General features: G+C 35.9%; 5 protein-coding genes across 9 annotated transcripts; 2 read left to right on the forward strand and 3 right to left on the reverse strand.

The window, feature by feature from the left end:
* Positions 1-23,215: 23,215 nt before the first annotated feature.
* Positions 23,216-68,704, reverse strand: LOC124413878 (tyramine receptor 1-like). The gene is made up of 7 exons (XM_046894665.1): positions 68,337-68,704; positions 32,652-32,936; positions 31,202-31,339; positions 28,357-28,469; positions 27,193-27,526; positions 25,364-25,676; positions 23,216-23,850 (listed from the first exon to the last, which is right to left on the reverse strand). Exons 2-7 carry the CDS (start codon positions 32,823-32,825, stop codon positions 23,675-23,677), a joined length of 1,248 nt encoding a protein of 415 aa, XP_046750621.1. The 5' UTR covers positions 32,826-32,936; positions 68,337-68,704; the 3' UTR covers positions 23,216-23,674.
* A 10,706-nt stretch (positions 68,705-79,410) lies between these two features.
* LOC124413879 (V-type proton ATPase subunit S1-like) lies at positions 79,411-81,896 on the forward strand. The gene is made up of 2 exons (XM_046894667.1): positions 79,411-80,097; positions 80,191-81,896. The coding sequence occupies exons 1-2, from the start codon at positions 79,495-79,497 to the stop codon at positions 80,710-80,712; spliced, it is 1,125 nt and encodes a 374-aa protein (XP_046750623.1). The 5' UTR covers positions 79,411-79,494; the 3' UTR covers positions 80,713-81,896.
* Positions 80,770-100,100, reverse strand: LOC124413877 (heparanase-like). Its single transcript, XM_046894664.1, has 6 exons — positions 99,891-100,100; positions 86,331-86,626; positions 84,960-85,206; positions 84,390-84,743; positions 82,542-82,983; positions 80,770-82,467 (listed from the first exon to the last, which is right to left on the reverse strand). The coding sequence occupies exons 1-6, from the start codon at positions 99,973-99,975 to the stop codon at positions 82,305-82,307; spliced, it is 1,587 nt and encodes a 528-aa protein (XP_046750620.1). The 5' UTR covers positions 99,976-100,100; the 3' UTR covers positions 80,770-82,304.
* Positions 100,101-102,570: 2,470 nt separating this feature from the next.
* LOC124413764 (zinc finger FYVE domain-containing protein 16) lies at positions 102,571-114,357 on the reverse strand. 2 transcript variants are annotated; one of them, XM_046894516.1, is made up of 16 exons: positions 114,049-114,357; positions 113,736-113,856; positions 110,965-113,307; positions 110,535-110,761; positions 110,202-110,301; positions 110,032-110,108; positions 108,831-108,945; positions 106,870-107,091; positions 106,668-106,790; positions 106,395-106,559; positions 105,904-106,063; positions 105,335-105,750; positions 104,985-105,228; positions 104,777-104,897; positions 104,531-104,692; positions 102,571-103,688 (listed from the first exon to the last, which is right to left on the reverse strand). In XM_046894516.1, exons 2-16 carry the CDS (start codon positions 113,791-113,793, stop codon positions 103,533-103,535), a joined length of 4,689 nt encoding a protein of 1,562 aa, XP_046750472.1. In that variant the 5' UTR covers positions 113,794-113,856; positions 114,049-114,357; the 3' UTR covers positions 102,571-103,532. The 2 variants fall into 2 exon arrangements, with proteins under 2 accessions (XP_046750472.1, XP_046750471.1); XM_046894515.1 differs by having other exon boundaries at positions 108,831-109,008.
* Positions 114,358-116,369: 2,012 nt separating this feature from the next.
* Positions 116,370-125,431, forward strand: LOC124413765 (ankyrin repeat domain-containing protein 13C). 4 transcript variants are annotated; one of them, XM_046894518.1, is made up of 10 exons: positions 116,373-116,820; positions 117,443-117,484; positions 117,558-117,662; positions 117,995-118,126; positions 119,131-119,342; positions 119,432-119,563; positions 119,662-119,823; positions 120,460-120,860; positions 121,603-121,662; positions 125,103-125,431. In XM_046894518.1, the coding sequence occupies exons 1-9, from the start codon at positions 116,706-116,708 to the stop codon at positions 121,658-121,660; spliced, it is 1,359 nt and encodes a 452-aa protein (XP_046750474.1). In that variant the 5' UTR covers positions 116,373-116,705; the 3' UTR covers positions 121,661-121,662; positions 125,103-125,431. The 4 variants fall into 4 exon arrangements, with proteins under 4 accessions (XP_046750476.1, XP_046750474.1, XP_046750473.1 ...); XM_046894517.1 differs by lacking the exon at positions 125,103-125,431 and having other exon boundaries at positions 116,374-116,820; positions 121,603-121,713; XM_046894519.1 differs by lacking the exon at positions 121,603-121,662 and having other exon boundaries at positions 116,376-116,820.
* Positions 125,432-143,262: the final 17,831 nt, after the last annotated feature.

Below are 143,262 nucleotides of genomic sequence, written 5' to 3' on the forward strand. Positions count from 1 at the left end.
AAAGAATTAATTGCAGCACTTTTCAAAGTCGTCGAAATTTTCGCCAAAAATGCAAAGGGGTTAGCCTTGGATTTTTTTTGGCCGAAAAATCTTTTGTCTCGGAATCGATCCGTATGACGCTTTTTAGACTAATTCGACGCCCAGGAACTCAGAAAACACATGAAAAATAGCCTGAGACCAGCAGCAGAGAAATGACGATGAAAATCTGCAGTTTTTCGGCTGTAACTTTGCAGGTGTTGCTCGCAGCGTATCGGGACTGCGATTCATCGATTCCTCTCGCAAAATCACGTCGGAATAGGACCCTAGAAAATGAATTGCAGCACTTTTCAAAGTCGTCGAAATTTTCGCCAAAAATGCAAAGGTGTTAGCCTTGGATTTTTTTTGGCCGAAAAATCTTTTGTCTCGGAATCGATCCGTATGACGCTTTTTAGACTAATTCGACGCCCAGGAACTCAGAAAACACATGAAAAATAGCCTAGGACCAGCAGCAGAGAAATGACGATGAAAATCTGCAGTTTTTCGGCTGTAACTTTGCAGGTGTTGCTCGCAGCGTATCGGGACTGCGATTAATCGATTCCTCTCGCAAAATCACGTCGGAATAGTACCCTAAAGAATTAATTGCAGCACTTTTCAAAGTCGTCGGAATTTTCGCCAAAAATGCAAAGGGGTTAGCCTTGGATTTTTTTTGGCCGAAAAATCTTTTGTCTCGGAATCGATCCGTATGACGCTTTTTAGACTAATTCGACGCCCAGGAACTCAGAAAACACATAAAAAATAGCCTAGGACCAGCAGCAGAGAAATGACGATGAAAATCTGCAGTTTTTCGGCTGTAACTTTGCAGGTGTTGCTCGCAGCGTATCGGGACTGCGATTAATCGATTCCTCTCGCAAAATCACGTCGGAATAGTACCCTAAAGAATTAATTGCAGCACTTTTCAAAGTCGTCGAAATTTTCGCCAAAAATGCAAAGGGGTTAGCCTTGGATTTTTTTTGGCCGAAAAATCTTTTGTCTGGGAATCGATCCGTATGACGCTTCTTAGACTAATTCGACGCCCAGGAACTCAGAAAACACATGAAAAATAGCCTAGGACCAGCAGCAGAGAAATGACGATGAAAATCTGCAGTTTTTCGGCTGTAACTTTGCAGGTGTTGCTCGCAGCGTATCGGGACTGCGATTAATCGATTCCTCTCGCAAAAGCACGTCGGAATAGTACCCTGAAGAATTAATTGCAGCACTTTTCAAAGTCGTCGAAATTTTTGCCAAAAATGCAAAGGGGTTAGCCTTGGATTTTTTTTGGCCGAAAAATCTTTTGTCTCGGAATCGATCCGTATGACGCTCTTTAGACTAATTCGACGCCCAGGAACTCAGAAAACACATGAAAAATAGCCTAGGACCAGCAGCAGAGAAATGACGATGAAAATCTGCAGTTTTTTGGCTGTAACTTTGCAGGTGTTGCTCGCAGCGTATCGGGACTGCGATTAATCGATTCCTCTCGCAAAATCACGTCGGAATAGTACCCTAAAGAATTAATTGCAGCACTTTTAAAGTCGTCGAAATTTTCGCAAAAAATGCAAAGGGGTTAGCCTTGGATTTTTTTTGGCCGAAAGATCTTTTGTCTGGGGATCGATCCGTATGACGCTTTTTAGACTAATTCGACGCCCAGGAACTCAGAAAACACATGAAAAATAGCCTAGGACCAGCAGCAGAGAAATGACGATGAAAATCTGCAGTTTTTCGGCTGTAACTTTGCAGGTGTTGCTCGCAGCGTATCGGGACTGCGATTAATCGATTCCTCTCGCAAAATCACGTCGGAATAGTACCCTAAAGAATTAATTGCAGCACTTTTCAAAGTCGTCGAAATTTTCGCCAAAAATGCAAAGGGGTTAGCCTTGGATTTTTTTTGGCCGAAAAATCTTTTGTCTGGGAATCGATCCGTATGACGCTTCTTAGACTAATTCGACGCCCAGGAACTCAGAAAACACATGAAAAATAGCCTAGGACCAGCAGCAGAGAAATGACGATGAAAATCTGCAGTTTTTCGGCTGTAACTTTGCAGGTGTTGCTCGCAGCGTATCGGGACTGCGATTAATCGATTCCTCTCGCAAAATCACGTCGGAATAGTACCCTAAAGAATTAATTGCGGCACTTTTCAAAGTCGTCGAAATTTTCGCCAAAAATGCAAAGGGGTTAGCCTTGGATTTTTTTTGGCCGAAAAATCTTTTGTCTCGGAATCGATCCGTATGACGCTTTTTAGACTAATTCGACGCCCAGGAACTCAGAAAACACATGAAAACTAGCCTAGGACCAGCAGCAGAGAAATGACGATGAAAATCTGCAGTTTTTCGGCTGTAACTTTGCAGGTGTTGCTCGCAGCGTATCGGGACTGCGATTAATCGATTCCTCTCGCAAAATCACGTCGGAATAGTACCCTAAATAATTAATTGCAGCACTTTTCGAAGTCGTCGAAATTCTCGCCAAAAATGCAAAGGGGTTAGCCTTGGATTTTTTTTGGCCGAAAAATCTTTTGTCTCAGAATCGATCCGTATGACGCTTTTTAGACTAATTCGACGCCCAGGAACTCAGAAAACACATGAAAAATAGCCTAGGACCAGCAGCAGAGAAATGACGTTGAAAATCTGCAGTTTTTCGGCTGTAACTTTGCAGGTGTTGCTCGCAGCGTATCGGGACTGCGATTAATCGATTCCTCTCGCAAAATCACGTCGGAATAGTACCCTAAAGAATTATTTGCAGCACTTTTCAAAGTCGTCGAAATTTTCGCCAAAAATGCAAAGGGGTTAGCCTTGGATTTTTTTTGGCCGAAAAATCTTTTGTCTCGGAATCGATCCGTATGACGCTTTTTAGACTAATTCGACGCCCAGGAACTCAGAAAACACATAAAAAATAGCCTAGGACCAGCAGCAGAGAAATGACGATGAAAATCTGCAGTTTTTCGGCTGTAACTTTGCAGGTGTTGCTCGCAGCGTATCGGGACTGCGATTAATCGATTCCTCTCGCAAAATCACGTCGGAATAGTACCCCAAAGAATTAATTGCAGCACTTTTCAAAGTCGTCGAAATTTTCGCCAAAAATGCAAAGGGGTTAGCCTTGGATTTTTTTTGGCCGAAAAATCTTTTGTCTCGGAATCGATCCGTATGACGCTTTTTAGACTAATTCGACGCCCAGGAACTCAGAAACCACATGAAAAATAGCCTGAGACCAGCAGCAGAGAAATGACGATGAAAATCTGCAGTTTTTCGGCTGTAACTTTGCAGGTGTTGCTCGCAGCGTATCGGGACTGCGATTCATCGATTCCTCTCGCAAAATCACGTCGGAATAGGACCCTAGAAAATGAATTGCAGCACTTTTCAAAGTCGTCGAAATTTTCGCCAAAAATGCAAAGGTGTTAGCCTTGGATTTTTTTTGGCCGAAAAATCTTTTGTCTCGGAATCGATCCGTATGACGCTTTTTAGACTAATTCGACGCCCAGGAACTCAGAAAACACATGAAAAATAGCCTAGGACCAGCAGCAGAGAAATGACGATGAAAATCTGCAGTTTTTCGGCTGTAACTTTGCAGGTGTTGCTCGCAGCGTATCGGGACTGCGATTAATCGATTCCTCTCGCAAAATCACGTCGGAATAGTACCCTAAAGAATTAATTGCAGCACTTTTCAAAGTCGTCGGAATTTTCGCCAAAAATGCAAAGGGGTTAGCCTTGGATTTTTTTTGGCCGAAAAATCTTTTGTCTCGGAATCGATCCGTATGACGCTCTTTAGACTAATTCGACGCCCAGGAACTCAGAAAACACATGAAAAATAGCCTAGGACCAGCAGCAGAGAAATGACGATGAAAATCTGCAGTTTTTTGGCTGTAACTTTGCAGGTGTTGCTCGCAGCGTATCGGGACTGCGATTAATCGATTCCTCTCGCAAAATCACGTCGGAATAGTACCCTAAAGAATTAATTGCAGCACTTTTCAAAGTCGTCGAAATTTTCGCCAAAAATGCAAAGGGGTTAGCCTTGGATTTTTTTTGGCCGAAAAATCTTTTGTCTGGGAATCGATCCGTATGACGCTTTTTAGACTAATTCGACGCCCAGGAACTCAGAAAACACATGAAAAATAGCCTAGGACCAGCAGCAGAGAAATGACGATGAAAATCTGCAGTTTTTCGGCTGTCACTTTGCAGGTGTTGCTCGCAGCGTATCGGGACTGCGATTAATCGATTCCTCTCGCAAAATCACGTCGGAATAGTACCCTAAAGAATTAATTGCAGCACTTTTCAAAGTCGTCGAAATTTTCGCCAAAAATGCAAAGGGGTTAGCCTTGGATTTTTTTTGGCCGAAAAATCTTTTGTCTCGGAATCGATCCGTATGACGCTTTTTAGACTAATTCGACGCCCAGGAACTCAGGAAACACATGAAAAATAGCCTAGGACCAGCAGCAGAGAAATGACGATGAAAATCTGCAGTTTTTTGGCTGTAACTTTGCAGGTGTTGCTCGCAGCGTATCGGGACTGCGATTAATCGATTCCTCTCGCAAAATCACGTCGGAATAGTACCCTAAAGAATTAATTGCAGCACTTTTCAGAGTCGTCGAAATTTTCGCCAAAAATGCAAAGGGGTTAGCCTTTGATTTTTTTTGGCCGAAAAATCTTTTGTCTCGGAATCGATCCGTATGACGCTTTTTAGACTAATTCGACGCCCAGGAACTCAGAAAACACATGAAAAATAGCCTAGGACCAGCAGCAGAGAAATGACGATGAAAATCTGCAGTTTTTCGGCTGTAACTTTGCAGGTGTTGCTCGCAGCGTATCGGAACTGCGATTAATCGATTCCTCTCGCAAAATCACGTCGGAATAGTACCCTAAAGAATTAATTGCAGCACTTTTCAAAGTCGTCGAAATTTTCGCCAAAAATGCAAAGGGGTTAGCCTTGGATTTTTTTTGGCCGAAGAATCTTTTGTCTGGGAATCGATCCGTATGACGCTCTTTAGACTAATTCGACGCCCAGGAACTCAGAAAACACATGAAAAATAGCCTAGGACCAGCAGCAGAGAAATGACGATGAAAATCTGCAGTTTTTTGGCTGTAACTTTGCAGGTGTTGCTCGCAGCGTATCGGGACTGCGATTAATCGATTCCCCTCGCAAAATCACGTCGGAATAGTACCCTAAAGAATTAATTGCAGCACTTTTCAAAGTCGTCGAAATTTCCGCCAAAAATGCAAAGGGGTTAGCCTTGGATTTTTTTTGGCCGAAAAATCTTCTGTCTCGGAATCGATCCGTATGACGCTCTTTAGACTAATTCGACGCCCAGGAACTCAGAAAACACATGAAAAATAGCCTAGGACCAGCAGCAGAGAAATGACGATGAAAATCTGCAGTTTTTCGGCTGTAACTTTGCAGGTGTTGCTCGCAGCGTATCGGGACTGCGATTAATCGATTCCTCTCGCAAAATCACGTCGGAATAGTACCCTAAAGAATTAATTGCAGCACTTTTCAAAGTCGTCGAAATTTTCGCCAAAAATGCAAAGGGGTTAGCCTTGGATTTTTTTTGGCCGAAAAATCTTTTGTCTCGGAATCGATCCGTATGACGCTTTTTAGACTAATTCGACGCCCAGGAACTCAGAAAACACATGAAAAATAGCCTAGGACCAGCAGCAGAGAAATGACGATGAAAATCTGCAGTTTTTCGGCTGTAACTTTGCAGGTGTTGCTCGCAGCGTATCGGGACTGCGATTAATCGATTCCTCTCGCAAAATCACGTCGGAATAGTACCCCAAAGAATTAATTGCAGCACTTTTCAAAGTCGTCGAAATTTTCGCTAAAAATGCAAAGGGGTTAGCCTTGGATTTTTTTTGGCCGAAAAATCTTTTGTCTCGGAATCGATCCGTATGACGCTTTTTAGACTAATTCGACGCCCAGGAACTCAGAAAACACATGAAAAATAGCCTGAGACCAGCAGCAGAGAAATGACGATGAAAATCTGCAGTTTTTCGGCTGTAACTTTGCAGGTGTTGCTCGCAGCGTATCGGGACTGCGATTCATCGATTCCTCTCGCAAAATCACGTCGGAATAGGACCCTAGAAAATGAATTGCAGCACTTTTCAAAGTCGTCGAAATTTTCGCCAAAAATGCAAAGGTGTTAGCCTTGGATTTTTTTTGGCCGAAAAATCTTTTGTCTCGGAATCGATCCGTATGACGCTTTTTAGACTAATTCGACGCCCAGGAACTCAGAAAACACATGAAAAATAGCCTAGGACCAGCAGCAGAGAAATGACGATGAAAATCTGCAGTTTTTCGGCTGTAACTTTGCAGGTGTTGCTCGCAGCGTATCGGGACTGCGATTAATCGATTCCTCTCGCAAAATCACGTCGGAATAGTACCCTAAAGAATTAATTGCAGCACTTTTCAAAGTCGTCGGAATTTTCGCCAAAAATGCAAAGGGGTTAGCCTTGGATTTTTTTTGGCCGAAAAATCTTTTGTCTCGGAATCGATCCGTATGACGCTCTTTAGACTAATTCGACGCCCAGGAACTCAGAAAACACATGAAAAATAGCCTAGGACCAGCAGCAGAGAAATGACGATGAAAATCTGCAGTTTTTTGGCTGTAACTTTGCAGGTGTTGCTCGCAGCGTATCGGGACTGCGATTAATTGATTCCTCTCGCAAAATCACGTCGGAATAGTACCCTAAAGAATTAATTGCAGCACTTTTCAAAGTCGTCGGAATTTTCGCCAAAAATGCAAAGGGGTTAGCCTTGGATTTTTTTTGGCCGAAAAATCTTTTGTCTCGGAATCGATCCGTATGACGCTTTTTAGACTAATTCGACGCCCAGGAACTCAGAAAACACATAAAAAATAGCCTAGGACCAGCAGCAGAGAAATGACGATGAAAATCTGCAGTTTTTCGGCTGTAACTTTGCAGGTGTTGCTCGCAGCGTATCGGGACTGCGATTAATCGATTCCTCTCGCAAAATCACGTCGGAATAGTACCCTAAAGAATTAATTGCAGCACTTTTCAAAGTCGTCGAAATTTTCGCCAAAAATGCAAAGGGGTTAGCCTTGGATTTTTTTTGGCCGAAAAATCTTTTGTCTGGGAATCGATCCGTATGACGCTTCTTAGACTAATTCGACGCCCAGGAACTCAGAAAACACATGAAAAATAGCCTAGGACCAGCAGCAGAGAAATGACGATGAAAATCTGCAGTTTTTCGGCTGTAACTTTGCAGGTGTTGCTCGCAGCGTATCGGGACTGCGATTAATCGATTCCTCTCGCAAAAGCACGTCGGAATAGTACCCTGAAGAATTAATTGCAGCACTTTTCAAAGTCGTCGAAATTTTTGCCAAAAATGCAAAGGGGTTAGCCTTGGATTTTTTTTGGCCGAAAAATCTTTTGTCTCGGAATCGATCCGTAGGACGCTTTTTAGACTAATTCGACGCCCAGGAACTCAGAAAACACATGAAAAATAGCCTAGGACCAGCAGCAGAGAAATGACGTTGAAAATCTGCAGTTTTTCGGCTGTTACTTTGCAGGTGTTGCTCGCAGCGTATCGGGACTGCGATTAATCGTGTCCTCTCGCAAAATCACGTCGGAATAGTACCCTAAAGAATTAATTGCAGCACTTTTCAAAGTCGTCGAAATTTTCGCCAAAAATGCAAAGGGGTTAGCCTTGGATTTTTTTTGGCCGAAAAATCTTTTGTCTGGGAATCGATCCGTATGACGCTTCGTAGACTAATTCGACGCCCAGGAACTCAGAAAACACATGAAAAATAGCCTAGGACCAGCAGCAGAGAAATGACGATGAAAATCTGCAGTTTTTCGGCTGTAACTTTGCAGGTGTTGCTCGCAGCGTATCGGGACTGCGATTAATCGATTCCTCTCGCAAAATCACGTCGGAATAGTACCCTAAAGAATTAATTGCGGCACTTTTCAAAGTCGTCGAAATTTTCGCCAAAAATGCAAAGGGGTTAGCCTTGGATTTTTTTTGGCCGAAAAATCTTTTGTCTCGGAATCGATCCGTATGACGCTTTTTAGACTAATTCGACGCCCAGGAACTCAGAAAACACATGAAAACTAGCCTAGGACCAGCAGCAGAGAAATGACGATGAAAATCTGCAGTTTTTCGGCTGTAACTTTGCAGGTGTTGCTCGCAGCGTATCGGGACTGCGATTAATCGATTCCTCTCGCAAAATCACGTCGGAATAGTACCCTAAATAATTAATTGCAGCACTTTTCGAAGTCGTCGAAATTCTCGCCAAAAATGCAAAGGGGTTAGCCTTGGATTTTTTTTGGCCGAAAAATCTTTTGTCTCAGAATCGATCCGTATGACGCTTTTTAGACTAATTCGACGCCCAGGAACTCAGAAAACACATGAAAAATAGCCTAGGACCAGCAGCAGAGAAATGACGTTGAAAATCTGCAGTTTTTCGGCTGTAACTTTGCAGGTGTTGCTCGCAGCGTATCGGGACTGCGATTAATCGATTCCTCTCGCAAAATCACGTCGGAATAGTACCCTAAAGAATTATTTGCAGCACTTTTCAAAGTCGTCGAAATTTTCGCCAAAAATGCAAAGGGGTTAGCCTTGGATTTTTTTTGGCCGAAAAATCTTTTGTCTCGGAATCGATCCGTATGACGCTTTTTAGACTAATTCGACGCCCAGGAACTCAGAAAACACATAAAAAATAGCCTAGGACCAGCAGCAGAGAAATGACGATGAAAATCTGCAGTTTTTCGGCTGTAACTTTGCAGGTGTTGCTCGCAGCGTATCGGGACTGCGATTCATCGATTCCTCTCGCAAAATCACGTCGGAATAGGACCCTAGAAAATGAATTGCAGCACTTTTCAAAGTCGTCGAAATTTTCGCCAAAAATGCAAAGGTGTTAGCCTTGGATTTTTTTTGGCCGAAAAATCTTTTGTCTCGGAATCGATCCGTATGACGCTTTTTAGACTAATTCGACGCCCAGGAACTCAGAAAACACATGAAAAATAGCCTAGGACCAGCAGCAGAGAAATGACGATGAAAATCTGCAGTTTTTCGGCTGTAACTTTGCAGGTGTTGCTCGCAGCGTATCGGGACTGCGATTAATCGATTCCTCTCGCAAAATCACGTCGGAATAGTACCCTAAAGAATTAATTGCAGCACTTTTCAAAGTCGTCGGAATTTTCGCCAAAAATGCAAAGGGGTTAGCCTTGGATTTTTTTTGGCCGAAAAATCTTTTGTCTCGGAATCGATCCGTATGACGCTCTTTAGACTAATTCGACGCCCAGGAACTCAGAAAACACATGAAAAATAGCCTAGGACCAGCAGCAGAGAAATGACGATGAAAATCTGCAGTTTTTTGGCTGTAACTTTGCAGGTGTTGCTCGCAGCGTATCGGGACTGCGATTAATCGATTCCTCTCGCAAAATCACGTCGGAATAGTACCCTAAAGAATTAATTGCAGCACTTTTCAAAGTCGTCGAAATTTTCGCCAAAAATGCAAAGGGGTTAGCCTTGGATTTTTTTTGGCCGAAAAATCTTTTGTCTGGGAATCGATCCGTATGACGCTTTTTAGACTAATTCGACGCCCAGGAACTCAGAAAACACATGAAAAATAGCCTAGGACCAGCAGCAGAGAAATGACGATGAAAATCTGCAGTTTTTCGGCTGTCACTTTGCAGGTGTTGCTCGCAGCGTATCGGGACTGCGATTAATCGATTCCTCTCGCAAAATCACGTCGGAATAGTACCCTAAAGAATTAATTGCAGCACTTTTCAAAGTCGTCGAAATTTTCGCCAAAAATGCAAAGGGGTTAGCCTTGGATTTTTTTTGGCCGAAAAATCTTTTGTCTCGGAATCGATCCGTATGACGCTTTTTAGACTAATTCGACGCCCAGGAACTCAGGAAACACATGAAAAATAGCCTAGGACCAGCAGCAGAGAAATGACGATGAAAATCTGCAGTTTTTTGGCTGTAACTTTGCAGGTGTTGCTCGCAGCGTATCGGGACTGCGATTAATCGATTCCTCTCGCAAAATCACGTCGGAATAGTACCCTAAAGAATTAATTGCAGCACTTTTCAGAGTCGTCGAAATTTTCGCCAAAAATGCAAAGGGGTTAGCCTTTGATTTTTTTTGGCCGAAAAATCTTTTGTCTCGGAATCGATCCGTATGACGCTTTTTAGACTAATTCGACGCCCAGGAACTCAGAAAACACATGAAAAATAGCCTAGGACCAGCAGCAGAGAAATGACGATGAAAATCTGCAGTTTTTCGGCTGTAACTTTGCAGGTGTTGCTCGCAGCGTATCGGAACTGCGATTAATCGATTCCTCTCGCAAAATCACGTCGGAATAGTACCCTAAAGAATTAATTGCAGCACTTTTCAAAGTCGTCGAAATTTTCGCCAAAAATGCAAAGGGGTTAGCCTTGGATTTTTTTTGGCCGAAGAATCTTTTGTCTGGGAATCGATCCGTATGACGCTCTTTAGACTAATTCGACGCCCAGGAACTCAGAAAACACATGAAAAATAGCCTAGGACCAGCAGCAGAGAAATGACGATGAAAATCTGCAGTTTTTCGGCTGTAACTTTGCAGGTGTTGCTCGCAGCGTATCGGGACTGCGATTAATCGATTCCTCTCGCAAAATCACGTCGGAATAGTACCCTAAAGAATTAATTGCAGCACTTTTCAAAGTCGTCGAAATTTTCGCCAAAAATGCAAAGGGGTTAGCCTTGGATTTTTTTTGGCCGAAAAATCTTTTGTCTCGGAATCGATCCGTATGACGCTTTTTAGACTAATTCGACGCCCAGGAACTCAGAAAACACATGAAAAATAGCCTAGGACCAGCAGCAGAGAAATGACGATGAAAATCTGCAGTTTTTCGGCTGTAACTTTGCAGGTGTTGCTCGCAGCGTATCGGGACTGCGATTAATCGATTCCTCTCGCAAAATCACGTCGGAATAGTACCCCAAAGAATTAATTGCAGCACTTTTCAAAGTCGTCGAAATTTTCGCTAAAAATGCAAAGGGGTTAGCCTTGGATTTTTTTTGGCCGAAAAATCTTTTGTCTCGGAATCGATCCGTATGACGCTTTTTAGACTAATTCGACGCCCAGGAACTCAGAAAACACATGAAAAATAGCCTGAGACCAGCAGCAGAGAAATGACGATGAAAATCTGCAGTTTTTCGGCTGTAACTTTGCAGGTGTTGCTCGCAGCGTATCGGGACTGCGATTCATCGATTCCTCTCGCAAAATCACGTCGGAATAGGACCCTAGAAAATGAATTGCAGCACTTTTCAAAGTCGTCGAAATTTTCGCCAAAAATGCAAAGGTGTTAGCCTTGGATTTTTTTTGGCCGAAAAATCTTTTGTCTCGGAATCGATCCGTATGACGCTTTTTAGACTAATTCGACGCCCAGGAACTCAGAAAACACATGAAAAATAGCCTAGGACCAGCAGCAGAGAAATGACGATGAAAATCTGCAGTTTTTCGGCTGTAACTTTGCAGGTGTTGCTCGCAGCGTATCGGGACTGCGATTAATCGATTCCTCTCGCAAAATCACGTCGGAATAGTACCCTAAAGAATTAATTGCAGCACTTTTCAAAGTCGTCGGAATTTTCGCCAAAAATGCAAAGGGGTTAGCCTTGGATTTTTTTTGGCCGAAAAATCTTTTGTCTCGGAATCGATCCGTATGACGCTCTTTAGACTAATTCGACGCCCAGGAACTCAGAAAACACATGAAAAATAGCCTAGGACCAGCAGCAGAGAAATGACGATGAAAATCTGCAGTTTTTTGGCTGTAACTTTGCAGGTGTTGCTCGCAGCGTATCGGGACTGCGATTAATTGATTCCTCTCGCAAAATCACGTCGGAATAGTACCCTAAAGAATTAATTGCAGCACTTTTCAAAGTCGTCGAAATTTTCGCCAAAAATGCAAAGGGGTTAGCCTTGGATTTTTTTTGGCCGAAAAATCTTTTGTCTGGGAATCGATCCGTATGACGCTTTTTAGACTAATTCGACGCCCAGGAACTCAGAAAACACATGAAAAATAGCCTAGGACCAGCAGCAGAGAAATGACGATGAAAATCTGCAGTTTTTCGGCTGTAACTTTGCAGGTGTTGCTCGCAGCGTATCGGGACTGCGATTAATCGATTCCTCTCGCAAAATCACGTCGGAATAGTACCCTAAAGAATTAATTGCAGCACTTTTCAAAGTCGTCGAAATTTTCGCCAAAAATGCAAAGGGGTTAGCCTTGGATTTTTTTTGGCCGAAGAATCTTTTGTCTGGGAATCGATCCGTATGACGCTCTTTAGACTAATTCGACGCCCAGGAACTCAGAAAACACATGAAAAATAGCCTAGGACCAGCAGCAGAGAAATGACGATGAAAATCTGCAGTTTTTTGGCTGTAACTTTGCAGCTGTTGCTCGCAGCGTATCGGGACTGCGATTAATCGATTCCCCTCGCAAGATCACGTCGGAATAGTACCCTAAAGAATTAATTGCAGCACTTTTCAAAGTCGTCGAAATTTCCGCCAAAAATGCAAAGGGGTTAGCCTTGGATTTTTTTCGGCCGAAAAATCTTTTGTCTGGGAATCGATCCGTATGACGCTTTTTAGACTAATTCGACGCCCAGGAACTCAGAAAACACATGAAAAATAGCCTGGGACCAGCAGGAGAGAAATGACGATGAAAATCTGCAGTTTTTCGGCTGTAACTTTGCAGGTGTTGCTCGCAGCGTATCGGGACTGCGATTAATCGATTCCTCTCGCAAAATCACGTCGGAATAGTACCCTAAAGAATTAATTGCAGCACTTTTCAAAGTCGTCGAAATTTTCGCCAAAAATGCAAAGGGGTTAGCCTTGGATTTTTTTTGGCCGAAAAATCTTTTGTCTCGGAATCGATCCGTATGACGCTCTTTAGACTAATTCGACGCCCAGGAACTCAGAAAACACATGAAAAATAGCCTAGGACCAGCAGCAGAGAAATGACGATGAAAATCTGCAGTTTTTTGGCTGTAACTTTGCAGGTGTTGCTCGCAGCGTATCGGGACAGCGATTAATCGATTCCCCTCGCAAAATCACGTCGGAATAGTACCCTAAAGAATTATTGCAGCACTTTTCAAAGTCGTCGAAATTTTCGCCAAAAATGCAAAGGGGTTAGCCTTGGATTTTTTTTGGCCGAAAAATCTTTTGTCCGGGAATCGATCCGTATGACGCTTTTTAGACTAATTCGACGCCCAGGAACTCAGAAAACACATGAAAAATAGCCTAGGACCAGCAGGAGAGAAATGACGATGAAAATCTGCAGTTTTTCGGCTGTAACTTTGCAGGTGTTGCTCGCAGCGTATCGGGACTGCGATTAATCGATTCCTCTCGCAAAATCACGTCGGAATAGTACCCTAAAGAATTAATTGCAGCACTTTTCAAAGTGGTCGAAATTTTCGCCAAAAATGCAAAGGGGTTAGCCTTGGATTTTTTTAGGCCGAAGAATCTTTTGTCTGGGAATCGATCCGTATGACGCTTTTTAGACTAATTCGACGCCCAGGAACTCAGAAAACACATGAAGAATAGCCTGGGACCAGCAGCAGAGAAATGACGATGAAAATCTGCAGTTTTTCGGCTGTAACTTTGCAGGTGTTGCTCGCAGCGTATCGGGACTGCGATTAATCGATTCCTCTCGCAAAATCACGTCGGAATAGTACCCTAAAGAATTAATTGCAGCACTTTTCAAAGTCGTCGAAATTTTCGCCAAAAATGCAAAGGGGTTAGCCTTGGATTTTTTTTGGCCGAAAAATCTTTTGTCTGGGAATCGATCCGTATGACGCTTTTTAGACTAATTCGACGCCCAGGAACTCAGAAAACACATGAAAAATAGCCTAGGACCAGCAGCAGAGAAATGACGATGAAAATCTGCAGTTTTTCGGCTGTAACTTTGCAGGTGTTGCTCGCAGCGTATCGGGACTGCGATTAATCGATTCCTCTCGCAAAATCACGTCGGAATAGTACCCTAAAGAATTAATTGCAGCACTTTTCAAAGTCGTCGAAATTTTCGCCAAAAATGCAAAGGGGTTAGCCTTGGATTTTTTTTGGCCGAAAAATCTTTTGTCTCGGAATCGATCCGTATGACGCTTTTTAGACTAATTCGACGCCCAGGAACTCAGAAAACACATGAAAAATAGCCTAGGACCAGCAGCAGAGAAATGACGATGAAAATCTGCAGTTTTTCGGCTGTAACTTTGCAGGTGTTGCTCGCAGCGTATCGGGACTGCGATTAATCGATTCCTCTCGCAAAATCACGTCGGAATAGTACCCCAAAGAATTAATTGCAGCACTTTTCAAAGTCGTCGAAATTTTCGCTAAAAATGCAAAGGGGTTAGCCTTGGATTTTTTTTGGCCGAAAAATCTTTTGTCTCGGAATCGATCCGTATGACGCTTTTTAGACTAATTCGACGCCCAGGAACTCAGAAAACACATGAAAAATAGCCTGAGACCAGCAGCAGAGAAATGACGATGAAAATCTGCAGTTTTTCGGCTGTAACTTTGCAGGTGTTGCTCGCAGCGTATCGGGACTGCGATTCATCGATTCCTCTCGCAAAATCACGTCGGAATAGGACCCTAGAAAATGAATTGCAGCACTTTTCAAAGTCGTCGAAATTTTCGCCAAAAATGCAAAGGTGTTAGCCTTGGATTTTTTTTGGCCGAAAAATCTTTTGTCTCGGAATCGATCCGTATGACGCTTTTTAGACTAATTCGACGCCCAGGAACTCAGAAAACACATGAAAAATAGCCTAGGACCAGCAGCAGAGAAATGACGATGAAAATCTGCAGTTTTTCGGCTGTAACTTTGCAGGTGTTGCTCGCAGCGTATCGGGACTGCGATTAATCGATTCCTCTCGCAAAATCACGTCGGAATAGTACCCTAAAGAATTAATTGCAGCACTTTTCAAAGTCGTCGGAATTTTCGCCAAAAATGCAAAGGGGTTAGCCTTGGATTTTTTTTGGCCGAAAAATCTTTTGTCTCGGAATCGATCCGTATGACGCTCTTTAGACTAATTCGACGCCCAGGAACTCAGAAAACACATGAAAAATAGCCTAGGACCAGCAGCAGAGAAATGACGATGAAAATCTGCAGTTTTTTGGCTGTAACTTTGCAGGTGTTGCTCGCAGCGTATCGGGACTGCGATTAATTGATTCCTCTCGCAAAATCACGTCGGAATAGTACCCTAAAGAATTAATTGCAGCACTTTTCAAAGTCGTCGAAATTTTCGCCAAAAATGCAAAGGGGTTAGCCTTGGATTTTTTTTGGCCGAAAAATCTTTTGTCTGGGAATCGATCCGTATGACGCTTTTTAGACTAATTCGACGCCCAGGAACTCAGAAAACACATGAAAAATAGCCTAGGACCAGCAGCAGAGAAATGACGATGAAAATCTGCAGTTTTTCGGCTGTAACTTTGCAGGTGTTGCTCGCAGCGTATCGGGACTGCGATTAATCGATTCCTCTCGCAAAATCACGTCGGAATAGTACCCTAAAGAATTAATTGCAGCACTTTTCAAAGTCGTCGAAATTTTCGCCAAAAATGCAAAGGGGTTAGCCTTGGATTTTTTTTGGCCGAAGAATCTTTTGTCTGGGAATCGATCCGTATGACGCTCTTTAGACTAATTCGACGCCCAGGAACTCAGAAAACACATGAAAAATAGCCTAGGACCAGCAGCAGAGAAATGACGATGAAAATCTGCAGTTTTTTGGCTGTAACTTTGCAGCTGTTGCTCGCAGCGTATCGGGACTGCGATTAATCGATTCCCCTCGCAAGATCACGTCGGAATAGTACCCTAAAGAATTAATTGCAGCACTTTTCAAAGTCGTCGAAATTTCCGCCAAAAATGCAAAGGGGTTAGCCTTGGATTTTTTTCGGCCGAAAAATCTTTTGTCTGGGAATCGATCCGTATGACGCTTTTTAGACTAATTCGACGCCCAGGAACTCAGAAAACACATGAAAAATAGCCTGGGACCAGCAGCAGAGAAATGACGATCAAAATCTGCAGTTTTTTGGCTGTAACTTTGCAGACGTTGCTCGCAGCGTATCGGGACTGCGATTAATCGATTCCCCTCGCAAAATCACGTCGGAATGGTACCCTAAAGAATTAATTGCAGCACTTTTCAAAGTCGTCGAAATTTTCGCCAAAAATGCAAAGGGGTTAGCCTTGGATTTTTTTTGGCCGAAAAATCTTTTGTCCGGGAATCGATCCGTATGACGCTTTTTAGACTAATTCGACGCCCAGGAACTCAGAAAACACATGAAAAATAGCCTAGGACCAGCAGGAGAGAAATGACGATGAAAATCTGCAGTTTTTCGGCTGTAACTTTGCAGGTGTTGCTCGCAGCGTATCGGGACTGCGATTAATCGATTCCTCTCGCAAAATCACGTCGGAATAGTACCCTAAAGAATCAATTGCAGCACTTTTCAAAGTCGTCGAAATTTTCGCCAAAAATGCAAAGGGGTTAGCCTTTGATTTTTTTTGGCCGAAAAATCTTTTGTCTCGGAATCGATCCGTATGACGCTTTTTAGACTAATTCGACGCCCAGGAACTCAGGAAACACATGAAAAATAGCCTAGGACCAGCAGCAGAGAAATGACGATGAAAATCTGCAGTTTTTTGGCTGTAACTTTGCAGGTGTTGCTCGCAGCGTATCGGGACTGCGATTAATCGATTCCTCTCGCAAAATCACGTCGGAATAGTACCCTAAAGAATTAATTGCAGCACTTTTCAGAGTCGTCGAAATTTTCGCCAAAAATGCAAAGGGGTTAGCCTTGGATTTTTTTTGGCCGAAAAATCTTTTGTCTCGGAATCGATCCGTATGACGCTTTTTAGACTAATTCGACGCCCAGGAACTCAGAAAACACATGAAAAATAGCCTAGGACCAGCAGCAGAGAAATGACGATGAAAATCTGCAGTTTTTTGGCTGTAACGTTGCAGGTGTTGCTCGCAGCGTATCGGGACAGCGATTAATCGATTCCCCTCGCAAAATCACGTCGGAATAGTACCCTAAAGAATTATTGCAGCACTTTTCAAAGTCGTCGAAATTTTCGCCAAAAATGCAAAGGGGTTAGCCTTGGATTTTTTTTGGCCGAAAAATCTTTTGTCCGGGAATCGATCCGTATGACGCTTTTTAGACTAATTCGACGCCCAGGAACTCAGAAAACACATGAAAAATAGCCTAGGACCAGCAGGAGAGAAATGACGATGAAAATCTGCAGTTTTTCGGCTGTAACTTTGCAGGTGTTGCTCGCAGCGTATCGGGACTGCGATTAATCGATTCCTCTCGCAAAATCACGTCGGAATAGTACCCTAAAGAATTAATTGCAGCACTTTTCAAAGTGGTCGAAATTTTCGCCAAAAATGCAAAGGGGTTAGCCTTGGATTTTTTTTGGCCGAAGAATCTTTTGTCTGGGAATCGATCCGTATGACGCTTTTTAGACTAATTCGACGCCCAGGAACTCAGAAAACACATGAAGAATAGCCTGGGACCAGCAGCAGAGAAATGACGATGAAAATCTGCAGTTTTTTGGCTGTAACTTTGCAGGTGTTGCTCGCAGCGTATCGGGACTGCGATTAATCGATTCCCCTCGCAAAATCACGTCGGAATAGTACCCTAAAGAAATAATTGCAGCACTTTTCAAAGTCGTCGAAATTTTCGCCAAAAATGCAAAGGGGTTAGCCTTTGATTTTTTTTGGCCGAAAAATCTTTTGTCTGGGAATCGATCCGTATGACGCTTTTTAGACTAATTCGACGCCCAGGAACTCAGAAAACACATGAAAAATAGCCTGGGACCAGCAGCAGAGAAATGACGATGAAAATCTGCAGTTTTTCGGCTGTAACTTTGCAGGTGTTGCTCGCAGCGTATCGGGACTGCGATTAATCGATTCCTCTCGCAAAATCACGTCGGAATAGTACCCTAAAGAATTAATTGCAGCACTTTTCAAAGTCGTCGAAATTTTCGCCAAAAATGCAAAGGGATTAGCCTTGGATTTTTTTTGGCCGAAAAATCTTTTGTCTCGGAATCGATCCGTATGACGCTTTTTAGACTAATTCGACGCCCAGGAACTCAGAAAACACATGGAAAATAGCCTAGGACCAGCAGCAGAGAAATGACGATGAAAATCTGCAGTTTTTTGGCTGTAACTTTGCAGGTGTTGCTCGCAGCGTATCGGGACTGCGATTAATCGATTCCCCTCGCAAAATCACGTCGGAATAGTACCCTAAAGAATTAATTGCAGCACTTTTCAAAGTCGTCGAAATTTTTGCCAAAAATGCAAAGGGGTTAGCCTTGGATTTTTTTCGGCCGAAAAATCTTTTGTCTGGGAATCGATCCGTATGACGCTTTTTAGACTTATTCGACGCTCAGGAACTCAGAAAACACATGAAAAATAGCCTAGGACCAGCAGCAGAGAAATGACGATGAAAATCAGCAGTTTTTCGGCTGTTACTTCTGATCCGTTGCTCGCAGCGTACCGGGACTGCGATTAATCGATTCATCTTGCAAAATCACCTCGGAATAGTACCCTAAAGAATCAATTGCAGTCTTCTTCAAAGTCCTCAAATTTTCGCCAAAAATCCAAAGGGGTAAGCCTTACTTTTTTGGTCATTTTCGGAGCCGATAATGTTCTATCTCGGAATCGACTTGTATGACCATTTCCGGAGTAATTCGATCCACAGAAACTCAGAAAACACCACAAAAATAGCGTCGGACCAGCAGCAGAGAAACGACCATCGAAATTACGAGTTTTTCGGCCGTAACTTTGCATGTATTGCTAGCAGCTCATCGAGACTCGGTTCAATTGATTTTATCGTAAAATCACGCGAATCCACTCCACGAAAGACTCAATTCAATATTTTCCTCCCCTTCGCCATATCTCATACGAAAAATTCTACGGCGGTCAGCTATCTTTTTCCTCCAGTGGAAAACTCTATCAAGAACAATCGATCGAAACGAGGCATCCTAAACCAATCAGTCTAGAAGGCTTGCAAATAATGCATTTCAAAAAAATGGAGTGAAATTGACGTATATGTTCATTCTATCTCAGGATACGTAAAATATCAACAATCCAACAATACGCATCATGTATCCCGCAGAGGTGTATTGCACCTTGACACAGACCGGAACTCAGACTGTGTATACAATCTACAATCATAACTGTCGTATACAACATTGTTCATTTTCTACTCAACACAATGTTTATTACAATGTTTTCCCTTACATAGTATTCAGATTTCTTAAGTCATCTATGTACGTTCATTGCATCCTACTTTGTGTCATCCTGAACCCCAATATTATCGGAAATCATATACTAATTATATCAATCAATCTAATAGTATAATAATTGTTATTGGTATAATGTATTAGTATGGTATATTATAAGTATATCAAATTGTAATACATATCCAACAATGTAATCATAGCTTATTATTAGCTATACTTAAATATAAGCTCTCCGAAACTTTGTAACGTAGTACACACTGACACCTCAACACTTGTACTAGAACTAAGGCGTATTAAATAAACTGGAACTGAAACTTTGTAGCTACGAGTTGGTGACTTTCCCCCCCACCTATTTGAAAACCTGGTCCAAATCTGATGTTTTTCAGCTATGAGTTTTGCTTTGTTGCTTGCAGCACGTCTAGACTGTGTGCACTGGATTCCTCTCGCAAAATTGCCTTGATATAGGGCATAAATGAATCGATTCCATCATTTTTCAAAATCCCTCAAAATGGACCGAAAAAATTCAAAGGGCCTTGATTCTTTGTAATATTCAAAGCTCGGCATCTTTCACACCGACTCGCTTAAATTAAGCAAGCACGAATGCATGCAGACGCACAGCATCAACATCACAAGCAATCAATTAATCAGTCTTCGTTTTTGAGCGTCCTCGCCGGCTCAGATGTTCTTTTGATACCACGAACGAATATGAAAGTAGTCGATGGAATGCACAGACGTAACGTTACAGGGTAGATAAAATAAGCATAGACCTTGGTCTATAAAAACGAGATGAGCCAAAATTCCTACACCGCTGAAGCAATCAGGATGAAACTTGGGCAACTGACACCAAAAAATTTCACAGATCGATTATCACTCACCGAAATTGGAAAAATTTTCACAGTTGCACCAAAAGGATCGAACTATCCGGTATGATGCCACTCGACGCTGATTAAACACACATTTTGAGCCCAATCCCATAAGATTTGATGGTAAAATGACGAAATGGCAGCTGATCTGGTTCTACGATTACAAAGAACGACGACAACTCATTTTGGTGACATTTTTTACCGACCTTACACACGTGCCGGTAATTTCTTACCGACATTACATGCATGCATTACCGGCATGCGTCTAATGTCGGTAAAAAATGTCGCCAAAATGAGATTTCGGTGTACTTCGTAATCGAAAACCAGATCAGCTGCCATTTCGTCATTTCACCATCAAATCTCATGGGACTGGACTCAAAATGTTTGTTTCATCACCGCCGAGTGGCATCATACCGGATAGTTCAATCCATTCAGTGCAACTGTGAAAATTTGGCCAATTCCTTTAGGTGGTAACCAATCTGTAAAATTTTTTTCCAAATTTTGAAAAAGTAAAAAGACGCTCCACTTTTTGCCAAAATAAGGCATTAATTGCCCAAGTTTTACTGTGATCGCTTGAGCAGTATAAGAGTTTTGCATCCCTGCGTTTTCGAGGTGTACAACGCGTCTTTATAAGCACCTTAATGGAGAAAAAGATGTGGTATGATAATGAAAAAATCAGTTGCTAATATTGTTCTGGAACAGAAAAATTTCACAAATAAGTAAATTCTTTCTTTCTATGCCACGATGCGGTGTTATCACACTTTAATTTAATTTTTGACATTTCTGACTCCCGTCACTATTCTAAATTCAGGAATTCATACTTTGATGTATTTTCACCATTTCGAGTCGGATGAAACGTTTATGACTAGCTTCCTGATTCCTGACTCAGAGGGTTCGACCGATTTATCCTTAAGCCACAAGACACGGAGCTGTATAATCCCGCTATAACAGCGGATTCGATGTAATCGGAAAGCATCGCTTCGCCCGGAGGGATCATTCCAGCCAACGCGTTATTCGAAATATTATAGAACCCGATTCACGGGAGATAATAACCTCCCGAAACCCTCGTTATGGGGTCTATCACCGTGCAACGTTTCGGTACCTAATTTCTCAGTGTAGCGTTACGCGCATGTCACCAATTCATGTGCAACTGACACGCCTGAAGGTCACCTTTGATATTAAATAACCGAACAATTTGTACCAAGCCTTATTCTCGGGGTGCCATTTAATCTCAGTTTTCATATTCCCATACAACCTATCCGGGGAAAATTTAATGAATTGCGTAAAAATTTCTTTATTATGAGTTCAAATTTCAAGTTAATCGAAAAAGTCTAGAATTTCACTGAAGTGTCCCCTTAAGTGTCCTGGCTCTCTGTAGAAATTCGGAAACCGCGGTAAAAATTGTGGAAGCAGAAGAGTATTCCTACGGAGATTAATAGATTCTCATTAAAAATACCAAGAACCCCATGGGTTTCCCATAGATTTTACGGATCACACTCTGTGGTCTAAAACTCCGAAATCGCGATTTTTGAAACGTAATTCAACTTACTTTTCGGTTTAAAAACAGTGAATATGACGATTGGACATATCGAGTTGATGGTATAAAATGTCATTGCTGATTATTTCGAAGGGATAGGTACTCAATTTTTATCTCTGAAAATGTTTTATTGCAGAAAATTAGCGGTAGACAATTCCCCGGAGATTCGACGAGCGTTGAAGCAGCCGAATTGTACGTTTGGCCTGAACTCACGTTCATAATGTGATTATCCTTGATGGAAGATGTTTTTCATTTGGAGCCACTTCCTTAATTGGTAAAAATGACGTTCATTAGCGCTTGCCATTAGTGACATAAATTACAGACTGAGCTCCCCGCTGGTTTACTTTATCAAGACGAGTTTGTGATGTTTCTTTCATTCTTTTTGTGCTCATTTACTCCGCAATTTCTTCATCCCACACAACTAATAGATGGAAGAAAATAAAGAAGCAATATATACAAGCTTTTAGCAAAAATTCCGTATCTTAACATTAAATGAACATTGTCATTTTGTGTAATTTTGATGATAGTGTCATGATATGATGACGATTCTTTCCATTCATACATTACATGATAAAGTTTGAACTTGATGGCGAACGGGAAAAGGACTAAGGAGACAATGATCAGAATGAATAGAATATCAATCAATTTTCACTAGAATCTTCATTTCCATTAAATAGTATAAGATAATTAACAGCATATAGTTCTGACTAGATCAAAGTTATGGATAAGTTTAACCAAAATTACCTCTACAACGTCAATGATGAGGCTAATTTATCCGACAATAAAAGTTATAATATTATGGTAATAATATATTTTCACGTTATTATAATTATGATAATAGTTGTTTTCTTATTATTATTACCGTTTTTACACAATTAACATCACGATTATAACAGGATCGCGTCTATATTCGTGGAATTTTGCACATCGATCTGGTACAACATAAAAAAAAAATCGATGGCTCATTATGTATAAGAGTTCTTACAATCAGAAAAATTATGAATTGTCTGGTCGAATTTTCGATCATCGGAAGAAAACAAGTGAGAATTTGAAAATGGTAAAAATTTTTTTTCTTTTCTGCATTGGCGTTATTTGTTGGTTGTTACGAGCTTACATATATGTTCCATTAAATTAAAAGTTGATATACATTACATAAATTGCGATGTTGAGCTCATGGGGAAAAAATGATTCGACAAATGTGTATTAGATATCTTCTAAATTTCCATGCATTTATGCAATTCGAGATACACTTTACCGAAATTCACTTTCAAATCAAGAACAAAAAGTACATTTCACCCAAATTCGCCTGGCTTTATGCAATTCAAGATACAGCTCGACCAAATCCGCCTGCATTTATGCAATTTAGGATACAGCTCAGCCAAATCCGCCTGCATTTATGCAATTCAGGATACGTTCACCGTAAATCGCCTGAATTTCTGCAATTTAGGATACGTTCACCGTAAATCGCCTGAATTTCTGCAATTTAGGATACAGCTCAATCAAATTCGCCTGCATTTATGCAATTCCAGATACTGTTCATTTAAAAATGTCTGTTACGTACTAAATCGTTTCGAAATCACGCGTTTCATTTCCTTACTGATCATGAATCAAAGTTTTGAATCCTTTGGAAGCTGCTGTTACAGACCAGGGGTAATACTTTTCAAATTATTTTTTCATTTCAGGGTGTGCAGGAGACTTTTCGCACCGTCACGATGAAAATTAATGTCGTTGACGCCCTTTCGACACGAGGGAACATTTTTCAATACTTCTTACGGACGTTTTATGGATCATCTACGTCCTGCGATTTCTCAAACCGCACGGATGTACACACATCGATGTTCCACTTTTACTTTTCTTTTATCGATGAGAGAGCGCGTGAACGTCAAAGTAATTGATGACAGTAGGTACCTACTGTGCGGCACCTTCACTATTCCCATCGCGCACAAACCGCACACCCATATATCAGGTCACACTATTAATTTCACCCCAAACCAGATTGACCTGTCCTGCACTTTGTCCGCGTCACGCATCGTCGACTTTATGTTCTCGAAGCTTCGTTCCTCGTAAAACCAGGTGGTGGTTTTACAACGCGTTGAACCATTGGTCCGGCTCTTCCTCTGCACAACTTCTGGCAAGTCAAACGCCAGAATGCCAGTCTAAAGTCGGCCGAGTAGAAGGCGTAGATGAATGGATTTATCGCTGAGTTGATCCAACCTTTAATCAAAGAAATTACTAAAATAAATATTCTCTAGCAGTATATCCACTTATACTTGGTGAAAAAAATATTCTCAGAAATTTTTAATAATTTTTTTTTTTTTTTTTTTTTAGAAATTTCTGGAATGATTCTGGCTAATAATGTCCGAGGAATTTAAAAACATTTTACATTTACCGGAAGTAAGTCAATACATTGCATTTCGGAATTTCGCTTTTTATTGGAAATCTGAAAGGCTCCAAGTTTTTGAGTTTTTGTAGACTGCTTCTAACTAATTAGTATGACAGAGTAATTCGAGGTAAAAAAATCGAACAAATTTCGGGAACTCATATCGTTTCCAACCTTGTTTCTCTGTTGAAAATTAACAAAATTAATAAAATTCCTTGGAGATTTTTCATAGCAGCCTCAAGAAACTGTAGAAAATTGACATTACAGTAAATTTTTAGATATATAATATCTGAAAGTTTCTTATAATAATTTTTGCCAAGGATGAATAATTTTTTTGTTACTCGTACAACTGCATCGAAAATAAATAAATGGTAAAGCTGTGCGATTAATCGATTAATCGTTGTTCGAATGAATCGACAGTTTTTATTCATGCAACGATTGATTTGCAGAATAATTACGAGGCAACATCAATTGATCGAAAAAACGATTAATCCAAGCAGCCAATTAATCGATTAATCGCACAGCATTAATTAATAGGTTTAATAAGCCTGGTTGCGAAATTTTCTTTACTTTTCAATCGCGTACCTATTAAATAAGAGGTCCAGAACTTTTTCAAGTATCTTTATCCGAAACGGAACACCGTGAGAAGCAACGATTGATCCTAATAGGTACATGGCACTAGAGGGCTAAAGCTTTATTGATGTTCTTCGACAAGTTAATCTCTTGGTTGAAGCCCACAGGGATTGACGATGAGTATAAAAAATGGTGACGTGCGAACGAACCAAAAAGTAGTAAATCCGGACGTGTATTAGGCATTGCCCAGGATTCCGGATAGATATAGATCGGTAGTTTGGATCTGGTTAAAAAAGCAATCGGCGAAAAAGAAAATGGTTAACGAGAGTTGGAAAAGATCAATTATAACAGTAGTAATTACTGGTTTTGATAAAAAAAAAACTACGAATCAGAATAAAACGTTTTGCGAAAAGTGATCTGAAAACGTTGTTTTACCTTACACACGAGTGTAGTTTATTCAACAATCTCCTTAATTAAATCGTTTCCTGATCATGCGTCTGGAGTTCGTATAGCTTATAACTTAGCGTAACGATGCAATAATAGGAAATCTGTTTGTTTGAAAACTTTAGGATAATCTAATTGAATTCGGTAGGGCGTAATAATGCGAAACACATTGATCAAGTTCTACAAGCTATAATCCCGATGAACCAAATCCATTATGAAAATTGTTACCAGCAATTATAAGCTTCAGTTATATCATACGAGAAGTGTAGAATGTAATGAAAAATAAAATGTTGCGAATAGAATGATTGTTTGTAAAAATCGTACACGTACCTAACCATGTAAGCGCCGGCATAAGGGTGCTGGGTGGATTAGTGGGCATGAATGGGGTAGCAAGGTAGAGAATGAAAAATGGAAGCCAGCAGGCGACAAAACCACCCACAACAACCGCCAATGTCCCGGCAGTTTTCGTCTCTCTTGCCACCCTGTTGATGCAGCTCTGCTGATGGGTCCTGAAGGTCATCCTTTTCCCGGAGTGCTGCTCAGCCTCTCCTTCGTCGGCTATCTGATCAAAAGGGATGCCACCACTCTCGAGGGGCGTAGAGCAGTCCGATCTCTTCGATTTCACACTCCGCGAACGCTCTTTCTGCAAGATTACACATTAATTCATCTTAACGTTCACGAGGTGAATGTGATGAAAAGTGAAGCTAACTCGATCCGGCGTAATCCATGCATCCTCGTTTTACTCAGTCCAACGACTTCAGAGAACGTTGTTCAATAACGACCGGAATGTATCGAGGAACAGGATCAATACTTGTTCATTCATTTTATAGCCAGACAGTCGAGCATTGAGTATTCATCAAATTTAGGGATTCGTAAGATACGATAATGTTGATTTCTCTGATTATTATTATCAGCGTACGGGACATCCGGAAATTGTCAACACAAGGTTGAATTAGATAGCGACTTTTGATTTTGAATCGTTTTAGAAGGGTGACAAATATGGTACTTGGATTCGTTCGGCTTAAGGTGCTTCTAAAGACGCGTTGTACACCTCGAAACGCAGGGATGCAAAACTCCTATACCGCTCCAGCGATAAGAGTGAAACTTGGGCAGTTGATGCCTTATTTTGGCAAAAAGTGGAGCATTTTTTTACTTTTCAAAATTTGGAAAAAAATTCTACAGATTGGTTACCACCTACAGAAATTGGCCAAATTTTCACAGTTGCACTGAATGGATGGAACTACCCGGTATGATGCCACTCGGCGGTGATGAAACACACATTTTGAACCCAGTCCCATGAGATTTGATGATGAAATGACGAAATGGCAGCTAATCTGGTTTTCGATTACGAAGGACACCGAAATCTCATTTTGGCGACATTTGTTACCGACATTACGCGCATGCCGGTAATGTATGCGTGTAATATCGGTAAAAAATTACCGACAAATGTCACCAAAATGAGATTTCGGTGTTCTTCATAATCGAAAACCAGATCAGCTGCCATTTCGTCATTTCACCATCAAATCTCATGGGACTGGGCTCAAAATGTTTGTTTCATCACCGCCGAGTGGCATCATACCGGATAGTTCGATCCATTCAGTGTAACTGTGAAAATCTGGCCAATTTTTGTAGGTGGTAACCAATCTGTAAAATTTTTTTCCAAATTTTGGAAAAGTAAAAAGACGCTCCACTTTTTGCCAAAACAAGGCATTAATTGCCCAAGTTTCACTCCGATCGCTTGAGCGGTATAGGAGTTTTGCATCCCCGCGTTTTCGAGGTGTACAACGCGTCTTTATAAGCACCTTAACACTGCGACGACTCTTATCTAATAAAATTCCACTAATCAAGACACCTTTCTTTTTAAATCACACTGGTACCGTTTCGAATATATAATTTTTGCACATTTGACTGACGTTGATAAAAGTATCGAATTTAACGCTGCTTGTCTGAAACTGAATTTACAAATATTCATATACTGGTTTGATAAATGACAAATACTCAGTGTGCGACTACCTTGTCACAAAATTGCGAAATCATGAGATGATTTTCAAATTACCTACTAGAGCAAAAAATTTTGAAGAAAAAATTTTGCTAAGAATGCGAATGCAGTCGAGATCGAATTCTGAAACGAGTTTCATTCTTTCGTTTTGAATACATACCTGATTAGCAGTTCGTCGATTTAAGGGTTCCGAGCTGGTAGTTTCGAGGTGTCTGTGGCGTCTGGCAATGACGCAGGATATCCTGGCGTAAACGTAGAGCATGACTAGCATCGGAAGAAAGAAGGAACCCATTGCGGAGAATATAACGTAAGAGGTGTCCGTGTTGTAGGAGCATATTTTTTCATCCATACTGTGGGAGTTGGGGAAGCATCCAAGCATCGGAAGGCTTGCTATAGCGCCGGCAATTAACCAGACGACGATGATCATCGAGCCGGCGAGACGTTTGCTTCTTCGACGCCTGCTGTATACCAGCGGCTGTGTTACTGCCAGGTACCTTCAAGATTCAATATCCGTGATATAAATCATTCGATGAACGTTCAACTCCCAGCTGTTGAGATTGAAAATTGATACTTGTGATTAATTTCATTACGTTGAGTACCGATTTGTTACAGGTATGCGAGAAACACTTTATTTGAAAATACTATAACATATCCTACTGGAATTGCAAACAAAGGCTTAGCTATCGATGCGCCGTTGCCAAATCGCATTAGAATCATTAAAATCTAATAAATTTCTATGATTTTACCCCCCACGATGGCGCATTTTATTTAGAAAGCTGTTTTCTACACAGTTACTGAAACAAATTATCTTTTTTACGGTAGCTAAATTCAATATTGCCATTTTTTGATTATAATCTATATCGTTACAATTTTGTAATTTTCAATATTAACGGATCAAAAGTAGTTTTCCGAAGAAAACGAGGCGTCGTATAGCGAAATCGAAGGAATACTTTTAACATACCGAGCCTCAATTTGGAAAAAAAAAAAAAAAAAAAAAGACACCTCAACGCCTACAGATATGCAACCAGGGGTTACAAGTTCGTTACTTAAATGACGGATTGCAAGTTTGGTTGCCTATTTGCAGGCGCCGGGGTGATTTTTTCCCGTGTTTAGGCACAGTATTTAAAACGATTTGAAATGAAGTATCGATGTTTAAGCTTCTTTCTATTTATAATCCCAGTATTTTCAACTTTTGTATTTGTAAATAGATCGTCGTAGCTTTCGGGTATAACAATTTGATAAATTCTCAATCTACGACACTATCGTAATAAAATTAATGAGAAGTACCAATTCTGGCCAATCAACATCCTCAATGATTAATTACCGGTCGATCGATATGGCGCACAGGGAAAGAATGCTCGCGGTGCACAGAAGGACGTCCAGCGAGACCCATGAATAGCAGAGGATTTCTCCCAATTCCCAGTATCCTCCGTTGAGCTGCAAGCATTGCCAGAAACACATAACAGGATAATAATTTCAAGTCTGAGCGGTTTTCGGCCGTTCGTTCGATGCTGCGATCCTCTTCACGAGGGACATCGCGATTCCACTGTTCTCGCTAAATTTCACTCAGGATATAACCTTTGATCACGTGAATCCATTAAATGTATCGGCTTATTTCTTGGATATGTTACATGGGTAATTTAACATCTTCGAAATTCCCCTGCATTTATGCAATTCAGAATACATTTTACCGAAATTCACTTTCAAATCGAGAACAAAAAGTACATTTCACCCAAATCCGCCTGAATTTATGCAATTCAAAATACATTTCACTCAAATTCGCCTGCATTCATGCAAATCAGGTTACAACTCGGCCAAACCCGCCTGCATTTATGCAATTTATGTCACATTTTAGCGAAATCTGGTAAAATTTTGGTAACTTGGAGTACAATTTACGCATCAACGTTGCTTTTAAGTTTCATGCTCGGCCGACTCAGGATATAACTTTAATCAAGGTTTCCACCAAGTTTCTTATTTGCCAAACTTTAACATTATATTATCAGAGTAAAATCGTGAAAAACTAAAGTGTATAAAAAAAGACTTTCGCGATAAATTGGATTAAACATAATATTTTGGTGATTCAATTGCTCTGCACATCTCCATTAAAAAGATCAAGTATCGGTAGATGGTCTGTGGTATTTTTCTAGTTAAAACCAGAAACAAAAACAATTACAGCACTTGAAAGTTGCCGATGGAAGTTAGACAATAGACGATTAAAATTTAATTTTTGTTTGTCAGTTCCTAAAGTTTTTTTTTTTCTCTTTCAACCACTTAAATTAAAGCATCCCCTGGCTGGTCGATCTAGTATTAAACTACTCTAGCACTCAAGAAAGTTTGAAGGAGTGAGAAAAACAAAGAATATAATTGTAAGATAAAACAAGGTTCCAAAGAGGGCTACAAATTTCAATAACTTTCTCGGCGTTAACTTTAACCGATTTATTCGAATTCCTTTCAGGTATTTGTCCTTCTTTCTGCTAATATTCCTTGCCCCCAAAAAACGGTTGAAACTCGTTTACGACGAAAAGAACCGCAAGTATATATCACGGTGTATTTAAAGTTTCAAGTCAAGAGATGAGTTTAATACAGTTTTTATGCGCAAGACGGTGTTCAGAAAAGCCCGACTCCGCCAATCAAGTTACGCCTGAAGCTGAATCAAGACTATCTTGAATCGAGAAACGGACTGTGAATACCATCCTAAATGGTAATGGTAATTTTATTACACCCTGGAGAAAATTCCACGTAAATGTTTTGCACCTCGATGAAATTCCGGACGGAAATAATGAACGCTTTGAAATATTTTTTTTTCTGTCCTTTCAGCAAGGATAATATATTCGAAATCAAACTGTATTCATTTTAACAAATGAATCATGAATTCAATCAGACTGCATTATGATTTGAACCGTTTTCCATCATCGACAAGCTGGCGGGCCATCAAATTATGGATCCAATCAAAACCAATTCGGCGTATAATCGCTGTACGTGATGTGTGTAACACATGCAGTTGTGTATCCAATTACAATATCTACGTTTCCCAAAATTTCTCCCTCCGAACAGCGATAAGCTCGGAACATAATTCCAGGCTAGATTGGAAAGTCAATAGATTTAATGGTTCAAAGTGATCGGATAAAAAATTTCTAAGTGTTGACAAAGTGTGAAACCTAATTTTTAAACAAACGAATTCGCGATTTGGGCATCGAATTTTCGCTTCAAAGAAAAGTGGTGGAATACAAAATTCGCAAATCGTATTCGAAAGCTTTCCTTTGTAAGCCCTTCGCTCATTTTGAGTACGTTAATGAGGCGTGCGTGAGTTCTGTAGCCAAAAATTTTTCGTATACGTTTTAACCGCGCACATATACACAAAACTTTGTATTCCACGCGAATACAACGCTTATATACCCGCCCAGAGAGGTCAGCATAATTGATGGGGTGGTTTAAAAAAAAGTGAACTGGGAACGGCGATCCGTGTAGCCCTCTTAAGGGGCCTGAGACCGTCGTAAAAACTGGTGCGAATTTTTATTTTTATTTTTAATTCTACGGAGCTCAAGAGAATTGAAAGCGGAACGCTTACAAATCCTTGATAATAAATATTGTGAAAGATTTTCCTCACCTTTGAATATTGTATAAAAATTAATCAATTGCAAGTGAGAAAAAAAAATAAAGATTCATTTCAGTTTTTTGTTTTCGTTTTGTTTTTTCTTTTATATAAATAGAAAGAATAAGAGAATTTTTTTTTTGTTGGTAATATTTTAATGAGAGATAATGTAATTAATTTGATAAATTATTCAAATTGATGTGAAATTTCAATTAAGAAGACACGCCTTCGTAATTCCGCAATCCGTCGTGAAGAAAAGGAGCGAAGAAAGTTGGTTGAAAATGGTCGTCATTTAGTTAAAAGTGTATATAAATTATTTCTATACAGGGGTTGAAATTACCAAAATTCCGGTATCTCTAAACTTTTAAGCGATACAACCGCTCAGCAGAAACTCAATTCCACCATCCCAGTAGCGTAGGGATTACAAGTTTTAATTATGACACAAAGTCTTCAAGGTAATCCATTAATTATTTCTAATAAATTAACGATAATTTAATAATCCAAGAACGAGTCGATCAACGAAAAAAATTAAAAGACCAAAAGCTTTTTTCAAAACGTATTACATGTCTTATCATACCTGCAGCAATACAGCCGGCGGCATCACTGCTAATCCAACTAAGAGGTCTGCAGCTGCCAAGCTGGATACGAAACAATTTGTAACCGACCTAAGACGTCTCGTCGTAATCACGGCAGCAATAACCAGAGTGTTTCCCACCTTGTAAATAGAAGAAAAAAATAAAATGAAATCCATATGCAAAGTTTTTACAGTTAGAAAAAAAAAAGATCCCAGCAGGTCGACTAAAATTTTTGGCTTGATTTAAGCATTTTTTTTTTTAATTGTATTTCTAGGTGAAAAAAAAAGTACAAATTACAAATTAATGTTGATACGGCAATTCAAATGTGAAAATTACAATAATTTGTGTCATATTCACTAATAGAAATTTAATAATTAACTCAAACGTAAAGTGGAACTGCTGGAACATCATGTTTAGTTAAATTTTTCTAACAGTGTATATATTCATAATTTTGTTACTTATACTATGTAAAATAGAATCAGTACTATAATCAGTCTGCAATATATTTGGTTTCAATTTTAAAGAAGCAAAAAAAAATTTCCATAGCTTTTATAAAAATTTTATATTATTGCTCGAAATCGTTTGATTAGATTGTACTAGAGTCTCTTTAAATTAAAAATTAATGGATCAAGTACGTAAGAGATTGTTTACGATTAACGAATGTTTGTTATTTATGTTTATTATACAGTTTGTCTGCTTGGAAAAATTGAAATATATATTGAAATTAATTCTTAAAGTTTGATTTCCACATTCAAGAGTTTTCTCTCTCTTATTATGATTCGTAAAAAATAACTGACTTCATATAAATACAATTCTTGCTTAGTGTCGCGTTGTTTTTTATTGTTTATAAATAAACCGGACGACTCGTATGAGAATACGAGAAAAAAAAGTATTTTCCTAGATTTTACATATAATTCTTTCTCAGACTCTGTCTTTCATTTCTAAAATAATTTTCCGTTTTTCCCAAATATATTGAGGCCCAAATTTCAAATCAAGCCCTCGGAAGGTGTTTAAATTTTTTTTTTGTCATTTTCGAATAATATTCTGATAGATTTTAAATCCTTACGTCAAACGCTGAGAAGTAAAGTTTTGCAAACTTTGATGAGTTCTAATTCCACTGTAATTATCTTCAGACAATTATCGTACACAATTTGAGATTCCTGTCAACAGATATTTTCGACAAAGTTTTCTACCATCGGCGCAGAGTCTGACGATATAAAAAAACTTTATCGATGTCTCAGAGCTTATTTCAAAATGTACCTCTTACAAAACCGATCCAGCATAGTTTCTCAAATATTTTTATCCAAGCTGTTGGTCTCGTTAATTGCTTCTGACAAAACAAAAACAAAAACAAAAACAAAAACAAAAACAAAAACAAAAACAAAAACAAAAACAAAAACAAAAACAGTATTTGACAGTATTTTCGAGGAAAAATTTCATCACAAAGCTTACAATGGTGACAAAAATGAGCACGGAGAATACAGCAGCCTGCAGCAAATCCGTCCAAAGAGGCGTGTATGAAATGGCGGGATTTTTGGCGCTGGTTGGGATGAAATTATTCGTACTGTACGTTGCAGTTGTCCAGATGGAATCGGATGTGGCCTCCGTCGCTGTCGGGCTTGCCATTTTAAATCTGCACGGTAGGTCGAGTCACGTCCTGGTGCCCGCAATTTTCTCGGGCGGCGCGGCGTTGAATTTCCTGCGATTGCAGGAAGTCGTTCAGGGTTCTTTCATTTTCTGGAATGACAAAAAGGGCGCTTGTCATTACTCGAAAATGCTGGTGGAAAAAATTCACCTCCAAAATATCTCCGTGACAAAAAGATCAATCCAACCCAGTCAACATTTTTTAGTTCATCCTAGAAATAGTTTCCAAACTTTATAAGGTTGTTCTGTTTTTTTCTCCGTTTTTTTCGAAACTCTAGAGAATTCTGTTTCCGTTTTTTTTTTTTTTTTTTATTTCTTTGGTCTCCGAATATATTCAAAGATCGAAACTGATGATGAAATTATTACGAAATTTTTCAAGTCAATTTTCGTTAAAATTTGACGAATGAATAAAAAAATTTAATTACATTTTGAGAATATTTTTAATCTATTGGAACAATCGCGGTAACAGAAATTTAGAGAAAGAAGGTTTTTTATACCGATAACGGTCAGCTGTCAAACCTGTTATTTTCGCTCGGTAGATTCTTCCATTTGTTTCTGTATCCGAAATTCAGAAACAGAAGATTTCTTCCGAAGTCTTTGACGCATCGGAATGTAAAAAATAATTAACTGTACTTGTATAATATGAACACAAAAAACAACAACAACACCCAGACAATGTAATATCAAAGATGAAACAATTTTTCCGCATGAATTATTTCGTCGAGATGAATTGCGCGCCAGTATCTGGTGAGTCGTGGAATCGACGTTGAGTTTGTACGGAACTGAGGAAAAATCCGTCACGTAACCTTAATCGAACGAGAAAAAAAAAATCTCTTCAATGTAAAAAGATATTAATTGATCCGTCAGTGATGACGCAATATCGATAATGGCAATAAAAAAACTGTTGTAAAAATGAAAAACGAAGATTTTGGAATAGAATATTGAATTTGAAGGTGCGTGCTTAAAAACAAAACGAGAAGAAAATATATATATAAACTAAAAAATAAAAAGTAAAGTGGAACTTTTTTTAAGCATGTTCAGTTTTAAATGTGGGCTGATTTTGAGCTGTATTGTACATATCGATTTCTTTTCAAATTATATGGAGTTTTTTTTTCTTTCTTGGCTTCTTTTCTTCTACGCTGATCACTAATATAAGAAGAAAGACGCGGACAAAAAGAAAAAGGCAAAAAAGAGGATCACGAATAACTGAAAAATTAGCATTGGAAAAATTTGTGCAACTTACATTTGAACATTTTTTTATGTTTAGTAAACTGATAAAGGTGAATTCACAATAATCTCACACATCACACCACAGAGTCAAACGGAAAAAAGCAATTAACACCTTCCAAATATTTTTTATAGCGCCAATTAGAATATGTACATACATCGAACACTGCAGTACATATTGAACGAGAATATTTTATTGTTAGTTAAGAGGAAAAACTCTGTTCAGAGGATAAAATTTTTTTTTTATTCCGTTTTAATCGACACTGACGATCTGCACTTGGAGTCGAACGGTTCGAGATATCAAAACGAACATGATCCACGTTACTACGGAGGCGAAAAGAATAAAATGGAATTAAAAGGGGACAATTCAAGTTTCACTTTATGGTTATTAGTTGCAAAATTATAAGATAGCGGTTTTCAGAGGCAGAGTAATAATTGCAAGTCGGAAACTTCGCCGGAAATGTGTGCGCTGCGGTAAAACTTGACCGCAATCAAGAAACATCCTTAAATTGAACGTCAAGTCAGTAGTCATACGATACTGGCAGCCTGTTAATACCTTTACATCCTTCTTGGGGCAAGATTATGAGACGTAGGAATATGCACTCGTGACCTATTTTGCAGACCTTATCGAGACCTTGAAAACTTTTTAGCATAACTTTTCTGTATCTATAAGAGTTTAGTCGGCAATCGCCTAAGTGTGTCATTCCCTTTCGACTTGGCTTACAATAGCTATTTATGTGGCATAACCGTAAACCGCATGTTTTTTTGGCAAGGATAAAGATTTCAGGACGAGCTGACGGCGAGCCGGAAGCGAGCTGGAAGCGAGTACTGAAATTATCCGAGGCAAAAAACGGTTTACGGGCATGCCACATACAATATTTTTTATGGTATGGGCATTGAAAAGCAAAACGAAGAGTGAGGTTATGTCGCGATCTGTTCGACGAAGCTACTTTATTCGGCAGTTTGGGATGCGCACTTCGAACTGCGCATCAAAACTGCGGAATAAAGACTTTATTCCGCAACTTTGTTCGCTGCCGTATAAAGTATCACTTTACGGACCGAAAACTGCCACAAAAAGTAGACTTTTCAATGCCCATACCGTAAAAATATCGTTATACTATCTTCGAAACTATTGATCTCGTTGTAAAGAAATGAAGACTAAAACCTGGCTAGACGGTGTAGCTATTCACAGAAAAAAGAAGGATCAAAATCGTTTAGGTAGTTTTGGAGTTGTAAGCGAACGTACGGATATACAGGTAGAGAAACGTTGAGTTTCGTATATGAGGCATTCCGCGACAAATCGACCAGACTCTGATCCTCAGTCTCTTGGATTTGTTTACAATTTTTTTATATTATTGTTCCAATACTAAATAGCACTTAAATTTTTCTTAATACATTTTTGAATAAATTCTTTTAAGTTATGATTTTTGTATTTTCAAAATCTGAAAAAACAATCTCAAAAAATTTGTGTCAGATGTGGATGTTTTTAATCCCAGACCCAGAGTTGGTCGGCTTTTGCTTCTATTCTTATTTGAGCCGTGAAATTTTTTATTCAAATTAGTAGCTTGAAGTCAGTCTTTCGTGGATTGCTGCGTAAAATTTTATAAACATTATCCAGGAGCTCTAAAAATATTTTCAGAATTCCGAACTACGCGAATTTTGGTTTTCAAAAATCGTCGGTAAAACGGACTCACAAAAAAAAAGTCAATTAATAAAAAATCAGAGTACTTTTGAGAGCTGGAACAAGTATACAAAAACCGTTAACCAAATCCAAGAATTCGAGGGTCAGGCCTTGGTCGATTCAACTTGGAATGCCCTATAGGCAGAGATGCAGTTCTTCGACCTATCATGGGAATTGCTCTGACTCTTGATACTCGTTCGATACCGAAGGCAGGAAAAAATATTGTCCACCATCACGGCTGTTCGCTTCCGGCAGAAATTTAATCTTCACTGAAGTTAAGCTCTTCAGTCTGATTGTCACTGTATCTGACTGTCAAATTGGTGTAGGGCAAAGACCGAGTTGCTCATTACACTCAGGATTTGAACTCTAATTAAAGCGCGCGAAGAGGAAAATTCTACAAATTCTGAGCAGGAATATAATAGGTAGGATTCGATTCAGGAAAAATTATGTTTTTTCTGTCCAGCAACTTGTATCAGTGACACTGCAAAGTACACGCACATAGAAATATACCAGGAAAATTTTTGTCCCAATTCGACTTGGATACGTTGCTTTGTATTGTCACCTTGCTCTGCACACTCCCAGGAGAATTTTACACCCGTCACGCGGCTTATGACGATATGACACGATAATCCAGAGGGAACATCAACACGAAAGTACAACACCGACAGCGTCGCCGTATATTTTATATCTACAGAATATATATACATATACATATCTAATGTATATCTGGTGTACAAAGAGGTATCTCGATCAGATTCACGGAATATCGTGACAAATGTCACAGTCCAAGAAGTTCAAAGCTCATCTCTCCGTCAGCGAAATGGAGGAGAGAAAATATATGCTGTAATAACCGATGTAACCAGTTTGATCATCGACGTTTTTACCCCGCGAAGAATCTTCAGTCGCAGAAGTTTTTTAAGCCTACAATATCGCCGGAAGGAATTTCTGTGACTGGGGTCAATAAACAGTTCTCAACTGTTTCCAATTCTATTTTACCACTGGGGTAAAAATTTTTTTCGGACTACAAAATTAAAACTAGATTTGTAACTAAGTAGGTAGAAAATGCCGGTTCTCAAATGATCCGACGATCGATAAAGTCAATTAGAGTCATGATATCCCCCAGCGTCGAAAATTCTAAAAAAAGGTTTGTGTCTTGACTAAATGTCGGTAAGAGGTCGGTTTAGGAATCTGTATTCAGAACTGACCTTGTATGTATGTTACATACCTATTTAACTGTAACAGCGAAAAAAGATCGAATTTGTTATAATTCTTTTTGATTGCGGTTAGCGGAGCAATAAATAAATGTCAAGCCTTTCTTCAGCTGAAATACATAATGTGTAGTCGACTAAAAAAAAAAATTCAATAACATTGGTAGCAGTTGTGCCGCATCTAAAATCACTACAAGCTCTCTTACGTGACTTCACATCGTCATTTCTGCTACAGGAAGCCCTTACCGACCGAGCTAATAACGCTCGATTTCGGAACAGGATGTGCCCAATATGTTCGAGTGATATTCGCGGGTTCCGAGAGGCAGTTAACTGGCTCGAAGTTCGTTGACAACATTCGGTTTCGTAGCCTGAGTCCTGCAGGACCGGGATACGCGACTAGGAATGGCAAATTCACCGATGGGTCAATACTGGATGACTGTCGTACAGTTTCCGCGCCTGAGGCAACGCCGGGCGAAATTGAGTCTTCATTTTCGCTGACTGCGTCGACTCATCTCTCTTGCAGCGATTTGGCAATACGGGAAAAGTCGCTTCGACACATTTTTGAGTGGATGTTGGCTGTCTTTTCTCCCTTTTCCGTCTTTTTCTTCTTCTTCTTCTTTTTTTTCTATTCTTTTTCAGCACGGCGTGGAAATCGAGGAGGATCGGATAGGCGATACTTCTATTGTACTTTTTTACATCTGCAATACACTCACTTTACCTCTTTTTATTCTTGTTTATTATACGTGACTTTTCCAACTCATAAGCCTTTGTAGATACACCCTCGCGAGTGAGATCTGCAGGCAGTTTTTTTTTCTTTTTTTTTTTTTCTTTTTTTCATTCCGACGAGTCTGTTTCGCGATAAAAAATTCATTGTCATTCATCGGTGAACTAGAATCGATTTTCAACATCTGATCGGTATTATTTCAGCTGAATTTAACACAGCGTATCTAGTAGACTGAATGAAAGATTGACGAAAATGTAGCTCGTTTTTATCATCTTCCAAACTTACAAGGCGATTGGTTATGGCCAAAACTCTATACTTGGAATCACTTTTCTCACGAGACATATTCGTAGATTGTGAATTTAAAGAGAAAAAAAAACTAAAATAGAATTAGTAGATTTTTACCAATTCTGAAGCGATTTGAAACGAAGGATCAGTATTTAAATTTTTTATAATCTCAATCTTTTCTATTCTCTTCTCTCAGGAGAGATCTTTCTAGTTTCCATATATAAATACTCAACGTTTGACTATCTGGTAAAAAAAACTGACAGATAACTATTGATTTTCGGTCAAACGACTTGCCGAATGAAATCATGACACAAAAAACAGTTTCAAAATCGATTCCATTGAAGCTTTGAAACCAGATTGAAAATCTTTTGCGTAAGTTTAGTGACGTTGATACAGCTCAAAAACAAAAATTTTAAGAGGTCGCTCCAAATTTTTTAAAATGTCAAATATCGTCAAAAAAATAAATTAAAAAAATTTTATTTTCAGTATTTTGTTTGATTTTTAATTCGTGTCGTGGTGTATCGTTATCGATTCTTTCTTACTAAATAAAAGAAAAGAAATTTATGAAATTTTAATATGAATATTAAAAGTTCGCTCGAAAAGATCTAAAGAAATGCACCAAAAAATTGAAAAAAATTATGAGCGACCTTTCAAAATTCAAATTTTGAACTGAAAATTTCGGGAACTAATTTTTTTTTTTGTCTATAAAATTATACTGTAACGAGAAAAAAAATTAAAAAAAAAAATATCGATTTTCGACGATTTCTGACGTTTTAAAAAATGTGGGGCGACCTCTTAGAATTTTTTTTTTTTGAACTGTCCTTTGGAGTGGGCTCTTAAAACATCAAAAACCAACATTTTGTCACACGAGATTCAAAAAAAAAAAAAAAATAGTCGGTTTTTTGCGCCACCCTAATGTATATATACCGTCGACATTGGTGTCGATAATAATACTCATGTGTGTAGATATAGAGCATATTCATTTGAATGGAGCTTTATTCAACATATTCATCCCCGCAACTGAGGGGCTGCATTCAACTGATTACAGCTACATCACGTGCATACGAAGTATGCTCTGCATATATGTAACGATTATTCGCGTCCCACTTCAAGAGTTCATGGATTGTCCAAGACCCATTGCACAGGTCAACAGGGGAAAGTTTTCTTCTCAAGTGTATATATTTAAAAAAATAAATTTTGTTTTTTAAACATAAAAAGATGAAAATAAAAATACATTTTTTTTTTTTTTTTAATATAAACTCGAAAAACAAAATTTTTCTTTTTTTCTATTGACCTGTGATCAATTATTATTTTCAATATAAATTGATTTAAATACGAAACTCAAGATTATTGTTTAATGCTTACTTACGATAAATGTTTGAGAAAATAGGTAGTTTTTTTTTTTTTTTTTTATCTAAAATATTGTTCTGGTTTCTACAAAAGTAAGCTTTATACAACAAAAATATTTTTACTTTTATTAGCTGACGTGAAAAAAAAGGAAAATTCGACATCTAGAAACTAAACTCAAAATTCACGTTGACCGGTGTTTTCGAATGGAATCTCTTTTCAAAATAATGAAAAAACCTTAAGCAACAAGAAAATTAGTTTTACCAAAAAAACATTCGTTTGTTAATAACGTTGAAAATATTACGGTATCGTTTGACAAAGTGAACTTTAATCTAATAAAACTTAACTAACGTCTAACGTTTTTTCGAACTATAAAAAAAAAAAAATTAGCAAACAATCATTCAATTTCATTCCGCAATTTTCGTAGTAATCTAAGCCTCTTTGTCTCAAAATTTATGAATAAAGAATAACAGTTTTTTTTTTTTTTTTTTTTTTTTTTTCTCAAAAATATTAAATTTCCAGCTTTTAATCAAATTTTATCCTTCATTAATTTTTTTACTTGAAATCTTTATTTCAAACCGCTCGTCCAATAATTAATTCATCACTCTTATTGAGCCGTAGGAAGTCAATGACTTTTTAATTTCACACCGATACATCAGGTACTAATAATAATAAACACGCTCTCGGAGCTGCTCACGAACTGTAATTAGCCGTCTCGTGTATCCATTGCACTCATGAAATTGCAATTTCATAGCAGGTAGAATGAAAAGTAAGAACAAAAAAAAAAAAAAAAACAACGTTTCGGGCTGCTACATTTTTCGCTCGCGAATTATCGGGGATGCTGAAATTCTCTTGCCTTCGCTATTCACGGATTATAATTATTATGCCAGTGAAGCATCTCGTTGAAATATATATCTATATATGTATAATGGTTGGATTATAGAATGTATATGTATATGTATATGTATATGTATATATAACGTGTATATATGCCATTCGTACAAATATTATGCGGGTTTCAGGCATTTCATTAAATTAATTTCTTGCGTACCTCGCGCTTGTATGTAAAAGTGTGTGTATGTATATAAAAATATATATATATATATATATATATATATATATATATATACATTTACAAATTGCACACAGCTTTACATATACAACACGCATCATGCTAAAAAGATATGCTAATTTTAACGGATTTCGTTGTAGGTACTCACATTGTTGAGAAATTTATGGTAATTCAAAAACACACACGTTTACGAATAAAGTTAGGTGAAATGAAAAACGAAATTTTACAATAATTATAAAACAACGATGTATTTCTTAACCTATTTTGATATTTTCGTAGTGAATTTATTTAATGCCTGTGTATTGAATAGATAAATTGCGAAGTTGCGTGCAGATGGGGAAAATTATACGTTTTCATTATTTTTCATTTTTCGTTTTTTTTTTTTTTTTTTTGGTCTCGCGATTTTGTTGAAATTGTTTTTTTTTTTTTGTTTCTGCAATTGTACAAAATCTGAAACAGTACCCTAAATTTGTTCAGATTTTTTATTTAACCAGTCAAGTATTTAAAAATATTGAGAGTGATTTTGAAAATGATCTTTTTTTAAGATTCTCAAAAAATTCTCGAAACTGTATTTTTTTTTTTCTAAACATTTCAAAACCGCACCTGTAATGGGCCGATTACTTTTCTGTTTTATTTTTTGGCACCTTTAATTTTTTTGATCAACTAAAAGATTGTTTAAACGATCTAAAAATTCACAAACAATTCTCAAAACTTAGATTCTTCACTTAGAACATTTCTAGACCGATTTCATTATGAAGGTGATAGCAAAAAATAAAAAGTTGAATGCACCAAAATGTTTGGAAAATGGAATACAGTTTCTGAGGATATTTCAATAAATTTTAAACAAGATCATTTTCGAAATCACTTTAAATATTTATGAGTTATTGAGAAAATATACGATTTCAGCAGTTCCTATTGCAAAAAGTTTTCGGGATTTATTTGAAAGGCATCTGCCCGACGAGGATTAGGTGTATATCACCATCGATTTCGAAAAATCTATGGTACAACCCATGCCAATCGGGGGACATTAATAATAAGGAATAGTCTGTGCCATAATTTACGTGCATCCGGACGTGATTCGCCTCTCTGATTCGATCGTTAATCACTTGCGTGTCAATCAGCAGCTCTTGGATTATTATATCCGGATCGGTGCTCAATTATTGTGAAACTTTCAGCTTAGGTGGATTACAGGCAAGGTTTCTTGAGTTATCCCTTAACTTCAAACAATCACGAACGTCTAACGCTCTCACTCCATGATTGCAGTTGAAACGTTTCGTGAATGTGATTCTCTCTTTTTTTTTTTTTTTTTTTCTTTTGCGAAAAGATTATGGTTGAAAAAATTGTCGAAACGACAAAGGGGCAAAATTTAATTTGATAAACCGATATCGAAATTCCTTGAATTTAATTTTATTCAAATAAACCCTCGTTTAAAATGAGAAAAAATTAAAAACCACAAATTTCATCTGAAGGTAGTTAATTTCTACACTTTAATTTTCCTGCTTCGATGTCAAAATTTAATTATGTTTTTCGTCGGTTTCGTGATAAAGAAAAAAAAAAAAAAAAAAAATTCTAGAACCAATTTTTCATTACAATAATTACGTTTTTCAATGAGGCATATTTTTTTTAACCCTGACATTCATTTTAGACTGATTAAAGATTTTTTGACGTACGGTTTTTTTTTTTTTTTTTTCATACAATTTACCATTATTCAATACATTTGTGTTAAAGGTATATTTTTGAGAACAAAATAAAGAAAGATAAAAAAAAAAAAAAAACAACTAACACTTGTCAATAATTTGTCTGCTAATGTTTTCGTTGAAAACGAAAACTTTTCAATATTTCTTCTACGTCTAGAATATTTTTCTTAATTTTTTTTTGAACAATATAGCTAGTTCAGAATTACATGTTTGTTTTTCAGACTTTGGATTCGAAGGATTCAAGTTCCAATGAAAAAGCTGTTAAAAAAAAAAAAAAAAAAAAATTTTGTTAAAACGATGCGATCGAATATAGTTTTCTACACGAACCTGGAAACGATTGTTGTTAAAATTTCGAGCAATGCTAGAGAAGAGAGCTTATAGAAACGACTGACGTAAATTTCGAGCTTTTCTATTACGAGGCTTTTTACTCGTGAGAGGCTTAGATTCGAATTTAATCCCTTCGTCCCCCGCGACGAGACGCGAAGCATTTCTTCACCCTGAGCGTATGAATCACGGTGCCACATGGTGTGGAGTGAAAAAAAATCAGGCACAGAGAGAAGAAAAACGACGTGAAAATAAAAAGAAAGAAAGAAAGAAATTGAAAGAGAGAAAAATCAAAAAGAAAATGATAACGAAGAAACGTTGATAGAAAAAGGGGGATGAAAAAATATTGCATTTCGTTCGTTGAATATACTACACACGTGTACACAAAGACGGTAATAAAAATTTTCACCGCAATGACATCCAGTTGGAGTAATCCTCGGGGGATGACACGCCTGTCTACCTCGTCGTCTGCTACCATTCCCTGTAGATGCATCAAGGGGACGAAGGTGATTGTAACGCCGCTCTTCATCGTCATGCGGTGAAAAGAGTGCTCAGGGCATCCTGTAATCCGGGGATTCTGGCTGCAATCCTCCTCTGGATATGCAGCGCGAATTATACGTGGCCACATTCTGACGTTGACGTTTTCATTTCCGTAAAAAATAAAAATAAAAAAATAAAGTGGAAAAAATTTGTTTTTCGCTCTTTCGACGGTTTTAGGGGCACCGGAAATTCTGTGAAAGTGATGCTGGTCACCGAGAATTCCAGGACCGTAAGTTAAGGATATAGGGGGGGGGGGGTTGATATCCTGAATTTGAAAAAAGTGGGAAATCATAATTTGACGAAACGTCAAAGTTCCGAAAGTGAAAAAAAATAAGAAAATTTAAGAATCTGAAATATCTAAATTCCGAATGATCCAAGATTTTTGGTTCTGTGAATTTCTGGTTTGGTGAAATTTCGTCACTTTGATTTTTCTTTGCTCTGCATCGTCGATATTTTTACGTTCGAAATCGTGATCATCTTGATTTTCGTTTTTTTTCTGTTTTTTTTTTTTTTTTTCATTTTTGACACCAACTCGTTGAGTAAAATACGCTGTGTGGGTATATTTTAACTTTCGAAATCTTGCTCCATCAAAACTTTATTTTTCAGAATTAAGCTGCATCGGAAATTTCTTTTTGGAATTTTGGTCTGTCGTAATTTGAATTTTTAGAATCTTGCAATTTCGGCTTTCCGACCATTTAGAACTTTTTTGTTGCGTAAAATTTTGATTTCTTCACTTTAAGTTTCATCACCAAGGAATTCCAAATTCGGAACTTCAATCCTGGTCCAAAGTTGTATGAAAAATTGATCGAACAATAAATAAATTATTTGAGTGGTAATTTAGAGATTTGAAAAGTCTCTGTGTCGAATCAAAAAAGTTTAAAACTGCAGAAATCAAATTGTTTTTAAATTTTCTTCACCGAAAAAATTCATGCAGTTCGTATAATTCGATAAATGATAAATACAGATCGTTTGATTTATAAATTTATTTATCACAAATCGTTTGAAAATGAGACAGATTTTTCCTTGAGCTCGTCAGATGATAATAAAAAAATCCGATACGCATAAAACCGTTATAATTTACGGACGATAAAGTCGTGATGAATCAGCAAGAAGGAAATTATTCGTATATTTAAAATCCAACTCACAGACGATTTGAGAAAAATTCAATTATCAAATCATCGTTGAGATCGTCAGTTAGTGAAAAAAAAAACAAAAAAAAAAAAAACCATACGTGCAATTGCAATAATTTACAGATATAAAACGAGTTTGAAATAAATAAATAAATAAATAAATGCGTTATTCTTAATCACAATTTAACCTAGACGATCTGTGGATAAATATTATTAACGAATAAGTCAGCTGTTGCTTGTTAGAATTAAACAAGGAATATGAATTTTTCGGTAAAAAGTATTAGCATAATAAAATTTGTACAATTTAGTTAAAATAATAAGGTTTTTGTCGTTGAATTTTAGTGTTTTAAAATTTTTCCCCACAATCAACTTTTTGGTTTAACACTTTTTCAATCTGACCGTACACCCGATACATCAAAGCACTGTAGGTATATATTTTTCGGTGAAAAAATATTTGACTAACGTGAATTTTCTAATTTTTTCATTCTAACGAGTGTGCTTAAAATTAAACGTCAGGCTTTAAAATTTTAGTGTGAAGTATCTTAAAAACAGTCTTCAGTTACACGTTTTGAACCCAATCGCTTCACCACATTTTGGTCTCAAAAATTTTCATCCTGACTGTACGTCGCATATAATCTCAAAGAAACGAGGACGGCTATATACCCGGAAATTTGTAAGTAACGACGCACTTTGGAACCACATTAAATAAGTTCGAAAAGTAGTTAAAAAATTTACCCTTCGAAAAAAAAAAAAAAAAAAAAGTAAAAATAAAAAAAAAAAAAAACACACCTAACACGGATATTTCTGCTGAATTTGATTTTACGCCTGTCGTTTATGGCTTGCCAATGAAATTTCATACCCGGATTTAATGCTTTAAACTACCCTCCTCGTTTCGGGCACATTTTAGACCGACTAATCGTCGCATTTAAATTTCCACCCCGCCGCTCGATTCTTCTTCAAACAAATCCTGCAGGGCTTCGTGACTAGCCTCAGGCGATAACTGGATTGCCAAACGGTGGCAGGAGTTAGCTGACCAATTTTTACCATCCCTTTGAAATATCAGTTTCAAATGTGACATACACGCGTTCAATTTTATCCAGACGATACATGTCGATGATATCGTAAAATTACAATGATTTCAGAATAACATCAGGACGAAGGACTTAATCACTTTTGTAATCTGATGTGGATACTTCATGTAATTTTTGTAATCTCTTGTAAGCCCTTGTTATTGTTCGTTACTTTGGAACTCGCTTTGTTTTCGTCATATTATCTTCGCAATTAATTAAATTCTTGTAATATTTGTAATCACTTGTAATCTCTTGACAATTCGTGTAATCCTCGTGTAATCGTTGCAATCTTTTGTTAATCTTTGTAGTATTTTCTGTCTCTGAAATCTTCGGAGTTCTTGTAATCTTCGTGTAATCCTTGCAGTATTTTTGGTGATCTTTGTAACCTTTGCTGTTTCTAAAATCTTTGTAATTCTCGTAATATCTTTACAATCCGTGTAATCCTCGTGTAATCGTTGCAATCTTTTTGTAATCTTTGTAGTATTTTTTGTCTCTGAAATCTTCAGAGTTCTTGTAATCTTTGTGTAATCTTTGCAGTATTTTATTAATCCTCGTAATTTTTGTAAACGCGTGTACTTCGTGTAATCGTAGTCGATGTACGCATCTTTTACATAATAATTAACCCCTTGTTGAAAACACGTTGAAAAATTGTTATTGGTGTTACGGTATGAAGAGTGTTTCACGAAATTCTTGATTTTTTTTTCAGCCTGAACGAGTTGTCGGAAATTCTTCACATCCAAGTGTCTTGTTCGTTTTTGATATAGTTAATTCAAAAACTGATCTTCAATGATATAAGTATTTTTATCAAAGAGTGATAAACGTAAGTTAAACGGTTCTCGGTCAGTTAAAATTATGATAATTTCGTTTTTGTAAAGCAATCACACAATGCGTTAGTATTTCCACAATTAATCATCGTTGACGTACACATTCCACAACATCGTTATCAATCTGATGTTGTATAATACGTATGTGGAAATGATAAATTATCCTGCGCCACAGTGAAGTGTGGTAAGAGCGTGGATCGCCATCTGTCAGGAAACCGATTGCCGAACAATTTCCAGGAAAGCTGTTGAAGCGGAAAAACAAGTGTATCCAAATTCGTTGAAAATAAAGAGGAAAAAGATATGAATTCAACGTTGTAATTGATCGAAGAATTTATAAGCTTTTTCTCCGCACATATCACGATGTAAACCGTAAAATTTCCCGAATTGAAGATTTTCAACTCATTCGTGAGGAAAATGTGAAAAGGAGCCTTTTTCTTGATATCGAGACGGATGGCAGGATTATCGCTTTATCTTCGGCATGAAACTTCACCAAAATACGCGTGTCGAGCAGCCGAAAAAATTTTAAGCGATACATTTTTTGCTGAACCGGGTTTTGTGTAATTTATACCTTTCACCCTGTTCGCCTGCAGATTTAACAACCTATGGATAAACGCCCACGTGCAAACTCCGAGCTTTTCATCAAGGATCTCAATACCTACATTCCCAAAACTTTAAGCCCCAGTCAAGATTCTGTTATTTGTCTGAGGAGAAAATGATGCCTTTTTTTGCCATTCAAGAAACGGTCCAATTACGCGATCTCTCAAAGTCGTTATAAAACAAAACCGTGCAGGATTCCACGGTTGAAATTCGCCAATAGTTTTTCAAATCATTCCTCAGATTGAAGGAATAATTATATTGCATATAAACTCAAACTTCACCCCAAATTTCGATTCGAAATTCGGACTACGGAATAAGATAATCGACGTGTCCTGAGCAGCTTATTTCAATTCGTCAACCCTTGTTTGAAGGGAATCGAGAATTCGAAGGGGCGTAAATTATCCGCAAAAAAAAAGAACCCCGGAAATTGGGGTTTGTACGAAATTTGGCGAAGGGTTCGACGTGTGTTTTTCGCAAGAGATGGAGAAGATTTGCGAACCGCCTCATGACCGTGGTGTGAATATACATGGTGTGCCTAGAACTCTCACGACACGCCCCTTTCTTCGAGGTCAAAGCCTTTAAGTGAGATGTGTACCAACTGTCTAAAAAAATCCCTATATTGCTAGGGAATTATTTTTCTGGCGATCGCTACTCTGCTCGGTAGTACAACCACGTATAGTTATGGTGTGAGTTTTTTAAATTCCCGTTGATTTTTCCCCACGCAGATTCAACGTCACAACAATTAATCACCACCGATCTAGGGTTTTTTTTTTGGCACCGTTGGTACACATCTTACTTAACCCTTTAAGGGGCAGCGGTACACATTTGTACCACATTTTTTCCTGCAGTTTTTTCATTATTGACGTTCTATTTTCCAATACCTTTATACTTCTAAATCGTTTCTAGTATCTTGAAGGTTCAAGCTAAAAGATACTTAAGGAAAAAAGTGGATATTTGTTTATTTATAATTAATTATACATAATTCAAACGCAAAAAACTCGTTTTATTTTCAGAATAAATTCAGCTGTTCTCAAGCGAAGTGTCGAAACGCTTTGAGATTTTTTTCATACATTCTTCAGGTCTATTACTAACTCATAAAATTTTTTCAGATTTTTCGGCAGCTTCAAATTTTCAAAAAAAAATTATCGCATTTTCTAAAAATCCAATTTCGAAGAAAAAAATTTATGTTTTACATCAGATATCAGTATCGTAATCAGCGACCCCAAAAAACCCTCTGTACCAAATTTTGTGCCGATTGAACGAAAAACCACGAACTTAACCTAAAATAGTCGCCATTTTGAATTTTCTAATTCTGACGTCAGAATCGTAATCAGCGACCCCAAAAACCCTTAGACCACCTTTGATTTTGAAAATTTGTTCCGTAGAAAAATGTACCTCTCAAAGGGTTAAGTCCAGTCCAGCGCGAGAGAGAAACTTTTTTGAAGAAAGAAGCTGCACTCCTAGGCACACCCTGTATACTCACAACACGCTCACAATTCTTACCCTTGCCAAGAACCCCAGACGTATTTCGAGTTGCTCAGAGCAAGCCGTTGTCAGAATCCGACTATCAAGGTATTAAAAGCGGGAAGACTTGGTAAAACTGTACAGACAACGAGGTAAAAGCATCTCGCCTTGCAAAAGTCGAGAAGAAACTTGTAGGCGAGGTAAAATTCCGTTTCCACAGTTTCAAAAGGTTTGCCATATATACGCGATTCCAGCACAGAAAAACTACTTTGATTAAATCACTTTTTCGTTCGTGAAATATGCGAAGTTCGATTTTAAAGATGAGTTAATCTGTGTCGAAAATGGGATGAAAAGAGGAAAAAGAAACGTTTCAAAAATATTCAAAAGTGATATATTTGAAACTTTCAAGCTATCGATAATCTGAGAAAAAGGCTTTACGATCAGAGCGATGGAAACTATCAAACTCTGGTATTTTTTCACCCGATTCTAACATTTTTGGATTCATTTTGCGCATTTATCAAAACCTCCTAAACTGTCTGAAGAAAATTCACGGAATTATACGTCATATGGTATAGTTATAACGCACAAATATCATTATTTACGAATATTTTTTGAACCGTGCTGAAAACAAGCGATAAAAATAGTTTTTACTCGATACTTTTCATCACCATGAAAAGGATGAAGGACCCTTTAATTCCTAGAAATTTAAAAACAAACCGTGAATTGAAGCTCCAACTCCTAAAAATTTAAGTACCAAAACCTAGTTTGGGACTATTTTGACATAATTTTGATAAATTTAAATAACATTTTAAAATTGAGTATCGCATTTCAATTGTATTTATTCGAAGATCTTATACGACGAATACAAAAACCCTTTAATTAGAGGAGCTTCAAGTCAACATAACCTCAAAATTGCAAAATTTATTGAACACATAGGAGTTTCTAAACAGACCCTAGTTTGAGCCTAAACTTGGTAAATCGTTAAATTTCGGAGATTTTCATCGTCAAAGTAGGATCTGGTATTGCATTAAAGTACGTAAAACCTATTTTACTGTCTTTGAACCCTACGTCGAAGCTTGAAGTTGGCGCTAAATGTGGACTCGGGTCTACTCGGTACTTTTTATCCACTTTTTCTCATCCTCAACTCTTGATTCAGACGGTACAGCTCATTGATCCTCAATGCAAAAAGAGCAGATCCAACGTAACGAGTTTGGACCTCATCAGGCCAAGGATCGAAACGATTCAGAATCAAATTAGAATGGTTCAATTTCGAAACTTTTAGAAACAGCCTTGTTGCCCGGATCTCGACCCGAAATTTGATCCGTTCCGGACAGCTCAGCTCCTCGAGAACCGGGCGATTGTAATATGTGAAATTGGAGATCCTAACATAGGTGCGTCGGTATTCGCTACTTGTTCCCCCGAGGCTGCAAGTTTCCCTTCGTTATTGCGACCGCAGCATTCGAAGGAATGTTTCACCCGACGACCTGGGGATGAATGGATGTAAAACCACGTGGTGGAACCCCACGTTGATCGATCATTTTGAATGGGAGCATTAGAAGCTGCAGCGTATATCCCGAAAATAAGACTGACAATGAAATACAGGTTAGATTAGTCCAAGTTTGTGTTGCAATATTGGTAGCACTGCAATTTAACCCTTAAATGGTAGAGGGTATCACTGATGCCCAAGGGTTTCACGGCTATTCAAGTTTTCCTTTGTTTACATGATTATATTGTTTAAACACATGATCAAATCAGCAATGAACAGTGATTAGTCCTTATTCCAGGATAGTTGATGAGGTTTCACGAATTTTGCGGAATTTCTAGACCACTTTGGAGCACTTTTTAAGGCCATAGGCCACTCTAGAGGCCGAAAAAATAGGCTTTTTGAGGATTTTTTTTTCAGAAATACTACAAAATAAATCTAGATAACAGAAACGTGATTTTATTATTCATATCAGTGACTGCTTACAATAATTTTTTTGAAGCGATTTATTTTAAAATGGCGGCTGTGCAGCGTTTTTGCGACGACGTCTCCTTTTTTTCGGGGTCCACGGCCGGACTAACAGCTCCTGTAATTTTTTTAATCATAATGAGCTAATGAATTTTTTTGATTATATATAATAACTGCTATAGAAGTACGTAGAATTTTTTTTTATATTGCGTGGTTCATTTGTTATTAACAATTATCTGAAAATTTTTTAGGCAAGTTCTTCACTTTCCACTTTAGAAGTACGCCATTTGGCCAAAAATCAATACATCGCAAAAATCCTACGCACTTCTATAGCAGTTATTATATATATTAAAAAAAATTCATCGGCTCATTATGATTAAAAAAATTACAGGAGCTGTTAGTCCGGCCGTGGACCCCGAAAAAAGGAGACGTCGTCGTAAAAACGCTGCACAGCCGCCATTTTAAAATAAATCGCTTCAAAAAAATTACTGTAAGCAGTCACTGATATAAATAATAAAATCACGTTTCTGTTATCTCGATTTATTTTGTAGTATTTTTGAGAAAAAATCCCCAAAAAGCCTATTTTTTTCGGCCTCTAGAGTGCCCAAGGCCTTAAAGCGCCACGCACGAATAACCCTCGTTACCATTTAAAGGTGCCAAAACCACGTGACAATTTAAGGGTTGAAAGAGCCGTTAAGAATTTTTGCACTAGGTTATAAGGCACCTGCTTATCCAGCGACATTAATTGGAGACAATTACTCGCGAGTGCCGAAGTAAGGACTCTTTCTTCCGACGCGTTTAAGCCGAAGACTAAAATCGCTTTCTTCGCCTCCGAAGAAAGCCGAACGGTCCATCATCCCTTCTTATGGGTGGCTATTTGGCGATCCGGCGGTTCTCGTGATCCCTGAGAACTCCTTCCCGCCCGACTGGACACGAGTAAAAAGCACCGATTGATACCTCGGAGGTCAGCCAGCTGCAGGGAAAATCCACACGAAGAAAATCCAGCCTCGTGGCAATGATCACGAATGATCGTATAGCCTCCGATTATTAACCCGAGTGATCCTTAAGGATACACTGGCTATACATTCTCAACCAAAAGTGAGTCTCGTCGAAAATATTCAATACTTTGTGATGGGATAAAAGTTGGAAAAAAATCATCCAAAATGAAGACAGTAAGAAAATTAAATTTCAATAAAAATATTTTTTAAGAAATTTTTAGGGAACGTATTTTTATTTTTTTTTTGTTCGTCATTTGAAATGAATTCCTTGATTTCTCTGAATACACATGAATTTTTAAACAATTTTCTCATTATTTTGAAATTTCCGTTTTTGAAAATTTTAACATTTTCAAAAATGGTAGAAAAATCGTGAATTTTCGACACGTTTTCGTTAAAACATTGTACATTACAATTAAGTAAAAACTTTCGAAAACGGAAATATCAAAGTAATAAGAAAATTCTTGAAAAATTCATGTGTATTCAGAGAAATCAACGAATTTTCCTAAAAGTTTGTCAAACAATTTTTATTCATACCTTTTGAGAATTATTATTATTCAAATTTAATTTCATTATCGTCTTTATTGTGATTGGTTGTCTTTCGATTTTTGTCTTATCACAAAGTATTCAATATCGTCGACGAGACTCACTTTTGGTTGAGAATGTCCGGCCACTTCATTCTTAAGGATTATATGTAGGTACTCATCTATAGTCGGACATCGAAGATATAAGGTGGATTGGTTTCAGTGCTTTTTTTATCGACTAACTATTGTCCTACCGTAACTCCCTTGACTATAATTTGGCGTCGATCCAACACTACCTGATATCGATCTTCCGAACAGACGACAAAGAATTTTCCACATCAGTTGACGCTAGCTTATTGTGTGTATTTTTTTTTTTTTTTTTTTCTAGACAGTTTTAACGCCGCCATTTTCACAGTCCCACCCTTCTTCTTCAGGTCTGATCAAATATTTTCTCTAATTGCACCGCAGGTTTATCTGTCTTCGTATTATCCAAATTCTCTAATCTTTTTTCAACTCGGTTTAGTATTATTCCAAGAGATGATCCAGTTTTGCATTTACAGGGTTAGGAAACAGTTCGATACTTGAAATGTGACAATTTCTTTGACTGACTCACAATCAGACTTATGATTATGTATGTACAAAGAAGTCAGCGAGGTTGATAAACTCCAAAAGCAGGAGTTTATCACTGTTGACTCTATCACGTGAAAAAATTCGACGTGTGGAATGAAGCCATCATAACCTCATGAAACAGAATCAGGTGAAAGTCAATTCACTTCTGGTTCACAACCATCAATTCGTTGACCGTTTCTCAACGTTTGATCAAAGTCTGACTACAGCTTAGATAAGCTCCAAAAGCAGGAGTTCATCACTGTTGACTCTATCACGTGAAAAAATTCTTTGAACTTCTAACTGTCGACGTGTAGAATGAAGCCATCATAACCTCATGAAACAAAATCAGATCTCAAGTCCAGTAACTTCTGGTTCACAACAATCAATTCTTTGACCGTTTCTCGAACCTTTGTCCAAAGTCTGATTAGACAAACTCTTGGTACCTACGAAAAGACGGTCAGTACCTAAACCGAAAAAACGATATTCAACTGTAAACCTTGTACGTAGAATGAATATATGTACACAAAGGACCAAATGATGAACCATCGAAGTTGGAAGAAAAGGTTTTTGGTATGCTCGAGGCGTCAGTTTGAAGCTAAGACGAAATAGGTGTTTCACTTTTAAAAGTGGTTCATGCAGGAGGCGTCTGAGAAGCACGACGTGTCTTGAGTCTACAAATTTCCCCCAAACGTAGTCACCCTCGGAGATGGGCAACCCCTTTATATTTATGGGAGGTATTTTTTAACCTATACTAGACCAGTGCAAATTGGGTGGGCGAAAGAGTTTCAGGCTATATTCATTGTCGGGATCTATCCCATACGCCAATGTATAGGGCGGTCCACGTCAATTCAGCTGGCCTTCAGACCACAACATTTTTCATTTGAGTCGTAATTTTTTTTTTTTGTTGATTTTTTCAGATTTTTCGGAACAACCGTTTCCGAGTTACGATTTTTTGAATCCTTTAAAATCGAAAAAACGAAAATTTTTTAAAAATCTGAAAATATTCACAAAAATTTTATGACCAATTTAGAACAGTCTCACGATCGTGAGAATTTTTCTTGTATTCTTTTCAACTCAAAACCTTAATCTTATTCTTGGCACGCAGTGAGTGTTTGATTAAATTAATGTTTCTTGTAACCGACCGTTTGAATTCAAATTTTTTCCATTTTGATGGTTCAAAAACAGTATTAGTACACCTATGGATGGATAAAAGTCGTGAGTTTAATGTTTTGATTAGGTGAAAAAAATAAGAAAATGGTTTCGATCAGTTGAAAAAATTGTAAGAAAAATATGCACCACATTCTAGCTTATTACATTGGTCATAAAATTTTTGTCAATTTGTTCAAATTTCAAAAACGATCGTTTTTTTTCGGTTTTCACGGACTTGAAAAATCATTACTCAGTAACGGTGCTTCCGAAAAATTCAAAAAAATACAAAAAAAAATTTTTCGGAGCAAGGACAACGACAGAAAAAATCACGAAGCAAATCAAAAACGTTGTGGTCTGAGGCTATTTGAATTGACGTGAACAGCCTCATATGCAAATGTGCGGATCATAGGCGAGTTCAGATTACGTCTATGTATCCTGTAGCCCATATACTCGTAACTTCGGTATATACGAGGCTCAACGTTTTTTTTATTATTTTTTTTTTTACTTTTTATACAGCCTGATCGTATAGCCGCTTATCTCGGATTCGGGAAAACTCCGACGTTACGAGCCTCTGGAGCTGAACCCGTATTTGTTACCCTACCGCCAAAGCTCATTTGGCTCTGTGTACTGTTACGAGCTGTAGTTAACCGTGCGAAGTTCACGCAAAACCCGAATTAATACCGCCGCAAAATTTCCGTTCCTGTATATGAATGCTCGACTATTTTATTATCGATGATTCGATATTCACTCGAGGAAATATCGTAAACGAAATACTTGTTTTCCGACTCGAATCAATCGCACATTAGGGTGGCGCTAAATAAATCGACTGTTTTTTTTTTTTTTTGAGTTTCGTGTAAAAAATGTTAGTTTTTGATGGTTAAAGAGCCCACTCCAAAGGACAGATCAAAAAAAAAAAAAAATTCAAGAAGTCGCTCCAAATGTTAAAAAATGTCAAAAATCGTCAAAAAATTAAATTTAAAAGTTAAAAAAAATTATATTTTCGTATTTTGTTTGATTTTTAATTCATGTCGTGGTGTATTGTTATCGAATCTTTCTTACTAAATTAAAGAAAGAAAATTTATGAAATTTTAATATGAATATTAAAAGGTCGCTCGAAAATATCTAAAGAAATGCACCAAAAAATTGCAAAAAAATTATGAGCGACCTTTCAAAATTCAAATTTTGAACTGAAATTTACGGAAACTTATTTTTTTTTTTTTGGCTATAAAATTGTACCGTAACGAGAAATTTTTTTTTTTTTTTAATATATCGATTTTAGACGATTTCTGACGTTTTAAAAAATGTGGAACGACCTCACACTTTGTCACACGAGACTCAAAAAAAAAAATAGTCGGTTTTTTTGCAACACCCTAATATATATATACTTGCAAGACTCGTCTTCTGTGATTATAAATACTCATTTTATTCTGTGTAAGGCATTTACGGGTTGAGCATAAGATAATCCGATGGGAATATAAACTTGGACGATTTATTAGCAATGATTGAGATCAAGAAGAGCAAATGTGGCCAACTGGAAGAAGGAAGTTATAGAGACAAGTTCTAATAGGATTATAGACTCGAGAATGCCAAACAACTTGAGGGGATATTATGGTCTAGAAATTTGAAAAAATCCTTTTTTTTCTCCATATTTTCAAAGTTTAGATCTTTAAGAATATGCCGCTAAGAGGATTTTTGGAAATTCAAATTATTTTCAGGAGTTATACAGTTATTTTTACCATCTATTTTTTTTTTCTGATGAATTTGTTTTGTATTCTTAAAACATCAATAAAGGTAGTGTAAAAAAATTGATGGTAAAAATGTTTTTTGTTTCTCTTTTATCTCAATCGAAAAAATACCAAAAATTTAGGCCTCTAGACCAGAATAGACCCTTAATAGTAAAGTTATTTTTACGCATAACTATTTCTAATGCTAAGCTGACCTTCGGAGGCGTCAAATATTGGAATATTATTCTTGTTGTGATTATTGCTTGTTCTCCGAGGACTCAATTCAAAGGGAGAAAATTGTATTAGGATAAAATTACACGGGTAATCAGGATTCGAATCACGTCTAATCGTACTCAACTTCATTGCTTTCGTTGTCATGATAGGATTCTAGAATATGCTTCAACTATTATAATATAATTCAAGGCAAATTCGTTATTTTTAACAAAATAAAATTTTCAATGTAGGAAGAAAAAAAAAACCATGAGACAACAAAATACGGTAGAAAATGGATCACTTTAGTCCAATAATCATAACTTACTGAATTTTCAATATTTCGAACTGAAGACACGGATATTTAAGAAAAAAAAAAAAATATATGGAGAAGAAAATATTCATTTAAACGAGCTGTTTGAGTTGAATTTTTGGAAAAAGAATGAATTCCTCTCTTCGATACAATATTTCATTATTTATCTTGAATAAAATCAGATTATTTAGAATCTTAGATGCCGTGGGGTCATTTCGACCCCGGTGTGAAGTCTCACATAAGTTTAAACATGAAAAATCTGATCCGAGAGATAATTTTTCTGTGATTTAATATGACGCGTAATTTCACGGAATCTTTTTATTTGACAGATAATGATTTTCCACATTAATCGTAAGTCGAAGAAGCTTCCCTGCGAATAGGAATAATTCATTTCCAGCGAAATAACGAAATTCAGCTGAATCGGTTTTAATTTCGTGCGATGATGAATGCCTTTTAAGCTGTATGAATAAGGAGGAGGTCAAAGCTCGTAAAACCGAACGAAGCATTTGCGAATAAAATGATAAGATATAAAACTGAAATATATATATACATATACATATTATAATCCACGACTGAGCAAAGAATCAGACTCAATTTCTAATTGAGGATGAAAATGCTGTTTTCACAATTTTCCCACCGGTGGTTTCACTCCGTTATACCTATTCTCAAATGGCAAAAGTCCCTCAACTCAGCTCGATTCCATCTTTCTCTCTGTCACCAGAGGCAAACGAATTGGATGTGAGATAACGCGAAGTTATCCGAGTGTCCTGCGTTTTCCAGCAAACTCGACAATTTCACATTCCTCTTAATGAGACGTGGGAAGACTTTTTTTCACACCTAATTCTCTCCCATGTTTTCTACAAATGAACCAACAACACACCTCCTCTACCCCCGACCTCAATACACGCTTTGTTTTCTCCCTTTGCCGAGCTGCGCGACAACTCCGTTGGGATTTAGAGATAGGATGCAAGAACACTCCACTCGATTATTATCACACACACGCAAACACACATGTGAATTTTCGAAGTGGACCATCGTCACGACAAGCCTGGAAGATAACTTTTTTTTTGCGCTTCACGCCTCGCTCTGTGTCTTTTTTTTTTTTCTTTTCTTTTTCTATTCCTTCTCTCTTTCCCTCTCATCTTGCTGGCAGACTGATATATGAGGCTCAATGTATACACAGCAGACTCTCAATGCCTTTTCACAGCTCCGATATTGATCTCAGGCAGAATGAGTTAATCTTCCAAGTCTCAAAAGAATATGAAAGAAGGAAAGTATCATGTTTTTGTCGGTCGAAGGGGGGGGAGGATTTTTCCGACTTCCGTCAACTTCTTCTACTCAGTGAAGATTTTTTTTCGGAGGTGAGGGGGGGGGGGGGGGGGAGGAAAAACTTAGTTACGGAAAGGAATTCTCACTCGCATAGACGGAATCTTTCCAAGCAAACACCGCGGTATGTTGGGTTGCCTATTACTAAGGGGAACAAATATCGGTAAAACAGATCTACCGAGTCGTTATCGCTTCAGTCAAATCGAGTCATGTAACCGTTTTAACGACGTGACTTCGGAACGCTTCAGCATACGTTGAAAACAATGAAACGATTGCTTGGCCGAATCCGCACAACTAAAACCTCACTCTTGTGGACTTTAAACGAGCTGTCAGTCGGTAAGTCGGTAGGTCTTTATTACCGATATTTGTTCTCCTCAGTGCAACAGACAGGCAACTCAACATACTGTGGCGTTTGAAAGAAGGAATTTAGGAAACTGAAAAAATTACCTTCCATGGTGAGATATGGAGAACGGTTAAGGTATTATCACGTGATTTATTTAAATGCTTGGAAAGATAATATTCTTATTGTTTACAACGAGTCGGGGATAAGAGTGGAATATACTTGAAAGGGCATTAAAATAATAAAGAAAAAAAAAAAACGTTTCGAATGATCCACGCGAAGGGAAAGCCGTCGAGAGTAACACAATGGATAATGAAACATGTGGACGAGATTACGTGGGCACGCAATGGAATCGGTTCAATTATACTGTCGAAACACTGTATGGTCAAACCCAGGGGATTACGGGTAAAATTACAAATTATTATTCATCCCAGATGGTTATATTCTCGCGGTACGTTCATTGAGTTATCAAATGTTTTTATTCAAAAGTTTTGAAAATCGCTTTAAGCATACAAAAATATGAAAATACTGAAATTATAAACAAAAGCTTAAACGTCGATACTTCGTTTTAAATCGCTTCTAAATTGCTAAGAATCAGATTAATTATTCATATATATATATATATATGCAGGCTGCCAAAATTTCTTTAAAAAATAAGAAAATACGAATCTGTACATTTTTTTAAATTTTCAACGGATTCGAAACAAATCAGCGTGATATCGTCAGCTTCTAAATATAATTTCAGTATTTTTTACTTTTCATATTTTTTTTTTTTTTTTAATGTTTACAGACTTAGAATATAAAAATTTGATAACATGTATAAAACTTACGACTATATCATGATGAAGTAAACAAAATGCATTGATTTTCATTCAAACAACCTCTTTGAACTTTTTTACACGAGGTACAGATATTATAATGTATCCCACCTCATTTCATTCTTATTACATATGAAAAAGAAAATCCTCTTTGCAAAAAGGAGTCAAAGAAACTCAAGGTTCGGGCTTATGAACCACACCGGACTAAAGCTACTAGAATACATAAATAAATAATGCAGACAACCCTGGTGAATATATTTCTCCAAATTATTTAAGTCTTGAACAATTTTCACGTCTATTCTAAAAATTCCAAATTTTCAGATCTCGGTGAAATTTTTCACCGAAATTCCCAAAATTCTTTCTGTACATTAATTATTCACAAGTTTTAAACAAACTTGTTCATTCAATTGTTCGGATTGCTTTCAAGAATTTTTTGAATAAAGTAAAAAACAAAAATAAAATTTGAAAAAAAGTAGAAAAAAAGATAAAATAAAATAACAATAGATGAAAAAATTTTTGAATTCCAGAGAAAATGTCAAAAACTTTTTCACTAATAATTTGAGATAAAAATTTACTCCATAAAAAAATTTCGTATACCAGTTGCTATGAAAATTTTCGTTTCGGATTCGGATGCTGGTTTGAAATTTGAATCTTTATTCCGAGTTACTTGTTCTCTGCGATGTTTTCATAAAATTTTTATGCATGCATGCACGAGTTCCAACGATCTTCCATACGCTCCGTAATACACTGTAACGTCTACAATATTACTGAGCACATTGCTTCGTCGAGGATAATATAAGAAGGGAGCCATAAAGAACTTAAGCTGCTGCTTTACGACTCCATATTGTAAATGGAATGGATGAGATAACTGCCGCTCGATGCTACGATTATTTTCGATTTCGAAAATGCTTATTTATATTTGATGGAAAACACGTGTACAAATATTTTCGCTGGAATATTTTTCAGATCGATTAAAATTAGCTGAACAGATAAGAATTATATAATTATACATATATTATAACCATCGACTTTGGATAAAATTGAAAGAAATTAAATATGAAAAATTTTATGGTTTTTTTTTTTTTTTTTTTTTTAAATTTTTAATTTTTTTTTTTTTTTTTTTTATTCTCTACTATCTTTGGCGAATCTTTCGAATCGAAGTTCTATCGCGGACTATGCGATGTAGCTTGAAATTATTTCTTTATCTCTATCTCTCTCTCTCTCTCTCTCTCTCTGTGCGCTCGAATTCACGTATATATATATATACAGAGTGGAAAATCAGAACATAGCGAAACGGTAAAAACGAGAAAGATGGGTAATTGCGATATCTCTCTGGTTTGTAAAATATTTCACATACGAATTTCAGATTGCGAATCTTCCACTTGGACGAAGATATGAAAAAAAAGGTAAATTGGTTTTTTTTTCTTCTTCTTTTGTTCTCTTCCTCCGTCGGCAGGAACCGAATGCGAGACAGAGAAACAAAACGACCATAAAAAAAAAAAAAAAAAAAAAAAAAAACGCTGCATCATCGCGAAACTCTTGCGTGACAGAAATGATAAAAACTTATTCTCAAAACAAGCGATTGAAATACCCTGAGAACGGAATTTTGTCGAGGCTATAGATCAACAGATAATTGCTAAGGAAAAAGAAAATTTAAAAAATCCGATGTGACATGTGAAAATGTTTCAGCAACCATTCACAGTAAAATAAATTTCGCTTCCGATTTTTTTTTAACCAGACAAAGTTTGAATACAGTAAGAAAGAAAAATCTCCCCAATCCGGTTCTAAGCTGTTAAAAATTTCTATATCTGACCTACGATTTTTGAGAATTTTTTTCAGATTTTAAAAATTGTAGAAAATTCAAGTCGAGTCAAGTAGAAAGAAAGAAGAAAAAAAAAAAAAAAAAAACAGACTGCCTTTCAAAGTGAGAAAAATCAGGTATAAAAGATCTTGGGCCCAATCCGGGAGGTCAAGGGTCAGACCCACATAGAACTGGCATGGAATGCCCCATATATACGGTAATAATTTTATATTCTAACGATTCTGAGATGGCAAAGAGCTTACATATTAAGCAAGCGCATGCATAGCCCCGGCAGAGAGAGAATTGAGAGCGCGAGGAAGTGAGGAAAATTGGTACTTGCGAGAGTGGTACTAGATTATCGTTAAACAACGTTAACATTTTCTCTAGACTGAGGGAGGAAAGAAACGAAGAGAAACGAAGATATACGAAGAGAATTAAAAATAGAAAAAGGTACGATAACGTTGCTATCGGTTATAAGAATGGGATTAGCATAAATGTATATACATGACATACATACATACATATATATATATATATATATATATATTGCACGTATTTATCTGCAGACTGTTTAAGAGAAAGAGAGAATGGAATAGAAAAAATAGGAAGAGCTAGAAAATAGATGAGCCTTTTTGCATTCCCTCGTGAGCTTGAAACTTGTACCTACTGGGTGGATCGAGGCAAAAAAATTTCACGCACCCAGCTAGCTTTAAATGAATTTATTTTCCTAAGTAGCTATATCTACCGCACACATTTTTACCTTTAACAAGTCGAGCTTGCAGCGCGGTGTTACAGAGAAAATCATTAAAAATAATTATATTTTCACCTTACGTATCTGGGGGGTAATTAAAACCCTTGAACGCGATTGTCAAGTGGTGTGAAAAAAAAGTACCAACGTAACACACGCGTGGATCTGGGTAGGAATTAGAGCCGCTTATTTACTGTCTAAGTTTTAATTTTGTTCTGCAGAAAATTATCCGCGATATGCTTGAGTCGAGTCAAATAACGTGTGTCCATCGTGACTGTCAGAAAAAATCTCCCTGGGAACCCCACTACAGCTAACGGTGGGCTCCTAGGGATATTTTCAAGTCGTCAAGTCGTTCGAATTTTAATGGCTGACAGTTGGCGCCTGGTTGAACAGCCGACGCAATACCAATCACGATTGTGAAAAAAAATGTCCCTAGGAATCCACCACAGCTAACGGTGGGCTCCTAGGGATATTTTGCAGTCGTCAAGTCGTTCGAATTTTAATGGCTGACAGTTGGCGCCTGGTTGAACAGCCGACGCAATATCAATCACGATTGTGAAAAAAAATGTCCCTAGGAATCCACCACAGCTAACGGTGGACTCCTAGGGAGATTTTCCGACAGTCGCAATTCGTAATTCATCGGCTGCTCAATCAGGCGGTCAACGTTGGCCAATAAAATTTGAACTAATTGACGCACGTGCATAAGGTGATAGCACTTTCTTCATGGGCACAGGATATATCGTACAGCTAATGACGTCTAAAAAAGTGAGTGAATTTTGAGAATTTACGGCTTATCGATAAACGATCGAGTATTCAATTCAATTCGGATTTCGGTTATTTAAAAGAATGTGAATCAAGCTTCGTTTGCATATTTTTTATTCGTTAGAATCAATTGATAGGAAGAATTGTTACTTGCAATAACGTCATGTTACTGTAAGTTATATCTCAAAAACGGTTCAACCGATTTACTTCAAATTTCGAAAAAGTATTCTTGTATAACTTATCCTTTTCGCCACGATCCAAATTCGTTCAATTTTTCATTACTAATAAAATTGCGACCGTTTCAAATTGAATTTCGAAATTTCGTAAAAAAAAAAAATTTAACGTTTTTTCGTAAATCGGACACAGGCTAAAAAGAAAAGAAAAAAAAAAAAAAAAAAAACGAAAAGAGAAACAAATGTAATAGTTATAGATTCTTTTGAATAAAATAATTTGTAAACCGGATCAGATATAATTTATCAAAATTCACACGACATCAGAATTCCTTAGCATCGATATATTCGGATAAAAATTTGACGACGACGTCGAAAAATTCGGGCTATAATTTATACGCCCCGGTGGAAATTGTTCGATGGTGAATAGTTTGAAATTCCTGCTAAGAAAATATCCGTGTCTTCTGGACGATTTTATCAAATGAAATTCTTCCGCTTGAGTTTCGACGAGAATGGAGGGGGGGGGGGGGGGGGGGGTGAGAACTTTTTCGCAAATGGATCACGTACCGTTTTTACGTATTCTTACTCTCTCTGCCTGCACCATCTTTCTTCTATTATTCTCACAAGTGTAATTTTCGCTGAGCTCCTATCAATGTTCCAAGAATAGTAAAACATGCATATCGTACAAAAAAAACTGCGTGTTTGATGGCTGTTTTCTCTCCAGCATTTGGCAAATGTCCCTGAAAATATCTCACGTTAAAGCTCGATGGATCACAATGTAATATTCAGTATCAAATATTCGGTACAAACGAAAATTTGCAACGATTATTAACAACGTAATTAAAAAAAAAATTACGTAATTTTACCAGTCTTTTAATTTTTTTTTTTTTTATGACACCGTTTATTTTTTATAAATATTTGAAGCCAGTTGCGAATACCCGTTTTAAAAATCTGAAAAAATTCTCAAAAATTCAGCGAATGACAGAAAACAACTCTCGTCAAGGAACACGTGGGTTAAATTTTTTTCCATTTTTTTCATTGGAATTTAGAAAATTTTTAGATTTAAAAAAATGGGCATTCGCAATCGACTTCAAATATTTATAAAAAAAAATAAACGGTTTAATAGCAGAATTGTATATCCGTATAATAAATACAAAAGAAAAAAACTAATTTCTCTTTCAGTGATTAATTATTATTATTATTATTAACAATAAGTATAAAATTTTCACGCTTCAATCTAATCGATCTTCTTTTCATTCAAGCCTAAGTCGATAACAATAATGGCACAATAAAGGTGTATCGAGTCAGTTTGATTACGAAGTTTGATTTTTGTTGAACGTTAATTAAATTTTGAAAATTACTTTAGGAATGCTCACCGCGTACTTATCGATGATAAAAAAAGATCTGAGGAACTAATTTCTCGCGATTCGTGGAGTCTTCTCACGCGCTTGTGTTATCTTAATTTCAAAGTATTGTGATATGCCTTCTCTTTGTCACTATCTTGCAGTTAATTTCCATTTTTACCTCCCTTGGGAAATTCACAAAGAATCAGCCACACTTCGGTCTGAATTATGGCATCGAGAAACAATTAAGGAATCGTGTTGTGTCGGCGTGGATAAAACGAAGCGCGTTTCATTCGTAGATATTTCGAAATTGTCTCCTGGAGATAAAATTTATCAGCTGATAAAAGTCTCGGAAAAAAGTGTTGGGAATAAAAAATCTAATCCGATTCGTTCTCTGTTACTTTATCACAAGATTTTCAACACTGTACAAGAATGCAAACTTTTAGAAGAATGATCAAAAAAATTATGATAAATTTTTCAACTCAAATGTTGAAAAATTTTCATCTTATGAAAAACGAATTTTTCATCCGATTCGACATGAAAATTTTCATGGAAAGTCATATGTGTAACAATATTAAATGAGATCGGTACAAAAAAAAATTTTTATCGGTCAAATTATTCCAATATTGTTCGAAATTGTTCCATACATTTTTTCAACAATTATTATTTCCAGTGGATAAATAACAGAATATTTACTGCTTAATAATCGCCGATACTTATGCAGATATATTTTTCAAAATTCCCAAATCTAGATTTATCTTTCAAATGTGTATTCATGTATGCTTTGAGGGATTATATGTGTTTAAGAATCTAATATAACGAACCAATCTGAATCCAACTCCGTATTTCTGGCCACCAGGGACCCTCGTCCCTCGACGAATCAATTCTATTCTATTGTGTTCACATCTCTCTCTCTCTCTCTCTCTCTCTCTCTCTCGCTCTGTGATGTGTAATCTACAACCAAAACACCATGGATGATTTAATGAGGAAGAAAATTTGGGAAAAGCGAAAATTTTATGTCATATGAAAGTAGAAAGTTAAAAGAAATTAGTCATTAGAAAATTCGTACACGAGTAACTATTTTTCAGCGTAATTATAGTCGTTGAAACTGTATCTTTTTTTTTTTTTCACCTTTTTCTTCAGTTCACTGAATTTTTTCAACAGTCAAACAATGCCTGAAAATCAATTTTTTTTTTTTTCACCGCCATAAAGTTATATCGCAATAGTTGAAAATAGTTGCTTTTAGACAAGAATAGTAAAAACTATTTATAAATGTTCTAATCACGATTGTAAAAAGAAATAAATTATCATTTTTTATGAACAACTTTATTTCTAAGTTATGGTGAAAAAAGAAAATAGTTGAAAACTGCGTGTAGTATCTAGATAACTATGAGAAATTTCACTCGTCGATAAGGAAGTTTTTCTTTTTATCGACCAATCTGATCTGAAACTTTGGACTCGTTGCAACCGGTTTTCGAAAAAGGAATAAATCATAATTTTCTATCAAGAACGTTATTTCTCAGTTATGGTGAAAAAAAGAAAATAGTTCAGAACTGCGTATAGTATCTAGATAACTATGAGAAATTTCACTCATCGATAAGGAAGTTTTTCTTTTTATCGAACAATCTGATCTAAACTTCGGACTCGTTGCAGCCATTTTTCGTGCTTAACTGCAAGAAATGAATTAAGTAAAAGGAAAGAAAGAAAAATAGAATCTATAGAGGATCTGTAAGTTCAATTAAGTAGTTCAGAATGTAGAAACTTGCCTCTCGATCTCTGTAATCCTAGAACCAAGCGTGCGCAACTTTCTATGAAAACAACCAGCCAGTTACCGCTAAATTGATATACCGTCAAATTCACGATCCTTTATCGCACCGAGGTCCCAGGGTGTTTCCTGTGTCTTCATTTATCAAAGTTACGAGGCACAAAGTTTACCCATTTCGCCTACAATAGATATATGTATATATCAGAGATGCATCAGCGACTAAGTTCAACCGGTAGAAGAATATTTTATTTCATGAACGAATAAATATTAAAAAAAAAAAAAAAAGTTGACAGAAATTAATTTTCTGATTACTTTTTAGAAAAATTTGAAATTCATTTGAGCTTCCGTGTGATCGAAATTTTGAACTGAAATAATATTTAACAGAATATTGATGTGTGTTTTGATGAAAAAAAATTGTTAAAAATATTCTTAAAACTTTTGAAAAGAATTTGGTTAAACACAATATTATGAATATGGAAATATTTCTTCACAACGACAATCGAAAGTGAAGCGATGATATTTTATATACAGAACCTTATACGTTTCACGACTTTTCCTCCCAAATGAAAGCGTGTGTATATGAGAGTGAGAATTACGGGGGACGATACCCAACAATCATACTTGAATCGTATATGAGAATCCACTTCTATATATATATATATATATATATATATATATACATATATGAAACGTAAATGGGATTTTCCCGAAATATATGAAAAAAGCTAAGGTAGGTAGTAGCTTTTATGGTTGAATGCATCATCCCAAATACTTTTGGTATATAGGTAATACGATTTTCGATGTGAAAGCGAATGGATTTGAAATTTTATTGTAATCAATTTATTTCAATCACCTATCGTGTATTGTAATCGATTTACCGATCAACCCAAAATAAAACGATTTTCCCTCTTCCAATCTGCAGTAAAAGATATAAAATAAAAAGATATCATAGAAGATAATAAATTATTTATCAAATTTCTCTATTAGTTCTGTTATTGTCGTTTGCAGTTTTTTTTTTTTTTTTTTTTCCAATCATTTTAAAACTGTGAAACGTCCAATTTGCACTCAGTGAAAAAAAAAATCTCTGTAAGCAAACGACTTTCAAAAAAAAGCTCTCAAGTTCGATACAAACGTACGTATCGTTCGTCGTTTATCATACGAGAAGCAAAAAGAGTCCAGGGTTTCGAAAATGTAACGCCAGGGAAAGGGGCGGGGGGGGGGGGGGAGGGGGGTTAAAACCCAATATAACGGAATGAGATATTACAATCCCCGGTCGTTATTTGCAATATTTGGAAGTCAAATGCGCTCCGGTGTCGTAAATTATCGTTTCTTTTTTTTCGATAAAGATGATAATAATAATACTTGGAATTAATTTAGAACCTGTGTTTAGACCTGTGAGAGAAATATCTAGTTTATTATTCGTTCGTAAATTACCGTCACGTTTTCCTATAACCGGTAAAATATTTTGTTCTCGATACTAAATGAAAATCACTTTTACCAGCTGTACTGATAAGAAAATTTTGTACACCTTGCAATTTTTTGTTTTTATATTATAATTAATGTTACTGTATATTTTTTTTTTTTTTTTTTTTTTTTTTTTTTTTTTTATACCAAGTATTTTTAGTCATGAGCTCGTTTTTTATAATTCTTTTTGTTAGATATCTTTTTGCAAGATCCTATTGAAATTAAATTTTAAACTGTTATTAGATTTTTATGATTTAGAAAATTAGAAGAGTTATAACCGCATAATGACGTCACGTTGCTCAATAGTTATGTAACAATGAAACTTAAACGCTTGTTACTGTTTTTTTTTTTTTTTTTTTTTTTTTTTTTACCTATTTCAAAGTGTTAGATGAACAGTCAAAAAATCACTATCAGAGTTGCGTGTTATCTATCGATTTCGATGACAAAGTGGACAAAGAATTTTTTTTATCACGTTCAGACTTTGTTTAGTTGAAAAATAATGTAATAAACTAAACTGCAAAACCATTTAATTTTGCAATAAAGACAAAAAATTACCGTATCGACAGTTACAATTACCCTAAATAGTAATAGTTTTGTGCATAATACTAACAATACCCAAACCATAGTAATATTAATAATAACGTTATTAATTTTACCATAATTTTATCAAAAGAGACGAATTTTTTTCTCCCATAACCTTTTTAGACGACAAAAACGAAAGGTTTAAAACGGAGTGAAAAATAAATTTCAGTTTGAATTGTAAAGAAGTTTTTTTTCCTTGACAGAAAAAAAAAAAGTCAGCCTAACAGTACCTGCAAAAAAGGTCTTCCAGATTTATGTGTACAGGGAATTCCCCGCGAACCCGACCAACGTCTGACCCTCACCGTTTCTGATTTTGTTTAAAAATTTTCCTGCAATAGTCACAACTCTGAAACAGTATCGTGAATTTTTTCAGATTTTTTCAATCAACTGCTCAATCGTTTATAAATGGTTGGTGATTTTGAAAAGGACCCTTTTCAAAGTTCTCGAAAAATTCTCAAAAACTGTATTTTCTATTACAAATATTTCAAGAACCCACACATGAAGGCTAGATTTTTGTCCATTTTTTTCAGCACTTTCAATTTTTTCGGGTCAACATTGTTTGCACGGTCTGAAAATTCTCGAAAAATTCTCAAAAATTCTACTTTTCTTAAATGTCTATTTTTTCGGCACACTCAACTTTTTCTTAATCATCTTTATAGTGAGACCAGTCTAGAAATATTCTGAGTGGAAAGTACAATTTTTGAGAATTTTTTTGGTAACTTTCAATCCGTTCAAACAATATTTAAGTCGATAAAAAAAAAAATTGACAGTGCTGGTAGGAAAAAAAATTTTAAAAAAAAGATCGTCAGTTTTTGAAATTTTTTTCGAAAACTTCAAAAAATATCTTTTTCAAAATCACTTAAAATATTTATAAATAATTCACCAGTTGAATGAAAAAAAAAATTTGAAAAAATTCAGGGTACAGTTTCGGAGTTCGGAGTACGAAATTTTTTTTTTTAACAAAACAGAAGAACAGCAAGAACCCATACACAACGACAAAACGCCGTTCTCGTAGGTTAGATAATTCTATATACAAAATATATTATAATGAATGTACACCTATATACATTAGGGTGACGCAAAAAAACCGACAATTTTTTTTTTTTTTTTAGTTTCGTTTGACAAAATGTTAGTTTTTGATATTTTAAGAGCCCACTCCAAAGGACAGCTGACAAAAAAAATTTTAAGAGGTCGCTCCAACTTTTAAAAAATGTCAAAAATCGTCAAAAAATTAAATCAAAAAAATTATATTTTTAGTATTTTGTTTGATTTTTAATTCATGTCGTGGTGTATTATTATCGATTCTTTCTTATTAAATTAAAGAAAAAAAAATTATGAAATTTTAATATGAATATTAAAAGTGGCTCGAAAAGATCCAAAGAAATGCACCAAAAAATTGAAAAAAAATTATGAGCGACCTTTCGAAATTCAAATTTTGAACTGAAACGTTCGGAAACTTATTTTTTTTTTTTGTCTATAAAATTGTACCGTAACGAGAAAAAAAAAAAAAAAGAAGAAATCGATTTTTGACGATTTCTGACGTTTTAAAAAATGTGGAGCGACCTCTTAAAATTTTTTTATTCAACTGTCCTTTGGAGTGGGCTCTTAAAACATCAAAAACCAACATTTTGTCACGAGTGGTTCAAAAAAAAAAAAATAGTCGGTTTTTTTGCGCCACCCTGATATATGTATCACATATATATACTTACAAAAATTATTCACGTCGCCCTGCGGTGTCAAAATCTGCCAAAACCTTCTTCGCCGTTCTATCCTTCACCCTTGCATGCAGAAACATTTTGATCCAAGTAGAAGCGCGGGATAATATCTGGGGGTGTTTTTCTGCTTGTGGCAGCTGTGATTTACTTTGGATGTGCAGAACCTTCGGAGCATCTTCTATGTATCAGTGATATACCGTCTTTAGTATCGGTACGCCGCGGCCGCATGCGGGAATGCGATCCAAACTATGCCCAATAAATTCCTCCGAGTCACCCCCTCAACGGATTATGTATTATACCAATGGCCAATGTTTTCAGCCATTTTCAGCTCGATAGTGATAGTAGTAATAGTGGTGGAAATCAGTGTGGTAAACACACCAAGTATAAAGATTTATTTTTCCGAACGGTTAGTATACATCACACCATAAATTCACTGCCTCAGACCTCCGACCCCGATTGCAAATAAATTTCCCCATCGAGTTATCCTTCATCTTTTCGAGATATCAAAAACCCGAGGTATTTTCAAAAATGCGGTGGGACAAAAATGAAATAGAAAAAAAAAAAAACAGTTTCAATCACCGCACGATCTGCGAGTGTAAGTTTTAGTTTCCGTAAAAAAAATTTCTTTCGTTTTCTTCTTTTTTTCTTTACCCTGAATTTTTTTTTTTTTGTAATCGTTCTTTTCCAAGTTGCGGATTTGGAAAGAAAGGCGGGTAACGAAAATTTTACCGTATAAATTTAGCGCGAAAAGCGGGGTTCGATTTTGGGGGGGGGGGGGGGGGGGGGGGGAGGGGGGAGATTTTGGTCGCGTTCGAGGGTGAGAATTTGAATATTGAAACGTTCCGTGGTCGCGATGCAAAAGACGTTTGGATCGTGGTAAGAATCGATTTATAACGGCACGTCCTCTCGCGGCGGGAGTCACGCGCCGACTGAACATCCCCCAGAAAGACAGAAACAACCCCCTGTGGACCGGCTGATATTCCTCGCCTTGCGTTACGAGAACGATGCGAATATCTGCGCGATTATACTGACGCTGCTGCTTAGATCGTGCATGGTTGACGTGTATATTAGGGTGGTTTTGGTTTTAAACCTTTTTCGAATTTTGACTCACAGTCAGCCACCACCCAGATTCGTTTCAAATAAATGAATAAAAATCTCCAAAGCACAGTTCTCTGTCTTAAATATGATTTTACTTTTTTCTGTAACCTCTTTTCAACTTTGTTCAATCACTTTTTCGGCTCCTACGAGGGGTTAATCACTCTTGCAATCTGGCGTACACAGATTACTATAATCTCATGTATTCTTTGTAATCTTTTATATTTCATGTTATCTTTTTGTAATCTCTATATGTAATCTCTGTGATCTTCGGTAAGCTTTGTAATCGTTTGTAATCCTTGAAATTTATGTAATTTTTTTGTTATGGAATCATTTGTGATCTAGCCTGACTTTGCTGTAATCTCTGTAATCTGTTGTAATCGTTGTAATTTTTGTATTTTTTTTTTTTTTTTGCTCTGTAATCATTTGTAATCTTCCGTAATATTGCTGTAATCTTTTATCATTTTTTATAATCTTTTGTAATCCTTGTAATCTTTGTAATCGTTTGTAATATTTTGCAATTATTGCAATCGATTTGTAAAACTTGTAATTGTAATCAGTTTATACCATTTTTGCATAGTGATTTGATTACCCTCTCGGGCTCCTAAGGATGATCAAGAGAAACTTGGAACTTTTGATCAATGTCGCGATCTCGATGAGGATGATTTACCAAATATTGATGATTTTTTTTAATGTTGTTTTTGGCAGGTTCTCATACATTCAGTATCTCAAGAATTTTTATATTCGTAAGCTACAAAGTTTTCTTCGAAAATACGCAAATTGAAAGTCTTGGAATTGTAAGAAATAAGCTTAAACAAATAAGAATGCTCCGTTTCAGATCGCTTCACAATTGCTTGAAGTCGATAAGTGGATTGGTCCGATTTCACTCCACGATGTCTTTATTTTGATCGGAAGACTATTTTCTGAAAATTTGTTAAGACGGATTTTCCTTCTTTTCAGTAATCAGTTAAACATTACCATTTGTTGAAATCAATCAAAATCAATATCGGTGCAACGTTGAAAATTTTTTGCATAAAATGAGCCAGCTCAGAGTGAAATCGACCGAAACTAAAAGGTTTCCAACCATTTTGAAACGGTTCGAAATGAAGCATCAATCTTCAAAGTTTTCTTTAATGAAATTGTCGTAGCTCAGGAAGATAATGATTCGATAAATTATCGAATGGTATCGATTTTTGACTAACCAACCTCTTCAATTTGTCACGAGTTTTGTCTGTTTCTGAAAACCATACTGATCGTTACACATTGAACATTTACGAGAACAAGCGTATAAACAATCTTGCAATAATAAAAACTAGAATTTTCGACACCAAAAATCATCGAGCTGTAAATTTTTTGTTTGAAAGAAAAATAAAAAAACTCTTTAACCAGTATGGAGCTTCTTCCTTTCCAATTGCGATTCAATAACTACGCAAGTCACACACACATAAACAGAAAAATACTTTCGTCCATAATATAATAAATTTATATCACTATATATTCGACCATAAAACCGGTTAGATATACGTATAAAAAAATAAATTTTATAACGTACAAGATTTACAAAATGATAAACAAATCATATAATGGATTGATGATGTTTCTTTTGGTCCGTCGAAGAGGTATGAGAAGACTGGGAAAGAGGAAGCGATTGTCTGGGCGAGTAGGAATCCAAGATCCTTTCAAGGTTCTGCAGTTTCCTCAGCTCATCCTGAATGTGATTAAGATAATCCCACCGCAGTAATTTTAGATGCCTTACGTAATCGGGCGCATCCTTCTGCAGAACGTTGCAATTTTGGGCGCAAGTTATACTGCAACAGTCACCCTGAAGAGCCCGCGCTATTTCGACGCAAATTTCTTTCTGCGACTGACTCGGACGTGGGACAGTTTCCACCTAATCAGATGCAATTAATCAACCCGAGAGAGTTCTTGATTCAATTAATTATACCTAGGCGTGTCTAATGTGCATGTTTGTTATAGTTCTCTTGTATAGGTATAGTCTTACAGGATGTTTCCAAGTAAACGCAGCAGTACGTTGAGTTGCCTATAGCTGAGGGGAACGAATATCGGTAATACAGATCTACCGAGTTATCGGTAAGTCAGGTGTTCAAAGTTCTCGATTGGTTATGTGACTTGACTTGATCAAAGTCATTATGACTCGGTAGGTCTGTTTTACCGATATTTGTTCTCCTTACTGCTAGGCAACCCAGCATGCTGAGGAATTTACTTGGAAAGATCCTGTATAGACTTGTTCGAATCGTGATTGAAGGTACCCAGCGGGCTGTTTTTCATCATTCGCGAATTTCGATAGTGGAAAATATGCAATTAAGCGAAGTATTCCCCGAATTACGATGTGTCATGTGGAGGAGGAGGAGAAGGAGTGTGAAGCACGTCGTTTCCGACGATGATAGGTGCGGTATTTGATACATGTGCATGCATACATACGCAACACGTACTCACGACCGTTTCTTGCGAAGGTTGTTTTTTATTAAAAAAGAAAGAGAAAACTGCGTAACAGAATTCACCACGTGGTGCGTCTGGAATGTATCGGTTAATGCGAAAATTCATCATGTGTCACAATTGTAATAAGATTTATAGCGAGTCCCGCTGTATTATTTCGGCCCTCATTTGTCTTCGTGTACTTTTTAGCGATTCGCGTAAATTATATTATACACAGAAGGTTATTTACGCTGTATATTCACATCCAAATTACACTCGCCTCGCTCAATGAGGTGCTAGTCATTTATACTGTGTGGGGAATGTAAGTCAGGTTTAGAACGTACATCGCTTATCGTGAAAAAAATTGTCGAGACAGAAAATTATAAAACAAACATCCGAGACTATCCTACTGCATAAGATAATCAAGTTGAACTCGATGGAGATTCATTTGATTGGAATAATATCAACGTCCTTAGAGAGAACACTGGTTTTACGATATTTTCAAACTCGAGTGTGTAAAATTATGTCAAATTTAGTGAAATTTCCCAATAAAAAATGTTCCATTTTATGTCAATCAATGTCAAAAAAGTCACATTCCAATTGGTAGACCAGACATAGAATGCTATTTTAGAGATTTCATAGAGATCATAGAGATTTCAATTTATTTGTTTCGAACCAATTTGAAATGCGACCAGCTCAAAATTTGAGAAAGATCTAAAATAAAAACAAACCCAATCTATAGAGAGTTGTTGTATCAAATTTGTTATAATCAACTCCAGAGTTGCAGCAGCATAGTCACAGCGGTAATCCATCCCTAACCAGATGTCAAAATCCATTTGCCTGATCCGCTACTACCAAAGCGATCAATAAACCATGAAGCTGAAGCTAGCATCTAGAGTTAGCAGCCAAAGGTGTTAAGCTTTTTGGAAATAGGTAAATACAGTTCCGTTTTGTCTTCATTCAAGGATTCAAGATATTTCATAAAATTTAGATGTTCGAACGAACATTAGAACAAACCTTTCTCTCTTCTGGAGCAGTGCCGAGTTCCCTGCTCAAAGCTCTGTCGATTAGATCTACGATGTAGCTTTTGCTGGCATGTAAGTCAAGGTCACCCCCAGCATAGGCGAACTTCTTTGAGTTCCCAGGAGTCATTTTGTTGCTTTGAGATTGGCAACTACCCTTAGTTTCGGCAGCTTCGACGACCTGCCCTTCGCTCTTGGGAGTCCGAGTTGTCGGAGTCGTGAGGCACCTGCCGTAGGTGGAATCAGGGTACAAAATGTCCTTGAGATCCCGGGACAAGCTTGAATCGCGAGATTGGATCTTGCCGTAATCCTCAGGGCCCATTAAATTCTCCCCGGAATCCTCATCGTTGCCTTGAGGCATTACGGAGGTCGACTTGCACTGGACGTTCCCACCATCAGCTCCATGATCACCCGATGGACTCCTGCTCCTAGGGTCCTGATTCCCGGTGACCTCGGAATTCTGCGTCGGGAGCGGAAGTTTGCTCGGCAAAAAACTGACCCTCCGTTTCATCTGGTCTCCGTCTTCTCCAGGACGTCTTTTCTCCCACTGCGGATCCCCACTCTTCTTCATCTCGAACTGGCGAACCTCTTTGCTGAGCTCGTTCAGCTCTCTATTGTCCTTCTCGAACTGCCTTCGCTGCTCCTCATCCTCGAGGCCCATTTCCTTCGACCCGATCTCTTCCACCTTCTGGATCGAAACACCCGCTGGTCGTCCCTTCGGGGTCTTGTAGTCCCGGAAGTATCTCAGCACGGCGTCGCTGTCCAGGTCCGTCACCTCGTGGTTACTCTGATCAATTTTGCTCTTTTCGACTCGGCGATTTGGCCTTCTTCGGAGACTCTTGATGGGCGTTTGATTCCTGGCACAGCCAGCCTGGGTCGTTTCCTCGGTCGCCAAGCCCGAGTTCATCAGGTCGTGATAAAGCATGTTCAGCATTTGGTCCTGCTCGCTTTTACGTTGCTGACGACTCACCAAGCTGCTGGTCGGCTTCTTTGGATTAAGTCGGATGCAGTTTTTCACCACTTGATGAGAGTTCGACGTCGTCCTTCCGCTCGGTGGCTGGATCACCGGCCCTCCGATTTCCCGGGGATCACGTGCTAGTTCTTCGAACCTCGCAAGTACCTCATCCATGTCTTCGACTCCCCTGTGAAATTCCAAATTTTCTCTTCAAATTCGCATACGGTTTTGATATGATCGTTAATCACTGCCTGGACAGCACGAAACTAAAACTTGTCGAGGAGTTGCCAAAAAAAAAAAAAAATGTCTCCCCAACGTCCTCATTTTTTACGTCCAAAAGTTCCCAAAGACATCTTTCGAACATTAAAATGTCTTCTGGACACCGAGTTGTCTTTTAACCAGAATGAAATGAGACGTCAGTATAATCTTCTGAAGGTCCTTACTATACTGGACTGCTTATAAGCAGTCCACCAAAGGTTGGAAGTCTTCAGAATATCTTTTCTACGACATCTCAAAGACGTCGGAAAATGTTACATTCATTGCGGTTTATCGATATGTTCTTTTGCCCACTTTCTTTTACGAGAAAATGAAAGAAGTCTTTCATACCTTGGACAGTTCTGAGTCGGGAGTTGTTACGTTACCTCAACCCTCCAGATGATGATCTGACGACGTCAGGAGGACAAAGACAAGAAGGACAGTGCTGCGGGTTTTTTGGGTTTCCTGGTTTCCTTTTCCGACACCTAGCGCAGCTGTTATTTATGCGTGGCTGGCTTTGGTGGACTCTGAGAACGTTCGCCCTGGGGGGATGACGATGCCGGCTGTTTCTACTGTACAACTCCATGCAACTGCAGTCCGTTGTATCAGACTCCTGTAAAACCTAACCAAGATATTTGAGGATAAAGAGTTTCGAATAAAGTAAATATGTATAATCCATCCAGCAGCGTAGTTTATAAAAAAAAATCAATCATGTGTAATCATCTGTAATCGTCAGTGACTTTTTTCCTCCTACAAGTTAATTAATGTGTACCATTCGATTCTAATCCGGTTCGAAAGTTATATAACTGATAAAAAAAAATTTCAAAATGGATGACTCTTTAGCTTGTAATATTTGAATTTGTTCGAATTCTATTGTCACATGGTATTACGATATTATTTGTATAAATAACGCTGCTGGATATTTATCAAACAGTTTTTTCTTATTTTCTATTTTCTGATTCATGTCAGTCTGTGCCAAAGTTATAACACAAAAGTTCACTGCATCAAAAATGATATTTTGAATAGCAATTTCTTTTCCCTCTCTTCTTTCTCATATACGCACACACTGACACACGCAGGCACGCAAACCATGGATTTTATCATACGTCGAAGAACGAATGAATGAACATAATAATCTATCCTACATATATTTACATATGTATTATGACCTAGTCTAACCTATACGTTATATATATATATATTCTATAACCTAGTATCAAGATTGACGTAAGTTAGTTTCTTCAAGTTAAGGAAACTCGGTTTATGGTTTTACTTGGTATAAGAAAAGCTCATAGAGTAAAGGAAAAACTTTGATTCCATATTGCATGCATTTGGATGAAAAGCAATCAGTTGGCTGGCTCTCGTGAAGATGAAGAAGAAAAATGAAAAAAAAAAAAAAAAAAAAACTTCTCGTGTAAACCAGGATCAGAATTGTGATAGAAAACACAATGCTTTACATTAGAGTAGTTTTGAAAAAAAATAAATAAATAATTTGCTCCCTGCTTCCTTCGAAAAAAGGTCTCGTACAAAAGTTATTTAAGTTCCTTGAATAACTTTTTAGCGAGTGAATTTATCAGAAAATAATAACAGACCATTTTTTGGAGAGCCTTTAATTTTCAACAAAAATAATAAATTTTATTAATATGTTGTTATATATGATATTTTTATACCTAAATGGAACTTTTGAAGCTATTTGGAAGGAATTATTTATTTATTTATTTTCTTTACTTTTTTTTTTTTCGAAACACCCCAGTTTACATACGTATGAAGAGAAATAAATTGAAGCACATTATTTAGGATGTATAGGATAGGACAAGAAGTTTGCATGAAGTTGACTAAGAAGGATCGAAAAGCCTCAACAGCTGGTGCGTCCCTCAAACGATAAATTAACGATTGATTACATACGGTTGAGAAACTAACCGGTTCGCCTGAGTTTCGAATCATATTATTTACAAAGCCGCCGCTTCCAGGATAAACTTTTCCTTATAACTTCTCGAGCGGAGATATTTCGGTTGTTTGATGATAAACGGCATGAAATTACGTTCATATTATATACGCATCCCGAGGTTTTTCTACGAGATGTTATATTATATTTTACATGTATACATATATATATATATATATATTAGAATATATAAATCGGTTAACATAAATGTCAAGTAAAAAAAAAAAAAAATCGCGGATCTATAAGTTAAACAAGATGGCACTGTGATTCGCTGTTTTAAAAAAAGTTGAACAGCGTTACGTGGAATCGATAGTCGATTAATGAAATTATGATATTCAATTTAGCTTTGTTCCTCAGTGATTTACATTCTTGCAGTTTCTGAGGAATTCTTTTAAACTCAAAAGTTTTCATAAACGTTATACCCATATTTGACCTTTTTTCAATCTCATTTGAGAATGCAATTCGAATGCAATGTTCGAGTGTTCGCAAATTGTAAATTTAAGTACATATATACGTTTCCAACGGTATACTTTGAATTTTTATGCCTATTTATTCCTCCAATACGACAGAGGTCACGTGTTTATATTGCGCTTTTTTTCATCCTTCCGTCACGCCTGACTAATCCAATACCATTGGGATTTTGTCACTTTGCAATGCGTCATCTGGTGGAAAAAAATAAAACTAATGCAACCAGGCTGACGGTTGACCGTTGACAGTTTTTTTTTTCGCGTACAGATAATGGAACAGGTATAATGTTGATTATGTTTAATTAAATTAAGCTCAAGAAATATGATTTTCCTTTATTAAAATTGAAAACTTAGGTTATGTGGTGATAAAATGGCGCCGACAACCAGGCTCTGACGTCATGAGAACATTTTCCAATAGAAATTTAAATTTAAAAATTCAAAACTCACATCCGAGAGTAGCAATAGTAATAATTTAATGCCCGCTCAAACTCGAGAGTTGTAATCACAATTCGAATTCAATTATTTAACGTTAAAAGTTGTCGAACAGTAATTACTGAAGCCTCGAAAATCCTGTAATTATGTAGAATACAAATAATCAAATAACAGCAGAGGCAATTCGGGGGTAGTCAGTTCGATTTTAATTAAACTTGGCGGGATTGTCGATGGGGTGAAAACAATCGTAACAATTTTTTTACATCGCTTGAATCCCGCCCTATTTTACGGGTGATATCAACCCCCTAAAATAATGTTTGTTTCGTTTCTTATACGCCCAAAGTAAATAAGGGGTGAGTCAACTTTTTCATTCGATTTAGTACCGCATGGCTGTATTGCAGATGTAATTAAATTTCTATAGTACTTATTCGCAAAAATGATCATTTTTCGCGTATGCTAATTTACAACTTAGAGACTGGAAGTGAAGACATAATTATTTTTTTGGTATCACCATATTGGATTTTCTATTTTGCATCTGAACAATTGCGTTGAGGTCCGAATCGAATTTAGTGACCCCGAAAACCATTCGGCGGGAAGATTGTTTTTCTAGATTTCACTTCGGCGAAAATCTCGAATTCCCTGCGTCGGAAGGGTTTGTGATGTATTTACATAGTCAATTCTCTTAGCAGTTGAGAAAATATTTTCAACGGTAGAAGAAAAAATACTCCCAATATAAAAGTGAAGCATATAGGTATATATAGGTACCTCAGGACTTTTGCAACTAATATTATGTATACCTATTCCCGATGTTTAATTTGTCTTTTATCTAATTGCACACTTTGACATCTAAGAATTGAATCTTTTCCACAATTTTTACAAAGCTTAAATTTTCAAACTGTTCTACAACGTAGCCGGATAATCCGTAAACACTTTAAATACTACAGATTCGGTGAAACAGAGCGAATGATTTCAGAGTGAAACAGTTTTCTGCAATTACCTACATCTGAATTGTAGAATCCCCTACGCATCTTCAGAGCTCCAAATTGTATGTCTGACAATGAATATCTTCGGTCGTCGAGTGATCATATTCTACACTAATCATGAAAAGCTTCCACTCATTGATGTTATCCTCAAAAATCCAATTGAATTTTTGTCTTCGAAATTTCATCTCAGGCTGAAAAATATATTTTATTTTCTCAACAGCCTTCAATGTCGTTATCGTGTTTGATCTTCAATTCTTACAACTCTTTTGGCCTAAAATTTGTCTATCACTTTTTGTAGACTTTTTATAGACATTTATCTATACAACTTCGTTTTTTGTTCCTGATATAAAATCGTGTCTAATACATCTTTAGACTTAATATTTGCCTATGAGACGTCCTTAAAATTAGACTATTTTTGAAAACGCGTTTTTTTTTTAAACATTCGAAAGAGGTGTTTATCCGGTTCAAATATAGTCTCTATAACGATTTATACAGTAAAAAAAAAAAGTATTTCAAGATATTTTTCGACTGACGATGTCATCTTTCAGAGGATAAAAAAAATGTTTGTCCTCCTTTTACCAAATAGTACCAATTGGTAAAAACGTTACTAGTCCGGTCAATTTAGACAAAAAAATAGGAGTGAGGTTACAAAAATTACCACCCAGCTGAAAATTGGTTATAACTCTTCCAACTATTTGAATCGTTATATCTCAGAAACGGTGGCTCTTAAGAAAAAAAGTATCTGGACATTTTTAATAGATAATTATTTGATCTACAATTTTTGTCTAAGCTAATTTTATGATAAAACTTATCGTTTTGCTGAAAATCGTGAAAAACCCGTTTTTGTGACCTTTAACCCCGTGTAAATTTTTTTCCATGTATCGGATCGATGAGGACTTTTTGGAATTCATTTATGATAGTGTTTTGAACGATCCTACCAATTTTCAGCTGGGTGGTAATTTTTTTAACCTTGCATATCTAAATTCACCGGATTATACACAAATTCAGGGTGTCCAGCAATATTAGAATTGAAAATTCCCGTATATTCCCGGTAATTTTTTTCAAAACTCCCGGATATTCAACACTCTGACTTTTTCATGTTTCTATATTTTATATATTATGAAAATTCTAAAATTCCAGTGAAATCCGGAGGTAAAATTTATCTTTAACAATTCGTTTTTCAACGGATAAATGTATAAACAGTAATTTCAGCTCGAATTCTCGGTTGCTGTGAGAAATTCCCATATAATTTCCGTATTTGTAAGGTCACTTTCAAATTCCCTTATAATACCCGGTTTTCCAGGAATTCCCGATTGCTGGACACCCTTTGGAATTGTCAATTCATTCATATCGTCGATTTCGCAATTTATCGCTTTTGAAAAGCCCGCCACTCTGTATCGTGTCTGCGCATGCTCCGTCGGTAAAATACGATTGGTAGACGGTCACGCGGTCCGTCATATGACAACAGCTAAGTTCGAGAGGCTAGTCAGGCGGTCCCTGCCTTCTGCTAGCTAAACGGAGCCAAGCGGCCACCTCAGTGATCCAAGTGCCAAGGTGTAGTGATGGGTTCTCTCAAAATGTTCGCCCTCGGGCTTCTGATCCTCGTAGAAATATCAGCGATAATCTGCAGCGACGTCGCACCCGTATTACTCTGCGGTGGAGCTGCAACTGACCATTCGAAGTCCTCAAATCCGCTCTTGAAAACGTCGCAGTCCGAGTTTGCCGAGATCCTAGCAAACAAAGTGGGCGGGTCCCATGATCCCATGGTAATTTTTGAAATGGAGAACCTCTGCGTCGAGGATCTAACTCAGAACAAGCAGCACCTGAGCGGATTAGGACCATGCGATTACGTGCCATCCGTCGAGGCTCCGCTTTCCATCCTGGAAGACCTCGAGGAGTACAATATATCCAGAGAGAAGCCAGAGGCCATAGAAGACGGTCAGGCATTCATCGTGTCGATTTCAGAGATATCGGCAGTCCCTGAGTTGTACAGAAACCTTCTCGCCGTGAATCCAAATCTGATCGCCGTTGTGACTGGTGCTTCGTGTAGCTACAGTCGATCGGAAAGAACTCGCCGAGCCGTTGCAGCGAAGGACGATACTGACGTGATCTTATTTTACGTTGATAGAATACTCTTTTATGCTAAAAGCGGGATTTCCGTCAAGGTGATAAATCCAGGAATGATTAATTAAATTGCTCGTTCTACAAGAGAGAACATGAAAATGTATTTTGTAACTAATTATTTGTTTGAATTTCAGTCCGGAAGTAGCAATTATACGTTAACTGGAAACCCAAGTAATTATTCGACCGTCGCAAATGGAACAACTGGAATTCGTCTCAATATGGCTTACGAAGAAGTGACGCTGAGCATACAATTCACCAAAAAACGAGCTGGATATTGGTACTTCGATTATGTCATATTCCAGAACGATACGGCGACTGAAACGTTGAGCAGTGATTCAGAGATATATTTTCCGACTGGTTTCTCTTATCATTGTTCTGTAGAATCTGTCTTTTACTACAACACGACGTATGTCAATATTACTAATATGCAGGTTCAAATTGACCCGACTTTAAGTAATAACAATACCGAAGTTGTGTTCAGCGATGGATACGACTGCGTCGGCTTTACCACGATTCCAATTTGGAGTGGAATTTTTGTCACTGCAATTATGGCTTTAATTATGATCTGGGGATTGACTATGATATTAGACATTCGTACGATGGATCGCTTCGACGATCCAAAGGGAAAAACTATCACGGTCGGAGCGGCCGAGTAAGAACATTTGCTTGAGTATTTTCTAAAATGTAAATAAAGATACTTGTTTGTGATTAAGTCGAATCAAGAACCAGAAAATCAATAAACAAAGAGCGTTTTCCTCATGTAAAGAAGGTGATTTCTTGATAGTCAAGTTGACGTCAAACACTGACGTAGAATATGCGTGCGAAAGGTGTTAAGAGTATGTCGAATATTGTACATTTTTAGTCCAATGGCAATATCTTGAGTTTTATTTTTAAATTTCGGTTTAGCTAGAACTTTTTTCTACGTCCGACGACCTTTTACTGCACAAAAAATGCTTCAATATTGTTGAATATATTCAAAAGTATATAATTCGATAATTTAATAGACTGCGATAGAATTTTTTTGATAATAAACTTTTCTTCCTACCAATATTGACGCAAATTAACTCAAAACCAGATATTCTTGGACGAAAGAAATGATACTTACAGGATTGATTGTCTTCGACTACTTTCTACTCAACGCCAGGGTTGAAAATCTAAAAATAAAACCTAAAGATTGCGCCATTCGGATGTATAGTTTAGTAGTAATCTTCAGTTCCGTAAAGATAAATTCGCATAAATAATGTACATGAATTGATCCTACATATAAAGTAATTTAGAAATGTAACGCATCGATGCTAGAGTTTTTTGGTACAACGGTGCCAAAGTGTCAGCATAGCCTAGTACCAACTCCATAATTTCCCTCATCCTTGTGCGAAATTTGTTGAATAAAATAGTAAGTTAATTGTGGTGGCGGTTCTTAGATGAAATGGAGAACTTTGTTCCGCCAGATAATAAGAGATAATACATAATGGTAAATAAGTTATTTCATTTCGCTGTCTTGTTCGATATCAGAACTCGACATGTTTATAGCTTTCAACCAACAGTTCAGGGCATAAATATGTAAAAAGATGCGACGCTGTGACTGTTAAGTCATTAGTCAAATCCAAGTGTCCCAAAAATATGTATAAAGTCGTTTTCTTGATTACTTATCTAATAGAATTTATTTGGCAACTGCCATATTATAGTCATATTATATATACTGGTATCAACATTCATTCCATCGTCACACCTAGAATTATATTTTACGCTATTAAGTGTGAAAATAAATTTCCCCTATATTGTATACGCATACTGTCGATTGTCCGATATCAATGAATAAATTAACGGTGTAGACCTTTAATTATTGGACCAATTTTATTTCTCAGTAAGAAAATCTTGTTCAGATCTTTACGTACGATAATAGAAAAGTATAAAAAAAAAAAAAAAATACACACATATATAAATATATGAATCGATTGCGGAAGTTCAAAAGTCTCATCACCTACTGTTTACGAGAAACATATGAATTGACTTTTGCGATTTGCTCAAATCGACGGCGATGTTCAAATACTCGAAAATTAATTCACGTACTTCTTGTAAACAATATTTTCTACGAGTTTAAAGTTTGTATAGACCTTCGGATTTTACTGCACGCCGTATCAAGAGACAAAGACGGCAGGTCAATATCAGTCTTAAACCATCACCTCAAATTTGGTGAGATATATTCTTACGTACACACCTACTTTGTGCAAGGAATCGTCACTATCATCTAAGCTTCGCATGCAGGTATCGGCAAACCATGGTAAATGAGAAAATACATAGAGTAAGAAGGAAGTTCTATGTCTTCGCCTGGATCTACTATTACTGGATTGAAGGGTGGTAATTTGCCATCCGGTTGCAGCATCAACGTTTGGTTATTCATTTTTATGAACCTGAAATTGGTGAGTACATTTTATAGTTTTTGATAATACGATACCTTCATTCAACTTTAAATATCAAATATTACCTCGATTGTAAGTGATCCGCTGTCAAAATATACAGATAGAATTTCAGTGATTTCATTGCCGCTGGATTACTCATTCTAATAGCAAGTTTCATTGGTTTATTACTCAGCTGGATACCATATTCAGTTATGGTGGGTACTCTATTGATAAGAGCACTTCTTGCCGTACAGTGCCGGTACAGTCTTAATGTCTTATTGTTCACATGGGGCGGACCCAAAACCCTTTCAGATACAAACTGTTTGTAGATGACGCTGACCCACCAATCTGGATTTGGAGTCAAGTCGGGTGCTACAAGCGCGTAATGACCGCCAAAAAATGACTGTCTTGTAACAACGTCAACTCCAGCCCAGGCGCTATATCCAAGCTTATCGAGCCACAAAAAACCAGCCACAAATCTGTCGGACAAGTTCGGCGCACCGCTTCCCCAAGCCGAGCTTGTTTCAGCTGTGGAGTAAATTTTGTATACAATATTCAGTAGGGTGATTTTTTTTTAACTACTATTTTTTTTTTTTCAGTCCCCATCGAAAATTTTGTTCTATATGTCGAACAAATAATTCGCCCAGGGCGTGAAAAGATTTCCCATATAAAATACAGGTGAATCGAAGCGTTTTTTTTTTCAAATCTCTACAACTCGGCGGAATTTTATGATATCACATTGATCTTGGTCGCAAATTACGCAGAATTGAACGATCTTCAAAAGTTTTTAGAACGGCGTAAGTGCAACTTACATTTGTGAGGTGGTACAGGGCACTAAAGTTGATTTTTACCCAAGCTTCTCCTTTTTTTGCTGTTATCTCCAAAATGATTAACTGTACCACAAAAATGTAAAGAATAACTTTGTTGGAAATTTGATTTCCTACAAGAAAGGTCCTTTAGACCAAAATGCTCAGATTGATATTTCTTGAGATATCGAAATTCAACTTACTTGACGTATAAAATTTTTATGTTCTATTGAATTAAACGTTTTAATCTAATATAACCAATAAACATTATGGTTTATTGAATCAAACGTTTTGAATAACTGATATTCCAATGGAATAGATCAAATGGATCCAATCGAATGGAAAAAAATCAAATTCCAATGCAAATTCAATAATTTAAAACGTTTGATTTGATAAACCATAAAAATTTTATACGACAAGAAGTTAAAGTTCGATATCTCAAGAAATATCAATCTGAGCAATCAGGTCTACAGGACCTTTTTTGTGGAAAATTGAATTTCCAACAAAGTTTTTCATCACATTTTTTTGGTAAAGTTGATCATTTCGGAGATAACAGCGAAAATCGGAGAATTTTGGGTAAAAATCAACTTTAGTGACCTGTATCATCTCACCAGTGTAAGTTGGACTCACGACGTTACAAACACTTTTGAAGATCGTTCAATTCCGCGTAAATTGCGACCAAGACCAATGTGATATCATAAAATTCCACTGAGTTGTAGAGATTTGAAAAAAAAAACGCTTCGATTCTCGTGTATTTTATATGGGAAATCTTTTCACGCCCTGAGCGAGTACTTAATATTAATATTAAGGACTATAACTTTTAGGGAATTTTTTGTTCGACATATAGAACAAAAGTTTTCGATGGTGACTGAAAAAAAAAAAAATAGTTGTTAAAAAAAAATCACCCTAATATTCAGCGTTCGTAAGCGTAAGAAAATGCATAACAGTTAAGACTAAAGTTGACGGTAAAACAGTTTTCAATTTTGTCAAACTTTTGATGAAGTTGAGCGAGTTGAAGATAAAAAAAATAAATAAAATGCTTACTGATTGCTAGTGGGCTAGAATTTTTTTTATACTCCTGATATTTTTCACTAGATTTCATCTAGTAAAATAACATGACCAACGTACAAAGCCAAACGCGAATATCGTAGTCCCCGATGAAGTCTGATAGCGAATGTATTTGGTTTACTAAATAATTGAAGGTGTTTGGATTGATAAAGTCTTCAACTGTCGCTATGTGACCATTCAAGTAGTACTGATGCCAGGAGAAGTAAGTCAAACTGTTATTAGCACGCTTCAAGAACTCTGCGCCGTACAGTTCACCCTGGTGATTCGCATCTCCTATGTGATTAACTTCAGGTCCGATCAGATTACTAGATTCGTATCCGTTGTCATCCAGAAGCTTTCTGAGGACCGTGTAATCCGATGCTAATTGGCTAGCTGTAACGGTTCTGTTAAATACATGGCGGAACGAGTTTGGCTCTGTAACAAATAATTAGAATTGACGCTTGTGCTCGGCGTGGCGGTAAAAGTTACTCCAAAAAAGACAAATTAAGTGTTTTGAAGAAGAAAATCTGTACATAGTTTAATTTTGCAGTTTTTCAATGTCGTAAAAAAACCTGAAGCAATATTCATATTGACGGAATAATATTTTCTTTTTTTCAGAATCGGAATATCAATTTCGAGTCGCTAACTAACCATTTCCCAACTGCCAATCCAATTCAATATTGTGCGCCTTGGCGAGTGAAATTATCTTCTTGGCATCTGAGTAATTCCAACTGCCGTCGGGCCGTCGGAGTAAAACATTTAAATCGAATATCATCCTGGCTCCACTTTCTTGAGCAAAACGGCTCAGAGATAAGAAATCTTTGTCAGTTATTGTGAAATTTGTGATATCCTCTCCGGTGATTGGATCAAAAATTTTGTCCACAGTCGATGGTAGCGTCTGTTTAAAAATCAAGCGTTGAGTTTTAATATCCTTATTTACTTCGATAGCAGGTCTGTAAACTGCGCTAAATTGAATTAAGGGGGGGGGGGGGTAAGGGTTTACACTTTCGAAAAATTGAATTTTTTTTTTTTTTTTTGTCTTATCTTATTGTTAAACATTTCAAGAATATATTCTCAAAATTTTAAGTCGATCTGAGCAAAACTCTTGAAGGGGTGAGGGTTTCAGCGTAAAAAAAATACACTTTTTTTGTGAATTTTTTTTGAAATTATGGATTGAGCAAATTTATTGAAACCTTTTGTACATTATTAAGCATACTTTTAACAATATTCTGTAATTTTTTCATTCAGAAATATTGCAAAACAAGCCGGTGACAGAGCTTTTTTTCTTCACTTTTTTAGCTCAATAAACTTTAAACGCGTTTTTCTCAAAACTACTTTTTCAAAGTCCGTGTTCACTGCCATTTATAAACTGCTCGACCGATTCATTCCAAACTTGGTACACATTTTCTACATATAAAATACCTCCCCTCAACGTTTAGTTAACATTTTTTTTTAACATTAAGGGAGTTTCCCACCCACAAAATGGCGGATTTTTTCGTGGAAAATGGCAGTTTACACTTTAGATGGCTACCAAAAATTTTTAAATGAAAAAAAAAAATAATCGTAGAACGTTGGGGGGAGGATTTGATAATACTTTGACTAAATTTTAATGGATTTTGACTTCAGATAATTTCCGACCGAGATATAGTGAACACCGCAAATTGTTTCCTTTCTAAGACGTTCTGGGGCAAGCTCTGTCACCGGCTTGTTTTGCAATATTTCTGCATGAAAAAATTACAGAATATTGTTAAAGGTATGCTTAATAATGTACAAAAGGTTTCAATGAATTTGCTCTATCCATAATTTCAAAAAAAATTCACAAAAAAAGTGTTTTTTTTTTTCACGCTGAAACCCTTACCCCCCCCCCCCCCCTCCCTAATTTAGATATAAATTTAAAATGACAAACTTTTCGACACATTTTTCATGCAAATGTTTCCAGGAAGAATCATGCAATTCTCTCGTTACTTTGGTAATAAATTCATTCATTTATCCTGCTGTGAGTTTTAGATTTAATAAAAGTACCTGATCAAAGAACAAGCAATCGGATGAAGTACCGCCCACTCTGACGTAAGCTGGGCTCAAATGACGTGCTAACATGACGAATCTTTGATCATTGATTGGTAATTTTTTCATGTTTCTTAACAAGGACGTATCCAATCCATAGGATAAATATCTAGTCGAAGTATCTCTGAGTACGAGTGGTCTCGTATTCAATTGGATTACTATTACATCCTCGACTCGCTGTAGGCTTAAGGCGAATAGATAGAAAGTGAAAAGGATAACAAAGAATCCCAGGACGTACCAACGAGTGCTTATATCTGAAAAGTGGTGAATACAGCGAGATTCAATATTTCACATCATAAACTGAAAGCAGGTTTAAAGTACAGTTGTTAAGAAAAAAATATATTTTTGATTAGCCGAAGAAGAATTAGATTTCTTTGAAAAAAAAAAAAAAAAAAAAAAAAAAAACTTCAACTACTTTGAAAACATACTTCGCCGTTTGAACTGAAATATTTCTGAAAACATTTGAACCATGTTTTTCATAATATTGTTATCAAAATATTCAAGAACAAAATACGTTTGAAAATATTTCAATTGAAAATTATTTGAAGAATATGGTTTAAAGGAATGTTTTCAATAAAATATTTAAGAAAGATTTGAATTAAACACTTTTCAAATATCTCTCTTTAGATTAAATACTCGGTAATGATAAAGTAGCTGGCATTTGAATTTCAACTAATCAGTGATGTATCTCATTGTTTGTAACTCTAGAACAAGCCAGAAATTAACTATACCGGGACCATCTCTAGAAACTATACAGCAACTGCGCATGCGCGAGTTTAAATCCGCCGTCCGTGCAGTCTGGCCACCCCGAATTTCAGCTGTCAACCTTTGTTTTTGTCGGCCATGTAGTTCATACGCTATTTTGAGGTTAGAGTGTCAAATAATCGAGGTAGTGACTCGCAAAGGCTTGGGAAGTATTTGTCATTGCGCCAGAAAGTTGATTCTTGAAAGAACGGTCGGAATTTAATGCTAATGCTCTTTTACAATTCGTCTTAATCGAGTGAAACAAGAAATCTGTTTAAATGTTTGGTGCTTGGAAGAAACAAAGCAGGTAAGTAGGGACAATTTATTCAATCATTTTCATTACTTCATACATTAAGAATAAAAATGACATTTTTTTCTATCAACAGACAATGCAGTAAGAATAATTGCATCTCTGCTATTCGCTGATATCTGCTCCCCCTATTCAATTCATGACACATGCAAACATTATCACTTCTTTTGTTGGTTGTTGGAAGAAGTTGTGGGTCTTACAGTTTCTTTTAATTTCATATCGCGTGCAACATATCTTTTAATCAACTTTGTCACTCTCTGGTAATTTCAGAAGGTAACATTAGATTTGATGATTCTTGATTGTTCAAGAAATTGGAATATCTTACCGTTAATAACACAACTGTGAATCTCTTTTTCTAGAATTTAGTTCAACAAAATTGTTGTTACGACTACAGAAAATTACCCAATAATTATTCGAGTTCATTTTGTGAATTTTCAGCAATGTTCGATTAAATAAATGAAAGGAACCTAATACTAAAATCAAAATATTTCATTTACTGGAATAATTTCTGAATTTCATGTTGGTGCAGTTCGAAACAAAGAAAATCTATTCCGAAGAGTAAAACTGAGGAACATTCTGTGACCCAATTTGAAAATAGACATTTTCAAAATGTACCTCAGTATCACAATTACCTTTCAGGATAACCATGTTTTAAAGAAATGTTCAGATCAATAATATGAAGATATTAACTTATCAAATTCAAGATTCTAGCCCTTGTTCCTTTGAAACAAATGAATACCTAATTTTGAACGAAGTTCATGAAAACATTTTCTCAAATAATCTCCTACTTGCTGTTATTTAAGAACAATAGACTCAAACCTAAATCCAATAAAGTATCTTCTTCATAGTGCTCGGAACATCATCCGGTAACATGAATATGCGGAAGGAATTCCTATGTCGCTGAAACCGTTATAAAATTCCTTGTTTTCAACTTGTGCCACTAGATAACTTTTGCGTTGCGAGTTCCATTTCCAATCTCAGGATGAGATTTTTTTGTTTCGGACAGTGTTAATATGGGATGCAGAAGTAATTGTAATAAATGTAGATTCACAAACTTTCAGTCTAAGTGAAGGACCATGGTAAGAGTGTAAAATTGAATCTGGTTTCAAGCTATCGAGAAGTTACCGGATAACTCCCTGATAGAGATTCATAATAAAAAAGTTAGCCAGCAAGTAAATCCTACTGTAGACCAAGTGATCATTTGTAACGTGTACTAGTAAGTGAATGCATTCTGTAGACGTTGCTGGAGTTGAACGAGACTGAAGCATGGATGATAGCTGCAACTAGCTAGTCAGATGATACCGTCAATTAATATTGGCTTCAAAGATATTTTCTACTGAAGTTATCCAACATTGTTAGATTGAGATTGGTTCAATTTACCTATCAAAACTCATTCGTAGAATCTGATTCAAGACTTGAAACACTATTCATCTGAATTGAATACCAAGAGAGTAAGAAATAAAATATCAAAACTAAAAAGAATAAAATTTGAAAAGAAATGCGAGCTAATAATACCGCTTGGATTACAATGGTGCACGGAATGATTCCTCGGCAAAATTAATTAGTAGCAACTGTTGAAAAACAAACTTATTACTATTGGCTCGATCAATCTAAAATGATCGAATATTTAGAAATCATGATCTGTGGCGTGTCGTGCTCTTTAGTTTTGTCTCAACTGATGTTCAGAAGGTGGCGACGACCTGAAGAAATTCCCTTGGGTATCTGTTGCCTGATGAAACAACGGAACAATCAGGGTCGATGGTTGGAATGGTGGCACCAATCGAGAAATCAGGGTCCTTGCCATCAACGTTTGGACCATTAGGTAAGGTATGATTTTCCTCCCATTAACCACACTTGAAACTTTGAGCCTACCAAAAAAGACGAATTTTATCATTAAATACACGTGAAAATATTGTCATATGCAAAGATCACAGAATCAGAAATTTACTTACACGCTTCGATGCCTGACAACTTTAGTCCCACTTCGATGATGGATTGTTTCCTATCTGAAAATATTAGAAGGTATCATGATCAGTTAGGAGCTTCTAATATTTTTGGACACAACTGATTTGTAAAAAATTGCATGAAAAATGAACGTTATTGTAACTCATTGCCATGTGACATCAACTGACTCCACGTTCGAAAATTACAATCACGAGTTACCGATCGTTGGATATCGTTTCAGGTGATGCGTTTGTAAGTTCCATTTATTGACTTTGAATTGTTAATTTTTCTTATAGTCCATATTTTCCCGAAATCAACAAAATTCATCGAATCGCGAATGTCACATCATGCTCGCGAGGTTATCAAAATTTGTTTATCCGAACCGCTGAACACGCGGTAATTAAACGTCGCCGTTCTCATCGCGGAACCATTTCCATGTTTTCCCACGTAATGATAAGGAAGGATATCGATTTCTTAAACTGAAAGTCAGAAACAGATCACCACGTGGTATTTAGCCAGACAATAGTACGTATCATAATTCTGTGCATACTGAAAAACACCCGCGAGGGCGCGAAAATCACGCAGCTACCACAATCTGATTGGATGAGACCAACGTCGCGACCGATATCAGCCAATCAAATCATCTATCTGTAAAGTTTCCCAACTTCTCCACCCGCGAATATAAACTCTCCCGCGCGCGTAAACTGGCCACTTTGCAAAAAGATTGCACGTGGTGAACCTCGTGTTTGATAAGTATCGTAATCCTTTTGTGAAGTTTTTTACAGGTTGAAAATGCCTAATTACAAGTTTTCTGTTCAAGAAAAAGTGGAGCTGGTGAAGCATCACCATCAAGGACTGACGTACCGGGAAAATAGAGATCATTTCGCGGCTGCCCACCCGGATCGACCGATACCGTCCATCGCGACAATCAGGAACATGGTCCTGAAGTTTGAGCAAACTGGGAGTGTCGACGAGAGGACGAAGAAAGTGGTCCAGCCAAACCGGCAACTAAGTTGGGATACCAAGCTGGACATCTGCTTGACCATCGAAGAGGATCCCTTCAAGCCAACCAGCCATGTTGCACAGGAGCTTGAGATTTCCAAGGCGTCGGTCAGAAGAGTGCTGCGTGAAGCTAAGTACAAATCGTACAAGTTTCAAGTACATCACGAACTCTTGGTTGGTGATGGCGATAATCGTCTTCGCTTCAGCCAAGAGATGATGGAACGTCTGAATGCAGATGAGGGCTTGTTGAGTCGCATTTGTTTCTCCGATGAAAGTACGGTGATACTTCTCGGAAAACCCAACAGGCAGAACACCAGAGCCTGGTGCCGAAGCAACCCTCGTCTGTTCATTCAGGCCGGCACGCAGTACCCGTTGAAGCTCAACGTCTGGCTCGGCGCCATTGGTAATCGGCTGATCGGGCCATTTTTCATCGATGGGAACCTCAACGGTGAAAAGTATCTTCGGTTACTTAGGGACCACATCGTACCAGCTCTTAGGCTGATTGAAGAAATCGTGAGTGTACCTTATCGTGTGAGGGGGGCCTTTTTATTAGCAGACTCCCTGTGATTTTGAAATAAATACTTGTTATGCTTACTAAAAGTAACGTGTCTTTTTCTGTATTTTAGGGCGAACCTGTTTGGTTTCAGCAGGATGGAGCCCCGGCTCACTTTACACGAGCCGTCCGGGATTACCTCGACCAAGAGTTCCCTGGACGTTGGATCGGTAGAGGAAGCCCGGAGGTGGAATGGCCAGCTCGTTCCCCTGATCTCGCCCCTCTGGACTATGGCTTGTGGGGCCATTTGAAAAATGTTCTCTATGCACAAGGTAGAATTGAAGGCCTTGCAGCACTGCAAGCCAGAATTTTGGACATTCTGCAGAACCTGTCGCCAGATGTTATATCGAACACAACAAATGCATTTTACGATCGGCTCGGTTACTGCGCTGCAGCTGCTGGAGGGCATTTTGAGCATTTATTGAAAGGGAACCAGTGGCCAGATGATCATGGGTGATCAGTAGGGAAGTTGAGATTGGTCTCCTTGAGTTGTAGGACGATTGTCCGGTAAGTTATCGTTTTGTTTACTTTTTCCTTCAATAATACGAGTTAGACTGTAAAATTGACTGCTGTTCTTTTTCTGTTTTTGGATGTCTGGTCAACCCTTCTTTGTTAACTGAACATCGACTGTGGTACATTGGAGTTGCGTAAACTTTGTCAACTATTCAACGGAGTCAGCGAGGATTTTTTTAGGGTATTGCATCAGGTACGTCTACTGTGACTTGCTACTTTTTGTACTCCTAAGCTTTGTGTTCAAGATACCCAATTTTTTTTTATTTCTCGTTACTGATTTTATTTATTTATTTCATGTTTATCGGTACGGATTACTGGCTTCGGGACCACTGCACTGTAACAAATCTACTCCGGAGGCACCTTCTACTGAGATTCAACGATCCATTTATTTTTATCACGGAAGTGAAGATTGGTCTCCTTGAGCTATGGGATGATTGTCCTGTACGTTATTGCGTTGTTTCCTAATTTTTCTTTAGTAACATGAGTTACACTGTGAAATTAACTGTTGTCCTTTTTATCTTTTCGTACTTGGATGTCTGGTGAACTCTTCTTTGTTAACGGAACATCGACTGTTGTACAATGGACTTGCATAAACTTTGTCAACTATTCAACGGAGTCTTTGAGGGTTTTTGAGGGTATTAGGACATTTGTCAAGTACGTTTGCTGTGATCGCTAACTTTTTGTGCTCCTAAACTTTGTGTTTACAATCAATAATTAATTTTTATTCCTTGTTACTGATTTAATTACTCATTTCATGTTCATCGGCACTGATAACTGGTTTCTGGAGTACTGCACTGTAAGAAATCTACTCCGGAGCTACCTTCTACTGGGTTTCAACAATGTACTTATTATTAATTTTATGTGAATAAAGAATCTTTTTGAGATAAACAATATTTTCACTTACCTGCCTCAGTTTGTCTAGACTCCCACTCGTTGATGACGTTTCACATTTTATTTCAGATTTCTTCAATAAATAACTAACCCAATTTCTGCAGCTTTTGATATTTGTTTCTCCATTCGAGCCTTTATTATGTCGATTGAATATCTTCGAATATCGACGACGGTATTGTTGAATGACACTATTCTTAGACAATTCTCGCGAAATAGGAATAAATATTAACATAACCTCAATCCGCTACTTTAGGCGCGAGAGATTCACAGCCTTGTCATATTTTTTGTATGTTGGTCCCCTTGGTTTGCTGACGAAAATTACGCCGCGGGGCAATTTCGCTGACCAATGAGATTGAATTATTTGGCGCATGCGCAGTTGCTGTTTAGTTTCTAGAGATGGTCTCGGTATATGTTTCAATGGAATGTTTTTAATTACTGAAATTTGTTTCATTAAACATTTCCATGAGATTATTATCTGTAATCACTGGTACAATATACTTGAATAAACTCTACTGTAAAGCGTATACCGAGACCATCTCTAGAAACTAAACAGCAACTGCGCATGCGCCAAATAATTCAATCTCATTGGTCAGCGAAATTGCCCCGCGGCGTAATTTTCGTCAGCAAACCAAGGGGACCAACATACAAAAAATATGACAAGGCTGTGAATCTCTCGCGCCTAAAGTAGCGGATTGAGGTTATGTTAATATTTATTCCTATTTCGCGAGAATTGTCTAAGAATAGTGTCATTCAACAATACCGTCGTCGATATTCGAAGATATTCAATCGACATAATAAAGGCTCGAATGGAGAAACAAATATCAAAAGCTGCAGAAATTGGGTTAGTTATTTATTGAAGAAATCTGAAATAAAATGTGAAACGTCATCAACGAGTGGGAGTCTAGACAAACTGAGGCAGGTAAGTGAAAATATTGTTTATCTCAAAAAGATTCTTTATTCACATAAAATTAATAATAAGTACATTGTTGAAACCCAGTAGAAGGTAGCTCCGGAGTAGATTTCTTACAGTGCAGTACTCCAGAAACCAGTTATCAGTGCCGATGAACATGAAATGAGTAATTAAATCAGTAACAAGGAATAAAAATTAATTATTGATTGTAAACACAAAGTTTAGGAGCACAAAAAGTTAGCGATCACAGCAAACGTACTTGACAAATGTCCTAATACCCTCAAAAACCCTCAAAGACTCCGTTGAATAGTTGACAAAGTTTATGCAAGTCCATTGTACAACAGTCGATGTTCCGTTAACAAAGAAGAGTTCACCAGACATCCAAGTACGAAAAGATAAAAAGGACAACAGTTAATTTCACAGTGTAACTCATGTTACTAAAGAAAAATTAGGAAACAACGCAATAACGTACAGGACAATCATCCCATAGCTCAAGGAGACCAATCTTCACTTCCGTGATAAAAATAAATGGATCGTTGAATCTCAGTAGAAGGTGCCTCCGGAGTAGATTTGTTACAGTGCAGTGGTCCCGAAGCCAGTAATCCGTACCGATAAACATGAAATAAATAAATAAAATCAGTAACGAGAAATAAAAAAAAATTGGGTATCTTGAACACAAAGCTTAGGAGTACAAAAAGTAGCAAGTCACAGTAGACGTACCTGATGCAATACCCTAAAAAAATCCTCGCTGACTCCGTTGAATAGTTGACAAAGTTTACGCAACTCCAATGTACCACAGTCGATGTTCAGTTAACAAAGAAGGGTTGACCAGACATCCAAAAACAGAAAAAGAACAGCAGTCAATTTTACAGTCTAACTCGTATTATTGAAGGAAAAAGTAAACAAAACGATAACTTACCGGACAATCGTCCTACAACTCAAGGAGACCAATCTCAACTTCCCTACTGATCACCCATGATCATCTGGCCACTGGTTCCCTTTCAATAAATGCTCAAAATGCCCTCCAGCAGCTGCAGCGCAGTAACCGAGCCGATCGTAAAATGCATTTGTTGTGTTCGATATAACATCTGGCGACAGGTTCTGCAGAATGTCCAAAATTCTGGCTTGCAGTGCTGCAAGGCCTTCAATTCTACCTTGTGCATAGAGAACATTTTTCAAATGGCCCCACAAGCCATAGTCCAGAGGGGCGAGATCAGGGGAACGAGCTGGCCATTCCACCTCCGGGCTTCCTCTACCGATCCAACGTCCAGGGAACTCTTGGTCGAGGTAATCCCGGACGGCTCGTGTAAAGTGAGCCGGGGCTCCATCCTGCTGAAACCAAACAGGTTCGCCCTAAAATACAGAAAAAGACACGTTACTTTTAGTAAGCATAACAAGTATTTATTTCAAAATCACAGGGAGTCTGCTAATAAAAAGGCCCCCCTCACACGATAAGGTACACTCACGATTTCTTCAATCAGCCTAAGAGCTGGTACGATGTGGTCCCTAAGTAACCGAAGATACTTTTCACCGTTGAGGTTCCCATCGATGAAAAATGGCCCGATCAGCCGATTACCAATGGCGCCGAGCCAGACGTTGAGCTTCAACGGGTACTGCGTGCCGGCCTGAATGAACAGACGAGGGTTGCTTCGGCACCAGGCTCTGGTGTTCTGCCTGTTGGGTTTTCCGAGAAGTATCACCGTACTTTCATCGGAGAAACAAATGCGACTCAACAAGCCCTCATCTGCATTCAGACGTTCCATCATCTCTTGGCTGAAGCGAAGACGATTATCGCCATCACCAACCAAGAGTTCGTGATGTACTTGAAACTTGTACGATTTGTACTTAGCTTCACGCAGCACTCTTCTGACCGACGCCTTGGAAATCTCAAGCTCCTGTGCAACATGGCTGGTTGGCTTGAAGGGATCCTCTTCGATGGTCAAGCAGATGTCCAGCTTGGTATCCCAACTTAGTTGCCGGTTTGGCTGGACCACTTTCTTCGTCCTCTCGTCGACACTCCCAGTTTGCTCAAACTTCAGGACCATGTTCCTGATTGTCGCGATGGACGGTATCGGTCGATCCGGGTGGGCAGCCGCGAAATGATCTCTATTTTCCCGGTACGTCAGTCCTTGATGGTGATGCTTCACCAGCTCCACTTTTTCTTGAACAGAAAACTTGTAATTAGGCATTTTCAACCTGTAAAAAACTTCACAAAAGGATTACGATACTTATCAAACACGAGGTTCACCACGTGCAATCTTTTTGCAAAGTGGCCAGTTTACGCGCGCGGGAGAGTTTATATTCGCGGGTGGAGAAGTTGGGAAACTTTACAGATAGATGATTTGATTGGCTGATATCGGTCGCGACGTTGGTCTCATCCAATCAGATTGTGGTAGCTGCGTGATTTTCGCGCCCTCGCGGGTGTTTTTCAGTATGCACAGAATTATGATACGTACTATTGTCTGGCTAAATACCACGTGGTGATCTGTTTCTGACTTTCAGTTTAAGAAATCGATATCCTTCCTTATCATTACGTGGGAAAACATGGAAATGGTTCCGCGATGAGAACGGCGACGTTTAATTACCGCGTGTTCAGCGGTTCGGATAAACAAATTTTGATAACCTCGCGAGCATGATGTGACATTCGCGATTCGATGAATTTTGTTGATTTCGGGAAAATATGGACTATAAGAAAAATTAACAATTCAAAGTCAATAAATGGAACTTACAAACGCATCACCTGAAACGATATCCAACGATCGGTAACTCGTGATTGTAATTTTCGAACGTGGAGTCAGTTGATGTCACATGGCAATGAGTTACAATAACGTTCATTTTTCATGCAATTTTTTACAAATCAGTTGTGTCCAAAAATATTAGAAGCTCCTAACTGATCATGATACCTTCTAATATTTTCAGATAGGAAACAATCCATCATCGAAGTGGGACTAAAGTTGTCAGGCATCGAAGCGTGTAAGTAAATTTCTGATTCTGTGATCTTTGCATATGACAATATTTTCACGTGTATTTAATGATAAAATTCGTCTTTTTTGGTAGGCTCAAAGTTTCAAGTGTGGTTAATGGGAGGAAAATCATACCTTACCTAATGGTCCAAACGTTGATGGCAAGGACCCTGATTTCTCGATTGGTGCCACCATTCCAACCATCGACCCTGATTGTTCCGTTGTTTCATCAGGCAACAGATACCCAAGGGAATTTCTTCAGGTCGTCGCCACCTTCTGAACATCAGTTGAGACAAAACTAAAGAGCACGACACGCCACAGATCATGATTTCTAAATATTCGATCATTTTAGATTGATCGAGCCAATAGTAATAAGTTTGTTTTTCAACAGTTGCTACTAATTAATTTTGCCGAGGAATCATTCCGTGCACCATTGTAATCCAAGCGGTATTATTAGCTCGCATTTCTTTTCAAATTTTATTCTTTTTAGTTTTGATATTTTATTTCTTACTCTCTTGGTATTCAATTCAGATGAATAGTGTTTCAAGTCTTGAATCAGATTCTACGAATGAGTTTTGATAGGTAAATTGAACCAATCTCAATCTAACAATGTTGGATAACTTCAGTAGAAAATATCTTTGAAGCCAATATTAATTGACGGTATCATCTGACTAGCTAGTTGCAGCTATCATCCATGCTTCAGTCTCGTTCAACTCCAGCAACGTCTACAGAATGCATTCACTTACTAGTACACGTTACAAATGATCACTTGGTCTACAGTAGGATTTACTTGCTGGCTAACTTTTTTATTATGAATCTCTATCAGGGAGTTATCCGGTAACTTCTCGATAGCTTGAAACCAGATTCAATTTTACACTCTTACCATGGTCCTTCACTTAGACTGAAAGTTTGTGAATCTACATTTATTACAATTACTTCTGCATCCCATATTAACACTGTCCGAAACAAAAAAATCTCATCCTGAGATTGGAAATGGAACTCGCAACGCAAAAGTTATCTAGTGGCACAAGTTGAAAACAAGGAATTTTATAACGGTTTCAGCGACATAGGAATTCCTTCCGCATATTCATGTTACCGGATGATGTTCCGAGCACTATGAAGAAGATACTTTATTGGATTTAGGTTTGAGTCTATTGTTCTTAAATAACAGCAAGTAGGAGATTATTTGAGAAAATGTTTTCATGAACTTCGTTCAAAATTAGGTATTCATTTGTTTCAAAGGAACAAGGGCTAGAATCTTGAATTTGATAAGTTAATATCTTCATATTATTGATCTGAACATTTCTTTAAAACATGGTTATCCTGAAAGGTAATTGTGATACTGAGGTACATTTTGAAAATGTCTATTTTCAAATTGGGTCACAGAATGTTCCTCAGTTTTACTCTTCGGAATAGATTTTCTTTGTTTCGAACTGCACCAACATGAAATTCAGAAATTATTCCAGTAAATGAAATATTTTGATTTTAGTATTAGGTTCCTTTCATTTATTTAATCGAACATTGCTGAAAATTCACAAAATGAACTCGAATAATTATTGGGTAATTTTCTGTAGTCGTAACAACAATTTTGTTGAACTAAATTCTAGAAAAAGAGATTCACAGTTGTGTTATTAACGGTAAGATATTCCAATTTCTTGAACAATCAAGAATCATCAAATCTAATGTTACCTTCTGAAATTACCAGAGAGTGACAAAGTTGATTAAAAGATATGTTGCACGCGATATGAAATTAAAAGAAACTGTAAGACCCACAACTTCTTCCAACAACCAACAAAAGAAGTGATAATGTTTGCATGTGTCATGAATTGAATAGGGGGAGCAGATATCAGCGAATAGCAGAGATGCAATTATTCTTACTGCATTGTCTGTTGATAGAAAAAAATGTCATTTTTATTCTTAATGTATGAAGTAATGAAAATGATTGAATAAATTGTCCCTACTTACCTGCTTTGTTTCTTCCAAGCACCAAACATTTAAACAGATTTCTTGTTTCACTCGATTAAGACGAATTGTAAAAGAGCATTAGCATTAAATTCCGACCGTTCTTTCAAGAATCAACTTTCTGGCGCAATGACAAATACTTCCCAAGCCTTTGCGAGTCACTACCTCGATTATTTGACACTCTAACCTCAAAATAGCGTATGAACTACATGGCCGACAAAAACAAAGGTTGACAGCTGAAATTCGGGGTGGCCAGACTGCACGGACGGCGGATTTAAACTCGCGCATGCGCAGTTGCTGTATAGTTTCTAGAGATGGTCCCGGTATATCCCGAGTAGGGTGTTGTTTACTAACATGATATCTTGATTGGTCTATTGTACTCAGGCTTAAATTATGTATTAGGGTGATTCAAAATATAAATATAAATTTTTTTTTATGCGGAAACAGGCTTTAAAGTTTCATTTAGGTATAAAAGTAAGCCTGTAAGAATTTGAGCTCTTAATATTAATATTAAGATGCTCCTCGTCGCACTTTTCTATTTTCTATAAGAATAAGACGGAAAAAATGGATTTTGCTCTTTCTGATTTTTATGACTAGCCAACGACGCGTCGTACAGAAAATTCATAGACATATTTTGGTAGAAAATTGAACGCTCTAGAAAAAAGATCTCTTGTCATTTTTTGATAAATCTACTCTTTCAAAAGTTATCTAGGGGTCAAAAATTGACCACGTATAACTTTTGAAAGATTAGATTTATCAAAAAATGACAGTAGACTTTTGTAGAGCGTTCAATTCCCAACAAAACTGTATTCATGAATTTTCTGCATAACGCGTCGTTAGCTAGTTATCGAAACTGGAAGTAGCGAAAACCATTTTTTCCGTGTTATTCTTATGAATAAAATTTGACCCTTATAACTTTTGAAAGGGTAGATTCATCAAAAAATGACACGAGACTTTTTTTGTAGAACGTTCAATTTCCTACAAAAATGTGTCTGTAAATTTTCTGTACGACACGTGTTTGGCTATTTATAAAAATCAGAAGAAGCAAAATCCATTTTTCCCCGTGTTATTCTTATGGAAAATAGAAAAGTGCGATGCGGAGTATCTTAATATTAATATCAAGAGTTCAAATTTTTACAGGCTTACTTCGATACAAAATAAAAATTTTGATTGGTCTACTGCAGTCGGGCTTAAATTAGGTATAAGCATCAGTAAATTGATCATAGTGAAGTTGGTAACGTTATCGAAAAACCGTTATTTCGGTATTTTGAAATTGCCTGAAATTCGATAAACGTTAATAAAACAAAACACACTCGTATTCGAAATCTTAGTTCTTTAAAAAGTCATTGTAAAGTTAAGAAAATAAGAATCTTTTCCCCAATATTTCGTTACTTAAAGAACTAATAAAATATTACGAACAAACGAGAAAAAAAAAAAAAAAAAAAAAAAAACTCCAATCAATTTCCCTTTGTCGCAGAGATACAGAAATAGTAATTTTGCAACATCAAACGGTAAAAGACGTCGTTGATCTGTCCAGTATTTTCAACATGATAAACAACAAAAGGATCTAACAATAAGATATACTCTGAAATAAAATATCAGTTTTCGCTATCTTCGAAAGCTTGACACAACAGGAAGTTAATTTCCTACTTTCATACCGCAGACAGACAAAATCGGTATAATTCTTATTCTATCTAAGTAGATTTGATAATTCAAGATTGCATACCTCTCCGCGGATTAATTGCATAAAATTCGTTTATATTTCGGTACTGCAAATCTTTCCCTGATTTTTTGTTCCCGATATATTTCATTTTGACTGCCTTTTTTTATTCTTCACTCGCCAGCGTATGATACGAGCAACGACACTGCAGCTGTGCAGCACGAAGTTGTCGCTATCTTCTAAACTTCAAACTCCAACCGCTCTAAGCTGTTCCAAACACGGCGATATCCAAGCTTCGACTGAACAGATTGAAAATTGTTACCTTCCGACAACGTGCGGCTGGAATTTCATGAGCGGCAAAAACGTAGCAGCAGCGGCAACAGCATCCTGATTGGTCGACTAACCTAACCTAACTTTAATATTTCCCACCATTCAGATGATGGATTAACCTAACCTAACCTTAGTCAACCAATCAGATTGCTTGGAAACGCTGGAAACGATGTTCGCTGCTCATGAAATCGTTCAAAGTTGGTCCGAGCGATCAGTGATCAACTGGCAGGGGCGTAACTAGGTACTTAGGGGCTATAAGAATAGAAGAAAATGAATGAAGTTAATTATTTTTTTTTTCATGGATGAAAAATTAAAAATATGTGTAAAAAAAAAAAACTTGGAGAAATTAATTTCAAGAATTTTAAATTTTTTATTAAATTTTTAAAAATTAATAATTATAAAAACCAAAATTAATTGAAAATATCTCTTGCCAATATTAGTTTTTAGATTTTTATCTTACTAACGGAGATAAAGATATATTGAAATTGAGCAATTGTTTTTGTTTTCTCCGGGTTATTGATTTTTAATAAAAAAAATTATATTATTCGTAAGTAGAATATTTTGATACACGATGTAATGGAATTTGAATTGGAAACAATAGAAAATCCAGTGATATTTCGATAATTCACGAATTTTTCGAATTATTCGAAAATTTTCGAATTATTTGATTCGATTCGATTCGAACGATATTCGCACACCCCTGATATTTTTCTGAAGAATTCATCTGAAATTAAAGTACGAAAACGAAAGAGCGAAACATTAATTAATTTTTTTTCTTCCTGCCTTAGGGGCCCTGGGCCATTACGTTTGAAGGTGTGAGAAATTGCTGACGAGTGAAAATTCTCTATTATTGCCCTTCTATTTTCACATTTTTCTACAATTTTATTCCCACTCGGTTAAATTATACATACATACACGACTAGCGTCTAGTATGGGCAATCGGCTTTAGAGTAACGGAAGAATAGTGAAAAATTAAAATTTATACAAGCTTCATATTTCTACTTTAAAATCGATCTATGCAATTGAATTAATACCTATCGCTGCATAGCATTGTCAATCTATTTTTTGAAAAAACTTAATATGTACTTGAGGTAGCATCGTTTTTGGTCGTGTTTTGAAACGGCATGTTATTCCTTGAATACATCGATTTAAGTGCGAAGCAGAGATGAATGGACTTTGTACTATTCATAGAAACATAAGAAACGCAAGGCAAAAAAGAGATAATCTTCAGACAGTTTCCGTTGGTCTTACTTCTTTATAATAATGAAAGTTTGAATAGCTTTTCGATTGGCAATTCGACCAATTATTTAGCCAGATGTGGCATTGATTAGAAAAATTGTGTGAAATTTGACCCAGGATATGCAAACTTTGACAATAAAATTTTACTTATAATAATGCTAACAATATACTTAATATATTCGTTTATAACATGTATCGTACTTCAATATCTTTTTTTTTTTTTCCACTTCGAATAATGCTTCAGAGTTTTTTGTATTAAATGAAATTTACGTTAAAATTTCATTCGAATTTCGAAACGGACTTGATTTTTATAATATGTACAATTTGAATCTTTATTCATATGTATATACATGATATAGATACATCTTATAGGTATAGTGAATATCTTGGTGTTGCGAAAATATTACAACAAAATCACAAGTCTTTAATCTAGAACGAATAATGATTCGTGAGGATTTCGTTTCACTTTTCATTTTTCAATAATTTTGCATTCAGCGTTACTTTAAGACTACATCAAACTTCTGGATATAATATTCAATCATTGCTATCCAGAAATGGAAAGCGATCTGTAAAGACGAACTAGTGTGATTAAAGGTATCAATAATATAGTAATATTGAACGAGGATGATTATACGATAACAAGAAGTTTGATGTTGCCAGTTCGACAACGTCGGATACAAAACACATTTATAAGTTCGGGGTAAAAATTGTGATCTATACAACAAAAAAAAAAAAAAAAAAAAAAAAAACCTATCACTTCGGTTGTCGTGAAAAATTTCATCTTCTACCTTGTTAATATAATCTTCATCAGCATCTCCTATTTATTTATTTTTTCTTATCACCCTCTTCTCATTCTCAAGAACTAACAAAATATACAATAAAACTTTGAATAATTAAAAACATTCGACATTATAAATATTATATAACATTATTTTTTGCCTTATAAATTTTATAGTCACGAGTTAAACTATAAAAATGTGAATGCAAACGTAACATACTCTGACGTAGATCAAACTTTAACGTGCATCCTGTGATAAATATAATCTGCACGCTTATTTTCTGAACATATATATGTATCTGTTACTTCCTTTTCACACTTTCAATATGTTTTAAAATGTGGTACTACGTGTGTGACGTTACTTGTAAATAATTCATTAATTTTATTACGAATTTCTTGAGTTTTCTTCACACGAAACTGTCCCACAAAATGAAGCTTACCGATTTCCGATGCCAACTTTAGGCAGCACCTTAGAAATTTTTCAATAGCTTTTCACTTTTTTAGATGAATATATTTGAAGTCAAGAAATAAAACATGTTCAGAATTTCTTTACGTAAGAAAATATTCAAATGTGGTCATTATTTAGAAATGTTCACCTACGCAAAGATTAGAAGAGAAATGTTTTGTTTTCAATGCAATGGTCCGAAGCTATAGTTCGCTTGGATCTAGTCAAGAATCTTTTCTCGTTAGTATTTGGACAAAGCACAGTATACAAGTGATTATCAAAAATTATGAAATTATAAAAAGTTGAAGAATTTTATTTGATTGGCAGGAAAAAAAAATTACTTCCAGATTTCTTCAAATCACAGGACGAATATGTGCACTCAATGCTGTAAACTAAAGAGCTTGGATTAGAATGGAATTGATCCTTGCACAAAGTCACGAGCAATTAACTGGTGATGATATATGTTAGAAAAATATTCTCGAGCATTCCCATGCTTGACTGCGTTTGAATCTTTGACGAAATTTATGTCCAGAGATTGCGGCTGGTTGGAGTAAGAAGTTTCTTGTCAATGAGAATTATCACACGAAATAATAATGGCCGAATGATGTTCGCTGACGTTCTTTCAGCTTTTCTTTAATTTTAAATTTATTGACTGACAAATGACCTGCAGATAAATTTTCACTCCGATGAAAATCTAGCAATGATTATTTCGAAATCTTTTTAAACATACATTGCACTGTAAGCGACACTTAATATGTACCAATTAAGTCTTCTATAGCGATGGTTTCCTACTCACTGTTTTTATGTTACTACACCTAATTCGAGATCTTGTGATATTTTAAATCGCAGTAAACAGCTTGATGTGAAGAAAGGTAAATAACGAATTTTTAATCTCGTACTAAATATACGATCACCTTCAGTCATCTAGTACATGAAATATCAATTCTAGCACTGTGTATGTATCTTGACTGCTCTGAGCAGCCTTGTGGAGTACTTGGATCAGTTCGTTGTCAAGACTCTTCATGTAAATAGGTGGTAATCGCGTTCCTTCGCTACCCGCCTCGTAGCCAACCTAAAGAAATTCGTCGATTAAATCAAAAAGCCGAAAGTCTCCTCACGTTTGCGTTGGGGTGTGTGTGTGTGTAAGAGTTTCAGCGTAAAAAAAAAAACACTTTTTTTGTGAATTTTTTTGAAATTATGGATTGAGCAAATTCATTGAAACCTTTTGTACATTATTAAGCATACTTTTAACAATATTCTGTAATTTTTTCATGCAGAAATATTGCAAAACAAGCCGGTGACAGAGCTTGCCCCAGAACGTCTTAGAAAAAAAACCATTTGCGGTGTTCACTATTATCTCGGTCGGAAATTATCTGAAGTCAAAATCCATTAAAATTTAATCAAAGTATTATCAAATCCTCCCCCCAACGTTCTACGATTATTTTTTTTTTCATTTAAAAATTTTTGGTGGCCATCTAAAGTGCAAACTGCCATTTTCCACGAAAAAATCCACCATTTTGTGGGTGGGAAGCCCCCTTAATGTTAAAAAAAAAATTTTAACTAAACGTTGGGAGGAGGTATTTTATATGTAGAAAATGTGTACCAAGTTTGGAATGAATCGGTCAAGTAGTTTGTAAATGGCAGTGAACACGGACTTTGAAAAAGTAGTTTTGAGAAAAACGCGTTTAAAGTTTATTGAGCTAAAAAGTGAAGAAAAAAAGCTCTGTCACCGGCTTGTTTTGCAATATTTCTGAATGAAAAAATTACAAAATGTTGTTAAAAGTATGCTTAATAATCTACAAAAGGTTTCAATGAATTGGGGGGTTTCCCCCCCCCCCCTTTTAAGCGAAAAGAATGTTGATCACCAAACACGAGTCAAGTTTCGCTGAAAGAAAACCTCGCAACAATACTCACATTGTCGGGGTGTATGGTGGACCTCACGGCAATTTTACTTAAACCAGCTGTAGCTAGTAGATCCAATAACTTGACTAGGGCTGCACAAGTCGCTCGCGCTATATTTTCTGAGAGTCTGTTAATGTCCACAGGATCGTGTACGCCGTTTGGATGGTCGTCGGACTGAATAATATAGTCAAATGACAAATTAATATTGATTCAAATTCTCATCTTTTGTTTGTTTGAAATAAGTAAACAACTATTCACCCTGATGATAAACACTTCTGTCCAGCGTATGAAACGACTGGTTCCCATGTAGTCGGTCCCATTGTGAACTCTGATTGACGGTACACCATCCATGGGCTTGCTGTCGATGGGACTCTTCACTCTGCAATTGAGCGAGTCGGCCAAATTAGTTGGGAAGATTCGATTGCGCCGAGGAAAAGAGTGAGGAAAAATTTTACTCAAGACGTACCCAACGTTAAACTGCATGTCGTTATCAACCCACTTGATGTTTACAGTTTCGTCCGGTTCTGGAGCGCCTTGCGGACCGCAACCAATCGAGAAGTCTTGCATATTTTTTAACGCTGCTTTTAAAGCCTCCATTTTTTCTGGCATTATCTGTACCATCAAGCCATCCTCGACTATGCTTGACTTTGCCGATAGTCCCATTGAAGATTTCAGCGCACCGTTGATGACGACAAAACTAGCTCCAGTTACTGCAAGAGTTGAAGTGAAATTGGTTTAAATTTTCATTCGATATGTAAAATCGTATCACTGCATTGTCAGGACATAGACTAATGGATGCCTAACGACAGAACTTACCTCTTCTCGGTTTATTATGGATATTAATTGCCTGCGTTTGATAGTTGCTTTCGTCACCTGTATTTGTCTGTATGCAAACCAAGTGGGAATCTGCATTTATACTAAAGTTTGACGCGTACGCGAGCACATGATCATTGGAGTTGTTAAGTCCCCTGATAACTTGGTCGTATCGATTTTTCGGAAACATTACATCGGTAGTTCTGTCCTGCATGTGAATGGCGAGGCCTCTTACGCCGGGCAAAGTATAGGCAAAGTTTCTAAAGTCAGCCAGTACTTTCATTATTGTATGTCCAATTTCTGAATAGACAGCGTCTCGAAGCCTAACTGAAACCAGAGGACAGGGATAGTATCGATACTCGGCACCAAGACGCAACATCAATCGAAGTGGGAAAACTTTAGCCCACGGCGTTTCCCATCTGTAACGTCAAAATCGAATCCAACGATTAAAACACTTTTACAGATACAACAGGTTTTCCTTTTAGAACGGTGACTTGCGTCGCAATGTGCAAGTTCGTCGACGGCATTAGTAGTTCGTTATTAACGTTAGCAAGTTTTTGAATTTGTCTCACCTGTGAACCAGAAGACCGACAAGGAATGGCGGAGGTGGTAATACGATTCTCTGTAGACATTGGAAAGTTTGACGAATAAAAAGAAATCCCGCGTGTTCTCGAGATCCTAGCAAATTTCCACCCTGGTGTATCGATACGCCGAGTTCAGTAATGGTATTGCCTAAATGTGAAACAGAGAAACTTGACTGACTTTTCCTTTTTTACAAATTCTATACGTATAAGAGTGTAGGGGACAGTCATACTTTCTCAACATCTTTGGTTCAGACGCTGAAAAAATCTTACATTTAATTAAAACATGGAGCAACGTTAGAGAGAAGAAGAACTTGTTTGTACTTTTTTGTACTTTGGTAAGTAAGTTGTAAATTGGATGCTTTTGAAGAAATTCTCTTCGTGTAATGAACGACTCTATCGATGTGTCCAAACGAAAGATGTTGAGAAAATTTATGACTGATCGATACATGGAATATCAGGTACAGAGTATGAATTATTACCTTTGATCGCCTCAAGATATATCAAATTGATATGAATAAGAAGATCCTTTGGAATAAGTGTTTCGTCGGATAATGTTTCTACTAAAAAAATAACTTCATCCTGACCTACACAGGCCAAGCCTCTAGACGTTACATTCCAGCATATCCTGTTGACGCAACAACTTACTGTAAATAAAAATGAAAATATCACTTGCCTTAAACTATGTACCTCGATTATACAGCATATAAAACGACGGAGACGACACAATTATCATTGAAATTCTCTTTACGTACAATTTGTTATTTTCACGTAAGCATAGAGATTCCTGTTTATAGCAAACATTATCGGCGGTTCGCACTCGTTCTTCAGGGATTCGTAGAGCCGAGTTTGGTCCAAGACATCGTGATAGCTAATTTCTGTAAAGATTATATGCTTTAAGCAGAAGTATTGCGACTAAAATAGAATCTATCAATTGTCAATTTGGTATCGACTTACGGCCTTTGTGTATAGTTACGGTTGGTGGCAACAGATTCGTGTCCTGTGGTATGTAACTGTTCGTTTCAGGATCTAGAGGCGGAAGATTCTGCCGCTTAGCCATCGTGGAAGCGGATGATGGCCCTGGGGGAGTAGGCAATCGTTTATTTCCAGGTTTCCGATATGGTGGCTTTGGATCCCAGGATGAATCAAGCTCTGTCAGGTCACAGCCAGGCCTTATTCCTGTGTTTTATTTAGAGGTGTTTGAAAACAAAACAAATGGGAAGGGGCGTAAAACTTCTTCGGAAGTTTATTCGATTGGGGTGAAAATAATACGGTAAAATGTGAGTGGAGCGAATAAGAGAACAAAAGAAACAAAAAAAAAAAAAAAAAAAATACTGCTGTTTCTGAGAAATCAAATTTAACGCAACGGGGTCGTGAATAAATATCGAAACGAAATCGAAAGGTAAATAAAGAAAACTGTGAAGCCGTGTAAAATTATTAACATTATTTGATACGTTCTAGATTCACATGTAATAATGGTTTCCGTTGTTTCAGATATATTTGAAAATACTGAATATCGAGTGAACTTACATTAGAATTAGCATGTGTAAAAATGGAAAGTGCAATTGAATAATGCACAAAATATGTCGCATCCCAGCTGATATTGATACTTATTTTGCGGCTAGTTGGGATAAGAGTGAAGATAAGTTTTTAGTAGCTATTATCAACACTTCACGACATGGTTTCCAATATTTATTTCAAATCAATTAAATATCGTGCGTTTTTGTGAACCTACGTCTACTAAATAACAACAGAACAATGTTACGAGTACTTCTTGTTTATCAATTTGCGCATGGACATTGAACCGGTGTTGTAGATAAGCATATTATTACTTTTTCCTCATCGGCACAAAAGTAATCGTCATTGATTAAAATACTTTCTTAAGGGGGGGGGTAAGGGTTTACACTTTCGAAAAATTGAATTTTTTTTCTTTGTCTCATCTTATTGTTAAACATTTCAAGAATATATTCTCCAAATTTTAAGTCGATCTGAGCAAAACTCTTGACGGGGGGGTAAGGGTTTCAACGTAAAAAAAAACACTTTTTTTGTGAATTTTTTTTGAAAGTATGAATTGAGCAAATTTATTGAAACCTTTTGTACATTGTTAAGCATACTTTTAACAATATTCTGTAATTTTTTCATGTAGAAATATTGCAAAACAAGCCGGTGACAGAGCTTTTTTTCTTCACTTTTTTAGCTCAATAAACTTTGAACGCGTTTTTCTCAAAACTACTTTTTCAAAGTCCGTGTTCACTGCCATTTACAAACTACTTGACCGATTCATTCCGAACTTGGTACACATTTTCTACATACAAAATACCTCCCCCCAACGTTTAGTTGAAATTTTTTTTTTAACATTAAGGGGGTTTCCCACCCACAAAATGGCGGATTTTTTCGTGGAAAATAGCAGTTTACACTTTAGATGGCCACCAAAAATTTTTAAATGAAAAAAATAATAATCGTAGAACGTTGGGGGGAGGATTTGATAATACTTTGACTAAATTTTAATGGATTTTGACTTCAGATAATTTCCGACCGAGATATAGTGAACACCGCAAATTGTTTTCTTTCTAAGACGTTCTGGGGCAAGCTCTGTCACCGGCTTGTTTTGCAATATTTCTGCATGAAAAAATTACAGAATATTGTTAAAAGTATGCTTAATAATCTACAAAAGGTTTCAACGAATTTGCTCAAACCATAAATTCAAAAAAAATTCACAAAAAAGTGTTTTTTTTACTCTTAAACTCTTACCCCCCCTTAATCAGACCTGTGATGTTTTCAGTTTTGTTTAGTATGTTATTCAACGCTTCTTGGGCAGATCGACAAGTTATTAGATCAATAAAAACCTTGTACAGGATGTCGAGTTAAGATTTGTTCAACTTGAACGTGAACGCACCATAGAAATGAATGATTCTCACCGTCGCTAAACATGACAGATTTTTGTCCTTCCGGTCGTTGTTTTGCGCTCCCTTCTCTCTTAAGCACTCCAACTGGGACCATGACAGTTGGCGGAGACGGCAATCCACCGGCTAACTGTTGCAAAGGTGGTATAGTCGAGCAATACTCCATCGGATTATTTGGATTTGGCTGTCTTCCCTATAACGATTTGTTGAATACTCCATTTCCTGACACTGGCTTGGTTATTATAGGAGATCAATCAAATATTTTAGTACGAAGACTAATGGTTACGTGAATAATTGATCGAAGCATATTTCTTTCCAACTTGAATTTCTCAACGTTTTCTTATGTCGTATCGAAGCTGCATTTATTTTCATGTTATGTTATTGATGCAAGAATTAACTACTCAAAAACTAGTCTCAAGATTAAGAAATCAGATAGCGTAAATTGATTTATTAGTCATTAAATAAAGAGGATAAGGTGAACCAAATTCATGCGTACAAAAACAAAAACGAAAGAAAAAAAAAATAGAAAAAAGCTACTTTATACTAAAGTAGCCGTTACGCAGATCTCCGAAAGGAAAAAAGCAAAAAAGCAAAGTTGAGAGAAAGAAAATTTGCTACAGAATAGTCTGGTTTCATGGATAGAATTGAGAAAAGCTGAGAGTTAAAAAAAAAAAAAAAATATAATAAAATGAGAGGCCATGAATGAAATCGGATTGCGTAAAGCGAAATCATTTGGAGCAAAAGATATTCAACAACTTGTTAACGGGGATAAAACCATCTTAAAGAAATAATAAGTATAATTGATTCTAACGTACATCTATTAATCAACGTTTGCAAGATGAAAAATAATATTGCGGAACGGTGTTCTGTCGAGAGAAGAATTGAGAACAAAGCGTAGGAAATAGCTAACAAACGTTGTATTTTATGCATCATTTACACTCATTATTCTTCAAATATATTGTATAATATTTATATCAAACAAACTCATAATGATAATACTAGACATTTCATTACAGGCATTTCACCAATTATGTACACGCAAAGCTTTCCGAACCATGTTTACTGCCTTTAAATTGGCAATTGGACGAACGATTTATATATACATAATCGGTAAAACACCTCGTTCAAACTACGCAAGAAAAAGTATTTCTACAAAACTTATTTCAACAAGAGAAATAATGTTATAGATAAAAAGTTGAAAGACTTGTGGACTTACGTTCGGCGAGTTAATATCGTGGCCGGAAAAGTTTGCGTAACCGCTTTGTAGATCTCCGCCACCCTCTTCGGCCTCCGCTAAATATTTACAGTAAATGTCACAGTAATTGTCATCAAATCGAAACAGTGTCTCCGAACGTTAGTCGGAGAACGGTACTCTAGAAAACTTACCTCTGACGAGTAACTGATAACAAGGAAGACAGACTCGTGAATCAATGTTGCCTTGGTACTCCAGTCTGTACTTCATTCCGCAACATTTACTGCACAACACCTGAAAGAATAATACGATACAACATCGAGCGGACGGGAACGTCGCAAAGAGTTCCAGTGGAGTAAATCGGTTGAACCGTTTTTTAGATATTGTGAGAATCGCAAAACATGTTACGAGGCTAACGAGGTTGATTTTATTTTACGTACTTTCAAATAAAGCAAATCCCAATGGAATTGAATAATCGTTGTCAAGATATAAATTTCCAAAATTCATTTTATGAGTCAAGTTTATACTTTGCCACAAGCACGACAATGGTGCCGCCTCTTGATGACGGTAAATTTGGCTTCGCACAGCATGCAAAAAGGTGCTTCACTATCTGGCACCCAAAACGGCGGCTGCTTTCCCAAAACCATACCAGACTCCAACGACGAAGTTTCAGAAGCATTGGGAGAAGTTTCTGTTTCTCTTTCAGTATCCAGCTCAACTCGCTCAAGGCCTCCTGGGGTTACACCGGGAAATCCTACGAATCATCTATTCGTTAAATCGTGTGTAAACAGTAATTTGAATTCAGTAAAGAATTTCAGGCATTCACGTGCTTATCGAGTATCGATGTTTTGAATACCGACAGTTTTTGGATACAGACTTACGCAGTTTCTCCAATGAAACATATAACGACAAAGAATGTTAAAATTTCTCTTACTCTTATAAACTCTAAATATTTACCCGTAGCATTTTGTTCGTCCATATTGACCGTCGATACGATGTCCAAAGTTAGCGGTCTGGTAGGTCGTTCGATGCCTTCGTTGTTTTCCAAGTGATCCGTGTTTATTTCAAGACTGGCTTCGCCGTTCCCGACGTTTCTTGAAACATCGTCAATTTGGGTCTGAATGTTATTTTCCGAAGACTGCTGGACGTCGTGAGGAATAGAGCTTCTATTATCGGCAGATAATTCGGAACCATGTGCATTACTTGCGTCGTTTAAATTTGTACCGATCGTCGTATCGGGGACGGAGATAATCTGGTTGGTTTCAATCTCCGCGTCGTCTTTACCGATCAATTTTGAATTTTGATTACAGTTTGCGTCAATGATTTCGTGTTCTTGCTCCGACTTAGCCAAGCTTTTATCATTTGTCGTTGCCGATTCTTCGACCTGTTGGCTGATTTCTGAGCCAGACGCAGGTTCGTGAGTTTCCAGGCTCTCGTTTGGACTTTCCATCGCGACAGCGTTTACATCCTCGATTTCAACAGGTTTCGAGTCATCTTCTTGAGTTCTAATGTTCTCAGCGCTCGGTTCCGAATTATCCGAGGTTTTCCTCATTTTCTCATTGGTCTTTTTGCTTTTTCTTCCCTTTCCCTTCTCTTCCTTCGCTTCGGAAATAACCTTTGTATGTTCGGAAAATTTTTCGGAACCTTTCCTCGCTAAAAAATCTCCAGTCGTTTCGCTGCTCGGACCGCTCTTACTGTAGTCGATGACGGGGAATTTTTTTGCCTTTTCCAGTAATTCTACACTCGATACTTCAGGCAGTTCGCCAATAGTAACGCTTTCAAATATCGGCGCTTCGTTCGCGTCTTCGTCGTCACGCATATTTTGAAACTTGTTCTTCGCCAGATTGTCGGAATCTCGGTACGAACTTTCGAACGACGTCGTCGCTTCCTGGGCTCTTTCCTCAGCCTCCAAATCTGCCAAATACTTGTTCAATTCTTCCTCAGATAAATCGTCGATGTGACTGAAGCCGACTGGTTTGTTTTCCGTCTCCGGTGCGCCGAGTTGTACCGTTTGAAATACAAGCTTGGCGAGATTAATCCCTTTTGCTTCGGTGTCCGAATTTTTCTCGCTCACGTGTAATTGATCGGTTATTTTTTTAGCTGCTATTTCCAATTCAGTCGTTGTTTCGGGAAAATTTTCTCTGTTACCGATGTATATGCATTCGTATACATTTTCTTTGCCCACATTTTTTGGCTCGTCAAAGTCCACATTTTCGTAGGTGTGCTTTATTTCTTCTTGAGCTTTAAGCTCGGGTGGCTTTGGTTTCGCTTTATTAACAGTCGTGTACAATTCCTGCGATTTAGGAATATCCGTTCCGATGTAAACGTTTTCGTAAACGTGTTCAGGCCTGTCTATAATACTTTTTGATTCTCTCGGCCTGTCGACAACGGTCGGCAAAGTTGTGTTTGTATATAAAGGTTCTTTGTCAATTTCACGTAAATTTTTTAACAAACTGATATTCTCGTCAAGTTTAACTTCGTTGATTTCTCTTGCGTCGGACAGCGTGCTTTCTAATTTAACAGGTAACAAAATATTTTGGTACTCCGGCGGTACGGTATTTGAGATTTTTCTAACACCGCTAACGGCGTCTCTTGTACAATCTAAATTCGATTCTAATCTGCTCTCCGAAGTAAAGCTCGACGATTTACCGCCGTTATCTTTAACAGCATTAAGATCTTTTGTCGTGTCGCTAATTTTGTGTGAATCTTCTTCTCGCATCTCGTGACCGGTATCTTCTCGAATTACTATATTATCTACATTATCAACTTTAGCACTAGATGCATTTATGTATTCGTTTAAACTGCTAAAAACATTGCTTACACTTGGTTTGGCATTAGGCTGATTTAATTTCTTGTCGTAACTGTTTTTCAATTTGGTACTATTACTACTATTACTACTAATACCACTAGCATCATTTTGTTTTTTCTGCAGAGGTTTCCGCGCTATGTCGTTGTGTATCGTCAGCGTCGGAGTGTCAGAATCATAGCTTTCTACGGACTGTTTGTGCTGTATTTTATTCGCCGACGAGGATTCCTGGGAATAAAAATTATTCCCGACATCTGTACTGTCGTGTCTTGCAAATCCTTTTTGAATACTCAAGTCACGAGCGTTTTTATCACGATCCCCGTACCTTCTGACTTCCGGACTCCTACTAGCATCGACGGTTTCATTTAGGCTATCGCTTGGTGTTACGTTTGGCACAATCACAGTCTCAAAGACTGTTTGATTGTGATTTCTTTGATGATCAACGTTAACGTTATTTCCGGGCAATGGAATAGACGCAATTTGTTCCGCACGATCTGAAAATGAAAATTCAATTCCGGATCAAGGCAAGATAGAGATAATTTGTAAAATGTGTTTTAGATTTCTCTCAGAAATTACAATGCAGTCTAAAAACAGAATCTGTTTCAAGATAAGCATAGAAGCTAAAGTATGGGTGATCCCTTACTCATTATATACAAACACAAACTTGTTTATCACGTTTACAGATCAACGTTTGTAACACAATATTTGCACTCTAATGAGGACGTTTCCAGATGACAAGATACCATGAAAAGCACGTTGGAAATGAAATTAAAGATTGTACACCGATTGTATTACATATTTATATGTAATCAATAAAAAAAAGACACTGAACAATCCATTCAAAGCATTTCAAATATTACATTCCTAGGAATGCGTTATAAAATCTCTTATAAATAAATAAAAGCAGACTAGTATTGTTAACCTTCGTTGAATTCGAGCTCGTCGAGTACTTTGTCGATATCCACAGCGAACTTCTCCATGGTGTTCTCTGTGGATTGATGTTACGTGTTGTGCGGGTGATTTTGGCGGATGAAAAATCCTAGCTGAAAATAGGAATAGCTATGTAACTAACTAAATTTTCATAAATACTATCAGCATGTATTTGCATGTGACAAACGTGGTGATAAATTGCACGTATAGAGATAGAGTTGAGAGTGTAGTTAAACGAGGGAATAACGATGCTGTAGTTATTTTAAACAAGAAAAAAATTTCCCGTTGACATTGAGTGTACTTACCTTTACGTTTATTTATCAACGATTTAATGATTTATCGTGGAAACTTAATTCCTCGCTTAATAAACTGGAGGTCGGGAAAAATAGGAATAAAGACCGAAAGCGATTAACGCTAATTAATATACGTCGAAATTACAAAGAGTGAAAATTTAGCGCTAAACGTGCGACGGACAGCGGCTCACACTTCTCGGGTGTTTCCATCGCGTTATACTGCAGCCTCAAGATTCAGCAAAATCAAATTATCTCCCGAAAATGACACATTTCAACGCGACGTCATAGTGCCATCTTGAATGGGCGATTCCTACTAACCGTTCCGCCAAACATCAGCCATTCGATTTGACAAACGAAATTCTACGCGTACCCTGTACGGTACGCCTACCCTGTGTTTACAAATGTGTGCTTTCCCGTGTGTGTATTTAAAATATCAGTGGTGTATGTGCATATATACCTTGTGAGAGGCGTATTCAAAGTCACGTGGTCGAAGCGCCGTTGTCGAAACGACGCGCAGCTCTTACCGACCGAGTCATAAACATCGTTCGGATCTTTCATGCTCCACGCGCGTTGTCTGAATGATTTTCATACTGCTACTTGAAAATAATGTCGATTCCGTTGTAGTTTGTAATCAAACTAAATGTCTCAGTCGAATCAGTCAATTCATGTTGACAAAAAATACGATTGAGTTGACTCGGACGGAAAGAGTAGGGCAATCGTATCGTATCGTTCATTCAGAATGAAACAATCGTGCAGTGAACCTCGCAATTCGCTAAAAACCTTGCTTGGTAATAGAAAAAAACAGTAACTCATTCTCGACTGCTTACTAAAATGTTTATAACCTGGTTTATAATTATTAACTCATTTATTTTTATCTAATATACTCTTGGTGGGGGTGATGTTTTCAGTACGGCAAGTATACTGAAGCACACATATGAAGGAAAACAAACGCCGATCAAATTGGCATGCTTGACTCCTTTATTTCGTATACATATAGCGCTGTACTTTGAACGTTTTTAGCTTCGCAGAATCAGCGAATAAGAAGGAATATATTATATTTATCCTAGCAAAGTGCGGACGAAGTGATATAAAGGTAACAAAATTTAACAAAATTAACAAACTTCATGATTTTTGAATTTCCTGTAAAACAGTATTTATCGCTTGATAGTGCATTTCCATCGCAGGACTGGATCTGGGTTTAAAATTACGCTAAGAGGCCATGCATTAATTACGTAAAGACGATTTTAGCCAATTCCCCCCCCCCCCCCCCCCCCCCCCAAAGCCTATGTAAGAACACATAAGATTTCTTGGACTCCCCCTCCCACTTCTTACGTAAGATTTCACCTATAATTTTCCTTTAAAGATTTTTGTTTCCTGAGACATTATTGCTCTACGGGTGATTTTATCTCAATATACATATTTATTTTCTTAACGCACAATTCGCACAATATTCGTACCAGAAACGACTTCGTTCGCAATGTATGAAGAACAATAATCAATAGCTTTGTGAAATCACGATTGAACATAGTTGGTGAATCCTGTAATGTATCTATAGTACATTGATTTTAGAGCTGCAATAATTTCAAGAAAAACAAAAACGGTACTTTTTAAAGTAAATATCACATTGAATTCATAATTTCCTACGAATATATCGAAAATATTCACGAATTCAGTCTCTGTGTATATAAGTTCGTAACGGTCAAATCGCGATCGTCATTTGTTCAGGTTTGAAAAAACCTTAATAGAAAAAACCAGTCACTGACATACCACGTGATAAACAATTTCTGGGTGAGTTTGAACCGTTTATTTGACAATCGTTCACCAAGTTAGTTACGAAAAACCACTAAATTGATCACAAATTCGTACAAATTCGGGATCAAATTCAAGCTCGTTCGAACTCCGTGAGCATCTTGAAGTTAGCGCTGGAGCAGCGACGCTTGCGCGGCAAACCAAGAACACCTTTCTTCGGTAAATATCAGTCTGTATTATCATCACGAGACACGCATTTACCTTTCAGGAACCCTTAAATTTAGTTCCAAAATCTTATTTCGTTTCAGAGGCCGCTACTAGACGTAGAACATGAAAATCGCTGGCTTGTCGTACGAGCGTACAGTTTGCATTACTTGCGATTGCGAGTTGCGTAGCTTCTTGGTTCGGATTTCGGCCGGTTAAATTTTGCGTATGTATTATTATTATTTAATTAATTAAATTCCGAGACCCTTTAATCGCCTGACCGAAATTCAAACGCAACACGGCAGTACAACAGCTCTGAGAGCGACGTTCGCTAATTTCAAGGAGAAAAAGAGCCGCGTCGACAAATTAGCGAGGACCAAAGGCATCTCCGGCATGTTCTGCAGTAAATCGACGACAGTTCGTCAATGTGATTGCACTGTATCGTCGCTGAAACTCGTTGCGAGTTAATTAAACGTTAAACGTTAAACGTCACCGCATTCAACGTCGACGACGCGACGGCAGTATCAGCAGCCAGAGTAAAGTAACAGTGATGAGAATGGGAGTGGAACGGATACGAAGATAAGGATGACGATCGACGCCGGATATTATCCGAGCTTTAATTTTAATAGCCGGAGTAAAACGTCATTGATCGCCGATTAGGGACGATCAAGAATCGCATGCAGCTACAGGCCTCGCGTAATTAGGGAAGAACAAACATGGCGGAAACATCGGTCGAGCCTTATCCACTTCACAAATCTATTTTTCACGGAGACGTCAAGGAGCTGAGCTACCTCATAAGGACTCACGATATCGCCGAAAAGGACAAGCAAGGTTCAACCTTCTATCTCATGTTATTTACACGCCCGGACGATTTTATCTTCATAATGTAATCCTCGTGGTTCGAAACCCCGATCGAATCCTAACCTCTAATATTAGACTATAAAACTCGATCTAATTCCCAAATAGAAATGTTTACAGAAATTTTTATAGTTTTCTTTCGTCAGATATTGTAACAAATTTTTTTCATTAGCGATGAAATTATTTATCTTATCTTCTGACGTTAGTCTAAACTCTTTCAGTTTAGACTGAAACTTGGCAAATGGATGGAATTAGCTATACAATTTTCTGTTTAACGTTTTCAACATATTAGCATCATAGTCTGTTATTTAGTCTACTTGTAAGAAAACTTTGATTTAATTACATAAAAAGGTGTTTAGAACACAAGCGTAAAAAGATTTCCTACCTAATATAAAATCAGTTGTCGATTTGATAATACATCGTCAATCATTGAGGAACGATGATAACATTCCCTAATAAATTACGACGAGTGGAATCAGCGTCAGAGATAAAGTGACTGGAAATATTTGAATTTTTTTTTATCAAAAAGGCATGAAATATTTGCACCACTAAAAATTGACTTATTTTACCAATTAAACTGTTCTTAAAATTTCAGGAAATACTCCGCTGCATCTGGCTGTTATGTTAGGAAGAAAAGGTAAATGAAAAATTCTTAAAACCTTATTAGACGTGAACTTTTGTCACTTATTCTGCGTCTCTGATTCTTTCAGAATGTGTTCAATTACTACTTGCACACGGAGCTCCGGTTAAAGTGAAAAACCTTGCTGGATGGAGTCCTCTTGCCGAAGCTATTAGCTATGGAGATAGACAAACTAGTAAGTATCGACTATTATTCCAATCTTGCAAAACTTACGCTCGAGCACTTATCGATAAGTTTTTACCATTCAGAGATTAATTTTTTTGTGTAATAGACTGTAACTAAACACATTGAATGTAATAAATTTTGATTTTGATTTAATTATTTTCAAATATCTTTGAAATACGAGTTATAGAACAAATAATATAATTTTGTGGTAAAAATGATTGATCCGATGCAGTTCTCTTTGTTATATTGATATCACACATTTGGTTAATTTCTTGCAATTTGCTGTAAAAAATATCTGTAATGAAACGAGTTGATGAGAATCTGGATTCATTTCTGTTGCAGTATCATTGGTCGTTAGGAAATTGAAACAACAAGTAAGAGAACAAATGGAGGAGAGAAGACCAAATCTAGTTGAAGCACTTAGGCAAATGGGAGACTTCTACATGGAACTTAAATGGGATTTCCAAAGTTGGGGTGAGTAATGTGAAAGTTTATTTCTAATGTTCTGCTGTTTGAAGAAAATTTTCTACTGTATTAAGGGGTGGGTAAGGGTTTCAGCGTAAAAAAAATACACTTTTTTTGTGAATTTTTTTTGAAAGTATGGATTGAGCAAATTAATTGAAACCTTTTGTACATTATTAAGCATATTTTTAACAATATTCTGCAATTTTTTCATGTAGAAATATTGCAAAACAAGCCGGTGAGAGAGCTTTTTTTCTTCACTTTTTTAGCTCAATAAACTTTGAACGCGTTTTTCTCAAAACTACTTTTTCAAAGTCCGTGTTCACTGCCATTTACAAACTACTTGACCGATTCATTCCAAACTTGGTACACATTTTCTACATATAAAATACCTCCCCCCAACGTTTAGTTAAAATTTTATTTTTATCACTAAGGGGGTTTCCCATCCAAAAAATGGCGGATTTTTTCGTGGAAAATAGCAGTTTACATTTTAGATGGCCACCAAAAATTTTTAAATGAAAAAAAAAATAATCGTAGAACGTTGGGGGGCGGATTTGATAATACTTTGACTAAATTTTAATGGATTTTGACTTCAGATAATTTCCGACCGAGATATAGTGAACACCGCAAATTGTTTTTTTTCTAAGACGTTCTGGGGCAAGCTCTGTCACCGGCTTGTTTTGCAATATTTCTGCATGAAAAAATTACAGAATATTGTTAAAAGTATGCTTAACAATGTACAAAAGGTTTCAACGAATTTGCTCAATCCATAATGTAAAAAAAAATTCACAAAAAAAGTGTTTTTTTTTACGCTGAAACCCTTACCCCCCCTTAAGAATTAATGGCAATTCAAACGAAAAAGTGTTCCTAAACTGTTTGAATGAATTTACAAAGCAATCAGCATTATCGACTTAATATTACATCATTGATGTAATATTTTAGAACGAAGCTGCGTTGATATTATATAATTTTATTTCTAAATAAACCTTTAATCGTCGATATATTTCCCTTTTCAGTTCCCCTAGTATCCAGAATACTTCCGTCTGACATTTGTAAGATACATAAATCAGGGGCGTCGATTCGCATGGACACAACGTTTGTTGATTTCAACGACATGAGATGGGAGAGAGGCGACATTTCGTTCATATTCAACGGCGATCAAAAGCCGAGTAAATCTCTCACTGTTTTAGACAACAAAGCGAAACTCTATCAGCGAGTGAGATACGAGGTTGCAAATATTCTTTTCATTGACATGAAAATAAAAAGACACTGGCACTTCGGAATCTTCCCAATTTGACGCTTTGTTTTGTCACTCAGGAAACTGACGACGAGATAGAGGACGAAGTGGATATTTTAATGTCAAGTGATATTATGGCCGTCCAAATGTCGACTAAAGGAATTTCGTTCTCTCGTGCTCAAACTGGATGGATCTTTCGAGAAGATAAAAGAGTCGGTACCAATTTCTAGTTAAAATTTGTCGTATCACTCTGGTTGCGAGAGATAAATGCTTTGTCGAATAAATTTCATGTTATATATTTATGGCTTAGGAAATGGTGGGACCATTTCACGCTGATTTTTATCAAATCAACGGCATGGTGCTGGAGAGCAGGAAGAGGCGAGAACATTTGAGCGAGGAAGATCTTCAGAAAAATAAAGCAATTATGGAATCGCTAACCAAAGGCAGTTTTCAGGGCTTCCCGAACGGTGAGGTTAGTAATTATATGTGCTTGCAAGGGTTTCCAAACGTTGCATCGCATGCCTCATACCTATCTTCATTTATAAAATAGTTCTTGTATCTAGTTTACAGGATCGTTATATCTCATTTAGATATATTATTTGGCAGTTTTTCATCTAGTATAATCGTTTAGATAAATTTTGCGAACTTACAACTTTACGACTGAATCTTCAATGCGATTGGGATTTGTTTTATTTGAATCAATTTATATTAAACATTGTTATTGACAATATCAATCATTTTGTTCAATGTTTTCTAGCACCTGCGATATTGCAAGAAGAGTTCAACCAATTTACTTGAAATCTGGAGACAGGATTCTTGGAAAATTTGTCTTCTTTACCATTATTCGAAATTATTATTACTATAGCTTTTTAATTTAACAAAGAATTATGACCGTTTAAAGTTGAAATTTGATTTTTCATCCCAAATTTATGTCTTTTTTTATTTATTTAATAAAAAAATATGTGATAATATGAGAGAAAAGTGAGATCGTGGATTAAAAGAATCCCTAATCGAATCGATCGATTACTTCTTTAGATAAAACTTCTGAAAATTGACGCATTTTTAAGAACATCTGATTATTTTAACGGTTTTATAATTTTTCATGCAGCCGCCAGCTAGAAGACCGTCGCTGAATCCGCCTTCAGAGCCTCATGTTAGTTGGGAAGAGTACTCGACGGCGTTACCTGGTCAATGTCCAACGCTGGGTCGAACGCTCGCCTATAAAGAAAGTAGTAAATCGTTCAAAGCGACAGTTGCAATGAGTCCGGATTTTCCATTGACCGTCGACATGCTGCTCGACGTTCTAGAAGTTATCGCCACTTTCAAGCATTTTAGTAAACTCAGACAATTTGTACTGATGAAGTTACCGCCGGGATTTCCTGTCAAGATTGATATTCCCATACTGCCCACAGTGACTGCAAAAATTACATTTCAAGAATTTGTATTCAGAAACGACATTCAACCTGAATTATTTCAAGTTCCGTCGGATTACTTCGAAGACCCCATGAGGTGAGTTTTTACTATTCTCGTAGCACGTGTTTCGCTTCTATAATTTATATACTTTGTTATTATATTGCCTAAATATTTATAGGCCGATGGAACTTTGACTGGAAATTTACGGTGCATTCTTCAGTGTTTTTTTTTTTTTGACGAAATAAGAAAGAAGAAAATTTGTTATTCGGTATCATTTTCTCTATAACGTTTAATTTGTAGCTTTCGTATTAATTTCTTTTCGAATTACGAATGACCAGAACTTGTGACATCAATTGAAATATGATCGCTAAGAAGTGTCAAGTATTTTTATGTTTTTTACTTGTTGTTCACTTCGAATTGAATAAAAGTATCTCGTCTCTTCAAATGGTGATAGAAAAATGGAATTTTCCTTTTGTGATAAAAGACAGAGAATTAAACAATTCTGTTTCACTTACTTTCAAGTTTGAAAATATTTTATCAGAATGAATTTCATTTGAATATATGTCGAAACAAAATTAGTTATTCGTCGTGTGACGAGGAATATCTTGGCTGTCGAACGATTACATGTATATATTGGAGCAAATTGTGAAATGCAATATCTGTGATTTGAGTATGTAAAGAGATTCGATAATGGCGTAATTTCGACTCTTAGTTGCGTATGGAGTATTTAAAGCAATAACGATGACTGAGTTCTACTTTCAAATTCGTTTGCGATGTACTTTTTTACAATGTTCTAAATTTATCACACAAATATATTGATGGAAACAACAAATTTCAGGGGCTATGGAGCGTATTTGTCGATGATGATGATTCTGCACACAGCGTCCTGTGTCTGAAGATAAGAATTTCAAGAGATTGTTACGTTCACTAAAATCCGCGAATGAAAACACACATAAAACACGCAAACCAAAAAGAAATATGTACAATATGCAATGTATTTCTTCTAATTTACGAGGCGAACACCAGAAACAGAATAACCCGATTTCTCTGAAACTTCGGTCAGTGAAAGAGGCATCAAAATAAGATGATACGTGTCTCGGCTTATCCGTAGACAATCAACCGTTTCCCAGAAAATAATTTTCAAAGTTTTCGACGTTCCTTAGGTGCTTTTTAGCGTACATTGAGTTCAACCGAAGCAGTGGCGCAGCGCTTAGCGTCCTGGATTCACACTTTTGCGCCCTGTGTTCAAAACTCAATGTTTCTCTTTATTCTTTTTCATCTATCCGTGTCCGTAGAAGATTACTTTACGAATGTTTATCGTTAAATTAAAGGATTCAGGGCGTAATAATAATTGTAAAAGTTTTCTTCGGCTTCGATTGAGGGAGGGGCTTGTCGTTGCCGATGTCCCGCCTCTGACTTAATCGCACTATTACGAAAAACTTGCTCTACGTTAGGCCGTCAAACAATGCTTCATTCGACAAGGCTAAATATTGACGGCTTAATGTAAGAGTTAGTTTTTCATAACAGTGCGATGAAGCAAGAGGCCAGACATCGTTAGTGATAAGCCTCTTCCTCATTCGGAGCCAGAAAAAATTCATCCTGTAGAATATTTGTGTCTTTGGTTTTTAGGGATTAAAATCCTTTTAAATTCTCATATTCCTACATTTTATTCTTATACACACATACATACATTTACACATTCTTATATTTCATCCATACATGAATTCTTAGATTAATTCTTATATTTTATTCTTATAGGTCAGGATCGGTTAAATAGAAGATCCTCGTTGCAGGCTGCAGGTATAGACGGGTATACTTTGCTCGGGAAAAAGTACGCAAACTAAGAATATTATAAACAAGCCACGCTACAGGAATTTCATTGCGAAGAATTTTAAAGAATATTCTCATTCATTTTATTTATTTATTTTTTCTTATTCATTTAGAAGACACAACTTTCATCGACGAACAAACACAGCGTACATTTAAACACACATTCACAAGAAACATTCGTAAAGTAATCTTCTACGGACACGGGTAGATAAAAAAGGAAACAAAAAAAAAAGGGAAATGAGGCGCAAAAGTGTGAAGCCGGAATGCTAGCCGCTGCGCCACCGCTTTGGTTGAACTCGATGTGCGCTAAAAGGCATGTATTGTAAGGAACGTCAAAAACTTTGAACCCTTTTCCACTGAGCGAAGTTTCAGGGAAATTGGGTTATTCTACTTCTGGTGTTCTCGTTAGAAACGTTAACATCTTCGTTAGAAACTAATTTTTGATGATATCTCGTTATTAAAAACTGATATAATGTATCAGAATAATTAGGTGTTCGTGTATTTTAGTTGAGAAGATTTTTTAAGGGGGGGGGGGTAAGGGTTTAAGCGTAAAAAAAAAAACACTTTTTTGTGAATTTTTTTTGAAATTATGGATTGAGCAAATTCATTGGAACCTTTTGTACATTATTAAGCATACTTCTAACAATATTCTGTAATTTTTTCATGCAGAAATATTGCAAAACAAGCCGGTGACAGAGCTTGCCCCAGAACGTCTTAGAAAAAAAACAATTTGCGGTGTTCACTATATCTCGATCGGAAATTATCTGAAGTCAAAATCCATTAAAATTTAGTCAAAGTATTATCAAATCCTCCCCCCAACGTTCTAAGATTATTTTTTTTTTTCATTTAAAAATTTTTGGTGGCCATCTAAAGTGTAAACTGCCATTTTCCACGAAAAAATCCACCATTTTGTGGGTGGGAAGCCCCCTTAATGTTAAAAAAAAAATTTTAACTAAACGTTAGGGGGAGGTATTTTATATGTAGAAAATGTGTACCAAGTTTGGAATGAATCGGTCAAGTAGTTTGTAAATGGCAGTGAATACGGACTTTGAAAAAGTAGTTTTGAGAAAAACGCGTTTAAAGTTTATTGAGCTAAAAAAGTGAAGAAAAAAAGCTTTTTCACCGGCTTGTTTTGCAATATTTCTGCATGAAAAAATTACAGAATATTGTTAAAAGTATGCTTAACAATGTACAAAAGGTTTCAATAAATTTGCTCAATCCATACTTTCAAAAAAAATTCACAAAAAAAGTGTTTTTTTTTACGCTGAAACCCTTCCCCCCCCCATTAAGAGTTTTGCTCAGATCGACTTAAAATATTTGGGATATATTCTTGAAATGTCTAACAATAAGATGAGACAAAGAAAAAAAATTCAATTTTTCGAAAGTGTAAACCCTTACCCCCCCCTTAATAATGGTGGATTTTTTTCTTTCAAGCGAAGTTGGTCGAACAACGAATCATCCAATTATTCTGACACTGTTTTATGAAGTTTTTGAAGCGGTTTGTTGAAGTGGTTTTATAATACTTTTAAATTCTTTTTTTCTTTTGCAATCCATGTGAAAATTCCCATAATTCAATTGTCAATTGAAACTTATAAGAAAAATAAAATATAACGGTATAAAACATATTTCTTTGAATTAAAGATTCGGTGTTAGATTGCGATATTTGACATTTCAACTGAAGGAATATTTATTACAAAAGTGAAGTATGATCAGCTAATAATCTAACAATCGATTAAGAAAAACGCCTCGTATTCTATAACCGGGAAAGATTCATTCATGCATTTGCATTCTTATGCCATATATATTCACTGTAATTAACTATTTAATATCGTCATTGCATTTCTCAATTTGCTCTACTAACCGTAACGTTTTTCTCTATTCGAACACAGAATCTACACTCGATAAAATATAATTTGAAGATGAAATATTTTTGGTTGCTTATCAAGATATTATCTGAAATTAATCCTTCAACTATTGGCTAATTGAAAATCTTATTCAGAGAACAATTTTAGTGGCTTTAGATCTAAAGGATTAACATAATCATTCTCGAAATACTAAAGCAAATATTTTCTATAATAATTATGTTTTTTTTTATTTTCATCTTTTCGTTTCATGTTTATCGAGTGACGAATTCACGTTCCTTGCAGAAAAATTTTATCAAAAGCGTTAGCTAATTTCTTTCGAATTTCTTCGAAGTGACAAAGAAACAAATTATACTTACGCCAAGCATGATGGGCAATAACGAAATGCCACTGGTTTCAACATAACTGTGTGAATTTTTTTTTCGGGGCGAAGGTCGTGTTTAACTAAAATTGATTTACCCTAATTAAAAATAGAAAAAGAAAAGAAGAAGACTATCGAAGGAAATAATTAATAAAAATCTCGTAACAATTTAAAACGTGACCTTCGTTGTAAAAAAATTCCTTGCCGCATTGGGAATAACATCCGCATTAAATATTGTACAAAATTGAGAAAAAATTAATTAACAAATCTCTTGCTATATTTCAGGTTTCCAGATTTATGACGCCTTGACATCTCAGCTGTATTCGAGATGAATTACTGGACGAGTTTGGAGCTAGACTCCGAACTAGTAGATCCTTTAGGAGCAAACTTCGACGATAGATGTTTCGTTCACCTTGTGGTGTTTATCGATTAATCGACGACTGTCCGAGCGCAGGAGAAATTTAGTCACACAAACGGATATCGGACTGTTGATTATTATCGTCATTTGAGAGATTAACATACGCGAGAATTCTTGTCAAAACAGAAGTAACTAATGTACAAATATCGTTTGCTCTTTTGCATCTCGCGGACGAGAAGATTTTTTCTTCTTGTTTGAAAAGTAAAAAAGAAAGAAAAAAAAAAAAAAAGAGATAATTTCACCGTCTCTCTTCGCAGAATTTCATCTTTTCTATACTTAAATTCTGTACGGAAATAATATTATTCCTATTACCTATGCGTATCGTCTGGCTTTTATCATAAATCACGATGTAAATACTTCATAATCGATGGGTCGCAAAACCCTGATAATGGAAATAATTTTCCAAGGACTGCTGATTCTTCTACAAAAAATACTTCTCGATCGTGTAATTTCATTACGTCGTTTCGTTACAAGGTAAAAAAAAAAAAAAAAAAAACAAGAAAAAAAGGGATGTATCGTGACAAAATGAATTCCTGCTAACGTTTCTTACTTCCTGAAATGGAAAGTATTATTATCACCTATTTTTCCCCGCAATTAGATATATTATCGATGCTCTATCGGCATCCGGCACTTCTTACTTAATTTATTAATTAGTTTAAAAATTATTTATTCACTTGTTACAAACTTTTCGAATTGGCTACATTCAAAGTTATACGATAATCACATAATCGCACCGTTAACTGGCAATCTCATTGACATTTATTACTCTACGCAAAACCGTGACATGATTTAGAGTGTTCTATGTATTTTTTTTTTTTTTTCTTTGTGTTCTTAAGAATTTTACTTTCAACTCTAGATTTTTTATCGAAACATCTTTTTAGCTTGAGTTTTAATTTTTATCTTTTTTGATCTCATTTCTTCAGCCGCTCTTTTGCGATGAACTTTTAATTGTACCTTCAGTTTATGATTATTTTATGTTCTTTGTGGTCACACTATCGATCCACCTTTCGTTTGATTACCTTGTTTTTTAAGTCGTTTTACATGTCCAAAAGCAAATAAAATGACAATAATCTTTGTACGATCCAGATCAAATTGACTCAATTCTTTATTATAATGTAGAAAAAAAAAAAAGTTTCGTTTAGTTAATTGTTGAGTCAGTTTAAACAAATATGTTTTATTGTCTAGTATTCACACATAAATCGGTTTTTTTCCTCTCTTTTCTTCTGCACAGAATCGCACTGCAATTTGTAACTCTCGAGGCCTAATTAGAACTAACTAAGTTGGTGAGATTAAATTTCAAAAACGCCTAAAACATATTTCACTCAGATGGTATTCGCTAAATTTAGTCGTTCGTAAGTTTTCAACCGTTCGTTGTCGAGTCTTAGCGCGAAAACTCTATTCCTCGAAGCAACGATCACAATACTTGCTTCATGCATTTAATAAAAGTCGCGCTTATGACTGGAGAAAATTTTTCTGCTCTTTTCAATTCATCTTTAAACAATTTTAGATGCGTTGAAATGAATTTTCACCGGCCATTTCGTCTTGCTCGGAAAAATTTATTGTCCCGAGAAGAGAAATTTTTTTGGCAAATGATCTCATTCCAATAGTCAGCGTCGGATGTGCTTGAAATGTACTGAAAATTTATTTTTGACTGACAGTAGTTTAATAATAATAGTAATAGTGAATGTAACAAATAGATTGTAGATTTCCTATTAGACAATGATTAACGTCGAAACCTGTCGGAGAAGAAGATTTTTTATTTGATTAAGCAGAAAAGAAACGTATCGTTAAATAAAAGAGCTACGTAAACAGTCAACTTTATTCCTAGATCGAAATATTATTAATTGAATTGTTTACATTGTGTAGAAATAATAGGAAAATTACTCTAGCTTGACGATTTTGTTGCACCGACTTTGCATTGAACGAACTGTTCGCAATGTCGTTAGAATTAATAGTAATCGATAAATCTATCTATCTATCTTAAATAATTTCGACACGACGTTGCACCGACTTTTCAAATATTCTTGGGAAAAACTAATTTCACTGATTCCACTGTAGTTTAAATATTTTACCCAATGTTGTTTGTATAATTAGATACTTTTCTTGTAGATATGTCGGTCGATTTGGGCATAGTATTGTATTATCTTTGCCGTAATAAGTCTTCGAGTTTAGAAATATTATCGTGTATAAAGTGATACACGATAATATTTCTATCAATCATGTGTGTAAAGTGAGAAATGACAAGTAAGAAAAATATTTTTTCATCAATTGTTACCTAATAATTAGTAACAACGCTATAATCTTCTTACGGTTTTTACCAAACTTGTGAATCCTCTCCACCCCTTCTCATTTAATTATCACGCAGCTGCTCAAATAATAATCAAATAACAGTTAACGATGTGCAGCTAGTAATATAATTTAACGATAGTATTAGTTGAACAATTATTTTACAATTGGAAAATTGTACTAACATGCCTTTGACAGGAATTTTAATAATGTGTATACCGAAAAGTATCTTCCTAACGGGCATTTCGTATGATATTTTATTATTTCTTGTTTGTTGAATCGAGTCTGTTTGGTTTTTACCTTATTGAATTACATAAATTCATATATCGTTGGACTTTTAATTATTTTAAATCTACATTCTAGATCTAGATCTAGAGATTTCTTGCGACGTTCTTTTCAGAACTTAATATAGTTTTATGTTTCACATATTGGTACACATCGAGGTACGGACATTTGGAATAGTCGATAAGCAAACGTGTGACTTTCTTGTAAACCTGATCCTAGATGTGATAAAATTCTTAAGAGATTAATAGATATTTAACATTTATCGCAAAGAGGTGTTAATTTATTATTTATATTTTAGATTACATATCATGTATAATTTTTATTTCAGTATTTTGTATGCGATTCTTGGATTCTTGCGTTCTTTAACCCTTACTTCAGCTGTAAATATTCAAACAAATGCAATTTTTTTTTTTTTTCCTCTCTTTCTTGTTAATTAATTTTTGAATCTAGAATAGTTGACATTTGGAAGAAGAAAAAATTTAAAAAATGTGAAAATGGTCAATTCTTATTCTTCTTAACATGTATTTATTATCCACTTGTGATGATTTTCGTTTTCAACTGTACATATATTATGGTAGACATTAAAATAAAGCGTCGCTTCGGATACAGGGTGGATTATTTCAAGTCGAACTTTATGTGCTAAGGATTCAAAAAGAAAGGAAAAGATAAGAAAAGAAAAGGAAAATTGTCTTTCTAGTTTATTATCTTATACGTGATAATTATAGTAAAGGTATAACGCAATTGTGAAAGTAATAAAGGAGAAATTACTCAAAACTGTGCAGCGGGTGGATTAACAATTTTCTAAAAAACACCGTCGAGTAGCGTATTTTTATTTTTTGTTTTTTTTTATCCCAACTTCTTTTCTTCAAAGTGCTATTGAAAATATTTAAGTCAGGGAATTCAACCTTTTTCAAGATCAGTTATATTAGGCATATGCCTAATTGTATGGGGCATTCCAAGTGAAATCGACGAGTCATTTGCTTCATGTCGTCAGATCCTTGCGTAACTTTTTTTTTCTTTTCCGCACTGATTCCACTTCTGAAGGAGTCTTATTTTTTTTTTTTTTTTTTTTCTTTTTCAAAGAATTTTCTCGCTACTCTTTCAGGTGACGCGACGATCGTTTTTGTGTTCAAAAAATCAAAGGGATAACGAAAGAAAAATCGGTTTTAAAATTCCGAAATTTTTTCCACAGATTCTGCCTCATAATTTTTTTTTACATTTTCTTTTTAGTTTGCGAAATAAAAGAAAAAATTAAATAAATAAACAAATAAAAAAATTGGCGAGGGGGGGGGGGGGGGGATAAAACATATTTTGAAAAATTTTGATTTTCTGCATGTTTATCGAAATAAATAGGAAAAATCTTTTCTTTTCTTTCCCAATAAAATGGATCAAAAGATGAAAAGAATTTTTTCATTTATTTTGAAAAATATGCCAAATTTTCCAAGAATTTTTATCTTTCCTTCTTTTTTTTTTTTTACATTCTCTCGCTTTCGTAAGGACTATTTGGGTTTAATTTTTTTATTCTGTTTTATTTTATTTTTTTCATTTTGGAAACTAGAAAAAAAATTCAAATAAATATGAGGCAGCCGCAGCCCACTTTCTAATTATGATAGATATATTACTTATTTTTTACCCAAAATCTGTAGAAAAAATGTCAGAATTTAAAAAACGGAGTTTTTTTAGTCGTCTCGTTTTTACGCAAAAACGATAATCGCACCACCTGAAGGAGTAGCGAGAAAATTCTTGAAAAAAATTAGGCTTCATTTGACGTGGAATCAATGCGCAAATAGAAAAAAAAAATTCATGCAAGGATATGATGACGTGAGACAAATGACTCCTAGATTTGTAGATATTCGATTGAAATTTGTTATTATATACCTACGTAAAAAATGGATATTTTATTTGCTTGTTTAAATTAAATCTTTATATTTAAATAACGTGCATATCTTAACCTTGTGTAAAGGAATATGGCTAATTAGCTTAATTATCATCCCAAGAATTATCGTTACGATAAAAGACTTTATCGTTTATATATTCTTTCAACCATGAAGTCAATATATTACAAAGTCTACAATCGCATATATTACTAGAGACCCATAAAATTCGGTTAATGTTATGGGTATTTTAAATTCATGGTCTAAGGCACCGGAAATTCATTGATAATATATACATTATTAAAAATTATTTATCGTAGTACTTAAAATGCTTACCCGCAATTGCGGTATAAAATTAATGCTGTTAATTGAAACTAGAAACTTATAACGCATATATCACAAAATACATTTTTTTACGCCGATGTGTTAATCTATGTAGCGTTATAGAGTTGTAATATTGTGTACGGATAATAAGCGTGAATTTGTATTTATTGCTTAAAATTTTTCTTTATCAGTTATTATAGTATGTGTTGAATCTCTTCTTACTAATATATACGCGGATACTTGAAGCATTCACACATCTCTGGAAGATTCCACATGACTTTATGCTTTCTGGGTATGTTTAATGCGTATACTAGTATGTATTAAAAGAAAAGAAAGAAGAAGAAGAAGAAGAAGAAAAAAAACATGTCAGTCCGTCGAGGACGAACTTCCGATACTCTTTGTCTTCCTCTTCAATCGATGGTACGCAGTGAATACATTCAATGAACTTTTGAGGACAGAAATGTTTTATATGACGTCGAAGGTTTGAAAGTCAAAAGTGCGACTGATTTTTATCTAGTTAAATGTGTGCGCAATAATTGTTACATTTTAGCTGATATTTATGATACTTTAAAATTTAGACTGCCGGGATTTGATGAGCTTTAATCCCCTCTGAAAGTCCCAAAATAGTGTGCCTGTATCTTGAATATAACCTATACAAAGTTCCGATCACACGTAGAGTCTATACTTTAGGCTTTTTGGCGGTTAACGGTAGGGAAAATGGGGGTTTCTGGGGTCGCTGATAGCGAATCTGGAATCAGATTTTCGAAATTCAAGATGGCGGATAAAAATGCAAAAAGTTACTCTACGCAACCATGTTGGATCCGCCATGATGAATTTTGATATTTCGAGTTCAGATTCGTGATCAGTGACTTCGAAAACTTTCGAATACCGAGTTTCATCCAAATCGAGTGAATTTTCGGATTTTGTGGGGAACGATCTTGAATTTCGAAATTTCGGGTTAAGATTTGCAATCAACGATCTCAAAACCCCCCGAGTTTTGATAGATAGCGTAAGACCTTGATGTCGGGTATTTGGGGTCGCTGGGAACGAATTTGGAATCAGGTTTTCGAAATTCAAGATGGCGGATAAAAATGCAAAAAGTTACTCTACGCAACCATGTTGGATCCGCCATGATGAATTTTGATATTTCGAGTTCAGATTCGTGATCAGTGACTTCGAAAACTTTCGAATACCGAGTTTCATCCAAATCGAGTGAATTTTCGGATTTTGTGGGGAACGATCTTGAATTTCGAAATTTCGGGTTAAGATTTGCAATCAACGATCTCAAAACCCCCCGAGTTTTGATAGATAGCGTAAGACCTTGATGTCGGGTATTTGGGGTCGCTGGGAACGAATTTGGAATCAGGTTTTCGAAATTCAAGATGGCGGATAAAAATCCAAAAAGTTACTCTACGCAACCATATTGGATCCACCATGTTGAATTTTGACATTGCGACCGCAGATTCGTGATCAGTGACCTCGAAAACGCTCGAATACAGAGTTTCATCCAAATCGAATGACTCTTCAGATTTTGGTACGCCATCTTAAATTTCGAAATTTTGAGTTCAAATTTGCAATCAGCCACCTCAAAAAACCCCGAATACAGAGTTTGGATGAATTACTCCACAGCGTTTATATTTTATTTAGATTTTCCGGCGGCCTAAGGTTAAAAAAAATGTCACTTTTAAAGGAATATTGTTTCAACTAAATTCAGAAAAAAAAATCATCCCAAAGTTACTTAAATTATGAGATTGCGACTGGTCGAAAATATTCATTTATAGAAACTGCAGTCACAGGATTACTAATATATGAAAATTAGGGTATTGACGAATTTTTGCCGCCCCATCCCCCGAATCAACTTCGAATAATTTGAAAACAATTGCCTAATTTTTTCAGATTTCAAAAATAACATTGAAAAAACTTGTTTCCTGAGTATATATTTTGTCGCAAGAGTAATAACATTTAAAAAAATCTGCAACTGCGAGGTTTTAGTGGGCATTAGTGCTACTATCTGTAAAAAAAAAAATTACATCAGGATACCAGCAAATCTAAACGAATTGCACTTCTTCTATATAAAAAAAATAATCGTAATGTATTTGTTCAAGTCGTAATTTATGAATATTTTTTGTTGTTGTTGTTTTTGTTATGATTCGCAGATGCCACTGCGAGTTGCATATTGTAAGCGAATGGCTTGTGTATTCACTGCGAGTCAACCAATTGCTAACAATCAATCCAGAAAAATTTTACGATAACGATTGATTGTTTTCACAATGGCTATTGTAATTGCAATCAAGTGTAGGAAAAGTTCCAGCAGCGATTAAGGGGGGGGGGGATAAGGAAAGAATAATAATGAAAAAATATATATATATTTCTAATGATAAAACACAGCAGAGAGAATTATACATTGTTAATATACTTCGCGTAAATCTCACGTTAATACACAGAATATCAACTTTTAACAATTTGAACTTGTCGATTATATAAGTATGCGATGTTATGCAGAGTGAATTCCTAACGACTACACGTTCAATCATCTCCTGAAATTTAATGCGCATGCGCTACAATTTGAGAGCCGCTGTTTCCCAGGGTGACCAAACTCGAAAATTTTTGAGGTTAGGTATATACATAGCGTTGAATTATATCGTCTAAATTTATGACAATTGGTCACCGTGGCAAGCAACCGCTCTCGAATTGTATCGACTGCGCATTAAATTTTAGCCGACGACGAAACGTGCAGTCGTTAGGAATTCACTCTGTATATACACACATTGATTCATTCATACGCAAAGTCTAATACAGTATTGAATTATATTGAAGAAGAAAGAGGACCGAGAAACTTGGCCGTAAAGTTTTATATCCACGATTTGTTGGGATTTGTAACTGACAATAAGGATTTTTCAAAAATGGAATAAATATTTCGTAATAACAGCTAAATAAGAAAAAAAAAAAAGAATACAAAATTGATTTCTAAGAAATAGATGATTCAAATAGTGTAACAAACATCGAACAATGAAATATTACGATGAAATTGATTTCGATTCACTTTAGTTGTAAATTTTCAATATTTTTTCCACAATATTTTTTCTTCGAAAATTTATCTTCATATTTTTCCGATTTAATATCTCACAGTACCGGTTTTGCACGCTTTCGCATGGATGGTTATGGAAAAGTTGCGGAAATATTGCACAAGCAAAGAAATATGTTTACGACAGAGATGGCGGATGATCGATGATGGATGGCTTCTATAACGACCATGGTTTCAGGGTACACATTTGGGGTAAGCCGATACATTGACTCAGATATATTATTCATGAACGCAATTTCTCTAATGCTTCGCCAGTCAAGCGGTTATGCAACGCTGTTGTAAAACTAACATGTTTTTTTCATCACGATATGTAAAAACTGGCGCGTGTATGTAATACATGTAACGTAAATGCGATTACATTCTGCTGAATCGACATTAGAAATTTTTTTTTTTTTTTTTTTTCTTCACGTCGATAATTGATCTCAGATATTGCAATTCTTGGAAAACTGGTCTTGTAAAGTGAATATCATTTTCCACGATAAATCAAACATTTTTGAAATCCAATGTTCAGGGTTTCTAAATTCTAAAAACAACGTTAATGAGATACTCAAAATCTTAGAATCGAAATGGCTGTCCTATATTTCAGAAATAAAAGAAGTTTTGTTGACAGTTTTTTTTTTTTTTTTTTTTTTTTTTTTAAACTATTCACCTATAGCTTTTTTAAAACTAGTAATCGGAACAGTGTAGGATATTTTTAAACATATAAAAGATGAAAAGAAGACGAATTTTGTGTTGTTTTTTTTTCTGCGAACACTTTCGAATAGCTTCAGACTGGTTTTCAATAGATTTTTACAATCGCCGATGAAATTAATTATTCCGAATCCGTTTGATGAAGATCTTCGAAACTTTAATCTGCGTAGGGAGTTGAAAAGTGATTTACAATTTCTTGAGAAACTTTAAGTAAAATCAGACTATTTATTTCCACCACACTTCTGTGATGGGTTTAATTTATCTATTTGTTTTTACCTAGGACTCGCTAGGAATACAATTTAATTTTTGTTCTGCTGGTGTATTGACTCAATGAACGATCATTCAATTTCGGAAGGTTTAAATGATTCAATTATACCAGGCGTTATATAGACTTAAGTAGGTTAGTACTTGTTCAATGCCCAAATCGAGCTAACAACTGTCTAACTAGTCTGTCTAACAACTCATGATCTGTCTAACAATTCATGATGGACAAAATTAGGTGTATTGGCACTTGTCCAATGCCCAAATCGAGCTAACAACTGTCTAACTAGTCTGTCTAACAACTCATGATCTGTCTAACAATTCATGGTGGAGAAAATTACACTGAATGTCTAACATGTCGAAACGTTAAAGTCGAGGCGAACGAAGATCGACTTTATCTTTGTTTTCTCTGTCAGACTTTCCTCAAATTCGAGGTGAGAAACGATTACTGCAACTGATTTTAAAACGAGTGACTAACCTATAAAATCAACTTCCGATTCGCCGTATTTTGATTGTCTAATTGCTTCACTGAATACTTTATCTGCACTAATGTGTCGAGGTTTTTAATCACGGTCGTCAAACAGCTAATTTAACCCATTTTGATTAATTCTTTTCACCGTTTTTACATTTTTTGCCTTGAAATTGTTTTCATCAGAAGTTGTTGAGACTGGAATTGAGCAACTTAACTATCTTAACTAACTATGTAATTATAAATGTAGTTAGTCATTGTAGCAAGGAGGTTGATTGGAGAAATGTTGATTTTTTTTTTGTTTTTTAATAATTTATTATCGATATATAGACGTACATTGAGTATTTATCAAATTATTATATTCGCAAGCAGATATTATAGAAAATACGAAAATTAGAAAAAAAAAGTTTAGATACTTCGTTTTACTCCTTAACTCAAGATATTCGCAACTTAATTCAACACATAATTTGCAAGAATATCGTGAACCCAGTAATATATAACTGTTAACCCACGACGATAACCTTCTATAATTCAAACCAATTTATCGAGAGTGAAGATCGACAAACGTATCAGTTGATTCTTCAGTTTAAGGCCTTACATACGTCTAGCAGCGCCAAAAATGCGCTACAAGAAAAAACCTTTTTTTTCAGTTAGGATAACAATAGAAATTAATAAAATTGAATAGTAGACATTGTTTATTGGTATTTAAAGTTTACAAAAAAAAAAAAAAAAACAATATTTATTTCACTTTATTTTTACAAAAATTACTATATAAAAAATCACGTGATCCACAACAGTAAGAAAAAAAAAAGTTGCTCCACGCTCGGCATCGTATCCTCAATAAATGTTGATCGATCTGCAAAGTTTAAGAAAATTTTTGTAAAATAATGTTGTAGTTAATATTATGTCGAGCCAGATTTTTGAAATTTTTTATTTAAAAATTTTATAAAAATAATCAAAGTGTAAAATTTATAACGTAAAACGCATACTTTTTCTTTCAACTGCCATAAATTGCTGAATTTTTTTTTTTTTAATTCAAAATTCCGGCTCGACGTACTATAACTACAACTTTATTTTACAAGAATTTTTCAAAAATTTCTCAGATCGGTCAATATTTACTGAAGATACGATGCCGACTGTGGAGCAACTTTTCTTTTTCTTACTGTTGTGAATCACGTGATTTTTTATGTAGTAATTTTCGTAAAAATTATGTGAAATTAAATTCTTTTTAAACTTTAAATACCGATAAACAATGTGTAATATTTATTTTTATTAATTTCTATTGTTAGCCTTACTAAAAAAGGTTTTTTCTTAAGGGATCATTCTGGTTTAGACGCTCGAAAAGAAGACGATTTTTAAGAATCTTTTATGAAAATAATGTTATAGGTATTGATATAAGGTTTGTTCAGCTCAAAAAATACACTTTTGAAAAACGTAAAAACCATTTGCATTTGTTTTTTTTTTTTTGCACTTTTCATATATATATATAATCACCGGGAGAACGGAAGTCCTCAAAAAGTTGGTACGACGCTGGCGACGTCTAAAATAAAAAAAAACCAAAAATATTTAGGTCCAGTATATCAGTGGCTCTAGCACATTCTATGGAAATTAATATTTATTTATAAATAACAAAATGGCGGACATTTAAAGAAAAAAAACATAAAAATGAGGTTTTTTTTCACTGTTTTTGGCCCAAAAAAAAGTAAAAATAAAAATTTTAATTCCGTTGCAGAATGCGCTGAAGCTATTACTGTGTAGAATATGTGGTCAAAATTTCATGAAGATCGGTTCAATGCTTCCTGAAAAATCACATCCAAAAAAATAAGGTTTTGAGAAAAAAGCGTTTAAAGTGTTTCTTAAGGCAAAAGTCTTACCTAAAGTCAATCAGCGATGTAGTTAGACTGTTTCGATCACTTTCAAATTTTAACACAATATTTTTAGATTTACATATATACTTTCGAAATCTGTAGAAAAAAAACAAACAAAAAAATCGATTTTTCAAAAGTTATGAACCAGAATGACCCCTTAAAAAAAGTCTCGTAAGATTTTTCCCCAAACTATCGCCATTATTATAATTCTGAAAAATATTTCTCGCATGATTTCCGCTGCAAAATTATAGGAACTTGATATTTTTCTCTCACAATCAGCTTTGCTAATTGCGTGGAATATTTACCGTTATCATTACAACTAATAGCTTATACATATACCGCGATACGAAAATAGATGATTATGATTTACATAACATGGATCATCCGAAATATTTTCACTATCAGCTACAATTTCTTACGTTAAGTTGGTTTATCTGCAATCCGACCAATGCAGAGAAGAAATTTATTTCAACAGTTAGTCTTTTTCTTTAATTTAACGTTTCTCTCACCTTTTATCTCATCGGAGATTGCAAATTTTTACATAAAAAACGTCTTCAGTTCGGTACAAATATTGTAATAATATTGAATACTAAGTAAGACTGAATGACGAATTTTTTATGCCAAAGTTGCGAGTAAAATTACGAGTGAAATTAATTTTTACCTTTTTCTTAGAAGAAAAAAAAAAAAACAAAAAAAAATTACACGTTTGTCATGCTTATGGTTTTTTTTTTTTCTTCAGTTTCACCGATTGCGTGAAGTTAGAGATAATTTCCTCTATAACGTGTGTCGCAAAAAGATAATAATTATTTCAATTTCAAGAAAAGTGTTTTTTTTTTTTTTGCTAAATTTTTTTTTCAATTTATTGATTAATTTAGATTCTCTTTTAAAGATAATCTTCGTGTTTATTAAATATCACAGATTCGTTGTGATCTGTGACAAAGAATAGAAAAAAATATGTTACTTTGGGTGTTTTTTTTTTTTTTTTTTTTTTTTTTTTTCTCTTTACTCTTCTCAAAATTAATTATTATTCAGTTTTCTCATTAAGTTTCACCATTTTACCGAAAGATTCGTTGGAGATGAATAATTTTTCCCTACAGTTGCCGAGAGTTAAGAGCCCCACATATCCTTGGTTCGTGTTGGCAACGATGGTAGATATTTTATTACTGCGATGCCGATCCCCCCCTACAAATGTCCCTATCTAATCAGGGAAGGTCAAAGGTTGATAATGCTGCAGAATAAAATATTTTGCGTACAAGGTATCCGCGCAGGATCGCAGTCGTTTGTATTCTTTTATCATTCTTTTATCTTTCTTACTTAGCTGCATGACGTGGCTCTGAGATGATTTCGAGAATAATAAATTCACGTCGTTTAACGTCAGCGAAAAGATATTTAGATTTGTGAAAATTTACTCTTTTCATCGTTAAAATTATTAGACGAAACAATTTTCATGGCAACGTAGAGTCGTGAAAAGTGCTGGAAATCAACTTCCGGTTCGGTGATTCGCGACGATTTGTTATTCAAGCTTTTTATCCTACACTGTTTGTTGTTTTTCAACCAATGGCTAAGACTGAATTTAAGAAAAAAAGAACCGGCAGAGAGATTTTCAAAAGTAATTAGAACAATTTTTAAATACAGAGTTACGATTTTTACGCAATCAAAAGTAAAAGAAAAACTTTTCATTCCACTGTGAAATTGATGCTATAAAATTTATTTGTTGGAATTTAATTATTGCCGGTATTTAGGAATAAAATTCCAATTTCATCGAATTAAAATTCATCGCCAATTACGAACAATTAATTTACGGGGTTGTTCTAATAAACATGGAATTTTTCAGCTTGATTAAAATATCTCGAAATCGATATTCTCTATGACTGTAAAATACGGGTATAAAATTTTTCATCGATTTTCTTCCATCCGCTGCAACAACGAGAGCAATTGTTTTCACACAAATTCTGAAAAAATAATTTCACATTCTATAATTTTCTACAAAAAACTATGAATATCTACAATTTTCTATGAAAAGCTATGCATGTATACAATTTTGTACGAAAAAGTTCGTATCTTTTTTGAAATTTGTATTTTCAGAAATTTTCATAAAAATTGTAACATTTCGTATTATTTGGTAAAAAATTGTAAACATAGATAGTTTTTTTTGTAAAGAAATGTTAATTTTTGTTAAAAATTGTAACATCTTGCTGACTTTTGAGTGAAAAAATAAAAATTTTCACGAATATTAACAATTTTTTTTTATAAAGAATTATGCGTACTTAGAGAATTTTCTAGGAAAATCATTCTTTGTACAAAATTTTACAAAATGTCTCTTAAAATTTTTCTAAAAGTTCGCAGAAAAACGTGGAAATTATTTTCACCAGGGCTTGGAAAAATTTCGTGTTATTTATAGTCACCGGAAAACTTTTCTAGAATGTATATTGTCGTAATAAAAAAAATGAAAACGAAAAAAAAAAAAGATCTGCAGACTTTCCGGTCTAGTTTAGAAAGTGGTTTTAATTTTTTTCCCAGAACCCAGTAAAATTTTTTTCGTTTGGGATAAAAAATGATTTAAAGTTAGAAAAAAATTTTCTCAGTGTATTAATTTCTTTATTTATTTGTAAATATATTTACAGATTCATATTTTTTTTCTTTATCCATTTGAAAAATCGTAGGAGAGAAACGAGCTGAAGAAAATACTTTTTAACAACGAGATATTCGCCGCGTCCTGCAACTGAACTCTACGCCTATGGACAAATCAGCCACCGACAAATTACAATAAAGTATAATAAGGGCTGTACGAGTGGGAGGCGCGATGTTGAGGGAGGGAGAGGCGGCGACAAAGAAGGGTTAACGTTTGGCGAAGGTATACTTACAATTAATTTGACGGTTAAATTGCCTCGGAGTTAAATCTCGACGGGAAACACCAGCAACTCTCTTCACTTCGTTCCACCAGCGATGGATCACCGTTTCGGATACAATAAACAATCTATTTATTTATTTATTCTTTCATTTCATACAGCAACAAATTATAACCACCCCCAATTGACAAATCTAAACCTCGCCGTTTCTGATTTTGTTTAAAAAAAATTTCAACAATTCAATTTTTGCATGTAAATATTTCGAGTGATTTTCAAAATTATCTTCATTCAAATTCTCGAAAAAAATCTCAGTAACTGTATTTTTTATTTCAAACATTTCAACACGTTTCTTTCTATTTTTTCACCGCATTCAATTTTTTTTTTTTCCGATCAACTAAAACATTGTTCGAACCGTCTGATAATTCCCGAAAAATTCTCAAAACTACTAGAACAGTTCCATTATAGAGCCAATTTTTTCCTACTTATTCACCGCATTCAATTTTTTTTTTCTAATCATCTAAAACATTGTTCGAACCGTCTGATAATTCCCGAAAAATTCTCAAAATTTTTAGAACAGTTCCATTATGGAGCGGTTTTTTTCTCACTTTTTCACCGCATTCAATTTTTTCTTTTTCTGATCAACTGAAACATTGTTCGAACCGTCTGATAATTCCCGAAAAATTCTCAAAATTTTTAGAACAGTTCCATTATGGAGTAGTTTTTTCCCCACTTTTTCACCGCATTCAATTTTATTTTTTAGCAACATTTCTAATGAAACTGAAACGTAATGAACTTCGTGTGAAAATATATTTAAACAACTGCGACAAGTGAAACTCCCATTACACGGTGGTATTTTTTCTTTCGTCTTTTCTTTTTTTTTTTTAATACGTTTTTATTTTTATCTCAACAAATGATGCTCAAAATATCATGAAATTTTATTTGAACCGGTGGTGAGGAAAAAAATTCCAGCGATTCGATAGACGGTGAGAGAAGTTTGTCCAAAGTATTGTAAACGAATTTTACAGTTTCTCGAAAAGAATACGAACAAAAACTCAGTTTGAACGAGACGAAAAAAATTTTTCGAATAATTTTCAAAAATTGCTTGAGACTCGATAACTTCGTAACTTTGTTCACACCTTTTTTTATAGCAGCGTTCAATTTCCGTCCCAAAAAATCTATCCTCCTTGTTATCGTACAGCGATTCGTTTACGAGTAAAAAAATTTCAAAATTGAGAACAAAAAAAATAAAAATAAAAATATTTTCTCCACGTTACTTTAATGGAAATAGATAATTGAGAAACGCCAGCCTATATAAAAAATAACACCAAGGGCTGATATTTTAATAGGATATTTATTTTGGGATACTCTGACGATTTTTCGATGTTATTTGAAAAAAACAAAAAACAAAAAACCAAAAAAAAAAAAAAAAAAAAAAAAAAAAAGTTCATTTTTATTATTACACGTATAAACGAAATATTCTCTTTATAGAAATGTAGATGTTTCAGGGTTTTTTTTTTTTTTTAATGTTTTTCTTCTTCTTCTTTTTTTTTTTATTTCTAATAACAGTGAATATTTCGTTGAATCAAATTACAATAACCGAAGAAGACAACAATTGCGAAGCATTCACGCGTCATCATATAAACATGGGGTTAAAGTTATTATAACAGCTATACATATATGCTAGCCTTTGAATATTCCAGTTGATAGTATAAAGTCCCTCACATAAGTCACGTTGTATCTCGGTTCATTCAACCTCTTACTTATGATGCACCTACGCATGTACGTGCATTAAAACTATACGTATGTACATACAGTATATGGCTGGAATTTATTGGCGAAGAAATCACGATAAAAAAAAAAAAAACAAAAAAAAAAACAAAAAAAAAAAAAGTAATAATAATCCAAGGACTCGGTACGGAATGCACTTTATGCACCCGACGATCGCGGACTCTGGTACAACAATGTACAGTTTGTTGATCAGCACGTTTCTCTCTCTTTCTCTTTTAATTTTTTTTTGACCTCCTGTATCGATTTTTAAAGACCTCTCGTCATCAAATTTGCTCGAACACGGTCAAGCTGACGATACGATACGAACATTATCAATTCCAGTTTAAACATCACAATTCTGTATTATAATTTATCTGCACGTGTCTGGTATTGTACTTGTTTTCGTGGCCGTGAATCCCTTGTTGAAAAAAATTTTTTTTTTTTTTTTTCCAACTTCAAGATGTTTCGCTTTTTTTTTTTCTTCTTTTCATCGCCATGTTCGTTGCATCGGAGAAAAAGAAAAATTTATCCGAAACTTGAAAATCTTTGATATTTTTCTCGGTTGTTGTTGTTGTTGTTGTTTTTTTTCTTTCTTTCTAAATCGTAAATTTTTTTTTTTCTCTTGTCACGTTACTTCTTCTTCTTCGTTATGATTTTTAGAATTTTTATTAGCTCGTAAAGACAATTATACGCTCGAGTAAATATACAGAAACGTGCGATAAACGTATTCAACGAATAACTTTTAAACAGTTTGAGTATAATTATCAGAAAACTTGCTTTACGACAAGTTGTAAAATTTATTTTTTTTTCACTACAACCCTCCTCATGTGTAGAAACATTTTAATTAAATTACTGTAAACAATAAAAAAAAAAAACACATTCAAATCATTTATCAACGGGAGAAAAATTTAATAACATAAAATCTTTTATTACTTCTTCAAGAGTGAATTAAAATTCAATTACAAACAAATCGTTTTTATTCCTGTGAGAAGATTTTAGCGATACGTTGAAATATTTTTTTCTTTTCCTTTCCTTCTCTTTTTTCTTTCATATCGATACACCGCAGTGCTAAGGGAATGAAAAACAAATTTTTACGATAAATAATTACAATAATAATTGTACTGTGGATCATTAAACAAAAAAAAAAAAAAAAAAAAAAGAAAATAAAAATTCATCAGTAAACTAATATTTTCTTCTAAAAAAAAAAAATTATAACCGTACACTTAAATGAAATCTATTGAACAAAATTAATTTTCACAGTGTTTTGTTTATTTATTTATTAATTTGTTTCGGCGAGGTGGGGGTGGGGTTTAATATTTTTCGTATTTGTATAGGTATTTAAAAATCTTTTTATCGATTAAAAATCATTTCAGCTAATGAATTTATTTTTTCAATGAAATATATTAAAACAAAAATTTAATGCATTTTTTAATATATGTTTAAACGTACACGAATTGCGTATATATTTAAATATTGGTCTCAATATTTTTCAACTAGTCTGTACAATGTCAAATATGATAAAAAAAAAATTTATCGAAACTAGGTACCTATATATATGGCAAACAACAAATAGACGGATCGTCGCCGTACGAAGACGACCTTCGTGTCTATCTTAAGTCGTCGTTCAAATAATGACTGTGGTTTCGAATGTTCGACGTAATGAGACGTTTCGCCCCTCCGACGCGACGGGGGGAAGTTATTCAGCGCCGGATATGCGTCATGAAAAACGGTAGAAATTCGCGTTGGAAATTTTTGGAGGGTAAATACAGGAGGGGGTTGTTTGGCAGAAAATTTACATAGTTAGGATTTTTTGAATTATTACATTCCTAGGATTTATGAATATAATCGTTTGAAATCGTTTGAAAATTGTTAAAAATTTCGTCAATTTTTTCGATTTTTTAATTTAAGATTAATCATTTTTTTATCACCAAGGCATCGTTGAATATTTAGACCAATAAATGGTAATATTGAATTGAATTATTGATTGAATAAATAATATATCGAATTGAATATCGAAGAGAACGGAAAAAGATGAGATTTTAAATCGAAGGAATTTCTGTGAATTTTTATGCAACTTGGAAACGAATCGTCGGTATTTAAATATTTTTTTTTGTTAACAATATCACTATCATAAAATGATTTTCTCGTTGAGAAAGATCATTGAAAAAAGTGCTGGTTTTTTCGAAAATTGTTAGAAGAAAACAAAAATAAATAAATAAATAAATGAATTAATTTCATCCAAACTTACGATAAACGGTATAAAATATTT

Source organism: Diprion similis, chromosome 13, assembly GCF_021155765.1.
Source record: "Diprion similis isolate iyDipSimi1 chromosome 13, iyDipSimi1.1, whole genome shotgun sequence".
Taxonomy (NCBI): Eukaryota; Metazoa; Arthropoda; class Insecta; order Hymenoptera; family Diprionidae; genus Diprion; species Diprion similis.

Excerpts from the sequence above, each read along its gene's own strand:
- LOC124413878 (XM_046894665.1), bottom strand. The coding sequence starts at position 32,825 with ATGGCAAGCCCGACAGCGACGGAGGCCACATCCGATTCCATCTGGACA. Across the intron at positions 28,470-31,201 it reads CGCCGGCTGTATTGCTGCAG|CTCAACGGAGGATACTGGGA; the intron begins GTATGATAAGAC and ends CAATGCTTGCAG. Across the intron at positions 27,527-28,356 it reads TGCGCCATATCGATCGACCG|GTACCTGGCAGTAACACAGC; the intron begins GTAATTAATCAT and ends TGAATCTTGAAG.
- LOC124413764 (XM_046894515.1), bottom strand. The coding sequence starts at position 113,793 with ATGGAGAAGTTCGCTGTGGATATCGACAAAGTACTCGACGAGCTCGAA. Across the intron at positions 113,308-113,735 it reads CGAGCTCGAATTCAACGAAG|ATCGTGCGGAACAAATTGCG; the intron begins GTTAACAATACT and ends TTTCATTTTCAG. Across the intron at positions 107,092-108,830 it reads ATCTGTCATGTTTAGCGACG|GAATAAGGCCTGGCTGTGAC; the intron begins GTGAGAATCATT and ends AATAAAACACAG.
- LOC124413877 (XM_046894664.1), bottom strand. The coding sequence starts at position 99,975 with ATGAAATATATCGGGAACAAAAAATCAGGGAAAGATTTGCAGTACCGA. Across the intron at positions 85,207-86,330 it reads ATTGCTTGTTCTTTGATCAG|ACGCTACCATCGACTGTGGA; the intron begins GTACTTTTATTA and ends ATTTTTAAACAG. Across the intron at positions 84,744-84,959 it reads GGATTGGCAGTTGGGAAATG|AGCCAAACTCGTTCCGCCAT; the intron begins GTTAGTTAGCGA and ends TATTTGTTACAG.
- LOC124413765 (XM_046894518.1), top strand. The coding sequence starts at position 116,706 with ATGGCGGAAACATCGGTCGAGCCTTATCCACTTCACAAATCTATTTTT. Across the intron at positions 118,127-119,130 it reads ATGGGATTTCCAAAGTTGGG|TTCCCCTAGTATCCAGAATA; the intron begins GTGAGTAATGTG and ends TTCCCTTTTCAG. Across the intron at positions 119,564-119,661 it reads TCTTTCGAGAAGATAAAAGA|GAAATGGTGGGACCATTTCA; the intron begins GTCGGTACCAAT and ends TTTATGGCTTAG.
- LOC124413879 (XM_046894667.1), top strand. The coding sequence starts at position 79,495 with ATGGGTTCTCTCAAAATGTTCGCCCTCGGGCTTCTGATCCTCGTAGAA. Across the intron at positions 80,098-80,190 it reads AAAGCGGGATTTCCGTCAAG|TCCGGAAGTAGCAATTATAC; the intron begins GTGATAAATCCA and ends TTTGAATTTCAG.